This window comes from Toxorhynchites rutilus, chromosome 1 (assembly GCF_029784135.1).
Source record: "Toxorhynchites rutilus septentrionalis strain SRP chromosome 1, ASM2978413v1, whole genome shotgun sequence".
Taxonomy (NCBI): Eukaryota; Metazoa; Arthropoda; class Insecta; order Diptera; family Culicidae; genus Toxorhynchites; species Toxorhynchites rutilus.
Window position 1 is genome coordinate 128,244,782 of NC_073744.1, and position 144,179 is coordinate 128,388,960.

Consider the following 144,179-nt stretch of genomic DNA (forward strand, 5'->3'; position numbering starts at 1 on the left):
TGAGGACTCGTTTCATCGGGACTAAGCAGACAGCTCGTTAGTCTTTCGGTGGTAAGGCACCACGAAAGCAGCTCGGATAAGCGCATCAGCCGCAGGAAGCGTGAAGAAGCCACATCGCTATCGACCGAGAACTTCGCATGAAATTCGTCGCTATCAGAAGTCGACCGAATTGCTGATCCGCAAGCTACCTTTGCAGCATTTGGTTCGTGGAATTGCTCAGGACTTCAAAACCGACTTGCGCTTCCAAAGTTCCGCGGCTATGACGCTGCAGGAGGCTTGTTCGAAGATACCAATTTGTGTGCTATCCATGCAAAACGCGTCACATCATGCCCAAGGACATCCAGCTGGCCCATCGTATCCGAGGAGAGCGTGCTATATTAGCTTAGCATATAATCAACGGCCCTTTTCAGGGCTCCAAATTTGATGGATTAGAGTTCAGAAAAGTTTTTTACAGGCCGAACTGAAAGGAGCATTTAGCGAAAATCGTGGTGTCGATGATAATTCGATACCGATAGGTGCCATGGATATGGATTTCATAATGAAAAATATGAAATATATGACATGATGTAGTGAATATATCCCCATATCGAAGAAATCACTTTGATGAAACTGTTTACCGTTTGTCGTTTTTAATTGTTGGGAAAGGGCATTATTTCTGCTGACTAAATTCCAAGAAAAAATCCATTCCTTCTTTAAGCGTGATTCATTCTGCTTCGGATCAACGGAACAGTATGATAATCATTTCATACAAAAGATAAAATGTCCAAGAGTTATATGATTGCTATTTATTGAGTCGAAAAATTGTTTCAATAGCTTAATGATAGTTTCGAAAACAGGTTATTGAAATCATTCGTATCCGTATGTAGCGCGCCCACTTGGAAACCCATTAATCTTATTGGAATGTGAGATGGGGAAGCTCATACTTACGTCTATGCATTATGCTGTACACTACAGACTTTTTTTCTCCGTACTGATTAAGAAGCCGACCGAACTATCGGTCGACAAGTCAGTCTGCAGTCGGCGGGGGCTCTTAATTTCGTTTTTGCAGGCCGAACCGAAAAAATTTCAGTCGAGTTAACTCTTTTTTACAGTAATGCTTTTGAATCCGGACACATTCAATATCATACCACAGCCATAACATTTTTTTCATGTTGAATTTATGCGATTAATAGTTGCTAATATAGTTACTGATAGTTTCTTGATAGTTACTAATCAATCGCATTAATTCAACATGCAGAAAATGTTGTGGCTGCGGTATGGTATTAAATGTAACGCAAAGTGTCCGGATTCAAATACATTACTGTATACTTACTTCGATGTTATTCGTTTCTCTCTCAGGGTAAGCAACGAATATAATAAGGGTGGGGTTTAGATTCTATACTTTCATGGTTTATAAAATGACGCTTCCTTTGCTTTCGTTCATTTCTTACTCTACTCTCGCACCGTGACGACTCGTTTGTTTGGGACCAAGCAGATAGCTAGTTAGTCTTTCAGTGGTAAGGCACACGAAAGCAGCTCGGATAAGCGCATCAGCCGCAGGATAGGTGAAGAAGCCACATCGCTATCGACCGGGAACTTTGCGTGAAATTCATCGCTATCGGAAGTCGACCGAATTGCTGATCCACAAGCTACCTTTGCAGCTTTTGGATCGTGGAATTGCTCAGGACTTCAAAACCGACTTGCGCTTCCAAAGTTCCGCGGTTATGACGCTGCAGGAGGCTTATTCGAAGATACAAATTTGTGTACTATCCACGCAAAACGCGTCACATGATGCCCAAGGACATTCAGCTGGCCCATCGAATCCAAGGAGAGGGTGCTATATAAGCTTAGCATATAATCAACGGCCCTTTTCAGGGCTCCAAATTTGATGGATTAGAGTTTAGAAAAGTTTTTTGCAGGCCAAACTGAAACGAGAATTTTCGTTTGGATGCCATACAGCATCGAGAAAATTCCGGAAAGATCTAATCGTTGCTGAAAAATAATCTGCCAGTTCCCTGGGAATTGAAGAATACATCCATGCGAAAGAGTTTATTATAATGTTTTCTAATTATATGACGAACACAGCGACCAAATACATTTGATTTCGTAATTTTTCAATCAAGTGTAATTAGCTGGAAAGCTTCTGAAGATTATTCTTTCTCATCAGTAGGATATTTTCGTATCCAATATTGGATGCATAACATGAAAAACGGAAAATGTTTCGTATCGCGAAAATTATATAATTTTCAATCGATTATTGCTCAGTCGCCGAAATTTTCGCACTCAGAGAGTTCATTCTCCTCTAGTTTGCCTTCCAAATTGCCATCGTAAACCACACCTTCTCTCGATTCAATCACACACGAAAAGCATACTGAAATGATATTCTGGTGGTGAAACCGATTCATTTTTCGTGAGGCGTCATGCACAAATTACGTAACGCGATAAGGGGGGAGGGGGTAGATGTTGCGTTACTTTCTGTTTATTAGAGATAGGAAATTGCGTTACGAAAGGGGGGGGGAGAGATGGTTTAAAATTCGGATTTTGAGCGTTACGTAATTAGTGCACGACGCCTGAGGACATCGACAAGACAACATCGTTACTGAACGAGCTGAACGGCGAGGGATCGAGGGATTCATTACCTGGCCTGACCTGACCTGAAATGCAATCAGTTTGTTTTAACTGTGAGGGAGCGCAGAAAAGCCGATGCTGATACTCTCGTGACCAAGAGAGTATCAGCATCGAAATACGGTTCCTCGGGAAGACATAGAAGCAGCCGCCACACACACACACATACACGCGCGCAACTCTTTTCGTTTGCTGGTTATCGAGAGGAAACCTGGAAAGAAATGATCGTTACTGAAAAATAATCTGCCAGTTCCCCTTGGAATTGAAAATTACATTCAAGCGAGTTTATTTTAATGTTTTCTATCCATATAATACTGCGACCACATACATTTGGTTTTGTGATTTGTCAATCAAGTGCAGTTAGCAGGAAAGCTTCTGAAGATTATTCTTCAGAACAAGGTTTTTTGTATCCAATATTGGATGCATAAAACCTTGAGTCTCCAACGTAACACTCTCGTTTTTGAAGTCACCCAAATATATATTTATTCATTCATTCAGGATGGATTTAGATTCAACTTCAAACAAATGATCTCTAAATCAACGATAGTCCTACGTCATTCTTGCGGTTATACCATAGATATAACCCACTTCCTGTTTTTCTTTCAAACAAAGATCAACTTCGCTTGCGCAAATATCGAATGGCCTAACAACGCTCATCATGATGTGGGAAGAGACAAATACAACAACATAAAGAAGGCTAAAATCGGGCCATCCTTTCTTCGGGGTTTCCGCTTACGAACAGATTTGGCTTTCCATTTTTATTTATATAGATAGATATACGCAAACAGTACGAGGTTGAAGGGATGCTCATGAACTGGGATGAAACGATCTCCGTTATCACTTGGATGTAGTCAATCTTAATATTACTCAAAAATGTTCAGTCAGGGCGTTGAGAATCAACTTGATCAGAATCGAAATAAAATTAAATTAAAATTCTTTGTCACACACTCACATAACACTCACGCGACGGTATGACAAAATCGTCATCAGTGGTCACTGACCACTGTCCGAGAACAATTCCCCAAAAATGCTGTGCCGAAAAACAATAGGCACAAGAAACTATGAATTACGCATGCAATCCACACTCAGTCTCTCTTTTGCCAATGAATAACCATACGATATACAAGTGTTTTTTTCATTCGGTGTAATTTCACAGAGTTTTTTTTGAGATTGGTCTCGTCGTCTTAGTCGACTGTTAAGTTCACGCGTTTCATCCATAAAAGGATCCGTTTCCGCTTAAGTGACGCGCGCAATTGTACATTTCGGTGCGTTTCTGGTGCTGCTTATTGCAGCGAAGAAAGTCCTTCGAAACCGGACTACGGTGTTTGCTTTAATTTCGTACACAACTCATTGTCGTTTGCTCAAAAAAGACCCTTCTAGGAGAGTCATTTCTAAGGAAATTAGCGACGCACATGTTGCCGTCCACACGTTTGCTAAAAAATGATTCGTTTGGCACCGGTAGCGCTATTTCGGTTTAGTTGGTTTGTCGCCGGCCGTTCTTGACATTATCGGGAAATTGCAATCTGTTAAATTTTACCAATCGCATCGATAGTTCTCATAGGTTCTCGACTCTGTTCCCTCACTCGAAGTGTAGTATAGTAAATGAATACAATTTTTCATCCATCGTGAAGAATCGCATCGTCTCTTTCGTCTGCAATGATGTCAGGGCAAAAGTACTTATGAAATCATAAAAAAACGTTAACATGCACAAGTTATTCTTACCAAACAAAACACCAACAGAATGCGAAAGATACTGAAGTACTGTCGTCGGCCACTAAGCGATACTATGCTCACGACATCACTGCGGTGCGACCTATTTTACGAACGTAACCACTGTGGTTACGTCGGACGGCTGACTGATGAGTGACTCAAAAAATAGGTCTAACGTCGTGTGTATTGGTATGAACTATATATGAAAACTTTTTATGTATACTTGATGTTATTTATTTACAATGATTGAACATACTATTAAGAGATTATATCTAATTCACAACTTTTCGCCAATAAACACGATCCAGCGCTGCAGTTCTCCAACTCCCAGCTGCGCCGATTCTTGCCAAGTCCTGCTAAACCTGATCCAACCACCTTGCTCGCTGGGCTCCTCTCCTTCTTGTTCCTACCGGATTCGATGCGAACACCATCTTTGCAGGGCTGCTGTCCGGCAATCTTGCAACATGCCCTGCCCATTGCACTCCAGCCTTGGCGACTTTCTGGGTGCTGGGTTCGCCGTAGAGTTGTGCCAGTTCATTCTCCTTCTCCGTACTCCGTTTTCCTGTACACCACCGTATATTGTTCTGAGCACTCAGCGTTCGAAAACACCATGCGCTTGTGAGTCATCTTCAAGCATCGTCCATGCTTCGTGCCATGTAACGTGAGGCACTTTGGTTTTGATGGTTGTGTTAGGGAACACATGTCGGTGGGAGCAAAACTTCCCCCAATTTGCATGTATTTGCAGATCCCCAGATACCTTGGTTTCGATGGCTCTGTTAGGGAACACATGTTGGTGGGAGCAAAAGTTTCCCAACTTGCATGTATTTGCAATGCCAATTTTCCCAGATACCTTGGTTTTGATGCTTGTGTTAGGGAACACATGTCAGCAGGAACAAAAGTTTGCTCAACTTGCAAAACGGTTCAGTTAGGGCGTTTGACAGCGCTTGACATTTTACAGTTATTCAATTGTCATCTCAGGAAAAATAACATTTTATTAATTGTGATAGATGCGTAGAAATATTTCCTATCAATTGATGCAAACACCTTTCCGATCTCCGATAAGAAATGTTCGAATTATAAGTATTCGAAATCTTTCATTTTCTCTCGCATGTTGTGTTTAGGTTTTATCCCCTTTATATTTCGGTTAGACGTAGTCCCACGTCAAAAGTCCATTGTCGATCCACAGGGAGAGCTCAGTATGGGTTCCAAGGGATCAAGGGTGGATCTCAACATGTTAATGATAGACCTAAATCCTAAGTAATTGTTTATTTTTTGGTGAATACTCGAAATTTTTTGTCTTATGAGCTTGCTAATCATTGAGCATTTGTCAGCAGCTTCCATTGACAAAGGAAACCTTTAGCATTCAGTTACCCCTTCTTGAGATCATCAGTAATGTATTCCCCGAACAACCTGTATCTTTTTCAAACTGGTTTGCGTGATATGGTGAACGAAATGGTTAGAAGTATCGTTCCTACTTGGTGTGTGACAGAATGTGCCGTCGGAGCGAAGCATTAGTCTTGAACTCTTTCGGACAATGTGGACAAGAACAGAGACGTTCAGCTGCAAAAAAAGACTTGGATGAATGGTTCATTGCTGTAAAACATTCTTTACCAACCCGTATGAGTTTGAATGTGCTCTCGGAGTGATGTAGTATACCTGAATGCTTTCGGACAATGTGGGCAAGAATAGGGCCGTTCATCTGCAAACAAAATGATCTGTTGAATGGTTCATTATAGTAAAACATTCTTCACCAACCCGTATGAGTTCGAATGTGGACTCGGAGCGTTTTACTATCCTTAAGTGCTTTGGGACAATGTGGACAAGAGTAGGGACGTTCATCTGCAACGGAAGGACTTTGCTGGATAGTTTACTATAGTAAGACATTTTCTACAAACCGGTATGAATCCGAAGGTGCTGTTTGAACGTTGTATATTGGCTAAACGTCTTTGAACAATTTGGACAAGAATGGGGACGTTCACCTGCGAAGATAAGAAATATGGTTTGTTAATACAAACTAAAGTTGTCATGAAGGATATTTAACACGCTTCCCATTAAATCCGAATCAGGGGCATTTGCATAATATCAGTCTCCCCTTTCCAAAGGCATTTATTGTATAAAAAGAAAATAGCCAAATAGCCAGAAATTCGACTAGAAAACAGTCACATATCTTAAAACATTCGAAAACAAACAATTGTTTTTGTATTTCCTTATTTTGTAACTGTCCAGTCCCAGTCCGAGTCCCAGTGAACAACATTTTTCTCGACGTCAGTCCCTAGGGAACGACACGGGACTCAACTAGTACAGAAAGATTCATTTTAATGTGTATGCGGATTAATTTTACGAAAACATTAGGTTGGGGATAAAGAAATCCATTTTCTAAAATGTCGATAAAATCACAGAAATAATCGAAGTTGACCGGCATGATAATAGACGTAGCATCGCCCAGTAGCCAAATATCGACCATAAAACAGCTTTAAGGTGAAGGTGGGAGGAAGGCAAAAATGGCTGCCACAATGGCGCTCATTTCTTTCATCTCCCTACCTCACCCCACGCCCGAAAATCAATAATTAAAAAAAAAAAGAAAATGATCGTTTTCGCACACTTCCCATCAAGTAATATCCACCAAACTCTAATCGATTACTCCCAAGATATCAAATTCTCATCTGTCGTCGCACTGTATAGTAAAAAACGTCTGAAAACTCGAGCTACTGCTCTGAAAGATAAATTTTCATTTTTCAATTTTCCGCAATGGTTTTGTTTGTATCGGTGAAAGCATCGTTATTTTTTCGACACTGATGTCAGATAACATCATCGAAACAGATATAAATACCACTCAATCAAATGTTATTACTGAGTCATAGCGTTTCTTGTCATGAAAATCAATAAAATAAAATTGTGTTGATGTCAATACAAATTATCATTTTTAAGTGTAATGGGTCTATAATGTAAGTTTTAACAACTTTAACATTGGTAAAGAAAATTGTATTGCAGAGCTCGGAACACTGCCTCGGCTGCCTATGCTTTCAAAAATAGTAAACGGAAAAGTATTACATTCAATCAAAATGCCTCGGCCAGTGGAGAGAAGGGTTAGGGCTCTCCAACGTAAATATGTGGAAATAATACGTATAATCAGCGTATAATCGCGAATAATCAGAATTTTACTTCATATGCAAATACATCTTCTATATATATTTATATTTGCAATTGTTCATACATTTAACTTCAGTATTGAATTTTTATTTTTTCTTCAAATGCATTCTAAGACTCGTGTCAGTGAAGCGCCACACAATCTGATAAGTGAATTGATCTATTTACGTACGAAGATCAAAACAAACGAAACAAATTGCTCTTCTCTCACAAACACTATTACCCCATTTTTACACGTGGTTTTACCTATACTACTACAATGGCTACCTTTCACCTTCACCTTAAGGTGAAACCACGTGTAAAAATAGGGTAATAGTGTTTGTGAGAGGAGAGAAAAGCACACGTAAATTCATTTATCGGACTGTGTGGCGCTTCACTGACACGGGTCTTAGAATACATTTGAATTTGACACTCCACCCCTCTCAAAGGGGGTCTGCCATACAAACACAAATTACATACACAAATTTCTGCATTACTCGAGAATTAATCAAGCAAATGAAACGAAATTTGGCATGTGTGTATTTGTATGGCCACTCCCCTCTCTAAGGGAGAGCTGCCATACAAATGAAACTCAAATTTTCTTCCAAACCTTCTACTCCCTGCTGTTCTTCTCATAGCCGTAGCTTCAAAACCAGGGATTTTAACATTACTTTGCATTCCAGATGTGTACAACAGTTCTTACGTTAACACAATATCAAAAGACAGATAGGTAATGTCGTGGACATAAACGGAAAGACGTGAGATTACTCCTTCTCACTTCCTTATGATAATTCTTCTTCTTGGATTGTTATATTGAGTTATATTGAGGCTTTGTACTTGAATTTTTCATTTGATGATGGACACCATCGCCGCCGCCAAAGACTGGTTGCTAGTCTGCCGTTCTACGCATAGTTGTCCCATGTTCCAAAATCAGCAACTGAGAAAAACGCATTCAAAGTTTTCTAGCATATTTGTCTACCAGAGGCTTCAAGCATTTCGGTTTAGCAATACACTGGGTTTTATATAAGCAGAGAACTCTTGTTTAGTGAAATGTGAAAAGATCCCCTCATTTGGATCAATCAATTTTGGTTAGATGTTTGAATATTCATGGTGGGACTGTTATGCCTAGAGTATCAACATGGGACCATTGTACTTGATGTTGTTTTTGGAAATACTGGGATCAAACAATAAGTTTTTTTTTGTGTTTTTCCGAAAGATTATGCATAAAACATCAATTTATGAAGAAGGGAGTGATCTGCAATACGTTGCAGAATATAAATCTCGTTGTTATTAGGTATTCGCAAGCAGGGTGTACATGTGTTCTGTTAAACTTGTTTTATTTGTTTGATAATTAGTTCGTTCTTCCAAACCAGAAATGAGCACATTAGCCCTGCTGAAAGCGTGACATAAAATTCTTGTACTTGAACCGATTTATTTGATATGGATTTACAAAAATATATGGTGAAACAGTTATGAATAGAATATCAACATGGGACAATTGAGCTTGATGTTGTTTTTTAAAAGCTGGGAACAAACTATAACTTTTTTATGTATTTCCGGAAGACTATGCATCAAAACACTGTTTAATGAAGAAAAGTATAATTTTCAAAAAGTAACATGGGACAACTATGCGTAGAACGGCAGATTAGCTGGGAAACGGCTGGGAAAACCCATTTTTGTTGTTTTTTGCCTACAAGCGAAACCGCAAATTTCTAATGAAATAATATGTCCAGTTGAAGGATATTATCGGCAGAAAGAGGGCCTATCAGATTTTGCGGAATAAAACTTTTTTTTTCCATTTGGAAAACGCTTGCGTTCGCATAGCTAGACGTAATCACCAGGTTGCTCTGTCGGTAGCGTTAGTATTTACATTTCCGATAATAGTCAAAACGTCTCCGTCTGTAGTTGCAATTGTTATCGGATAAAATTAAATAGGTTTGGAAGAAATTTAGTGAAATGTCTGGAAAAGGTGCTCTTGATTTGTTGCGAGTCTATGATAGTACTTTTTCCTGAATACTCTGGGATATGATAAGAATAGTAGGTTCATGTTTTTCAATTAATTTAATTTGTAAAAGCAATTTCTAATGATTTACCGATATCAGTAGTATGTGGAGTATGTGGAATAATTCGATGTCGAATTCAAGGAACTAGCATCAGCTAAGAACCAACATTATTTTCATTTTACTACTAATCTGATTTAGGTAATTATCACATTAAGAAACACAATTGCTTCTCTTCGTTCATCGCAGTGCAGTGTACAGAAAAAAGTAATTATATGAGCAGCATTTCAATGGTTTCTTATATTCATCTATTAGGAAACACCAAGTAATAAGACACTGTTATGAAACGCATGTTTGGACTCTATAAAGAACGTGATTCAAATGTAGATTTGGCTTATAGCTAGGCTGACCAAATAGTTCAGGAATAAAAACGGGATACGTAAACCCAAAAGAGTAAAAAAAAAATTTATGAGAAATTTCAATGAGTGAATAAAAACCGAGAACAAAATCAATCAATCAAACATTCTTAGATTTACCTGCTTCGATGTCTACAAAGAAAAAAATTAGATGCTGAAGAGATTTGCGAAGAAGTTTGTGATTTTCGGAAATTTTATCTGAAAATTTTTCACATTCTAGATCAGTTTATTGTTTGACAATTATCATAGCGTTTATGTCGTCCATATATTGATTATCGTAGAAAAATCATTTAACTTTGTTGCCTCATTCATTATAATTACTGTAATCTAAATGAACAGGATTTTTTTTACTAGTGCCACTTTGATTCTCTGACAATTTCGGAATGAATTTTAATATAATACTGTTATGTTTCTCCTATGCTAGCCTTCTATTTTTCAATGTATCCCAATGCAGTATAAATATTTTCCACACCAAATCAGAAAACATGTCACGTTTTTATGAAATATTTTTAACGTTGATAACTATTTCTGCTGCCAACGAAAGTTGATGATTTGCATACCAATCGAATAGGAAATTCTTTGAGAATTGTTTGATATGTTAAACATTACGCATCCTATACCATAAATTGTTTGAATTAACAATAATTGGAAGCATGCTCATTTTCCCATGCATTTGTTGTGTTTTCTATCCTAGTAATGAGTGGGGTCGTGAGGTATAATTTTGTTATACCACTGCGAATAAGGCGTGCGTAAATAGGTCGCTCGAAATTAAAATGCAGCACCCGTTCGTAAAGACACCGTGGACTAGACCCGCCCGTTTATAACTTATAGGGTATAAATAAACTATTCACGCTTTCTATTACTCAGTCTCGCTCCAATTAGCAAGCAGTTTGTAGTCTCTTCTAATGCTGATGTTACACACAACGGTTTTACTTCATACAAAGTTCAAGGGCAAAATCACTTCAGAGGATCGAAAAAAATCTTTTTTGAAAACAATTGCTCAGTGATGCGACAGAGAACTTTTTTCGCCATTTCAACATTGCATGCACTGAATCGAACTCAGTTGCTGAAACGGTTAAAAATCTATATACTGTAACCTTCGGAGAGTGGAAATACGAGGGCGATCCGATATGTACTTAGCCTCATCGCCCGATGGTGTCAGTATCGCAAAAGAGATTACTTATCGTGTAGTACATTCTCGTAAACGACTACTGTCAAAATTTCGGCCGAATCGGACTAGTAATTTTGTTTTGACCGTGTGTGGAAGCGGGCGTGTCAGTGGATTTTAGAAAAATGGAAAAAATGGAAATTCCACCGTTGCCAAATTGGTCGAATTGCACTACGAACTGCTGCCCCAGCCACCGTATTCTCAAGATATGGCTCCGTGCGATTTTTTTTTCTGTTTCCAAACTTGAAAAAGTCACTCGCCGGGCAGAAATTTAAGTTGAATGAGGAGGTATCGCCCCCACGCAGGCCTACTTTGCCGACCTCGAAAACGTATTTTTCAGATGGTTTAAAGGTTTTGGAGCATTGGTGGGTCAAGTGTATCGAGTTAAAAGGAGACTATGGGCCCTATTATAGAAATCGAGGCGATAAGAATTTTGTTCGTTAGCTCTATTTTACTATTATAGAAATCGAGCAATTCGATAGCACCGAGCGAGTGATAACTATCGATGCAAGTGTCAGAACTTTTCGAGTTGTTTGGTTCACTTGTTGCATATCTTCAGAGAATTGTTTTGTTTTGGCTTGCATCCCTTTGGGAAACATTTCGGAAACGCTTCAATATATGCAATTTGCAACACATGTTCGTTTGTTTTGATCAGCATTTGTTTTACGGTGCTGCCAGAATAGTCTATACAAGGTAAGTGTTCAATCCAGCTTTATTTATATTAATCATGTTATAACTTACAATGCAGAATTTACTTCCAACGTATATTTCAGTGGCTGAAAATCAGTGGTGGAAGAAAAAAAACCAAAACACCACCAGTTTGAACGGCTCCTTGAAACAATGGAAGCGAATGTAGACATTGCTCGAGGTTTTTGTGGAGGCAGTTCTAATATAATCCCGGTGTGGGAAAAGTAGGAGGAATTCAGAGAGGAGCTTAATGCACTGAGACCACCAATGCATCTAGGTTCAGAATGGCAGAAAGTAAGTATTTCTTTTACGATACACATAACTTTCATAAGTTAATTTTATCATACTCTTTGAATTTCTTTCAACCGAATTTCCTACCTAAAAATTGCTTACTTCTACTAGCATACATCAGCACGTTATTTTTGGCAGCAATTTTCTTTTTTATTGCTATACTATGCCAAACTATACCACTTTCACTACAATAGATCAAACTAATGATCGGAGTGGTATAATGCTCTATTGACTTGGATGGCACTAACGTTCCAGTGGAACTTTTGCTTTCTCAACGTAGCATTACTTGTGTCATTATTAGTAATACTTCATTCCACGTCGACAGCTTCGAGAAGTCGCACGCGCTTTGTGTACGTCCCGTTAGTGTGATCGGATACCGTTAGTGAAGCTATTTTTTCCCGCATTGGTGCTTATTAGTGTCGCGCGTGAACTGGATACAGTGTTCGCGATAGCAGAAAGGAAAGGTTCACTTCAGCCAAAGTTGGCAAAGCGTCTGGCTTTTGGTTTTCACCATATCATCGCCATTACTATCGGCATCAGACATCGGTGATCAATCCCACACAGTGTGTAAGCGTGAAGAAGCACTTTTTGGTGGTGGTAGTGTTCGATTGCCATCTCACTTGCGCGGAGCGCCCAGCACGCAATCAACCGAGCGTCAAGTTCAGCTGCACCGGTGGGTGCGTTTAGGCATTTAAGAGTAAATAATTTTTAAGATTTGATAGTTTTAAGATTAAGAAAAATATTGTATTTTTTAACTGCCGCATAATCATGGCAGAAGGGGAAAGAGAGTTTCCTAATATGGAAACCTCTGACTCCGAAAGTAATACCGCTTTAGTTGTGCAAACGGCGGCAGGAAAATCGCTAAAGCGAAATACCACTTCGGAAGAAGAGTCATCCCACCTCAAAAAACCCCCCTCGAAAAAACTCGCAACCCTCTCCTCTCAATCCCCTGAACCATCCACTTTAACTCAACCCCCGATCTCGCATCCCTCATCTGTGGCTTCCGATCCCCCTCAACCATCCACCTCCTCACCCCCCTCTATCGTCACCGTTTCCGCTCAACCATCGACCTCGTCTTCCTCCTCCGCTGTCTCCGCTCCCCGTGTCAAGATCTATCCGGAAGATGCATCTGGAAATGGCTCATGGGTTGTTTTCTTACGGCCCAAACCAAACGGGAAACCGCTCAATGTAATTCAGATCATGAAAGATCTGTCAAAAAATTATTCCTCCGTGGTTGAAATTTGTAAAGTTAGACCGAACAAACTACGTGTTGTCGTGGCTGATCGGAAGCAAGCTAACGAGATTGTTGTCGACAACCGGTTCATACTAGAATATCGCGCATATGTGCCCTGCCATATCGTAGAAATTTCGGGGGTGATAACAGAAACGGGTCTGACGAGTGAATTAATAAAACAGGGAGATGGCATATTTAAAAAGCTTCCTTTGACAAAAGTTAAAATTTTGGACTGTCATCAATTAGGAAAAGTGTCCCAGGAAGAGGGAAAAACAAAATTCACGCCGTCCGACTCGTTTCGAGTAACTTTTGCTGGTTCCGCCCTCCCTGACTACGTTATGGTGGACAAATTGAGGCTTCCAGTACGACTCTTCGTGCCAAAGCCCATGACTTGCAACAAATGCAAATCAGTTGGTCATACAGCAGATTATTGCGCCAACAAGGAGCGCTGTGCCACTTGCGGAGAGCAACATGTTGGGAAATCCTGCAGTGCGACTGAGCATAAGTGTCCATATTGCGGGGGATCCCCACATGAGCTCTCAGCTTGTGAAACTTATAAGAGTCGCTGGGATAAACAGAAGCGCTCTTTGAAGGAACGCTCAAAGCGCACTTTTGCGGACATTTTAAAGGGCGCTTCTCCACTGGCTCAAGAACAACAACCAATCAACACACATAATGTCTTCGCCACGTTGCCAGTTGACGAAATAGAAGCGGACACAGCTAACGGGAGCACACCATTTATTTTCCAAGGGAATCCCCGGCGCAAAAATGTGACCACTCCCAAAATTCAAGCACAAGTCCCTCCGGTGATAGCCCCTGTTAGCTTGCCTAAAAAATCGAGTGCAACGGATAAGCAAAATCAGGTTCCTCCTGGCTTCCGTGGGAATAGTTCACCTTCGAATGACCCAGCACTTGACGGGACATCAAAAACCCCAAATGTCCCTGTTTTTCCGTCCAGTTCAACTTCCCAATCGGGATTTATAAAGTTGACTGACATCCAAAAGGATCAAATCTTCATGTGTTTTAATGTTTCCGACTCCATCAGAACCATTGTCACCGCAATGCTTCCAGTATTAAAGACAATTTTGCAGCAATTGATGCAAACATGGCCCCTCCTTGCAATGATTATCTCTCTTGATGTCTAATTTAAATAGAGAGGTCGGAGATATCACTGTTCTACAGTGGAATTGTCGTAGTCTTATCCCTAAACTGGATACATTCAAATTTTTAATTCATAAGTTCAATTGTGATGTTTTTGCTCTGTCCGAAACATGGCTTTCTTCGCGAGATGATCTCTCTTTCTACGATTTTAATATTATACGCTTGGACCGTGATGACAGATACGGAGGGGTGCTATTGGGGATCAATAAGTGCCACTCATTTTTTCGAATTGACCTTCCACCTATTGGAGGGATCGAAGCTGTTGCTTGTCATGCAAACATCAGAGGCAAAGACCTCTGTATAGTCAGCTTGTATTGGCCTCCGAGAGCTGCGGTTAGCCGCAAGCAACTTGTTGACATGTGCTCACTCCTTCCTGAGCCACGATTAATCTTGGGAGACTTCAACTCTCACGGAACTGCCTGGGGGGAACAGTACGACGACAACCGTTCATCGTTGATATATGACCTTTGTAACAGCTTCAATATGACCGTTTTGAACACTGGGGAAACAACACGTGTACCTAAACCTCCTGCTAAACCAAGTGTTCTTGACCTCTCGCTTTGCTCGAATTCACTATCGTTAGATTGCAAGTGGAATGTAATTCAGGATCCCAACGGTAGTGATCACATGCCTATCAAAATTTCCATCACCAATGGGTCAAATTCTTCTGAATCTATAAACATGGCATATGACCTCACAAGACACATTGACTGGAATAAATATTCGGACGCGGTTGCTCTAGCCATCAATGCCATAGATGGTTTACCTCCATTAGAGGAGTATAACTTCCTTTCTCGTTTGATTCATGATAGCGCAGTTCGCGCTCAAACGAAACCCATCTCAGGTTCCACCGTTCGCCGGAGGCCTCCCAATCTATGGTGGGATAGCCAGTGTTCCAAGCTTTATCAGGATAAATCGAATGCATTTAAAGCTTTTCGGAAACGTGGAACCCCTGAAAATTTTCAAACGTATTTAGACCTTGAGAATCAGTTCAAAAATTTGATCAAAGGGAAAAAACGTGCTTATTGGCGAAATTTCGTGGGAGGTTTGTCACGAGAAACGTCAATGAAAAAATTATGGAAAGTGGCTCGAAACATGAGAAATCGTTCTTCAACGAATGAAAGCGAAGAATATTCACATCGGTGGATTTTTAATTTTGCACGGAAGGTTTGTCCTGATTCCGCTCCTGTGCAAAAAATATTTCGAGATATACCACAAAATAGGTGCGATCTTGATTCCGAGTTTTCGATGGTAGAATTCTCTCTTGCTCTCCTTTCTTGTAACAATTCTGCCCCAGGATCGGATCGAATTAAGTTCAACTTGCTGAAAAACCTCCCTGATGTTGCGAAACATCGCTTGTTGAATTTATTCAATCGGTTTCTGGAGCATAATATTGTTCCAGATGACTGGAGACAAGTACGAGTTATAGCTATTCAGAAACCCGGAAAACCTGCGTCCGACTTCAATTCGTACCGCCCAATAGCAATGCTGTCTTGTATACGGAAATTGTTGGAGAAAATGATCTTGTTTCGCCTTGATCGATGGGTTGAAACGAATGGCCTACTCTCAGATACACAATATGGGTTCCGCAGGGGCAAGGGGACGAATGATTGTCTTGCGTTGCTTTCTTCAGAAATTCAAATGGCTTACGCCGAAAAAAAACAAATGGCTTCAGTATTCTTGGACATAAAGGGGCCCTTTGATTCTGTTTCAAAAGAGGTTTTGTCAGACAAATTACACTCTCGGGGTCTGCCGCCTCTATTGAATAATATGTTATATAACTTGCTTTGTGAGAAACATTTGAACTTTTCTCACGGAGATTCGGCAGTAAGTCGGGTCTCTTACATGGGCCTCCCCCAGGGCTCATGTTTAAGCCCCCTTTTGTACAACTTCTATGTAAGCAACATCGACAATTGCCTTACACAAAATTGCAGCCTTAGACAACTTGCAGATGATGGAGTGGTGTCTGTCGTAGGATCAAACGAATCCGACCTGCAAGGACCCTTACAAGATACTTTGAACAATTTTTCAACCTGGGCCATTGGGCTAGGGATCGAATTCTCCACGGAGAAAACAGAGATGGTGGTTTTTTCTAGGAAGCATAGACCAGCAAAACCAAAGCTTCAACTTTTGGGTAAACCGATCACTCATGCTATGTCATTCAAGTATCTTGGGGTCTGGTTCGACTCCAAATGTACTTGGGGGGCCCATATTAGGTATCTGAGTAAAAAATGTCAACAAAGAATAAACTTTCTCCGTACAATTACCGGCACCTGGTGGGGAGCACATCCCGAAGATCTTATTATGTTGTATCGAACAACTATTCTCTCAGTGATGGAGTATGGCAGTTTCTGTTTTCAATCAGCTGCCAAAACACACCTCATTAAACTCGAGCGAATTCAGTATCTTTGTCTCCGTATTGCGTTGGGATGTATGCCCTCAACGCATACCATGAGTCTCGAGGTTTTGGCAGGCGTACTCCCACTAAAAGATCGCTTCAAATTATTATCTCTTCGGTTCTTCATCCGGTGTAAGGTTATGAACCCATTGGTGATCGGAAATTTTGAGCAGCTGATCGGGCTAAATTTTCATTCTGGATTCATGAGTTCATATCATGAATTCATCTCCATGCAGGTTGATCCTTCTTCGTATATTCCCAACCGTGTTTGTTTTCCTGACTACATCAATTCCTCTGTACATTTTGATCTGTTCATGAAGGAGAAAATCCATGGAATTCCAGATTATCATCGATCGGGGATCGTTCCTACGATCTTCAATGCAAAGTATGGGCGTGTCAATTGTGATAATATGTACTTTACTGATGGGTCCACTATAAACGAGTCCACAGGATTTGGAGTGTTCAACGTATTTTTTAGCACCTCCCACAGTCTTCAGAATCCTTGCTCAGTGTATATTGCTGAATTGGCAGCAATACACTGGGCGCTGGACAGCGTCGCCTCACGACCTGTTGAACACTATTATATTGTAACGGATAGTCTTAGCTCTGTCGAAGCTATCCGTTCAGTGAGGCCGGAAAAGCACTCGCCGTACTTCTTTGAGAGAATACGAGAAATTTTGAGTGCTTTATCCAGACGCTGTTATGTCATCACCTTTGTCTGGGTCCCTTCACATTGCTCAATTCCGGGTAATGAGAGGGCTGACTCATTAGCAAAGGTGGGTGCGATTGAAGGCGATATTTATCAGCGTCAAATCGCCTTCAATGAATTTTACTCTTTAGTCCGTAAAAATACAATCGCTAACTGGCAACACAAATGGAACGAAGATGAATTGGGCCGGTGGCTCCACTCAATTATCCCTAAGGTTAGCCTCAAACCATGGTTCAAAAGTCTGGACTTGAGTCGGGACTTTATTCGAACCTTCTCCCGACTCATGTCCAATCATTGTTCGTTAGACGCGCTACTTTTTCGTTTTAATCTTGCTGACAGCAATCTCTGCGTTTGTGGCCATGGTTACCACGACATCGAACACGTTGTTTGGTCGTGCGAGTTGTATCTTGTCGCCAGATCGAATTTAGAAAACTCCCTTCGGGCTCGAGGAAAGCAACCCAATGTGCCGGTGAGAGATGTGTTGGCTCGGCTAGATCTTGATTATATGTCCCAAATATATGTTTTCCTTAAAGCCATCGATCTTCGAGTGTGATGTTCTTACATCCTTTACCCCTCCTTTTCGTCCTTCGCGAACTATCGGTTCCCTTCCTACTAACATTAGAATAAGTTAAATTGTGAATACATATTAGATGTAAGGATAGTTTTAAGAATTGAGTGTGAAGTGTGAGTGTGAATGAGAATGTGAATGTAAATGCGAGTGTGAGTGTGAACATTGCTACAATATCCTTACATCCCATCCTTTTCCCAATCAAAGTGTGTCACCCTTCTAAACTCGAGTCGACCGCGAGTAATCGGTTTCCTATTTTATTAACCATAGAATTAAGGAAACATGTTAATATTTTATAGTAAAAATATATTTAAGAGCGTGGCTCCTTTAAACCTATGTAACTGAGCCTGTAAAAATAAACGGATTAATAAAAAAAAAAAAAAAAAATTAGTAATACTTATTTGAGATTTCTATGCCGAATAACACGCCTTAAATGTACTCTGGAGTGGCAAGCTCTAGAATACGCGTGACCACAGTGCAAGCCGGAAGCGGAATTCCATAGATTTTCTAAAAATTATATTTTTGTACAGCAAATTGTTCCACGCAGTCGTTTTTATTACACATGCATGTGTGCCTTACGCCTATTAAGCTTTATTCTTTGAGGGAATATCAATTTACTCCAAAACATAACCATATTAACACTTTTAGAAATACATTTTCATAGCAGATGCCTCAAAAACATATTTGGCATCCTTTTTATAGTGCTTCATGAAACATTTCAAACTTGTTTCAAAATATTTCATCACAACCGTTGACAGTCGAGCTTGCTAACGAATCGAGCAGTTTTCCTCGATTTCTATAATTCTAGATTTTACTCGGTGTGATAGTGATAGTGATTGTATCGAATTCTCGATTCGATTTCTATAATAGGGCCCTATGTTGAGAAATAAATCGCTACTTTTCCAAAGTTTTTGTTTTTTTGTAGGCTAAGTACTTATCGGGCTGCCCTCGTATAGAACATTGGGTTCCTATAGATTGGCAGCCTCCTTATACAGACAGTTCTACTTGTTCGCAACCCCACTCTTGTGGAAGCGATCCTCTTCATTTCTCGCGAAAAAAAAACATGTAGGGGGATTGTCTGAAACATTTCTTCATTTTCAGGAGTTTTTCAACAATACCTGTCGCAACATGCGGTTGCGACGCACCTGCTCCCAAACACCTTGAGAGAAATAAAACGTTCCCACTTTCGGCGCGCTACTGTGTTTCACCGAGAATCAAAAGAAAACACAACAATGATTCAATGATTCAAAAACAAATAGTCAGAAGTGAAAGAAAGTCCTAAATTGATTGTTATAAAAGCGTTAAGCCTAATTATTCTTAATTGTATATCCTATATTATTCTGCAAATCGAGAGAACGAAGATTCTTAAAAATAACCCCACCTCCAACGAACTAAACAAACGAGACACTAAACGTAAGTTCTCTAAATCTAAATCTAGCTGCAACACAGAAAAACTTATGATAGTGTAAAAAACCTTAAAATTAATATGTACAATTTAAAACTACTTCTATTCCTAAAACTACTATGTACAATAGAACCATTTTAATGTATTGATTTATACCTACGTTAGGGATTTTTTAACGTCGTCGTCATCGCCATCGCCATTGTATTGCGTATTGAAATAAACGTTTAAAAAACCGGAAAATTGTTTCTCTTCCGTTGCGGTTGCAACATTTTAAAAAATCCGTTTAGTTCGTGATCGGGGAAGCTTTATCGAGGTTGCAATAATGCCGAGAAATAATCGGGCAAAACCAGGTGTGAGTTGTGCGCTGTGCAAGGATCTCGACAACAGCCGGATGGTTAGTTGTGACGAATGCGGTAAATGGTTCCATTTCGTGTGCGTGGGTGTAACTGAGGGAATCGAAGAAGTTGATTGGAGCTGTTCAGAGTGTGAGGCGAAACGAGCAGACCAGATCCCATCGGTCATCACTACAGATCATGCACAGAGTGAAGCGGAGCCTAGGCCAGTGGATAACCAGGGGCAAGTTGAGCTACTCAGGGAATTCCAGAGGAGAATGGACCAAATGCAAAGTAGGTTCGAAGAACAGCAGCAGGCATACGAAAAGCTGCTTCGGGAAAAGGACCGCGAAATGCAGAATGCGATTAAGGATTTGCAGTCCCAGTTCCAGCGTCGTATGGAGAAAAGAGAACAGCAGATACGAGAGGAGTTGAGCGTTCCCGTAGTTGTTCATCCACCGAATGCAAATTCGACAACGTTGGGAACTGAGAATCGTCAGACAGATGACGTCAGCAAGGTGATCGAGCAGATGCAAAGACAACTCGCAGAGATGGCTAGAAAACAGGATTCAGAAACGGAGAGTCTTGAGGAGCGAGTGAGGGCGATGGAAATCAGCAGCAGCGAACCTGTCCCAGCGAGGAATGATGGTTTGAATGCGGATGCGGATCCATTCATTCCTAACGGCCTTCATCTATCTTCGACAGTGAATCCTTCTCATGAACTCAGCAGGAGTCAACTCGCTGCGCGACACACGGTGGCAAAGGAGTTACCTACATTCTCGGGCAACCCTGAAGAGTGGCCTTTATTCATCGCCACTTATGAGAGTACCACAAGGATATGCGGCTTTAGCGATGAAGAAAATTTGCTTCGACTCCAACGCAGTTTGAAAGGCAAAGCTCTTGAGACAGTTCGTAGTCGGTTGTTGTATCCAGCAGGACTTGATGGTGTCATCAATACGCTTTGTATGCTGTTTGGCCGTCCTGAAATCATCGTTCACTCGTTAGTTTGCAAGATTCGGGAAATGCCAGCGCCAAAGGCGGAGAAATTGGGAACTCTGATAGATTTCGGCGTAGCAGTCCAGAACATGTGCGCAACGATTGTGGCGTGTGGTTTGAACGAGCATCTATGCAACGTGGCACTCCTTCAAGAACTCGTTGAGAGACTGCCACCTACTGTGAAGCTCGACTGGGCAAAGCATCGTCAAACAATGTCAGCGGTCACACTATCGGATTTCAGTAGCTGGTTGGGCACGCTAGTGGAAGCAGCTTGCGTAGTAACGATTCCATCGACGATCAGTATGTACGTTGGTAGAACTGAGAAGCGTGTCCGAAAGGAGGAAGTTAATGTCCACATTCAGTCCGACTCAAATCATTTTCCAAACTCTACGATGTCCTCCAAAAGTACGTCGAAACCAGCCAGCAAGCAATGCGTTATTTGTCACGGAGAATGCAGCAGTGTAGGGTTGTGCCAAAGGTTTCAAGAATTGGATATCGGGGCGCGATGGGCAGTGCTGAAACAGAATAAATTGTGTCGGAAGTGTCTGTCGAAACATTTCGGAGCATGTGCAGTAAAGCAAGCCTGTGGTAGAAACGGATGTTCATACATGCATCACAGGTTGCTACACGACGATTCCAGATACCAGCGAATGGAGAATCCTCAGATATCGAGTCTACAGGCGGAAGCAATTACACCTACCGAGAATTGTAATTTTCACATTAACGATGTTAGCAAGATTCTCTTCCGATACGTGCCGGTGCTACTTCACGGACGAAGGAAGATTGTACGCACATTCGCCTTTTTGGACGACGGTTCGTCAGTGACGCTGATGGAACATAGTTTGCTGAAGGAGCTAGACATTCAAGGTGAATCATATCCCTTGTGTCTGGGCTGGACAGGGGATTATCAACGTCAGGAAATGAATTCTGTGAAGTTAGCGGTAGATATTTCCGGAGTGCACGACATGAGTACATATTGGATACCGAAAGTGCACACCGTGGACAGTCTCGCTCTACCCCAGCAAACTCTCGCGATGGAGGAATTAGCGCGACATTTTCATCATTTGACGGCCTTGCCGGCTGATTCCTATCGCAATGTTCGACCACGGATACTTATAGGAATGGATAATTGCCGCTTGGGCAACGCGCTCGACAGCAGAGAAGGAAGAAAGGACGAACCAATCGCTGCCAAAACACGCCTGGGGTGGATAGTATTCGGGCCTTGCTCTATAGCATCCCAAACAACGACTAGTTTAGTCGCACACCACAGTCTTCATGTGTGTCCATGTACCGAACAGAGCGACGCAGAGCTACACAACGCAGTAAAAACGTACTTTTCGTTAGACAGCATCGCAATAAGTTCCGTTAAACCACTGATGTCGAAGGACGACGAGCGAGCCGAGAAATTGTTGAAATCTCTGACTAATGTGAACAAGGGGCGCTATGAAACTGGATTACTCTGGCGGTATGATGATGTTCGAATGCCAGACAGCAAATCAATGGCAATGAAGCGGCTGATATGTCTGGAAAAGCGAATGCAACGGGACCCTGATCTAGCTGAAGCTCTGAAGGAGAAACTTAGGGATTACGAGCGATCTGGGTACATCGTAAAACTGACGGAGAACCAACTAGCCGAGAGATTCGAACGCGTGTGGTACCTTCCAATATTCCCTGTTGTCAATCCCAATAAACCGGGAAAGTTGCGCATAGTGTGGGATGCAGCCGCAAAGGTGGCGGGTGTTTCGCTGAACTCGTTCCTGCTAACTGGACCAGATCAACATACTTCTCTTCTATCCGTTTTACAACGCTTCCGAGAATTTCGCATTGCCATAACGGGCGACATTCGAGAGATGTTTCTTCAGGTGTTGATGAACTGGCGCGATCAACAGTGTTTGAGGTTTCTATGGCGGAACGGAGAATCAAATCGTAGCCCAGATGTCTATGTCACAAAGGTAATGACTTTCGGGGCAACCTGCTCACCCAGCTGTGCACAATATGTGAAGAACCACAATGCGCAACGATTTCAGGATAAGTTCCCGAGGGCAGCGGAGGCGATAATTAGAGAGCATTACGTGGATGATATGCTGTCCAGTGTGGAGACAGAAGATGAGACGATTAAGCTAGCTGTAGATGTCCGATTCATTCACGCAGAGGCAGGTTTCGAAATAAGGAATTGGCTGTCAAATTCGAATCGAGTACTGCAGGAGCTGAAGGCAAATCCAGGAGAGAAGAGCTTGAATCTGTTGAGCGAAATGGGAACCGAGAAAGTTCTGGGATTGTGGTGGTGCACCGCAGCCGACACCTTCACCTTCAAAGTGTCTTCGAGGATAAATGTCGATCTACTGCAAGGTCATATTGTGCCAACCAAAAGGCAGATTTTGAGTACGCTGATGACGATCTACGACCCACTTGGACTACTTGCGAATTTCCTAATGTTCCTGAAAATCCTGCTCCAGGAAATTTGGCGTAGTGGCATAAATTGGGACGAACCCATTAAGAGCGAACAGTGGGAGAAATGGCAAATATGGTTGCAAGTTCTTCCGCAAGTGGAATCCGTCAGTGTACCCAGGTGTTACCGGATAAAAACGAGTACAGGCGGTCAAAACGAAATTCAACTCCATGTGTTCGTAGATGCATCCGAAAACGGATATGCCGCAGTTGCCTACCTCCGGTTCGAAGAAGATGGCGAAGTGGAATGTGCGCTCGTCGGTGCGAAAACAAGAGTAGCTCCGTTGCGATTCGTGTCGATTCCCAGACTTGAACTTCAGGCAGCAGTTATCGGTGCCCGTTTGGTATCATGATGTCTCACCAGCTTAAACCAACAAAACAGTTTTTCTGGACGGATGCGCGTGACGTTCTTTGCTGGTTGAATTCCGATCACCGGAGATACAATCAATTCGTCGCAGTGCGGATCAGTGAAATTCTAGAGTTGACCGAGGTTAACGAATGGAATTGGATTCCGACGAAACTGAATGTTGCTGACGATGCGACGAAATGGCAGAAACTCCCGGATTTTTCTCCTGCTAGTCGTTGGTTCCGTGGTCCACAATTCTTGTGGGAGGCAAAGGAAGAGTGGCCTGTTGCAGTATCGAGCTTCGATTACACCGCAGAAGAGAAGCGACCCAATGTGCTACATCATTCCGTCAAGCGTGTCCTGTTTAGGTGGGAAGATTTCCCTAAATGGAAGCGGCTGCTGCGTCATGTTGCATTCGTACAGCGGTATCCATCGAATCTGCGCAAGAAATTATCGAAGGAGCCCATCGTCACCGGCCCATTGACACAAGAAGAGCTTCGAAAAGCAGAGTTGTTAATTCTGAAACTGGTTCAGAATGCTGAATTCGTTGCAGAGATAGCTGCATTACAGAAACCGAAGCTCGCACCATGGAAAAACGCATTGCCCAAGAGTAGCTCGCTGTATGGGCTCAGTCCGTTTCTGGATGAAGAGGGGCTGCTGCGAATGAAAGGACGTATAGATGCTTGTGAAGACGTCGATGATTGTATGAAGCGCCCGATACTGTTGCCGAAGTGTCATCCCGTTACCGACCTCATTATATCCAGTGTTCATCAGCATTTCTGTCACATGAATCACCAGACTACACTCAACAAGATTCGGCGTAGATTTTACGTGCCTCAGCTACGGTCGGCCTACAAACGCGTACGAGCACGGTGTCTGCACTGCAAGAATCGACAGGCGAAGCCAGTTGCTCCAGAAATGTCAGCTCTGCCACCCGCACGCCTGAAGGCTTTCTGTCGTCCATTTTCCTACGTTGGCATCGACTACTTCGGTCCAATACATGTAGTTGTTGGCCGGGGGAGTCCGAGAAACGAAGGGGAGTGCTGATCACATGCCTAACGGTGCGAGCGATACATCTTGAAGTTGCTCACAGCCTCACAACCGACTCATGCATTCTCGCCATCAGAAACTTCATCGCCAGGAGAGGTACCCCTCTGGAGATAGTAAGCGATCGCGGTACCAACTTCATCGGAGCAAGTCGAGAATTGAAAGAAGCGTTACAAAAAATGGACCACGAAAAGCTGATAGAGCACTTCGTCACCACTGATACGAAATGGTCTTTCAACCCTCCTGCATCTCCACATTTCGGAGGAACCTGGGAACGCCTTGTTCAATCCGTGAAGAAAACCCTGAAGCAACTCCAAGTCACACGCACACCCACCGATGAACTATTGAAGCACATGCTCTCAGAGATCGAACTAATCATCAACTCACGACCTCTAACGGAATTACCATTAGATGACGAGCTTTCCCAAGCTCTCACTCCGAATCATTTTCTGATCGGGTCATCAGATGGTTCAAAGCCCCCGTTCACGTTTGACGACAGCAGTTACGCTCTGAAACACACCTGGAAATCCTCCCAAGTCTACGCAAACCGGTTTTGGCGTCGCTGGGTAGCTGAATACCTACCAACTCTCACTCGGAGGACGAAATGGTTTAGCCACGTCAAGCCAATCGCAGAAGGGGACATCGTCCTCATCGTTGATGAGACTCTGCCGAGGAACTGCTGGCCGAAAGGTCGAGTTGTCCACGCAAATCGGTCCAAGGATGGACAGGTTCGTCGTGCTCTGGTACAGACCTCGACTGGAGTGCTAGAGAGGCCAGTCGTGAAGATCGCTGTGTTGGACGTAGGTGCAAGCGTAAGTACATAGGATCAATGGCCCTGATGCACTGGGGGAGAGTGTCGCAACGTGCGGTTGCGACGCACCTGCTCCCAAACACATTGAGAGAAATAAAACGTTCCCACTTTCGGCGCGCTACTGTGTTTCACCGAGAATCAAAAGAAAACACAACAATGATTCAATGATTCAAAAACAAATAGTCAGAAGTGAAAGAAAGTCCTAAATTGATTGTTATAAAAGCGTTAAGCCTAATTATTCTTAATTGTATATCCTATATTATTCTGCAAATCGAGAGAACGAAGATTCTTAAAAATAACCCCACCTCCAACGAACTAAACAAACGAGACACTAAACGTAAGTTCTCTAAATCTAAATCTAGCTGCAACACAGAAAAACTTATGATAGTGTAAAAAACCTTAAAATTAATATGTACAATTTAAAACTACTTCTATTCCTAAAACTACTATGTACAATAGAACCATTTTAATGTATTGATTTATACCTACGTTAGGGATTTTTTAACGTCGTCGTCATCGCCATCGCCATTGTATTGCGTATTGAAATAAACGTTTAAAAAACCGGAAAATTGTTTCTCTTCCGTTGCGGTTGCAACAATACCTTTCAATTTTGACCCTTAGAAGTGTGCTTCCTTTGGGTGTCATACGGATCACCCTTGTTTGCGTTGCTTTAGGGGGGTTGCGTTGCTGGGGGACCGTTTCTGAGCGGGAAATGACTGAATCCTCTTTGTTTGGCAATAACGGATCTTCACATGTTCTTATAAAAGACGTGGATGAAAAAGTCTCGATATTCACCCGACCGAACTATTATGGTGACAGAGCAAACAGAGCAGCATGGCGCCGGTCCTCCAACTGAAGTGGTAAATAAGCGAAATAATTCCGCAGTCCTTCGTCAACAATGCGGTCTTGTCTTGAACATAAGTCTCTATATTTTTTTAAAAAACTTTGTACCTCACTAGTCAAAAATACTGCTTTCTTTTTAGAGAGAATTCTAATAAAATCTTCAAAACTAATAGCAACTAAAGTACAGAGATACATCTTTCAAGAAGCCCAATAAATGTTTGAAAAATAACTTATAGTAGTATTAACAGTATCACAGTATAAAGGTGTAACAGTATTACAATTTTTTTTCTCAAAATACGGTACAAATTGTCGAAAATACGGTACTGCCCCGTAAAAAACGAGACGTTTAGTCAGCCTACAGATAGAACATAATACTGATAATTGTTGATTTTCGAACGATGTATGAAAGCTGTATGAAACTACGCCCGTTATGCGTACAAACGGTGATTTTTCGAAAACATTCTTCCAGAATTGCTCAAATGCTTTCGAACAAAAAATGTTTGTTTGCATGTTGAGCAAACGTATTACATTGCGTAGAATGCATAACGGCCAAAAAGTCGATTTTCTTCATTTTGTCGCTTACGTCCCCTATACAAACATGGGCAGTAGCGTCGAACGGTAAAATACGGTGGGAAAAAAACTGATAGGAAGCTTCGTGTCAAGCATGGCTCTAGCGTATCATCATCGTTTGTGAGCGTATCTGGTGTCCCACAAGGAAGCAATTTGGGACCTTCATTGTTCGTGTTATATTTCAATGACGCTGCATCTTCGTTAGGCTTCAAGAACAAACTTATGTATGCTGATGATTTGAAGATCTATGTCGTGGTACGTTGCATCGGGGATTGTCTACGTCTTCAAAGGCTACTCGATGAGTTTGTTCACTGGTGCCGCAAGAACAAACTTGTTATTAGCATCGGTAAATGCCATGTAATGACCTTCATCGATCCAAGGACCCAATCATTTTTGACTATCACATCGTTGAAAATGTTCTTGAGAGAGTAGATGAAGTGGTAGATCTTGGCGTAGTGCTGGATCCTAAACTTTCCTTCCATTCTCATTATACCTGGACCATATCTAGGGCAAACCGACAACTTGGTTTTCTATTCAAGATTGCCAAAGATTTCAAGGACCCGCATTGCCTAAAAGCATTGTATTGCTCTCTTGTTCGCTCGATCCTGGAGAATGCATCTGCTGTTTGGGCTCCTAATGATGTCACGTGGAACCTAAGGATTGAACGAGTGCAAAATAGGTTTGTACGGCTTGCGCTCAGAAATTTACCGTGGCGTGACCCATTGAACCTACCAGCATATGCTGACAGGTGTCGCTTGCTTGGACTTGAAACACTTGATCGGAGACGAAAGATTCAACAAGCGACGTTTGTAGTTAAACTAATCAATGGCGATGTCGACTGCTCGTATCTCCTATCGCTTTTGGACTTTCGAGCCTCGGGTAGGATGCTGAGATACCGATCCCTAATGCAGCCGGGATTTCATCCTACTTTGTATGGATACAACCAACCTGTTTGTGCAATGATCCGCATGTTTTCGTCCGCTGAATCAGTGTTTGAATTTGGAATGTCCACGTCACAATTTGTTAATAGTATAAGAAGACTGCATGTATTTTAAAACGTGATAGATTATTCATTAAGACTATTTCTGTCAGATGAATCAATAATAATAAAGAATAAAGAAAGTCATGGGCCCGGAAACTGTACACCCAGATGCTGACGAAGCCGCATCGTCTCATAATAAATTATGAGACTTACGCCAAGGCGGACTTCCGGCAGCTACCGGGGCTACTGTTCTTCACCGCCCAGCACAAGTTTGATGTTCCGGAGGAAGTAACGAAGCAGAAACTATCAAAGTCTCCCAAGAAATACATGATTTGGCAAGCGATCTGCTCATGTGGCAAACAGAGAGCGTCGTTCGTGACTACCTGAACTGTAAACGGGCAGGTCTAGGAGTGTATACAGAAGCGTCTGCTTGCTCTGTTGAAGCAACACGAAGGTCTTATGATCTTCTGGCTGGATCTAGCTTGGTGCCACTATTCAAAGGATGTCCTGAAGTGATACGAAACCAACGGGGCCATTTTCGTACCCAACGACATGAACCCACGCCCTCCTACTAAGACCTATCGAGAAATACTGGGTTATTATAAAGCAGGCACTACGGAAGCATTCCAAGGAGGTCATGAAGAAAACGTGGGTTTCCGTGCAAAAGAAACTGCAGTCAGATGTTGTACAGATTGTACAGACTGAAGTTGAGCGCAAGGTGCGAGCAAAGGTTATGGTATTGAAGTTGAATTGTAAGACATCCTTTATCATTCCTCTCCGTCCAGCCGGCAAAAAGGTATTAACGCCCTAAATCTTGCACTTCAAGCGTCACGCTCTCGTTTCCGAAACTTTGAGCTACACCACGGTACAATAATGAAAGACCTACGTCAAGATGAGTGATGTTTTACCTACCCGTGTGCAAGAGAATGTGCTCTCGCATCGTGCTATGCTGCCTGAACGTTTTCGGGCAATGTGGACAAGCGTAGGGGCGTTCACCTGCAAGAAAATGCTCTGTTAAATAGTTCACTATACTAACATATTCTTCACCAACCCGTATGAGTTCGCAAGTGGATTTGGCACGTTTTACGCTCCTTAAATGCTTTCGGACAATGAGGACAAGAGTAGGGACGTTCATCTGCAACGGAAGAACTTTGCTGTATAATTCAGTATAGTAAAACATTTTCTACAAACCGGTATGGATTAGAAGGTGCCGTCTAAGTGTAGAAGGTTGTCTAAACGTCTTTGAACAATGTGAACAAGAATGGGGTCGTTCACCTGCAAAAGAAAGGTTCTGTTGAATGGTTCATTATAAAGCAATTCCACGCCAAATCAGTCAAAAAACAGCAAATATCTCCGACTATCTCCGATTTTTTTCTTAAACTTGGTACCTAAAATCTCAGTTTTCATTATCATGTGAGCAATTAAAATATAGACTGATATTTTTATAATGGCGTATTCAAAATCATAGATCTTTCTTTCAAAAAATCGTAACTCAAAACCCAGATGTTTGATTCAAATATAATGTTTGACAAAGATGTTGGAAAATCAATGCACTATGCAGATGAACCAGCCTTCGGCAGAAAATCTTTTTAATAAAGGAAGAAAAAAAAAATGTCGCCAAATTGCTGAACTTACTACTGCCTACTGAACATCGCCAGCTGACGGAAAAACTCGACACACTGGCACAACAATTGAGCGTCTTAACTAAACGGCTGAAACGTTACTCTGACTCCGCAAAGCGCCAAGAACCAAAGCGGATGTTCAGAGATAACGAAAAAGCATTCTACGGACACATTAGCGATAGGAAGCCCGACTACCGCGAAGGTTTGCCAGATATCAGCGATGTGGCGAATTTCTGGGCTGGTATTTGGGAGACCACAGTACAACATCGCGACGGACAAATGTGGTTGAGAAGGGAAGAGGAGAGTTGTGGTGAAATTGAAGAGATGCCAGCTATCATCGTCGAAGAGAACGATGTCCACGATGCCTCGCGGTACCTGAGGAACTGGGCAGCACCGGGTCCCGATGATGTTCAGAACTTTTGGCACAATAAGCTGACCGTCGCACATCTAAAGATAGCTGAGTTCTTAAACAAGGTGCTACGGGACCCACACAATCTACCTGAATTCGCTACTCGTGGCATCACCTTCCTCCTCCCGAAAGACAGCAACACATCGAACTCACCAAAGTACAGACCGATAACGTGCCTATCGAGTCTGTACAAAATACTGAACAGCATCATTACCGCCAAAGTGAAAGGATGCAGGAAAAATACGCATGGCTGCAAAGACCAGGCCATCATTGACGCAGCCATAGTCGGCCAGACAGTTTATAATCAGTGGAACCTGAGTATGACTTATATAGACTATAGGAAGGCATATGACTCCATACCTCACTCATTTCTCGTTCGGCATTATAAAAGTGATCCCATCGTCGTTAGGTTCCTGCAACATGCGATGAGGCAGTGGTGTACGTCTCTGCACCTCAGTGATGGGAAAAATGTGATCGCTGTTGATAAAGAGGGGGATATTCCAAGGCGACTCTTTCAGCCCGTTTTGGTTTTGCTTGGCACTGAACCCGCTCAGTAGGACGCTCAATAGAAACGGTCATGGCTATAAGATAAGGTATGGTGACGGCGCCCACGAAGAAGTGACCCATACCTTCTGCATGGACGATCTCAAGGTCTACGCTGATTCACGTCAGCGTCTAGGTGTAGCTATCCGGGTTGTCGAAGAAATAAACAGGGACATCTGCATTGAGTTCGGCCTCGACAAGTGCCGCTGTGTTCATCTGCTGAAAGGACAACTTACCGAATCCGGAGGCTACGAGGTCTATGACGGCGAGTTTATAAGAGACATGGTTCGTCTTGGATTCGTCTTGGATACCGATAGCTCACCGGGATTCACTACTCCGACATCAGGACGGAGCTGCGAGCCTGAGAGAACATAGAGAGAACATAGAGCACCAACTCCCGGACCCAACCCGGAGAGAACATAGAGCACATTATGGGAGGTTGTCCCGTTTTGGCCAACGCAGTCTACACCGAGCGCCACAAAAACGTGGCCCGTATTATCCATCGACAACTGGCGCTCCAATGTGGTTTATTGGAAGAAAACGTACCAAACTACCGGTACCTGCCTGCACCTGTCCTGGAGACAGACCGTTTCAAGATGTACTGGGATCGCACTGTTCTGACCGACCTCTCGATCCACCACAACCGTCCAGATATTATGGTGTATGACAATACGTCATCATCATCGATATCGCTATTCCATTGAACCCGAATCTGGAGGAGACCCACGGTCGCAGAATTTGTAAGTACAGATTATTGCCGGTGGAGCTCAAGGAACTGTGGGAGCTAAAAGAGGTCCCAAGAATTGATCCAGTCGTTCTCTCTGGAACTGGAATTGTCCCGAAGACTTTTCTGGAAGCGCTAAAGGTGTTGAACATGGAGGAAGAATTGGCCGGCAACCAAAAGTCGGTCATCCTTAGCACCTGCGCGATTGTCCGACAATTCCTCGGTCAGGACTAAAACGCACGAGCATGCAGATACGTGCATTTCACAGAGCCTAGTCCTCTTTGGCATTCAGAAGCCTGGGGACAGGTGAATATCCTGGCTAGGTTCGCCTAGTTAAGAAGTAAGAGAAGTCTGCGAAAAAAAGCACTATTTAAGAAAAATAACATTTCAAATGCACTGTTAAATAATTTTAAATGATCTTGTGGCAAAATGAGGACAAACATTTCGACATCGTAAGAACAAAAATGAATCCATTGGCGCTTTTCAGAACCACCAAATATGTGGCAAAAGTGTTATTAAAAGTTATTATAATACGTTGTGTTTTAAAGTGATATCCGAAGAATATTAGCCTTTGTTAATTTAGACATATTTTTGAATGCTTGGCTTCCAAATTAAAAGTGGTGTCAAAGAACCGTCGATGGGGGTGTAAAAGGGGTTATAGAGGTGAAATTGGGTCAAAAATGGAGAAAGTTACTATTAGTAATATCATGACAAATATTGCGAATATTTTTGAAAGCTGTAAACCGTTAAATAGGAGACATTTTTCCACTACTTCCAATGCATAATACTCAACTGTAGTACAAATAGTTATTATTTAATAATTTATCAAAGTTTTCTGTGTAGATAGCCATCAAAAAACACCCCAGAAAAATCTCATGCTCAGCTTTTTACAGAACTACTATAATGTTAAATATTGTGTAGAAGGATTCTTTTAAGTCTTGCCAGATGAGTCATTGCTGATTTTGAACATCAGAAATGTTTTCCATTGGGATTTCAACATTTTCGAAATAATCTCTTATTTACGCTGAGTGTGGGTGAGAATAGGTCAAGTGCAAAATTGAATTCCATGCCAAACCAATATAGTGGTTCTCAGATTTTCATGAAAATTGGTAGTTTTGTTCCTCATCGTAAAATATTAAATCCGTATTTTTTATTTTTTTCATCAGGGTGGCTATTTTATTTATGGTGGTCCGAAAGATCAAGTTTTCCCCCCTTTTTCCAAAAATGACCTTTTTCAAAAATCCATAACTTTTGAACTACCAGACTGATCCAGATGATCGACATATCAAATTAAAATCAATGAGCGAAAAAATATTACACATGAAAAAAAAAATCGGATATTGTTTTCGTAATTATTGATTGTACAGTAGAACCTCGATTATCCGCGAAAGCGAGTTCCCTAGTAGATGTATAGACTTTCCCGAAATTTGACAGTGAGTGGTACAATCTTGCTGTTTTGGTCATGGTTTTCACATTATCTGACCACTGATTTACATAACCTTAGAGATGGATAGTTTAATGATTTCTGTATTGATGGAACATAGTTTCCATGCTAAAATATCTTTTGGCTTCAAACTGGTATATCGATCATGTGGTCCCGAGACCATGTAAACTATGAAAAACAAATACAATAAATAATTACAAAATCAAAATCCAAAATTTCTGCAAGCGTAATATTTTTCGGAGATAAACTAGCATGTAGCAGAAGACATGATTTTTATTTTTTTTTTTGAACATCCATTTTTATTTTTTTTAACATCCATATTATCACGCACTGCGCTAGGTAAGCATACAATATGTACTGTTTCAACACACTTACCGTAGCACTAAAGGGTGTGTCACATCAAATTGCATCACGGAAAAAACGCTGTAGAAATTTAATTTTTAGGAATTATATCTTCAGCTTTCGCTTATAATCAGATAAGAGTGTATAGTTCACGTTGGCCATGCTTCACTGTCAATTTTTCGTAAATTTGGAAAAATGTCGTCGAACGAAAAAGAGCGTCGTGAATTAATCCTGTGCACTCATTTCGAGAATCCGGAGTTGTCACATCGGGACATCGGTAAGATGCTGGGAATCGTCCAATCCACGGTCAGCAGAGTACTAAAACAATACTTCGAGAACCTAACCATCGACCGGAAGGTGAAGAACGGCAAAAATGGATGCTCCGTCAGTGAAAAAGATCACAAGCGCGTAGTTAAGCAGTTTAGACGTGATCCGAGAAGTTCGGTCCGGGATGTCGCCAATAAGCTGAATTTGTCAAGTTCATTCGTCCAGCGGACCAAGCAGCGGGAGGGCCTGCGTACATACAAGGTTCAGAAGGCTCCTAACCGCGACGAAAGGCAAAACATGGTGGGGAAGACGCGAGCCCGGAAGCTGTACACCGAAATGCTGACGAAGCCGCATTGCCTGGTAATGGACGACGAAACCTACGTCAAAGCGGACTTTCGTCAGCTGCCGAGCCTGTTGTTCTTCTCCGCAGAGGACAAATTCAGCGTTCCGGAGGAGATTCGCAAGCAGAAACTATCCAAGTTTGCCAAAAAGTACATGGTGTGGCAAGCGATCTGCTCTTGCGGAAAGCGGAGCGCCCCCTTCGTGATGACCGGCACGGTAAACGGGCATGTTTACCTTAAGGAGTGCCTACAGAAGCGCGTACTACCACTATTGAAGCAGCACGAGGGCCCGACCATCTTCTGGCCGGATCTCGCTTCGTGCCACTATTCAAAGGACATGTTGGAGTGGTACGAAGCCAACGGGGTCACCTTCGTGCCAAAGGAAATTAACCCGCCCAACGCGCCGGTACTTCGCCCGATAGAGAAATATTGGGCGATTATGAAGCAGGCCCTCCGGAAGAACCCAAAAGTTGTCAAATCGGAGGCGGACTTCAAGAGAAAATGGATTTCTGTTCAAAAAAACTACAACCTGACGTTGTACAGAACCTTATGGAAGGGATAAAGAGGAAGGTGCGAGCATACGGGCTTGGGCTCGAAGTATGTCTAAAATTTTCAAAAGGATCGGTCTACTGGGCGAATTTCTACAGCGTTTTTTCCGTGATGCAATTTGATGTGACACACCCTTTAGTTATACCCTAGATGTTGTCATTCTGTACCTTGGGATGCGATTCGTTCCTCCTTTGCCTTGGTTGATGGATCAAAGCACACTAGAAACACAAATGCTTGCCGATCTGAGCGTCGAACGAGAATGAGAAATCCACGAATGCTACCTCTTTTTATATCAATTGATATGTGACAGACAAAGAATGTGCCGCCAATGCTCTCCTCTATAATTCAAGTCAGACATGCTCTCGTTATTCCGGAGCGGTCCGAAGGGGCGAGCACAACTGGATCTGAATTCTCGGTTTCCAGAACACGTGACATATGCGACGCACATCAACAGAAAATCATACATTGAACTCTTAGAGCGAAGATTGCTTCTGCAATTCGACCAGTCAGAACGCGTGATTTCCATTGCTTGAAATTTATGTATTGCTTGATAGTTAGTTCACATAATATATTATTGTATTCATTGTAATGGAAGGTTAAGGAGTGCCTCAATCGATTTAGGCGAAAATCTCATAAACCATCAGGAAATTACTGGGCAATAATTGTAAGTACATGAGCCGCTATCGTCAATTTCGACCAATCAGAACTGGGTATTTCCGTTTGGATATGGGTGAGATTTTTCAATTGTTCGATAGTTAGTTACATTATATATATTATTTTATTCAATGTAATAAAGTGTTATGGAGTGACGAAATCGGTTGATGTAAAAATATCATCAATCCATCATTGAACGACTAAGCGTTTGAAATTGGATATTCTTCACGATGCGGTCGATTTTCGTTTTTCAATTGTATCTCCTATATGTTCCTGAAAGACGTAACCCCACGTCAAAAATGTCAAAGGTGGGATATTAAATTAATTTTTGAGTAAGATTTTTCAACAGTGCATTTGAAATGTTACTTTTCCTAGATTTTTTTTTATCCAAAATATATACAGGTAAACTTCGATATAACGTACATTCCACTTTCAAAATTGTATGTTGTATCGAATTGTACGTTATATCGAAGCATAATAAAGTACTCACAAACGTAGTCTATAATACATTCTTGTGTTGCTGTTTTAGTAAAGTTAATGAATAACTTCAATCAAAAGACAAAACCAGCCTTTCTCATGATGTTTTCCTTCGTACTGTTGATTAAAGCTTGATTTATTTAGAATCCGGAGTCACAAAACCAGCTGTATTTCGGGATTGATTTAAGGTACAAAACTTGTTTTAGCATCACAATACAGATAATTCATTGTTCTATCAGAAAAAAAACATTGAAAAAAAATTTCCTTTACACTTTGTAAATGTGTACGTTATATTGAGGTAAAATGTGCGTTATATCGAGTGACGTTATATCGAGGGTACGTTATATCGAAGTTTCCCTGTATTTTTATTAAGGCTCATATGGCGTCAACCTGACGGGGCCGGGAGTTCAATATTTCCACAATGTTTGCCTTATAACTGTGTTAGTAATATGTAACCGATTACTCGCGGTTGGCTCGATGCTAGTATTACAAGTGTTTTCGTAATTGTGATGTTGCTGTCTCCAATGCTCTGTACCTGTGCCCGACACGGGATACTTTCTATTGGGATGCAGCTGACCATTAATCAGCAACGCCCCCTAGTCTGTACCCCATATCTAGCGTGGTGCGTCTTCTCGACTTGAGGAATCCATGATAGAATGGTCACTAACCGGCGCAAACACCAGCTCGTGTAGAGTTGTCATGAGCGGTACAACCTTTGACTCTTGTTGAATGATCAGTGGACTGCACAACCTTTGGCCCCTGTATCTGTAAAGAGTGTGTGTATGTATTGCCGCGACTAAGTAAAAGTTTATAGATCGGATAGGAGGGATATGAAACAGGGACACAACGAAGGAAACATCATTAAACGTTGACATCGGCGTTTCTGAGGAACAGGTATAGATGAAGCAGAAGATCAGGATCACGGCTACCTAAGGTATCCCGGACGTGGAATGTGAAAAAAATCGTTATAAGCAATTTGCCTTTCAAAAAATGTGCCTTCTGAAGCGCCCACCTTAGCTAGCGAGTCCGCTTTTTCATTCCCCGGAATCGAGCAATGAGAGGGAACCCATGCTAAGGTAATCTTGAATAATTTTTCGACCAAAACACTCAATAGATGTCTTATTCTTGTTAGGAAATAAGATGAGCGTTTATCAACTTTCATTGAGCGGATTGCCTCTATTGAGCTAAGACTGTCTGAAAAAATAAAATAATGGTCGATGGGCAGTGTTTCAATGATCCCTAGAGCATAGTATATCGCACCCATTTCAGCGACATACACGGAACAAGGATCTTTGAGTTTGAAAGAGGCACTGCAATTGGATCTTGGATCTTTTGTCGCATGGACAGATCAAAATTGACAGAGGAATTGCAAAAGTATGGGAAGCAAACTTGGTTGGAGATGCCCGGTGAAGGGTATCTCTTCATGGGTAAGGAAATCATGGTACAAAGACATAAAACTTGACTGAGGAGTCAGTTGGAGTAGATTTCCGAAGTTATCAATCACCAATGGATTCATGATCTTGCAACGGATGAAGAATCTGTAGGATAATTCTGTGAACCGAAGAGTAAGCGGGGGTACTCCTGCCAAGACTTCGAGACTCATCGTATGTGTCGAATGCAAACACCTCATTGCTATACGCAAGCAACGATATTGTATTCTCTCCAGCTTGAGAATATGAATCCTGGCAGCTGATCGGAAGCAAAAACTGCCATATTTTAACACTGATAATATCGTTGTTTTGTACAACTGAATGAGGTCTCCTGGATGGGCGCCCCACCATGTTCCGGTTATTGTTTGGAGAAAATTGATTCTTTGCTGGCATTTCTGTTTCAATTACGCAATGTGTATTCCCCAGGTACATTTAGAGTCAAAATATACTCCAAGGTATTTGAAAAACATCGAGCCTGATCGCTTTGCCGGATAGGTGAAACTGGAATTGGGCGGGTTCGTGCTTCCTAGAAAAACCGACCATTTCAGTTTTCTCCGTAGAGAATTCGATACCCAGTTTGAGAGCCCACGTGAACAGGTTGTTCAGGGTATCTTGCAAGGATTTTTGCAGAACGGCGGGATTAGTACCCGTGATGGAAATAACTCCATCGTCTGCAAGTTGTCTCAGCGTGCAGTTTCTAGTTAGACAATCATCCATATCATTGACGTAAAAACTATACAAGAGGGGACTTAGGCAGGAGCCTTGCGGTAGGTCCATAAAACTGTATCGAGAAGATTTCAAGCTGCCATGATTGAAAAACATGTGCTTTTCTGAGAGTAAATTGTACAGGAAATTATCCAGAATTGGCGAAAGTCCACGACTATGAAGTTTCTCTGAGAGAATTTCCATGGAAACTGAATCAAATGCCCCTTTGATATCGAGAAAAACGGAAGCCATTTGTTCTTTACGAGCAAATGCGATTTGGATTTCAGAAGGTAGCAGCGCGAGACAATCATTCGTCCCTTTACCTCGGCGGAAGCCAAACTGCGTATTTGACAGCAAATTGTTCGTTTCAACCCACTTGTCCAAACGAAGTAGAATCATTTTCGAATACAGGATAACATTGCAATCGGCCTATACGAATTGTGATCGCAAGCCGGCTTGTTGGGTTTTCGTATTGTCTTATATTTGCTTTATACTTTTATTCAAAAAGGGTTTTATTCATTTCTCGTCACTCCACGCGTGCATCCGCGTCGAGTGTCATACAAGAACTGTCTTAATGCTAGTTACATGTGTCTTAAGCTAACTTAGCCAACAGTTTGTGGAGAGTTTCATTGGGAGGAGCCAAGTCGATTTCAAAGGGGAATAGCCAATCAATCGAATGCAGTGTTCGATGTGAATGGTGTCAAGAAATAAAATTGCTTACTGCGCTCATAAGCGCGCATATCGATTTCATGGGAAATCGTAAAGTGTCACGACGACTTTGTGTACGGTCGCGTATTTAATCAGAATAGAACTGGGTTTGTTTTGGTTTCTGGTTTATTGCCTTTAGCTGCGCGCGACATGATGTAAGGGTGCATTCATATCGCCCGCGCATGTTGGCATGGACGAATGTGGGAGAAAAACAATTAACGAAATAATGCAGTTGCGCTTGAGGAATGTTTCGTGGGAATCGTAAATTGAAGTGACCACGCATGAGTCATTTATTTTGAAACAATCAACTGCTTATGAGGAGAAGGATAATTTGTATATTGGGAGTTTTAAGATGGACTTTGGAACGGGGTTTGAAATCATACTACACCATCCCTCTTTAAGAGAATGATGTAATGCAATGGAATCATTCTTAGTATTCAGATTATGGATTAATTATTCCTTGGCTTCTCTCAATGTTACAAATATTTTATAGACTTTTTATAGGTTTCTAAACTTTTATTTTCCAAAGCTGTTGGTATATTGTAAACAATGGTATGTGGTTTTGTATAATATTGGTAATTTGATATATTTCTAAAGATTTCTATAAATAATTGTAATATAATTGGTTTTTGCGAATGAAGTAACTTCTCTAAAAATGAATGTTGTTTGATTTTATATTTTTATCAATCTGTTTTTGTGTACTGTCTGTGTATGTTCTGTTTTGGGGTTCTGAATCCTGCAGTTTGTATCTAGTATTTCTTGAACTATATATGGTCCGTCATAGAATGGATCAAGTTTTCTTCTGTTTTCTATTTTTAGATAAACTTTGTCGTTTACTGTTAAATGAATTGGATTAATGACATTTTCTGAGTTTTTTGCTCTTTGAATTTTCTGCTCAATTAATTTGGTTCTTGCTATTTCATTAGATCGTTGTAATTTAAATTTTAGTTCTTTACTATATTGTTCAAAATTATATATTGGTTCAGTTCCTTTTTCAAATAATTCTTGTGGTAATTTAGTTTTAGTTCCAAAAATTAATTCATGAGGGGTAAATTCATGGTGTGAATGTGGGGTTGTGTTATAATTGAAAGCATAGAATTTTAACCACTCATCCCAATCCGTTTGATGTTCGTTAACGAAAGATCTCAGATATTCATTTAAACATCTATGATTTCTCTCTAACGATCCAATCGTCTGGGGGTGATAGGCTGTACTAAATTTTTGTTCAATTTTAAGCATTTCACAGATCTGTTCAAAGACTTCGTTATTATACTCAGTTCCTTGATCAGAACGTAAAGTTAAAAATGTTCCGTAAGTTAAAATAAAATTGTCTACTAATGCTTTAGCAATTACGTTTGCTTCTTTAGTAGGTACTGGAATTAATACGACATATTTCGTTAAATCGCATTGAATACTAACTGCATATCTATTGTTGTTGTTACTTTTTGGTAATGGTCCAACTGTATCTATTGAAATACTTTCGAATGGGTGATTTGGTGTTGTAGTAACTACTTGTTTTTCTTTTGTATGCTTTATGACTTTGTTTCGTTTGCATAATTCACAGGCCTTGATGAATTCTGCAATCGATCTTTTCATATTGCTCCAATTATACACTTCTCTAATTTGAAGGTACAACTTATGTTGACCAATGTGACCTCCTGTAGGGGTGTTATGGTAATCATTCAATACTTTTTGGATGTCTTTTATTTTTGTTAAAAACATTGGTGGATTGTAAATAATAATTTCTATTGAATACACTTGAGTATTCGCTAATATTTTAAAGTTTTCAATTGATATCATTTTAAATATTTCGTCTTTTGTCGACAGCGCTAATTTCTTTTGGTTCATTTTAATCATTGTTCCTTCTATTTTCAGAAGTGCAGATTCTAATGTCTGACTTCCATGTAAAATTTGTTGATGCACTTGGGCAATAATTTTATTGTTTTTCTTTAAATAAAATATCATTCCATATTTGTCGACGCGTGTTTCGAGTTTAATTAATTTCTTCGTTTCTGATGGATTATTTGTCATGTACGTAGAGAAGTGATCAGTTTCTCGTGGTACAGAAATTTGATTATCAGATGTTTTCATATTTGAATTATTTTTCGAATTACGAGTCATCGCTCTTGTGCTTACTCCTAATATATTTAAATTTTTTAATTCATCAGAGGAGGTTACTATTCTTGATAAAGCATCTGCTCCTACATTTGATTTTCCTGCTATGTATTCAATTGTAAAGTCATATTCTTCTAAATCAAGACGCATTCTAGTTAATTTTGAAGTTGGATTTTTCATACCGAATAAGAAAACTAACGGTCTATGATCCGTTTGTACTAAAAATTTTCTACCGTACAGGTAAGGTTTGAAGTAATTAATAGCCCAATGTATGGCTGTTAATTCTTTTAGAATCACTGGTTTATTCTTTTCACCAGGTGTAAAAGTTTTGCTTGCAAAAGCTATTGGTAAATTTCCATGTTGTGTTTGTTGAGACAATACAGCTCCACAACCTATATCTGAAGCATCTGTTGTTAATATAAATTGCTTCGTAAAATCTGGATATTGTAATAATCTTGGTGACATTAATGAATTTCTTAGGGTGTTGAATGCATTTTGACAACTATTGGTCCATATAAATTGTGAATTTTTCTTCAATAGTTGATTAAGGGGATTTGCTATTAATGCAAAATTTGGTACGAATTTACGATAATAATTACAAAATGCAACGAATCTTCTAACTTCGTCTGCATTTTTAGGAACTGGATAATTTTGAATAGTTGAAAATTTGGAATCATCTGGTAACATGCCATATTCTGTTATTTTATGACCTAGAAAGGTAACTTCAGTGCTAAAAAATTTGCATTTCTGCGCATTTAGCTTCAAATTGTAATATCTTAATCTTTCAAAAACTTGATTTAGATTTGAAATATGATGGTTTACAGAACATCCTACGACTATAATATCGTCGATGTAAATGAAAGCTAATTCTGGGGTTAAACCAGCCATTGCAATTGTCATCATACGTTGAAAACTGTTTGGACTTATATTCAATCCAAACGGTAATCTTGTATATTGATAATGTCCGTTTTGTGTTGAAAATGCCGTAAATTTTCTAGACTCATTGTCCAAAGGTATTTGATGAAAACCTGACATGAGATCTAATGTTGAAAAATATTTTGCTCTGCCAAGTTGATCTAAAATATCGTCAATTCTTGGTAGAGGAAATTTGTCTGCTAAAATTTTTTTATTTAGTTGTCTAAAATCAACGACTAAACGCCATTTTTTGTCATTATTTTGGGATTTTTTCGGTACTAGAAGTATAGGAGAGTTGTATGGTGAAACTGAAGGTTCCACTATATTACTCTCTAACATTTTGTTTACCTGTTGATTAATTTCGGTTTGTTGCGCATGAATCGTCTTGTAATTAGGAATATATACAGGAACTTTATCACTTAGAACAATGTTCTGTGAATAGAAATTGTTTTGAGTAACATCCTCCTCTGGAAGACAAAATATGTCTTGATAATCATTAATTAATTTTTTAAATTTATCTTTAGCATATGGAGGAATTTTGTCCGTGTTTATGCTTTTAAAAATCTCTTCGGATCTCTTATTATTAATATTTTTGGTATTTACATTAAGAATAGAATAATCGTTTAAAATACTTAATGTAGGCTTAAATTTAGAATAATGTATGTACAAAGGTTTATTCGTAGTATTTACAAATTTTACATAAGGCTTTAAAGGTGAAATTATAGTGTTACCACAGAAAACTCCTGGGTAAATTTCTTCTGAATGGACTACCATATCCTCTCTAATGTTTAAATATGGTATCCTTCTGATAACTTCACTACGACTTGGTAGCATGAAGCCTTCATTTAAGTTGTCTTCTATTGGTACTGAAATTTGTATATTGGCTATATTAAATGTAAGTAGCCAATGTTCATAATCTATTAAACATTTATAATTTATTAAAAAATCTCGACCTAGAATACCATCAGCCGTAATTGGTAAGTCTGCGGTAACTAGGTGAAAATCGTGATTTAAAGTTAATGTATTATTAAAGCATAAAGATGTATTTGTTAAACCTAATGTTTCTACACTATTTTCCGTAATGCCGGTTAATTTAATCTTATTGTTAGTATTTACATGTTGATTTGGGAGAATATTTCGTGCTTTGAACAACGAAATATCTGCACCGGTGTCAATGATCAAGTTGCATATTTTATTTCCAGTCATGTGCACTTTGACTTGGATAAAATTTGATGCATTTAAATTTAATGTCAAAATCGGTATGCCTGTCCGTAACAATTGTTCAGTTAGTCGACATCTGTTAGCAATTGTTACTGGTTGGCTAAAAAATAATCGGTATTTGCTTGATTGTTCCCATTATTTGCAATATTGTTGTTGAACGGTACCATAGCTTGGCAAGTATTATCTGATTCGTTTTGTGGGTGAAATCCATTATTGTTTGCATGATTATTCAGTCGAGGAATGTCTTGCTGATTTACTACGTACATTCTCGCTGGTACATTATTTCTATTGAAATTTCTGTTAACGTTTCTGTTTTGATTTTGATTGAAATTTCGTTGAAAAGGGTATTGTTGTAAATTTTGATTGAAATTTGGTTGTTGTCGGGAATTTTGGATTGAATTTCTATTAGTAGGATACTGATGGTTAATGGGATATTGTCGGTTGAGGTTTCTATTGAGGTTATTTGGATATCTTGCTTGATATCTTCCATGGAAATAATTTCTTTGATTATTTCTTTCATAAACCATAGGGTTTCTGTAATTGAAATTTCGGTTTGTGTTATAATGATTTGGTTGTCTAGCCTTAATCGACTGCAGTACGACTGCGTTTGAATCAGTATTGTCCTTTTCATTTTCTACCATTACGTTGATGGCCTCTTGTAAATTGTCGAATTTGCCAATTTTCAGCATCATTTTGGTCTCTCTGTTGGGTGTTTCTTTGATAAGTGTTTTGATCGCTACCTTTTGAGACATTTTCCTTGCGACTGTGTCGGGAATTTGTTCTCTTATATAGGTATCTTTGAGCTTATCTGTCAATTCATCGAGTTGTTTAGTGAATTTCTCGATTTCATTTGTCGATTTGAGTCTCAAATTCATCAGATTAGCTAAGGCTATGTCTGAATTTGATTTCTCTTCGCAATTTGTTTGGATTTTTGCAACTATTTCGTCATAATCCGTTGGAGATATTGAGAATAAATTTCTCGCTTTTCCAGTTAATTTTGTTAGTATAATTTGAATTGCGGCTGCTTTGCTTTCGATTGGAACTATGGTCTTTGCCAAGTTCACCGCGTCTATAAATGATTTAACACCACTTGCGTTTCCGTCATAAGTGGGTATCAGCGTTGCTAATTCAGCGGCTGTTTTAATATTAAGAGCCATGTTGGATACTTTGTGTATTTTAATATACCAAATTAAAATTTTTGTCAATATTTTAAATTTAATTTTTCTTTGTTTTAAATTAATTTCACTTTTCACTCTCAATAGTGAATCGTCAGTGCTTAATTTATAGGGTTTTAGTAAACCACTTGATTTACCAAGTGTCTCTGGTTCACTATCGTATTCCCTTTGTATTACTTCTGATTCATCTAAAATTTTGATGGCCTTCTGATATATTTGTTTCAGTGCACCATAAGTTTCAACTTCGTCATTCCAGACTGAAGCTCCAAGTCTATACTCGAAAGATTTTAGTATTGTTCGATATTTGGCTAAGTTTTCTTGTAACTGTTGCCTTTTGACTTCAATATTATGTAAAGTTCTTGGTCTGTTTTTATTTTTGTTCAAATTCTGATATCCCTTTTTCAGATATGATTCAATTTCTTTGAGTTGTTCCATTTAGGAAGACTCATTTTTATTCATAAATTCTCAGAATTTTATCTTTTCGGACTAATGATAAGAACAAATTTGCGAAAAAATATATATATTATTTTATTGATTATTTTTCATTTGCCTTCTATTCCTTTTTGCTTCGGCCAATCTTTGTCGTCTTCTCTCTTTCTGGCCGGGAAGTTTTAGCCACGTAATCGGATCACATCCGGGTAATTCATCTATTCTGTCTAGTAATTCTTCATACGATTCGAGTTTAGTATTTTCTCCAAATACTACTATATCAGGTGCGAAAGCTCCTTCGCCCTTTCCTTTGCTTACATCGGCTAATAGTTTCAGAAAATCTTCAAAATCGTCTTTAATCATTTTTATAAGATTTTTGAAGTAGAGGTAAAAAAAAAATAATATATAATTTTCGTTATATTATTTTCTTATGATATTATTTCTTTGCTGTAATTTTTGTATATTAAGTTATTCTATTAGCGGCCATTCATATATAGTCTAAAGCTTTAGGCAATTGATGCCATAGTTTGTGCCGACTGTGCAGCTTTCAGTGCTTCTTTACGTACACACTGCTTATAATTCTTGTATAGTTTAATGAAAGCAAATATTAATAAAATCGCAAGTATAATCCATAATAATAACTCTTGCGTTTCGTGGAATAAAGTGTGTTGTTCCACGTGGTTTAGGATATTTACTTGTGGGTCTCCTGTATTTTGAATAGTTTTCTTGTCAAACAGGCCCATTTCTACTTTCTCGAAGCATATTCAATTAATTACATGCATTGTTTTTCATTATGCATTATACATTATAGTCATTGGTAAATGTATCGAAATTTATTGTTTCTATACCGAATATATTATTATCAAAACTCATTATTTGGAAATAATTTTTATAAATACTTTGTAACCGAGGGTATGTAATTCGAACACTTCATAAAGAAACATATAATCATTCTAGCCTATGCGTTCAGTTCGATAAGTGCTGTACGTTTTATTTTGATATACATCAGTTTCAATTGCTTACTTCATATCGTCGGTTTCATTCCAGATTTAGCTCCTTCTGCTCTCTGTTGGTCCCGCCTGTCAGTTCCTTATTGCTGACAATGGTCTCGCCTTCCGATGTTCCTGCTTCTGTTCATTTATCTTCGCGTTACACTTTCCGCTGCTGCTCTTGCTGTTTCTCCTTATTAAGGTTAACTTTTCATTTTATTCACATGGGAAAATAAGTTGTCTCTGTTGATTTTCTCCCAGCACTTTTGGTTTGATCTTCATTGAAATTATTTTCGTAAGGAGTTTTTTTTTTTTTTATTTTGTTTCCCTCCTATTCAGTGTCAGTATTTATATTACACCGCTTTTCTGGCACTTTTCCGATCACATTGTTTGTAACACTTTTTGAATTTCTCCCAGCACTATTTGTTTAGATTTCGCTATTGTTCCAATGTTTGCTGTTCGAATTATCACTCGCCTGTTGGCACGACACTTAATATTCACTATTTAAGCTTGTCCAGTTGTCCATAATAAATATATATTTCATATATATTTTTTTTTTCAGTCTGCGCTAAAGTTGATTACACAAACTTCGGGGATTTTTCTCCCTTTCCTTAACTTTTCTTCTCATACTTTTATTTTGGCTTTTCCATTGAGCTGTGGCGGTAATTGCACTCAAGTTTACCACTCGCCATGTAATTATATAGTTTATATTGTAATGCCAATAATATTGTTCACATCACCAATATTGTTCATCACACGCGGCCTTGTACTTATTTTCAATATTCTTCACATAAATCACTTCCGAAGATTGCAGGTTTAATTTCACGGTCGCCATGTCTTATATTTGCTTTATACTTTTATTCAAAAAGGGTTTTATTCATTTCTCGTCACTCCACGCGTGCATCCGCGTCGAGTGTCATACAAGAACTGTCTTAATGCTAGTTACATGTGTCTTAAGCTAACTTAGCCAACAGTTTGTGGAGAGTTTCATTGGGAGGAGCCAAGTCGATTTCAAAGGGGAATAGCCAATCAATCGAATGCAGTGTTCGATGTGAATGGTGTCAAGAAATAAAATTGCTTACTGCGCTCATAAGCGCGCATATCGATTTCATGGGAAATCGTAAAGTGTCACGACGACTTTGTGTACGGTCGCGTATTTAATCAGAATAGAACTGGGTTTGTTTTGGTTTCTGGTTTATTGCCTTTAGCTGCGCGCGACATGATGTAAGGGTGCATTCATATCGCCCGCGCATGTTGGCATGGACGAATGTGGGAGAAAAACAATTAACGAAATAATGCAGTTGCGCTTGAGGAATGTTTCGTGGGAATCGTAAATTGAAGTGACCACGCATGAGTCATTTATTTTGAAACAATCAACTGCTTATGAGGAGAAGGATAATTTGTATATTGGGAGTTTTAAGATGGACTTTGGAACGGGGTTTGAAATCATACTACAGTATGGCTATCACTCTCACTTGTCTCCAGTCATGCAGGACAATATTCAGCTCCAGAAACTTGTTGAACAAGTTCAGCAAACACTGTTTTGTCAAGTCGGGAAGGTTCTTCAACAAGTTGAATTTAATGTTGTCCGACCCCGGAGCTGAATTGTTACATGAGAGGAGGACAATTGAGAACTCTACCATCGAAAAATTCTCATAATCGCCATGGAGCGGAATGTCGCGTACGACGTTTTGTGCAGGAACGGAATCGGGACAAACCTTTCTTGCAAATTTGAAAATCCAACGGTCAGAGTATTCCTCACTTTCATGTGTATGGTTCCAGCCAGTTCCTAGATATTTCATTGATTTTCCAACAACCGCTTACTCTTCGGTTCACAGAATTATCCTACAGATTTCTCATCCGTTGCAAGATCATGAATCCATTGGTGATTGACATATATTTTAATCAGACATCTGGATTTTGAGTTACGATTTTTGAAAGAAAGGTAAATGATTTTGAATATGCCCTTTGGAAATAGATCGCAATTTAAATTGGTTATATGATAATGAAAATTGTGATGTTGGGTAGCTTCTATCATAAGTACCAAATTTTAAAAAATCAGAGAAGATAGGGTAAGCGGTCGAACGATTTGGCGTGGAATTGATCTATAGTAAAACATTCTTTCCCAACCCGTATGAGTTCGAATGTGGTCTCGGAGCGTACTCTGATCCTTGAGTGCTTTCGGACAATGTGGACAAGAGTAGGGACGATCATCTGCAATGGGATAAACCTGCTGGATGAATCATTACAGTAAAATCTTCTTCACCAACCAGTATGAGTTCTTCGAATGTGTTCTCGGAGCGATGTAGAATACCTAAACGCTTTCGAACAATGTGAACAAGAAAAGGGCCGTTCATCTGCAAAGGAAATACTCTGTTGAATGGTTCATTATAGTAAAACATTTTGCACCAACCCGTATGTGTTCGAATGTGCACTTGGAGTGCCGTAGAAGCTTTAAACGCTTTCGAACAATGTGGACAAGGGAAAAGACGTTCGTCTGTAATGAAAGAACTTTGCTGTATGGTCCAGTATAGTAAAACAATTTCTACAAACCAGTATGAATCAGAAGGTGCCGTTTAAGCGTCGAATGATGACCAAACGTCTTTGAGCAATGTTGACAAGAATGGGGACGTTCACCTGCAAAGATGCAATGAAATACGATTTGTTGATACAACTCAAAGTTGGCATGAATGATACTTAATCATTAGTACAGAAAGATTCATTTTCATGTGGATTCGGATGATTTTACGAAATAAATTATAGGATGTTGTGTCCAAGACACGTCCGCATTGTTGACGTAGAACTACGCTGTTTTTATTTTATAATGTTGTGAAATTTTAGAAATAACTGTTCAGCAGAATGGTTTGACCGCCCTGAAATGTTTTTTTCATTGTAGAATCAACTGTCGATAATTGATTGATGATTCATTCTCGCCCTAGTAGAACAATACACTAGCCCTATCGTATGTTGCAATTTGTTTCATGTCAATGCATTGAAACATTACCTCGAACGCTATTCCGGTGGCCTTTTTCGCAATTGACATAGACTCGGCTACAGTCGATTATATACTTGTTGCACCAGTATTCCACATCTTATAACTACATCAATATATTTTTGGCACCGTATTGAAACATCAACACTGCCAATATTTGCAAGTATCAAACAGCATGCTACCTGTTGTTTAGTATTGCGTCAGTGGAATCGCACCTCTAACGTAAATCAAGCGCCAAACAAGCGTTTGCTATAGCATACATACAGAGCCATACATTGGTGGCTCAAAGCTACTAGAAATATACACACTTCTCATTATTTTGCGCTATTCTCAAAAGAAACGCTTCTGTTAATATTACTGGCCTCGAAAAAAGTTGCATTACTTTCTCATGCTCAAGATAATCGCAGCTGTCATCCTTGGTGAAGAAAGTTTTGCTACTGGCGAGTAAAACCAAATCACATACAAAATTCCAGACATTATACATTTATATATACATATACAGACAAAATACATTTACTTTCATGGTGACTAAATAAACGAAATAATATCTTTCTGTTAATCTCAACAACCTCGAAAAGAGTAGCATTGCTTCATTATGATCAAGATTAGTGCAAATGCAATCCTAGTTGTAGGCAGTTTTTCGACTGACGCGCGAACCCAAATAACTTATAACATTCCAGTACGACATTCAAGATCCATGATATTCCCCAAATAATGTTTTAACACACAACCATAACGCCTTCTTCGCCATAGCGTCAGTTTAATGCATTGATGCAATGTCAAAGGCACCAGTGAAGCCTTTATGATGACGGAAACAAACAATGTTAACTGCTTGGAAAAAGACTGAATATTTGCCTGAGCACAAATTTATTACTGATACCCTAGCGCAAATATTTCCCTCGCGCTATCTCCCCTTTTTGTTTATATTTATCATTAGGGCTGCATAATTTGCACCAACAATGCACACGGGAGCAGATACAAATGGCGTTTCTACGTAGCGAAGATGCACTATGTTTACGTATAGGTTATGAAGCACGCGCGTACGCACATAAATATCCACATATCAATGGCTTAGCTTAGCTGTTATCCTTGGTGGAAAGAGTTTCGCTAACGCCATGCGAAACCAAATCACTGGCAAAATCCCAGAACAATTATTTTCTTGGTGAGCGATAGCCTAGCTTGATGATTCCCCACACAATTGTGTAGCTCAAAACATTAATGCAATGGCGTCAGTTTGATACAATGATTGCAACGCCACAGACATCAGCGAGTGAATAACTTGCTCGCGTCCACAGCTCAGTCCGAAACGAAGACATGTGATGACGCAAAACAAGGAAGAACAAGCGATGTTCATTGCTTCGTATTTAGAACGATACTGAACGTTTGCCTCTCTTTTCCTTGTAAGAGACTTTGAACTTCTTTAATTAATTCGTCTCTAGCCTTCAAAAGGTCCTTGGAAAACTCTACTCTTTCCTCTTATCTACTCCTCCTTCCAATTGCCTTGCGAAAGGCACTCGATCCTTCGCCGTCCAGCTCGCCCAGCAATGGTGTTGTCCAGTCGGTGTCCTCATAAAGAATGAACGTTTGCCTCAGCGAGATCCACTGTTTATACTCTAGGCAAATATTCCCCTTCGTTCTTCTTCTTTTCCTTTGTTCAAGGAGACCTTAAAACTTACGATTTCTCTTTCGTTGCTCGTCGATAAGTTGCTCGTTATCAGCGTTGCCAATGTTCCAGTTTAAACTGGATTCTTCCAGTTTTTTATTATCTCAATCCAGTCAAACAGTTAAATCCTGAAAACTTCCAGTTTTTTCAAATATTATCCAGTTTTTTATGTTTCCTTCAGTTTTACTCATTTTATGTAAAATAAATTAACAGTGTATAAATATTATCTCTCCCTCACTCTTGCTATCCTGGCGGAAACTGCGGAAAGAACTATTTCTGAATATATCCACAACAAAACGAAGAATAAAAACAGACTGAGAAACGTTATGATGAAAGATATACTGGCTACGAAAAACTACGTTTTTTACATATAAAACTACGTATAAAAGTAAACGAGAGTATGAAGTTGAAATATAACTACACAATATACGAAGAGAATAAATAAAGTGCCAGGAAAAACGAATAAAAAAACAGGAAGTGGGTTATATCTATGGTATAACCGCAAGGGTGACGTAGGACTATCGTTGATTTAGAGATTATTTGTTTGAAGTTGAATCTAAATCCATCCTGAATGAATGAATAAATAAATATTTGGGTGACTTCAAAAACGAGAGTGTTACTTTGAAGACTCAAGGTTTTATGCATCCAATATTGGATACAAAAAACCTTGTTCTGAAGAATAATCTTCAGTAGCTTTCCTGTTAACTGCACTTGATTGACAAATCACAAAACCAAATGTATGTGGTCGCAGTATTATATGGATAGAAAACATTAAAATAAACTCGCTTGAATGTAATTTTCAATTCCAAGGGGAACTGGCAGATTATTTTTCAGCAACGATCATTTCTTTCCAGGTTTCCTCTCGATAACCAGCAAACGAAAAGAGTTGCGCGCGTGTATGTGTGTGTGTGTGGCGGCTGCTTCTATGTCTTCCCGAGGAACCGTATTTCGATGCTGATACTCTCTTGGTCACCTTCTCTTCTCCTTCTGATCGATCGGCTTTTCTGCGCTCCCTCACTTGTCGATGTCCTCAGGCGTCGTGCACAAATTACGTAACGCAAAAATCCGGATTTTGAACCTCCCCCCCCCCTTTCGTAACGCAATTTCCTATCTCTAATAAACAGAAAGTAACGTAACATCTAACCCCTCCCCCCTTATCGCGTTACGTAATTTGTGCACGACGCCTCACGAAAAATGAATGGGTTTCACCACCAGAATATCATTTCAGTATGCTTTTCGTGCGTGATTGAATCGAGAGAAAGTGTGGTTTACGATGGCAATTTGGAAGGCAAATTAGAGGAGAATGAACTCTCTGAGTATGAAAATTTCGGCGACTGAGCAATAATCGATTGAAAATTATATAATTTTGGCGATACGAAACATTTTCCGTTTTTCATGTTATGCATCCATTATTGGATACGAAAATATCCTACTGATGGGAAAGAATAATCTTCAGAAGCTTTCCAGCTAATTACACTTGATTGAAAAATTACGAAATCAAATGTATTTGGTCGCTGTGTTCGCCATATAATTAGAAAACATAAACTCTTTCGCATGGATGTATTCTTCAATTCCCAGGGAACTGGCAGATTATTTTTCAGCAACGATTAGATCGTTCCGGAATTTTCTCGATGCTGTATGGCATCCAAACGAAAATTCTCGTTTCAGTTTGGCCTGCAAAAAACTTTTCTGAATATAGCACCCTCTCCTTGGATTCGACGGGCCAGCTGAATGTCCTTGGGCATGATGTGACGCGTTTTACGTGGATAGCACACAAATTTGTATCTTCGAATAAGCCTCCTGCAGCGTCATAACCGCGGAACTTTGGAAGCGCAAGTCGGTTTTGAAGTCCTGAGCAATTCCACGATCCAAAAGCTGCAAAGGTAGCTTGCGGATCAGCAATTCGGTCGACTTCCGATAGCGATGAATTTCACGCAAAGTTCGCGGTCGATAGTGATGTGGCTTCTTCACCTATCCTGCGGCTGGTGCGCTTATCCGAGCTGCTTTCGTGTGCCTTACCACTGAAAGACTAACCTGCTATCTGCTTGGTCCCAAACAAACGAGTCGTCACGGTGCGAGAGTAGAGTACGAAATGAACGAAAGCAAAGGAAGCGTCATTTTATAACCTGTTTTCGAAGCTATCATTAAGCTATTGAAACAATTTTCCGACTCAATAAATAGCAATCATATAACTCTTGGACATTTTATCTTTTGTATGAAATGATTATCACTATTCCGTTGATCCGAAGCAGAATGAATCACGCTTAAAGAAGGAATGGATTTTTGACGTAGGACTACGTCTTTCATTTCTATACCGGGGTGTAAAATCAAAGTTTCGAAAACGAAAGCGTTACGCCGGAGACCGAGATTTTGAGCGTTAATAGCTCTTAAACAACTGAACGAAATGGTATGATAAACATTTCATTCGAAAGATAAAATGTCTACGCGTTCTATACTTGTTACTTTTTGATCCAAAAACTTGTTTCAATAGTCTTAAAATTGTTTTCAAAACAAGCTATTGAAATCACCAATCGGTATATAAGCGAGCGCCGCTCGGAAATCCACTCAGTTCTAATTGAACAGCGATGGGAGCATGTTGTCGCTGTTGTGGTGAAGCTCTTCGTTTATCATGAAAGCGCGGATGAACGGTGTCACCTGTTTGTGCACCCTAGGCCAGAAGGGAATCCATCAGGAGGAGAGTGATGCCACAAACGGTTCCCCGGGAAGACATCGCTACACACACATACATGCGCGGAATTCTTTCCGTTCAGCATCGAGAAAGTTCCGGAAAGATCTAATCATTTCTTGAAAATAATCTGCCAGTTCCTCTGGGAATTTAAAAATACATTCATGTGAAAGAGTTTATTTGAATGTTTTCCATCCATGTAACACTGTGACCAAATACATTTGGTTTTGTGATTTTTCAATCAATCGCAATTAACAGGATACCTTCTGAAGATTATTCTTCCTCATCAGTAGGATATTTCCGTATTCAATATTGTATGCGCCCGCAATCGATTATTGCTCAGTCGCCGAAAGTTCCGAGCTCAGAGAGTTCATTCCCCTCTAGTTTGCCTTCCAAATTGCCATCGTAAACCACGCCTTCTCTCGATTCAATCACGCACAAAAAGCATACTTAAGCGATATTCTGGTGGTGAGACGCATTCATTTTTCGTGAGGACATCGACAAGACAACATCGTTGCTGAGGATGCTGGACGGCGAAGGATCGAGATCTGCCCTGAAACGCGAGCAGTTTGTTTGAAACTGTGAGAGAGCACAGAGAAGCCGATCCTTCAGGAGAAGAGAAGGTGACCATCGAAGCAGCCGCTACACATACACATACACGCACGGAATTTTTTCCGTTTGGATGCCATTCAGCATCGAGAAAGATCCGGAAAATAATTTGCCAGTTTCTCTAGGAATTTAAAAATACATTCATGTGAAAGAGTTTATTTGAATGTTTTCTATCCATGTAACACTGTGACCAAATATGTTTCAATCAAGTGCTATTAACAGATGGTTATCGAGTTAGCATAAACCACTGGTGGGCTTCCAGTATCGAGGAAAATGTGGAAATATCTAATCGTTACTAAAAATAATCTACCAGTTCCTCTGGGAATTTAAAAATACATTCATGTGAAAGAGTTTATTTGAATGTTTGCTATCCATGTAACACTGTGACCAAATATGTTTCCATCAAGTGCTATTAACAGATGGTTATCGAATTAGCATTAACCACTGGTGGGCTTCCAGTATCGAGGAAAATGTGGAAATATCTAATCGTTACTGAAAATAATCTGCCAGTTCCCCTTGGAATTGAAAATTACATTCAAGCGAAAGAGTTTATTTTAATGTTTTCTATCCATAAAATATCCATATAATACATTTGGGTTTGTGATTTGTCAATCAAGTACAGTTAGCAGGAAAGCTTCTGAAGATTATTCTTCAGAACAAGGTTTTTCGTATCCTATATTGGATGCATAAAACCTTGTGCCTCCAACGTAACGCTCTTGTTTACGAAGTCCCCCAAATATTCATTTATTCATTCATTCAGAATGGATTTAGATTCAACTTCAAACAAATGATCTCTGAATCAACGATAGTCCTACGTCACCCTTGCGGTTATACCATAGATATAACCCACTTCTTGTTTTCTTGGAATTTACTCAGCAAAGATAATGCCCTTTCCCAACACTTAAAAACGACAAACGGTAAACAGTTTCATCAAAGTGATTTCTTCGATATGGGGATATATTCACTACATCATGTCATGTATTTCATATTCTTCATTATGAAATCCATATCCATGGCACCTATCGGTATCGAATTATCATCGACACCACGATTTTCGCTAAATGCTTCTTTCAGTTCGCCTCCTGCAGCGTCATAACCGCGGAACTTTGGAAGCGCAAGTCGGTTTTGAAGTCCTGAGCAATTCCACGAACCAAATGCTGCAAAGATAGCTTGCGGATCAGCAATTCGGTCGACTTCTGATAGCGACGAATTTCATGTGAAGTTCCCGGTCGATAGCGATGTGGCTTCTTCACGCTTCCTGCGGCTGGTGCGCTTATCCGAGCTGCTTTCGTGGTGCCTTACCACCGAAGGACTAACGAGCTCGAGTCCTCACGGTGCGAGAGTAGAGTAAGAAATGAACGAAAGCAAAGGAAGCGTTCGAAGCATTCGGTGGTAAGGCACACGAAGTCAGCTCGGATAAGCGCACCAATAGCAGGATAGGTAGAGAAGCCACATCGCTATCGACCGGGAACTTTGCGTGAAATTCATCGCTATCGGAAGTCGACCGAATTGCTGATCCGCAAGCTACCTTTGCAGCATTTGGATCGTGGAATTGCTCAGGACTTCAAAACCGACTTGCGCTTCCAAAGTTCCGCGGCTATGACGCTGCAGGAGGCTTATTCGAAGATACCAATTTGTGTGCTATCCATGCAAAACACGTCACATCATGCCCAAGGACATCCAGCTGGCCCATCGTATCCGAGGAGAGCGTGCTATATTAACTTAGCATATAATCAACGGCCCTTTTCAGGGCTCCAAATTTGATGGATTAGAGTACAGAAAAGTTTTTTACAGGCCGAACTGAAAGGAGCATTTAGCGAAAATCGTGGTTTCGATAATAATTCGTTACCGATAGGTGCCATGGATATCGATTTCTTAATGAAGAATATGAAATACATGACATGATGTAGTGAATATATCCGAAGAAATCACTTTGGTGAAACTGCATTATAAAATTATTTGTGTACGAATGCCGCAATCGATAGTCGACTCTAATTTGCGCTGGGTAATTCGGAGGACTCGATTCCTCCTTTGAACATTAATAATCTCTTTCTGGCAAAACGATGTGGTATGAATCACATTATTTGAATGATAGAATGAAGAAGTTTTCTGCCAATTTCCTTCAACCTCCAAACGTATCTTTCTCCCGTTTGTCGTTTTCGCGTTTGCTAATCCTTTCTCACAACACCCATTTCTCGTTTGAGAAATTGTTGAGTAAACATTGTTTGCCAGTGCGCGAAGAGCGGGAATTCCTAAAGATTCATTGCACCTCTAATAAATTGCCGAAAGACGTGGTCTTACGTTGATCGCACTTGATTGAAAAAATCCAAAACGAAATGTATTTGGTCGCAGCATTATATGAGTAGAAAGCAAATAATCGCTCGAAAATGACTTGATTTTCGCGATGTGAAACATTTTCCGTTTATCATGTTATGCATCCAATATTGGATACGAAAATTTCCACTGATGGGGAAAAAAAATATTCAGAAGCTTTCCTGTTAATTGCGATTGATTGAAAAATAACAAAACCAAATGTATTTGGTTGCAGTGTTATATGGATAGAAAACATTAAAATAAACTCTTTCGCATGAATGTATTTTTCAATTCCCAGGGGAACTGGCAGATTATTTTTCAGCAACGATGATAGCAACGAGAATTCCGCGCGTGTATGTGTGTATGTGTGTGTGTATGTGTGGCGGCTCCGATGTTTCAAGCGGAACCGTGGCATCACTCTCCTCCTGATGGATTCCCTTTTGGCCTTAGGTGCACAAACAGGCTCTTGGTGACACCGTTCATCAGCGTTTTCATGATAAACGAAATTAGCTTCACAACAACAGCGACAACATGCTCCAATCGCTGTTCAATCATAACTGAGTGGGTTTACGAGCGGCGCTCGCTTATATACCGATTGGTGATTTCAATAGCCTGTTTTGAAAGCAATTTTAAGACTATTGAAACAAGTTTTTGGATGAAAAAGTAACAAGTATATGACGCGTAGACATTTTATCTTTCAAATGAAGTGTTTATCATACCATTTCGTTCAGTTGTTTAAGAGCTATTAACGCTCAAAATCTCGGTCTCCAGCGTAACGCTTTCGTTCTCGAAACTTTGGTTTTACACCCCGGTATAGAAATGAAAGACGTAGTCCTACGTCAATAAGAAAACATGTAAAGTTTGTATTCGTTACAATAAATATGTTATCAAAGAATTGGTATTAATCTATGTCATGCGGAGTCAAATGTTTCTCCGATCAAAAGAACAAACGTTTTCGTGGCTCGGGCTTTGTTTGTTTACATTTTTGGTCGAACCAGAATTTCAACCAAGAAAGATAACTCTTTTGGAGAAATCTTTGTGACGTAAAGACGCGTCCACATTACCTCAATCGGCCTTGGCCGCTCGGTAAAGCCGACTAAATGTGGACGTACCGCCCGGGCTTGTCGACGTGTCGAAAACCGATTCGAATCAAACCGAACCCAACCCGAAACAAGTGGGTCCGGTTCGAGAAAGTCGAACCAAAACAAAACGAAATAAATTAGCGTTGACGACATTGAGCTTCGTGTGTTCGTGACGGCTTCGTGCATCCGATGGGACTTCGGCTTTGTGCACCCGATGGGCCAATTTGAGAAGCACAAATTAGACCAATCAAAACGAGGCACATAATGCGTTTGAACAATGGTTGACATTTCACAATTATTCAATTGTTTATCTCAATGCAAATGAAATGTTGTTCACTGTGATAGATGCGTATAAGTATTTCCTATCAACTGATGGAAACATCTTTGCGATCTATTAAGAAATGATCGAGTTATAAGCGTCCGAAATCTTTCTTTTTTTTCTCCATGTTCAGTGCATAGATTGTCATTTCCCCCCTACATATTCCGGTTTGACGTAGTGTCCTACGTCGAAAAAAATAATAAGCGTTGTGTGCGTGTTGTGCGTAGTGCACAAATAGAAAATACGACCAAAATCTTATTTTACTGCTTATTAAACTACGTTTTGTTACTGATTGTTGAGTTGAACAAAACAAACTGAAACACCTGAATTCACTCAGATTAATGCGGACACCAGAAAACTTCATCTTACTTTCTTGAGTAATATATGCCAAGAATAATCAGCGGCACAAACCAAACCTCCTTGGGCTCCAGAATAGCCTTATCAAGGTGATGAAGTCTGCGTCTTGTTAGAGCTCTGCAATTGCAAAGTAAATGTTCCGAGTAGTGTTGCCACATTTTAATATGTACCAGAGGGGTTAAAAACCTTTCTCATCTGTACTTTTTTGTCCAAAAATCTATACCATCGAATTCACATTTACATTTGCAAGTCCTCCGTGTGTTTCATAATGCTTATACATTGTTTTTTTAAATCTAGATGGCGTACTTTCATGAATTAAAATTTTAAAAAAACGCTCTAATGCTTCCTTTACAATGCAGGTTTTTAATCGTCTGCGATATACTCACGCGCGACATTTTTCAGAGAAGCTCTTTACAATGGGGCGCGGTATCGCGCGACAATCTGTCATAATCTGTCTGTCAAACCTGCATCCCTCTAATCAAGACGGGTCTATGGTACTAGGTGAGGCCGTTTCGTCACTAAGTTGGGTAGGGGAGCGGTATACGAAAACAGTACGGAAGAAAGCAGAAGTGGAATTATTAGCTTGAAGCGTGTAAGAGACAGATTGATCAGGAGCGAGCTTCGGCACTAGCGTATTGACTTCCAAGATGGCTGAAGAGTGCTTTTAGCAAGTTGACCACCTTAGGATATACTTCTAGGCGCCTTGATGTACGGTAGCGTTACCTTTCTTCTAGCAGAAAACTGCCAACATAAAACCAATGTGTATGTGTGATAGATGAAAATATTCTAAAGACGTTCTCGTGGGGGTGAACATTGAAAATAATGTCTGAATAATTTAAAAAGAAAATCCGTTAAGCCCGTCTAAAGACAGTGTTGGGTTGTAGAGATCAAAGTTGTGTTGGATAATTATCATTGCTTCAATTGTTTCAACATTTAGGCGGCTCGCACACCGCAGCAATTAGCAACTAGCAAACTGCAATACGCAATATACAACAGGCAACGTATTTTGTTGTTCTTCGCATACCAGAGCAATAAAAACCCCTGACATTATGCAAACAATCGGCTTAATGTACGAAACTTGTCAAAATATGGACGATAAGTTGCTCTTCAACCGACACGTCGTGTTGCTAGCGACATGTGTTGCTCTGTAAAGGCGACAGCGATATCGTATTGCGTCGGTGTGCGAGATCAACAAAAATTAAATGGAAAAAAAAACATTGGTGATAATATTGCTTATTGCATGTTAACAGTTGCTAGTTGCTTATTGCTCCGGTGTGCGAGCCGCCTTAGTCGTGACTTTCCCTTAATCATCATCGTTATTATCGTAGGAAAAAAATACCTTCAAGAGGTGCGGTACTATTTGGCAGACACAAATTATAATCATTAGTCAAAATACTTCTTCTCTATTATGTTGTAGAATTTGAATAAAATAATTCAAATTAACAGCAACTTCAGTGTCTCAACAAGAACAATAAATGTTTGAAAGATCACTAGACAATCTCTGGTGAAAAGCAACCAGAGCTCGAGGCACGGGATTTCACATAAGTCGCGTAGTACAACAAAACATTTTTCTTGTGAAAAAAGATAGAAAGCTAAACCATAAAACAACTAAGAAATAGAGAAACCAAGTGAGAGAAATAACGTGTTACCATGCTCAAACAATTTATCGTAATTTTCACCAATGAAACCACAATTTCTGATAATATAAATACATCATTTGTATTTTCCATTATTCTCCATGAACAAAATTTAAATGCAAGTTGTAATCAGAAGTTTATTTGGTGAAAAATTTTGGAAACAATGACAAAGGAATATGTTTTTCTCCGTATCCCAAAAAAGGTACAGATTGATAAAAAGACGGGACAATCAAGTAAGAGTAATTGTAATACTCGGCGTAATATTTTTTTTTTGACTGATTAAGTTGTACATTGTTGTACAATTGACCGTCCAAAAATCGCATTTTTAGCGTTCCGTAATTTGTGCGAGACGCCTCGTGTGCGTACAACAGTTCTTACGTTAGCACAATGTCAAAAACTGAGTGATTTTCCACCTACCCGTGTGTGACCGAATGTGCTGTTGGAGCGTGCCGCTATGCTTGAATGTTTTCGGGCAATGAGGACAAGGAAAAGGACGTTCACCTGCAAAAGGAAAAGCTCTGTTGAATAGTTCATCGTCGTAAAATATACTTCACTAACCCGTATGAGTCCTAATGTGGTCTTGGAGCGCTGATAAAGTTTTAAACATGTTCGGGCAATGTGGACAGGAATGGGGACGTTCACCTGCAAAGGAGTAACACTGGTGGATGATTCATTATAGTAAAACGTTCCTCACCAACCTGTATGAATTCGGATATGCTCTCGAAGCACTGAAGCACTCCTCAATGCTTTCGGACAATGTGGACACTGATAAGGACGTTCACCTGCAATGGAATAATCCTGCTGATTCGTTACGTATAACAAAGCATTCTCCACTAACCCGTATGAGTTCGAATGTGTTCTTGGAGCCCTGAAGCCTTCTTGAAAGCTTTCGGACAATGTGGACAAGAGTAGGGATGTTCACCTGCAAAGGAATGACCCTGGTGAATGATTCATTGCAGTAAAATATTCTGTACCAACCAGTATGAGTTCGAATGTGCAGTTTGAGCGTCGAATTTTGCCTAAACGTCTTCGGACAATGTGGACAAGAAAATGGAAGTTCGCCTGCATAGGGAAGACTGTTGAATGGTTAATTATAATAAAACATGATCTACCAACCCGTATGAGTGCGAATGTGGTATTGGAGACTCGAGGTACCCGTAAATGATTTCGGACAATGTGGACAAGGATGGGAACGTTCACCTACAAAAAATAATTGTGTTGAATTTGCGATTAAATACAATTTTACCAGAATTCTCTCCTAAAATATAACATTAGCCAATGTGTACAGAAAATAACGTCATATTCTCACCCGTGCTTAACCGTCTGTGGTCTGTCTTACGAATAATTAATGTATTGTCGTCTTTTTCGTCCATTTCGTTGATGAAGAATTCCTCTTCGATTTCCCTCTTGATTTGCGTTTCAGCTTCCTGTTCAATTGACACGAAATCCGCTGTTGGGTCTGTCTCAACAATCTTATCATTATCCGACAGCTCGTGGTCATCAATCATTAACTCTGGTTCCATCTTAATATCAGTCGGTTTGGGGCTGGGCAAAATTTGGAAGCAGCTCTCGGGAACACTATGGAGGCTTATGAACTCTTGGCGACATTTGTCGCAAGTGGAATAGCTGCTCAACTGGTAAGAGAACCCGTTCAACTTCTGCAGGATAATTTCTAGCTTTCGCTTTTGAAGGTTAGTGGGGATCAGTGTGTGATGAAATTCTCCTTTACATATATCAAAGCAAAAGCTGCATTGGTCTCTATTGGAATGAAATAAAGATCGAAATGAAACTTAAACTGTTTAGACCGATATTACGATATGCAAACTGATTACGAATATTTGTTCGATTGAGGACGATTGCGCTTGATGTTCCATAAGATTTTGTAAGATGGGGTGATACTCGTTTACATACATAACTATAAGAGCCCCCGCAGACTGCAGACTGATTTGTCGGCCGATAGTTTGGTTGGCTTTTTAATCAGTACGGAGAGGTATGCATGATCCACATTACGCCGATTCAGTTGGGTCGGTTTTTGCACCAGATGGCCGACCCGACCAAACTGTTGGTTGACAGAAAGTCTGTAGTATGTGGGGGCTCTAACATTTATATTATTGCCAGTTGTTCAACAGATGAAATAATCATCTCCTAGTTTCGCGTACAAATTCATACGAGTTTGCACGATTACATTTTCGTACAGGATCATTTCCAATGTAACCGTGACCTAAGGGTGCGTTTCCATTATACAAACGCTGGAAGATATAGCGGAAATTTGTGTGCTTTTAAAAAAGAGGCGATTCAATTATCCCATTCTATTCGCTTCTTTTCTCGTAATTCAAGTTAGAAAGAGGTTCTACTGTTCTACTTGCGGATATATTTTCTGTGATAATACCTTGAATTCCTGTGATTTATTCTTAATATATTCTCACAGAGATAGAATACCAGGGACCAGATTACAAAATGATTGCCTAAACCTTCTCTCAATAAACTTACAAATTGTTACTAACAATCGCCATCTCACTCTTATAGTGGTTTCTTTTTTCAAATAAATTCAAAGCTCAAAACTCTGGGTCGAGTGATTAGTATACAAAACAACACTAGACTCAACAGCTGATTCACGGCATACAAAACAAGACAGTCTTCTTCCGTTTAGAGATGTCGGTTAATCGTGTTGGGCTGTACAGCGGAGCATTTATTTACCACTGGGTATTTTCGATGCTACAGCGCTGGCAACCCTAAAGAACTGTCTACACTGACCCAAAAAAATGGTATATATTACGAATTTTTTGGTAAATATTACCAATGATTCGTAAATTTTTGCAATACGAATTATTTGTACATATTACACAAAAACAATGGTGAACAAATGTCAAACCTGCCAGTATGATCCACTATAAGCGGTCGGTTCAACGTTGGTTTAACTATACCCTAAACATATATGTAATTTGTTCAACACGGGATCATTTGTCAGTCCAAAGTCGGTTCAATTGTATTTTGATCGGGTATAGAATCGTAATATCTTCTTTTCAATTGTAGTGAAAACAAATATTTTTTAAAAATTTATTGTGATCAATAAAAAATATAAATAATTATTTCTATATAAACAAAAAAATTGAACTCAAGGAAGAATCGGTCGATTTGATCCGTCAGGTCAGCTGGTGTGTTTGCATCACCAACTGCTCGTATCAACACTGTCCCCCGATTTTCAGCAGCAGCCACTGTTGTTACTACTATTGCTACCGGCATTATTATACACCCTAACCAAGAGCGCTTGTACCACAGATGCCGGGGCTGTGATCGCAGGTTTTTTGAAGTAGCCTATGCTGCTGGAAAAACAGTGGATGAACCGGTTATTTTTGCTGATGCTGCTTCTGTAACACAGCCGTACATCGGGAGATTTTCCGTGGTGGTACCGCAGGAGCAGACAGAAGTTCTGGTAGTTTTTTTGTTCCAGTCCAGCTTATAGAGCAACCGTTCCATTATTCGCAAGTTGTTTTCCATGTTATACACGACTTGACTGGAAAAAATAAACAAACGCCTTAACATGTGTCAGTCAGGCAATGCTGGCACGTATGCTTACAAAATGTTTTTTCTCAAGGAGGACGCATTAGAATATGGCACCACATTTGTATCGGTATTATCGGCTCCTCTTTCAGTCCCGCTGATACTGCATTTGGCATATTCGTATCAGATGGATCATGGTGTACTTGAGCGTCATGTTGTGGTAAATTGGCGGATCCTGGAAATGCAAAGCCACTGCTACCGCATCATCGGTAATTTCTGTGTGGACAGATACATGGATAGTTAGTAAAAAGTTATATAAAACAAGTAACCAATATACGTGGAGGCGATCTGGCGTAGTGGTAACATCCATGCCTCTCACGCTAAAGGTCACGAGTTCAATTCTCACTCCCGACATTCTTCCAAAAATGGAAGTAGAAGTGACGAACCAGCCAAATGAGTTGAAAGTCACTATAATACAGATATAAAAAAAAAAAAGTAACCAATATCCTACTTGAGGCTACGACGAATTTGTCGTAAAACATAACCGGAATGATCGGATCGGGCAGCTCCCGTAAGAACTTCTTTAGCACCGTGGCTACACACTCCGATGAGTAGCAGCTTTGATCGGTGTTGATTAGATTTTCGTTGAGTGAGTCACGCAGTTTGTTAACCTCGTCGTAGTTCGGCGGCGTCGTTCGATACAGCTTGTACAGATCCATGTTCAAGTAACACATCGCTTTCTGTTCGATCTCGTTGCAAAGTGTCATGACAATCTGCGGCGCCGGCAACTTGGCCACGTTAAACTGCTGGCGAAGACCAAGCCCAAAAACCTGCTGACTACGGTTGGTCAACTCTACCGTCCGACTGATGTATCAGCCCCCCGTAAGTACTGCTAACACTTATCACATTTAACCAGCTTGGAAAAAGAATAGTCCACCAAATCATGCGGGTGTTCATCGGCCAAGTTATCACCATCTTCGCCAGTTAATCCTAGCACGATACCTCCACCTCCACTAGTGGTTCGCAAAGTATCACCACTGTGAATGGTTTCTCTGCGATATGCGCGATTAGGTGGACCATATGTGAAAACCTACAATACAGCAACGAAATGAAATAATAAGCCATCAAACAAACGTTGATATGCAATGTTTAAAAATTATTCAAAAGAACTTACCTTTATTGTTGTTATCAGCACGGAAAAATTGAATTGATGACAGATAGTTTTTCGCGGTTGCCAGGGATGACAATTGTCAAAGCTACCGATAACGCACAGTAAAATATACCAATCGTTAGTAGGGATGTGTATTGCATCTGACATTTATTTTATTAATCGGTCGGTAATATTTACAGAAAATTTGTACATTCTACTAATGTTTGGCTTACCAAAGATTTGGTAGCTTATTTTAGTAATCTGTTTCTGGGTGTAGAAGAGCTTATTCTATTATTGCAAAATGTCAAATAATCAGTCCATATTATACCACACTGTAATAAAGACGCGAATAAAGTTATTGTACGTTTTTACCGATTTAACCTTTCATTTCACGCGAATTCTATTGGCAAAAACCTCCAACAAATCGTTCGATTAATTTAAATAATCGAATATCAGAAATTTTAACCGAGTAATTTCGTATCGAATAATGGAAAATCAAAATATGAATACATCGAATAATTATCGCAATAATCGCGATAAATGAAAATGGGGAACCATTTTTTCAATAACTACATTGCGAAAATCTGTTTAATCGTCATAGTGTTTTGTCGAAATTCATCGAATATGCTAAACCATTCACGGTTGAAGCATAAAAATAATTCCCTGGTGATGAAGGAGACTGGGAAGAAGAATTCAACGTCTGCAGGCGTAAAAGGTGGAATTGAAGGAGATGGTCTAAGTTCCCGACCCAAGAAAAATATACCATACCAGTGCACTATGGTCCAGGAGGTGCATTTAAGTGGAAATTAGCATCTAGAGCTCGACAGTGATTCTCTAGACAAAAACTGTCTTCGACAAAGTCGTTACATATAATAGAGCGCTCATTTTAATGTTATCAAAAATAGGGTGATCAAAATTTTCGATGAAATGAAAAATTTAACTTTCTTATCTTTATAGATAGAGGTAAACATAGTTCGACAATATTGTAGCCCTGATTATTTTAAGTAACTTTGTGGAACAATATTTCTTTCTATCTCTTCAAATAACCGATATAGCGCTTTTTCTCTAGGTTGAGTTAGGGTTACCATGAAAAAAAAGGTTTTTTTGCTCTAACTTTTATATGTACAATTCTACATCAAAACTGTCTTTGAATGATCTTTAGAGCTTTCCAATCCACGCATAACTTGTACATATCTTAATGTTACTCAAAGTTATAGATGTTTTTTCCCCGAAAACAAGACCTTTTCATTTGCTAGTCGTTCTTTTTGGGGCAAACATAATAAAAAATTATTGATGGTATTTTAAAGAGCACATTTGACTCTATATATGGTGAAACTTTCAAAAGAGTGTTATTTTTTGTATTTGAGTAAATTAAATTTGAAATTATGAGTTTTTGCATATAAATGAACAAGTTGCAATTTTTAAATGCATATAGTAAGCGTAGACTTTAAAGCAGCATCACTTCAGTTCAGTCTTATAGCCACTCAACATGGAAGTTCAAAGAAGACACATATTTGTTTTTGTTTTCGGTGGACGAAATATAGAAGACGTTATACAATTATTACGAGAAAAATTTCTGACTATTTTTTTTCTACAATAAAATATATTTATTGTATGAAAAGAAAAGCGGGGACCGACAAATTATCAAATGCTTCCTGAATAGAAACCGTATGAAGAACAACTCGGGGCTCGACGTGTTATTTTTTAGTAATATATTGACATATTTTACTGGCGATGAGTTGATTGATGACATTATTTTACCAAACTTTTGTTGTTCCTATTGTTTTATTCAAATTTATTTTTATAATCTTCCGTATGTACATATTAACCTGTTTTAGTTGTTATAATGGAAATTAAATTCATAGTAATAAATAAAAATCATACAAATAAAAAACTACAAAATCAAATGCTTAGCATTTTACGGAATCAGAAGATCGGAATACTCTGGTGTTTGCCTATTACTAAGAGATAATACTGGATCCGAAGCTGTTGCGAAGCCCAGTTCTTCTGCAGAATTTTTTTTGTAATCTCCCGAACACGGTTACGCTTCATCCTTTGGCTCAGCATTTGGCTTTTCAGGCACTTTCTGGCACTCAAAACACATATATCTTGGCATTTTTCTCGTAATAATTGCAACTTGTTCATTTATATGCAAAAACTCATAATTTCAAATTTATTTTACTCAAATACAAAAAATTACACTCTTTTGGATGTTACACCTTATGTAGAATCAAATGTGCTCTTTAAAATGCCATCAATAATTTTTTATTATGTTTGCCCTAAAAAGAACGACTAGCAAATGAAAAGGTCTTGTTTTCGGGGAAAAAACATCAATAACTTTGAGTAGAATTAAGATACATACAAGTTATGCACCGTAAAATGCGTGGTTTGGAAAGCTCTAAAGATCATTCAAAGACAGTTTTGATGTAGAATTTTACATATAAAAGTTAGAGCAAAAAACCTTTTTTTTTCATGGTAACCCTAATTCAACCTAGAGAAAAAGCGCTATATCGGTTATTTGAAGAGATAGAAAGAAATATTGTTCCACAAAGTTACTTAAAATAACCAGGGCTACAATATTGTCGAACTATGTTTACCTCTATCTATAAAGATAAGAAAGTTAGATTTTTCATTTCATCGAAAATTTTGGTCATTCTATTTTTGATAACATAAAAATGAGCGCTCTATTATATGTAATAACTTTGTCGAAGACAGTTTTTGTCTAGAGAATCACTGTCGAGCTCTAGATGCTAATTTCCACTTAAATGCACCTCCTGGACCATAGTGCAGTGGTCAATGATTTTATAAATATACTTCTTTTGAACTAGTTGTTATTGGAACCAAGCAAAAATTTTCAAACAAATCTGCTATTTCAATAACATTTGAAGAACAGGTAATTTTAAACAGGAAAAATTGTATGTTGGTGCAATAGAAATGTTGTGCATCATTTTCATGATGTGCTCTTTTTTCAGTCACACAAAATCATGATATGGTGAGTTTAGCGGTATACTGAGATACCATTTCATTCGAAATCCATTATTTTGCACCATGTTTATTTTGAAATTATATTTAAGGCAGTATTCTAGTCTAGAAATTTGAGCTTGAGCTTGGGTAGACTGTACAATTCGTAGTTGCTCTCCGTGATTGACCTGAACCAACCAAATTGCACAAAGAACACACAGAATGACGCTTGGGACTAGCAAATCATTCTCGTTGTGCAATTTCCGGTGATCCAAGCTTTAAATGGTCAATAACGACGTCGGCCACGTCCTTACAGTCACCAGGGGAAGGGAAGGAATGTTAGTATGATATTCGCCGCCCGAAAGCCAGAAGGGTCGCCTCTATAGCGTGGTTCCCTAGCGAAAACCATGGGAGGGATAGTTGTTAGTGGGAAGAGGTAAGAATCAGGATTCACTGTGGTAAGTGATATGATTATGTAAACGCAAATTATCGATCATTTTACGAAGTCGAACTCCGGAAATCTTATGTGTCACAATACGTGGCAAAGATTATCTTTAGGTATCCTGAGTAGGAAAACCTGTGAAGCTTATCGGACCGGCTATATATTATATTATTTATCGCACGTACTCGCAATCGGAACGGTGGAGAGTAAACTGTGGGAAGCCTAAGAAGGTAACCAAGAGAAATCTTATAAAATCAATCTAACAAGAAATGTAAATTGTTTATCGTTGCGCATTTTCTTTATGAAATTGCTACGCCGGAGAGTCATGTTTAGGAAACCTGAGAAGGTAATCGAGAGAACTCCTTTAAAATTAATCGATCCGGATATAAATTATGCTGTTCATTGCATGTACGCTATATAGAAATCCAATCGTGAGAGCGAAAAGTCATCTCTGGAAACCTTAGAAGGTAACCGAGTGAAATCCTCTAAAAGTTTTTTTCATACTTTCTGAAGAACTTCCATTAATTGAAAGCGTAAAGAACATACAAAATATGTACATACATATATAATAAATACACATATAACATTACAACAAACTGCATTACCTATTTTTAAAGCACATAGTCGACTTAGTCGAAGTTTGGCCAGAATATATAGAAATGTATTCCTCTACGCGTATTCAAAGATTGCCAAATGATGGCCCTACGTTTTCCAATATTTGGGGGGCCCAAGCATAATTTCACAACATTAACTTTCGGTATGAGCATCTCTAGATATATTTGCTTGGTCCATGATATCCATTTTAGAAAACACGGCGCTGTGAAGGGAGACGAGTGCAAATATCTGAGCGAAGAGCAAAACCACACCAAAACTCTTTGCTTCTACACAGCCACACCACACATATAAAAAGAAAATGAGAGAGAGAGAGGGATTATGGCGATCGAAAGCGATGAATGCGAACGATGACGTATCACATAACAGCCACAAAATTATTGAAATGGAGAGATATATGGACTAATAGGTAGATAGGTAAAGAAATTGCGAAGAGAGAGAGAGAGAACGAAACACCACTAGCTGATAAGTGGATCCCACTCTCCAAAGGTCCAACATCCGCTCAGGAACAAATTCGCGTCCCTTCTACTTCGTCCAGCCATTGACCACTGCGGGAACCCCCATTTCACTGAAGATCTGAATAAAAAAGACGGGTGGGTAATGTCGGGGACATAACCGGAGTGACGTAGGACTATTCAAAGGGGACAGCTTTTGTTAAATATATATTTTAAATATATTGTTTTATTTTCTTCTCCTACGTGAATACCTACCTATCTACCTGAAAAATGGATTAGTTTACTGTTTACTCTTTATGAATATGTTGATGGTTCTGAAAAGAACCTTTGGTGTTGTGTTTTTGTTATCACTCGATATTCCCATCTTGTTCGGTTAAACCTTCCTGTTTAGCTATTGCGTTTGCCACTCGCCACAGCTTTCACAGTTGGAAAATTTCTTCCCATCCAGCTTGTGACATGTTGTTCAGTAAATTACATTTAATGCGACGTGCCGGAGAAACACTTTGCCACTCACTGAAACTAATTGTTGCCTTGATGAGCGCCGAACCGAAGCTGCTCTGTTCTTGATGCGGGTTTTCTGATTGTCGTGAGCAGCTTTGCAAGCCAACTCGAGCACTCCGACGGCCGAAACTCTATAATCGCTGTTAGGTATACTGGTGCTCCGGCACCAATCCGTTCGGCCTAGTTACCCTTGCGGAGCAATCAGTGAATGCGACCAACAGGGAACTGGAGACCTGCACGGTTCGAGTGAGACTTTGCCTTTCCCTAAACTTGTCCTCCTTTGTTACGTCCACGATGCCGATGCCGTACAACCACACGGGTTTACGGTTTGAAAGAAAATAAGATATTTTTTGGGGTCCGCGTGTTTTATACTCTAGCGGTACACACTCACAGGATAGAGACAAATCGGTAGACTTAGCCAGAGGGACGAGTCCAACGAGGCGAACGAATGAGCGTTAAAAGGGAACGATGGCAAAAAAATACATTCATTACGATTTGTTCGCTCGTTGGATTCACATGCAGGCTAAAAAGGGTCCTTTTCAGGATCACAAAATTATATTCAATCTAAAGAGTTTATTGTTTTGTTATCACTCGATATCCTCATCTTGTTCGGCTAAACCTTCCTGTTTAGAGATTTGTTGCCACTCGCCACAGCTTTCACAGTTGGAAAATTTCTTCCCATCCAGCTTTGTCACATGTTGTACAGTAAATTACATTCAATGCGACGTGCCGAAGCGCCACTCAGTATCGCATTGGAGGCGATTTTAACCTGTAATTGAACATTTGCGATGACAGTGGTACAGTGTCGACTTTCAATGTGGGGTCATAATTTGGATCTCTATGTTTACAAAAATGTCCAACTAAATATGTCGCATTACATGTCCGTCCAATTAGCTTAATGTCGAACTAATTGTAAATTACTGTACTTTCAATCTGGAAACAATTTAAGAATTGGTGAAAATTGAATAATCAGGAAAGTCCCCAACTATCAATAAGCTCAGAACAACTGTCAAATTCACATACTCATCAGATCCTGGCAAACAAATTATGAAAAAATCAATTTGTGTTTTATTATTATTTTGGATAATGTTTTAGAAAGCATTGAACTGTATTTCCTAAACTCTTTTTTGGAAGGTTTAATGGCCCTGAAAAGCGCCTTGTTTTATGGAATGGTTCCAATTTAGAAAACTTAGTACTCGTGGTATTGTACCATTTCGAACGCCCTCGATGCCGCCTTGTTCTGGATTTGCCACCAAAGCAGTTTGTATAAAGAACAAACTTTTTTCTTCTGCTACCTGATGCCGTTTTGCGATTGCGTTTGCCACTCGCCACTCGCTGCAACTGCCTGTTGTCTTGATGTCCACCGAACCGAATGTGTTCTGTTCCGAATGCGGGTTTTATTATCGTCGCGAGCAGCTTTGCCAGCTAACTCGATCACTTCGGCGGCCGAAACTATATAACGCCGGCTAGGTGGACTGGTGCACTGGTACTAACGCGCTCGGCCTAGCTACCCTTGCGGGGAACTCCAGATCAACACGATTCGAGCGGGATTTTGCCTTTCCCTTCACTTTTCCTCCTTTACCATGTCCAGACATGGCTGCTTGGGTTGGTTTGTTGATGTGTTGTGAAGGAAGGAAGGTATTGTATTATAGAGACTTTAAACTTTTGCAGTTCATTCGTCTCTAGCCTTGAGAAAGGCCCTTTGAAAACTCTACTCTATTCTACTCCAGCGCTACCACCTCCGCCCTCTTGCCTTGAGAAAGGCACTCGATCCCTCGCCGTCCAGCCCGTCCAGCAACGATGTTGTCCAGTCGGTGTCCACACAAAGAATGGCTGAAAAAAAGCATCGTTACGGCAGCGGAGCGGGGATTTTTAAGCTGACTGGCTGGCTCGAGAATTACGCATGTGTGAGACTGCGACCAATGTTTCGTTCATTTTTTTCTTTTTCATTTCCATCGTGCTTCATTCTATTTCACTGCTGCTCTGGTTGCCCGTTTTGGTCGGTACGATTTGAGGAGCACAAAATGGACCAATCAAAAATGGGCACATAGTGCATTTTGACAATGCTTGATATTTCACAATTATTCAATTATTTATCTCAAGAAAAATGAAATGTTATTCGTTATGATAGATGCGTAGATATATTTCCTATCAATTGATGCAAAAACCTTTGCGATCTATTGAGAAATGCTCGAGTTATAAGCGTTCCAAATCTTGCATTTTTTCCTACTTGTTCAGTGCCTAGATTTCCATTTCACCCCCTATATCTTCCGGTTAGACGTAGTCCTACGTCAAAAAACATTAACGGTCTCCGGGATCCGCATTCAAAGAATGCTATATGTATATAATATATATAATATGTATGAGATGTGAAACTGAAAATAAAAACTTAGCCCATATCGGTCTATCCTCAGCCCAGCCATGTCAGCAATTCCTTTTGTTGTGATATGTTCACTGCGGCGATGTAAGCGAATATCGCGAGCAGAGAGCGACGATTAAAAACGCACTGCGCAACCGAGAGCGCGAAGACTGAGAACGAAACCGAGGCCGAGAGTGCAAAGAACAAAAGCAGATTGAGAAAGCATAACGACTAGAAAACTCTCACTAACAGCGAACTGGAAAAATGGCTTCGTTCGACCCGGTGAACCATTACTCATTTTTATTTCTGCAATTAGCGATGCAATTAAGCAAAATTTCACATCTTTTAACTTCTGTAGAACAGACAGCATTTTTCATCCATTTCACAAACTGTAACACTTTTGAACGATAGAAATCCGCCCAACCGCAACCGCACAAACAACACATCACAGAGCGAAAAAGCACACGTCCACTCCGGTATGTTTCTCAACCCGACTCCAGTATTCTAGTCTAGAAATTTGAAAAAATAAAAAAAAATCCTTTATATTTATGTAGTTTAGGCATTCAAGAATATACTCTAGAATGAACTTATCGAAAATACTATTATTTACCGAGTTAGAGCCATTTTAGTGATGCGGTATAATAATGGGCCATAATAATGAGCTTCAAACGCGTTTTTCTCGAAACTAGTTTTTTCCAAGGCGCCTAGAAGTATATCCAAAGGTGGGCCAACTTGCTAAAACCACTCTTCAGCCATCTTGAAAGTCTACTGTGTTTTGTTTGTAAACGAAACACAATACGCTTGTGCCCAAGCTCCCTTGTGATCAGTCTGTTTCTTTCACGGCATTCATATGTTGCGTGTAGTACTGCATTCTCATGTTCAATTTAAGGCGAAAAGATGCAAAAGCCTGCGTCATCGGCTTGCTTCATAATGAATAAATAACACTATCTATATTTTAAGTACAGTGAATGGAAATTTTTACGTGGATACCATCAACATCGCCAAATTCATAACAGCTATGCAGAAGATTATGCTTCGAAATTGAACTTATAAATTTAATACTTTGCAGTCGTATTAAATTTTGCCATGTGTGTCGTTTGTAAACTTCTCATAAGTATTTACTAAACAATGTTTTTATGTTCATGTCTAGACGGCTAAAATAGTTTTTTCATGATTTTTATCGATATTTTACTCGTTTACCTTGATTTGGGGCCGCAGTAGTAAGTTACTTCAGATCTTTTTGACATAGACTACGTCTTGCATTTCTGTACCAAGGTGTAAGGGGGGGGGGGCAAAGCATGACTTTAGACACCCCTCTCCCCCTCCGTGGACATTCCTTATACTCATCCCCCTGTTGTCCACGTGGACATTCCTCCGGTTATGAGGAAAAAATCAAGAAATTCTTTTTGACGTAGGACTACGTCTAATCGGAAGATATAGGTGGTGAAATGGAAATCTAGGCACTGAACAAGTAGGAAAAAAATGCAAGATTTGGAACGCTTATAACTCGAGTATTTCTCAATAGATCGCAAAGGTTTTTGCATCAATTGATAGGAAATATATCTACGCATCTATCATAACGAATAACATTTCATTTTTCTTGAGATAAATAATTGAATAATTGTGAAATATCAAGCATTGTCAAAATGCACTATGTGCCCATTTTTGATTGGTCCATTTTGTGCTCCTCAAATCGTACCGACCAAAACGGGCAACCAGAGCAGCAGCGAAATAGAATGAAGCACGATTGGGAAGGAAAAAGAAATAAATGAACGAAACATTGGTCGCAGTCTCACACATGCGTAACACTCCCCAGTCAGCTTAAAAATCCCCGCTCCGCTGCCGTAACGATCATTCTCATTCAAACCGTACACCACATCGGTTCGCATCACAACACATCAACAAACCAACCCAAGCAGCCATGTCTGGACATGGTAAAGGAGGAAAAGTGAAGGGAAAGGCAAAATCCCGCTCGAATCGTGTTGATCTGGAGTTCCCCGCAAGGGTAGCTAGGCCGAGCGCGTTAGTACCAGTGCACCAGTCCACCTAGCCGGCGTTATATAGTTTCGGCCGCCGAAGTGATCGAGTTAGCTGGCAAAGCTGCTCGCGACGATAAGAAAACCCGCATTCGGAACAGAACACATTCGGTTCGGTGGACATCAAGACAACAGGCAGTTGCAGCGAGTGGCGAGTGGCAAACGCAATCGCAAAACGGCATCAGGTAGCAGAAGAAAAAAGTTTGTTCTTTATACAAACTGCTTTGGTGGCAAATCCAGAACAAGGCGGCATCGAGGGCGTTCGAAATGGTTTTCTTCAATACCACGAGTACTAAGTTTTCTAAATTGGAACCATTCCATAAAACAAGGCGCTCTTCAGGGCCATTAAACCTTCCAAAAAAGAGTTTAGGAAATACAGTAAGTTGAGAAGCTCGGACGTATGGGACTTCCAGAGTGGCTTACACAATGGATCTGTTCATACCTCACGGGCCGCATCTCCTTCGTTAAGATAGGCGATTCCTGCTCTGATCCTGTTCATATACGGTCCGGAGTTCCTCAAGGCAGCATACTCGGACCCTTGCTGTTTGTTCTCTTCATTAACGACCTCTGCACGAAGCTAAAATCTAAGAAGCTGTTGTACGCTGACGATTTAAAGTTCTACCGAGTAGTTACATCGACTCTGGATTGCTACGCACTTCAAATGGACATCGAGTCGCTATTGGAATGGTGCCGATTAAATGGAATGGAAGTCAATGCCAACAAATGCTATGTGATTTCTTTCAGCCGTTCTCGTATTCCGCTTTTTATCGACTACAAAATGGGAAACACAATTTTGAAACGTACCAGCACAGTAAAGGACCTTGGAATACTTGTCGACAGCAAATTGAGATTCACTGAACACATCGCCGCAGTAGCGGCCAAAGCGTATTCTATACTTGGATTCCTGAAGCGCACCACAAATCACTTAAAGGACGTGTATAGTTTGAAAACGTTGTACTGCTCACTTGTGCGCAGTGTATTAGAATATGGAGTGCAGGTTTGGGCTCCGTATCACGCTGTTCACATCAACCGGATCGAACGGATTCAAAAGCATTTTGTTCGATATGCTCTAAGGCGCCTAAACTGGAGGGATAGGACGATCCTGCCATCTTATGAAAGCCGATGCATGTTGATCGACCTACCGACACTATCAAGCAGACGAATACTCCTTCAACGTATGCTCATATTTGATGTTCTGACAAACCACGTCGATTGTGTTGACTTACTTGGGAAATTACGCTTCAACATTCCTCTTCGGGTGACGCGTCAAGTGGATTTTTTCCGTCGTTCAAACCATCGCACCTTATATGGGATGAATAATCCTCTGGACGTCTGCTGCAATCGCTTCAACGAAGTTTCAGATTTTTTTGACTTTGGAATGACCAAAAATTTGTTTAAAATTAGAATTAACTGATAAGTTATGTCTGTGCGTTACATTTTTATAGCGAAGATATTTTCAATAAAAAAAAAAAAAAAAAAAATGCTTTCTAAAACATTATCCAAAATAATAATAAAACACAAATTGATTTTTTCATAATTTGTTTGCCAGGATCTGATGAGTATGTGAATTTGACAGTTGTTCTGAGCTTATTGATAGTTGGGGACTTTCCTGATTATTCATTTTTCACCAATTCTTAAATTGTTTCCAGATTGAAAGTACAGTAATTTACAATTAGTTCGACATTAAACTAATTGGACGGACATGTAATGCGACTTATTTAGTTGGAAATTTTTGTAAACATAGAGATCCAAATTATGACCCCACATTGAAAGTCGACACTGTACCACTGTCATCGCAAATGTTCAATTACAGGTTAAAATCGCCTCCAATGCGATACTGAGTGGCGCTTCGGCACGTCGCATTGAATGTAATTTACTGTACAACATGTGACAAAGCTGGATGGGAAGAAATTTTCCAACTGTGAAAGCTGTGGCGAGTGGCAACAAATCTCTAAACAGGAAGGTTTAGCCGAACAAGATGAGGATATCGAGTGATAACAAAACAATAAACTCTTTAGATTGAATATAATTTTGTGATCCTGAAAAGGACCCTTTTTAGCCTGCATGTGAATCCAACGAGCGAACAAATCGTAATGAATGTATTTTTTTGCCATCGTTCCCTTTTAACGCTCATTCGTTCGCCTCGTTGGACTCGTCCCTCTGGCTAAGTCTACCGATTTGTCTCTATCCTGTGAGTGTGTACCGCTAGAGTATAAAACACGCGGACCCCAAAAAATATCTTATTTTCTTTCAAACCGTAAACCCGTGTGGTTGTACGGCATCGGCATCGTGGACGTAACAAAGGAGGACAAGTTTAGGGAAAGGCAAAGTCTCACTCGAACCGTGCAGGTCTCCAGTTCCCTGTTGGTCGCATTCACTGATTGCTCCGCAAGGGTAACTAGGCCGAACGGATTGGTGCCGGAGCACCAGTATACCTAACAGCGATTATAGAGTTTCGGCCGTCGGAGTGCTCGAGTTGGCTTGCAAAGCTGCTCACGACAATCAGAAAACCCGCATCAAGAACAGAGCAGCTTCGGTTCGGCGCTCATCAAGGCAACAATTAGTTTCAGTGAGTGGCAAAGTGTTTCTCCGGCACGTCGCATTAAATGTAATTTACTGAACAACATGTCACAAGCTGGATGGGAAGAAATTTTCCAACTGTGAAAGCTGTGGCGAGTGGCAAACGCAATAGCTAAACAGGAAGGTTTAACCGAACAAGATGGGAATATCGAGTGATAACAAAAACACAACACCAAAGGTTCTTTTCAGAACCATCAACATATTCATAAAGAGTAAACAGTAAACTAATCCATTTTTCAGGTAGATAGGTAGGTATTCACGTAGGAGAAGAAAATAAAACAATATATTTAAAATATATATTTAACAAAAGCTGTCCCCTTTGAATAGTCCTACGTCACTCCGGTTATGTCCCCGACATTACCCACCCGTCTTTTTTTTTTCGTTCAAATTTCATTTCAAGCTTGTTTCTATTTTGCAATATCTGGTGAGTAAGGCGGGTGGAGTTTTAGAATTGCCCTAGAAGCGTTTTGGATCGTTAATTTTAATACGTTCAGCTGCTAGCAGTACTTGTTGGAATTCATCGAAACTAGTTGCTTGGTAGAAGCTCATGATACAGATTTTCTTCCAGTTCTATTAGACCCAGCCATAACTTTCTTCAAGCGAAAACCTGCTTCGGGGATACATTCACTTGCTAAGATTTTTTTTTTAACTCAACATCCTTGTGAATGATTTGCCCTTTACAATTTGCTACAAATATGTATTTTCGTCGCGTTTATCAAACGAATCGCAGATTGAGATAAGTCCCTTCAAGTGTTTTTCGGTAAAATAAACCCTTATTCCGGAATCCGGTCGGATTTAAAATTAGCACAATTTTGCGTTCTTTAAAAGGGTATTCTAGTCTAGAAATTTGAAAAAAAAAACAATTTTTTCTTCATATTTCTCTAATGCAAACATTGAGGAATATACCATAGAAGAGATTTTTCGGAAATCTCACTATTTACCAAGTTATAGGCATTTTAGTGATGCGATATCTTATCTAGTACGGCCATAACAATTGACTTCAACACGTTTTTCTCGAAACATGTGTTTTCAAACTCGCTTACACGATATCTCAAGTTCTACTTATCCAATCTATGTTTATATGAATACAATCTGTATGCATCTCTCTATCGCATGAACCTATAAAAATCATAATTTCGTAACTTTACTATTTTAAAAAAAATCAATAAACTTGAAAAAAAGGGTAATGGGTTGTATCTAGGACACGACCGCAGTTTTCGACGTAGAACTGCATCATTATATTATTCAATCGACTTGTTTATCACTTCGGATGTTATTTTAGAATATATAGAATATTTTAGAATATTTTGTAATATCTTTTTTAGCTATTTAATTTTTTATTACTTCAGAAGACACGAAAGTCGAGTAGAGTCGATAGCTACCAGTACTTCTCGTTTATTTGGTTCAACTAGCATCAGACATTCTCCTTCCTACTTAGATATCGATAACAAACTATGAATCCTTTTGCTCCTATATTCCGCTTGAGATGTGATCGAACCCCACCACATGCAACAGTAAAGGCCCATTTATACGTTGCTAGTAGCTGACTTGACAGTGAGCAGCTACTGGGCCGGTGAACTCGCTTGACAATTGGTTGACTCACCTTGTCCGTTCACACAGTGTGAGCTGCTGACGATAAACTAGATACTACAGCATTGGCATACCAGGGATGCCAGATGATTTTTCAACTGTCCATTAAATAGTCAGAAACAGCAATCAGGTCCGAATTTGACGGATGATTGTTCCAAAATCGACTTCTCTATTGGCAGTTTTCGTATCAGGTTTTTAGTTGCATTTATCATAATACAATTTTATCGCGAAATACACGCTGACCGTGTATAAAAATACTTTGTGCTGAATTTCTTCGAACTGAAGGTACTATCCGAAAAAGCAAAAAGGCAATAGGATTTGGGCCAGGAATTCGATGCAAGGAAAGGGAGCAACAAATACAATATTGAAGGAACTCATCGATGATTATCCTCTATAGTACAGAGCAGTGTTGAGAAAACACCTGAATAAGTGGAAACACTGTTGGATTTAATTGGTCCAACAATACAACGCTATACCTGCATGAGTGAAATAAAAAAAAAAACGACATTGATGTACCTTTCTTTTGGAATATCGTTCAGATTGTTGTCAATATTTTTTAGAATCTCGAAAGCATCCATAGCTAAGATAATTCCGGAAGTATGTGATGCTATAAATGACAGTCTAAAAGATTTTTAAAATTTTTATTTATTTCGCCTTGCCAGCAGCTTCGTGTACCAATTTGTGAAATGAAAATGATAGTAGATTTGCAGGTGGAATATATACGCGTCAAAAATTAAAATAAAGAAAATGTACTTTTTTAAATCGAATATGTATTCTGTTTCTTAGAACAATACTTTTTTTGCAAGTTGTGAGAGAATTTTGAATGAAAATTGTGCCTGGTAATGATTCTATATTAGAGATTCTCAAGAAAACTATCTCAAAATGAAAACCAATAATTTTCAAGTCTATAAATATCTTCGCATATTTTCAAATATCTTAAAAATAGAGACATTTCTTTACGTTTGGCATCCCTGATTCGAGCGCTAAATTCTGTTTAAAGCCGGGTTCAGACGGTGCGAGCAAGCATACGAGTCGGTCTAGTCAGTTACTGCAGTGCAGCTACTCACACCGTGTGAACACATCATGCCAGTTATTGTCATGTGTGATCCGGCGTGCGAGCTACTTCAAAGTTTTTTGAATTTACTCGCACTCGCATGCTTCAAAACGTCAAAAACAGAATTTAGCGTTCGAATCAGGGATGCCAAATGTAAAGAAATGTCTCTATTTTTAAGATATTTGAAAATATGCGAAGATATTTATAGACTTGAAAATTATTGGAAAAACAAATAAAACCCTCATAGTTTCTTAACGAAATCATTGTTATTCTGTTTTGCACGCTGGCGGGGCACGCTTTCTTTTTGAGATAGTTTTCTGGAGAATGTCTAATATAGAATCATTATCAGGCACAATTTTCATTCAAAATTCACTCACAACTTGCGAAAAAAAGTAAGGTTCTAAGAAACAGAATACATATTCGATTTAAAAAAGTACATTTTCATTCATTATTTTAATTTTTGACGCGTGTGAATAAAATTTTAAAAAGTCTTCTAGACTATCATTTAAAGCATCACATACTTCCGGAATTATCTTAGCTATGGATGCTTTCGAGATTCTAAAAAATATCGACAACAATCTGAACAATATTCCAGAAGAAAGGCATATCAATGTCATTTATATTATCACTCTTGCAGGTACAGCATCCTTCATGAGTGTATCTTGGCGTTGTATTTGTGGAGCAATTAAATTCAACAGTTTTTCCACTTGTTCAGGTGTTATTCTCAACACTGCTCTGTAATCTCTATAAAATTGTGTAATGATACATTCAACTGAAAACCTAAGATGAAAACTACCAATAAAGAAGTCGATTTCGGACCAATCATTTGACAAATTCGGACCTGATTGCTGTTTCTGACTATTTGATGGACATTTGAAAAATCGCCTGGCATCCCAGGTAAACCCGTGCCGTAGTATCTAGTTTCTCGCCAGCAGCTCACACTATGTGAACGGACAAGGCGAGTCAACCAATTGTCAAGCGAGTCCACCGGGTCAGTAGCTGCTCATTGTCAAGTCAGCTACTAGCAACGTATAAATGGGCCTTAAGGGATGCGAGTGCGAGTAAATTCAAAAAACTTTGAAGTAGCTCGCACGCCGGATTACACATGACACTAACTGGCATGATGTGTTCACATGGTGCGAGTAGCTGCACTGCAGTAACTGACCAGACCGACTCGTATGCTTACTCGCACCGTCTGAACCCGGCTTAAGGTTACTCTACTGGAATTTGAAAGCATACTTTCATGAAATATACGTTTATCGAAATATATGTAATGTATATATATATTCCAAAATTCTGGATACTCTTCCATACCCGCACTAGCACGAAAAATTCTCTTATGCTGCTCTTCTTTGTCGTAGCACACCTCGATACAGAGAGCATCCTCTCCTTGTATCGAGCTGTGTGTATGTGTGTGAATTCAGCGTTAAGGCCCATTTATACGTTGCTAGTAGCTGACTTGACAGTGAGCAGCTACTGACCCGGTGGACTCGCTTGACAATCGGTTGACTCGCCTTGTCTGTTCACACAGTGTGAGTTGTTGGCATGTAACTAGATACAACAGCACGGGTTTACCAGGGATGCCAGGTGATTTTTCAAATGTACATCAAATAATGAGAAACAGGAATCAGATCAGAATTTGACAGATAATTGATCCGAAATCGACATCTCTATTGGCAGTTTTTATCTCAGGTTTTCAGTTGCATTTATTATCACACAATTTGATCCCGAAATACACGCTAACCGTAGTTTATACCGTATACAATGTTGTCCAGCAAAACACGGCTGACTGTAGTTCGTACCGTGACAAAAGCGGTTACAAAAATACTTTGTGCTGAATTACTTCGAGCTGAAGGTACTATTCGGAAAAAGCAGAAAGGCAAAAGGATTTGGGCCAGGAATTGGATGCAAAAAAAAGGAGCAACAAATACAATACTGAACGAACTCTACGATAATGATCCCCGAGAGTACAGAGCAGTGTTGAGAGTAACACCAGAACAAGTGGAAACACTATTGGATTTAATTGCTCCAAAAATACAACGCCAAGATACACTTATGAGGGGTGCTATACCTGCAAGAGTGAAATTAGAAATTACTTTGGTGTACCTCTCCTCTGGAATATCGTTCAGATTATTGTCGATATTTTTTAGAATCTCGAAGGCATCCATAGCTAAGATAATTCCGGAAGTATGTGACGCTATAAATTTCAGTCTAAAAGATTTTATTAAAGTAAGTAGCTTTTTTTATTATCTAAGTTCTATTGTATGGAAAGTGATCCTTAAAAATAGTACAATATTGCATGACTTGGTTATAGTATTTGCGACTGTTGATTTGATTGTGAAGATGTAGGACGTTAGGGTGATCTTGGTGGAAAACCTACAGTCGCCTGTGATGTTTCAGTATATTCGTGATCAGAATATGTGTATTGCATTCTACTGACGCAGAGGGCATTCTTACGGTATCTAGAAAGAATTGCATGTATTTCATCTGTCGCATCAATTCTATCAATTGGGGATAACTGTCTGAGCTGCATTATAACATGTCTTCCAATTGCCTCACATTCATCTTCTGGTTCTCCCATACTCGAGGCAGACACTGTTAAATTATTATTCAGTTCCTTCAGTTCATTCACGGCCGCTTGTATTGTAGACTGCTCAGTTGACAATTTCTTCTTCGATCTTCTGTTCGATGGCTTCTTTGGTAGGATTTCATCAGCGTTGTTTTCATCAGTAGCATCGAGGTACTCCTCATCGATTATTGTAATTTCTTCAGCAAAATCGCTCCCAGATGTTGATGCATGAAATGGTTCCTGAAATTGAAAATATTTTATTTTATGACACTATTCTAATTGAAATCATAACTAACAATTATATTTTAATTTTTCAGATGCCGAATAAGGAAGAATGGCAAGATATAGGAGTAGGATTCCATTCAAGGTGGAACTTCCCAGGTTGCTATGGAGCTATTGATGGGAAGCACATCACAATTCAAGCACCACCTAATTGTGGTAGTGAATATTACAACTATAAGGGAACGAATAGCATAGTGTTAATGGCAATCGTGGATCACGATTATTGTTTTAGATATGTTGATATAGGCTCATACGGTCGTAACGCAGATGGTGGGATATTTCAAAAATGCTCTTTATATTCTCATCTAGAAAACAATATTCTATTGCCTGAAAATGGCGTTTTAGTAGGTGATGATGCGTTTCCATTAAAGCCGTATTTATTGAAGCCCTATAAAAATACACCGACTAAAGAAGAAAAGATTTTTAACTACAGATTGAGCAGAGCAAGGAGAATAGTTGAAAATGGATTTGGCATTTTAGCATCTCGTTTTCGTATTTTGGGAAAACCAATCCAGGTTAGAGAGGATACCGCAATGAAGATAGTTTTATGTGCATGTACTTTACACAACTGGTTGCGTATGTCTGCATCGAAAACGTATACTCCACCAGGAACAATTGACTATGAAGACATAATAAATTTTGAAATTAATTTAGGGCAGTGGAGGTCAGAGATTGAGGGTTTACGAAGCATTCAACGCTCACGGATGAATAATAGATCAAAGGCTATTGCAGAGAAAATGAGAGATAAATATAAACATTACTTTAATAGCGAGGGAGCGGTTACTTGGCAAAATAATATGATTTATTAATTAGAGAATACAGTATAATATAGTGTAGTATAGTTGCAGTATAGTATAATATCGAATCATTTAGTAATGTATATATATATTTAGTGTTATAGTGCATTATATAATAGAAGAAAATAACTTACTAGATTACTTATTGTTTGTTTTTCCTTCAGATGAATAATATTCATGATGTAATCCATGGCATCGAACCATTGGACGGAAGGTTTATATATCTCATCAGTACCACATCCGCTTCGTTTGCTTTTCTCAATTTTTAATTTCTCCTGGTTGTATGTAGAACGTAAATTTTTTATTTTTTTTGTAACTTCTTTCGTATCCGATAACCCCACTTCTGAACGAATGTATTCAAGCGAGGCTTTACGCAAATCTCTGTTTTTATAATTGGGATCCATACAGTTCCACAAAATGGTTTGTTCTTTATATAATTCCACAAAGTGTTCATTTTGTTCCGAATTCCATCTTTGCGTCATTTTTTTGCTTTTAACTGCTGCTGCTAACACGAAAAAACATGCAAACAAACAGAATGCACACGGACTACTATCTCTTCGTATTTCGCCTTGACAGCAGCTTCTTGTGCCGATTTGTGAAGTGAAAATGATAGTTGATTTACAGGTGGAATAAATACGCGTCAAAAATTGAAATTATGAATGAAAATGAACTTTTTCAAATCGAATATGTATTCTGTTTAATAGAACAATACTTTTTCTGCAAGTAGTGAGTGAATCTTGAACGAAAATTGTGTCTGATGATAACTTTATACTATAATGATAAGTTTTGGTGGAAATATAAAAAAAATATATAGGAAAATAGTTTATTGAGGATCAGGGTCACGTGCTTTAAATGGTCAAATAATGTATGTATGAAATTTTCATTCAAATTTTAACGGTTTAAAACTGCCTTCAAGTATACTAATCTGATAGAGAAATTTGCCTCACAAACACGGATGCCGCCATTTAATATAGATATTCTATCTTTGATTAGGGATGCCAGGTATCTTTCTCAAATATCCTTGCACGGCATATGGAATTATCATCTGATGTCTTCACTCATGGATGGCTTATGTTTTTGTTTTCAAGAAAACTATCTCAAAAAGAAAGAGTATAAAACAAAATAACAACGATTTTATTTAGAAACTATGTGGGTTTTATTTGTTTTCCAAGAATTTTCGAGTTTGTTAATATTTTGAAATATCTTCAAAATGGAGACATTTCTTTACGTTTGGCATCCCCGATTCGAGCGCTAAATGCTGTTTTTGACGTTTTTAGGGATGCGAGTGCGAGTAAAATCAAAAAACTTTGAAGTAGCTCGCACGCCGGATTACTCATGACACTAACTGGCATGATGTGTTCACACGGTGTGAGTAGCTGCACTGCAGTAACTGACTAGACCGACTCGTATGCTTACTCGCACCGTCTGAACCCGGCTTTAAGGCCCATTTATACGTTGCTAGTAGCTGACTTGACAATGAGCAGCTACTGACCCGGTGGACTCGCTTGACAATTGGTTGACTCGCCTTGTCCGTTCACACAGTGTGAGCTGCTGGCGAGAAACTAGATACTACGGCACGGGTTTACCAGGGATGCCAGGCGACTTTTCAAATGTCCATCAAATAGTCAGAAACAGCAATCAGGTCCGAATTTGTCAAATGATTGGTCCAAAATCGACTTCTTTATTGGCAGTTTTCATCTTAGGTTTTCAGTTGAATGTATCATCACACAATTTTATAGCAAAACAAACGCTGATCGTGTTTAAAAATACATACTTTGTGCTGAATTTCTTTGAACTGAAGGTACTATCCGAAAAAGCAGAAAGAGAAAAGGATTCGGGCCAGGAATTAGATGCAAAGAAAAGGAGCAACAAATACAATATTGAAGGAACTCTACGATGAGGATCCCCGAGATTACAGAGCAGTGTTGATAATAACACCTGAACAAGTGAAAAAACTGTTGGATTTAATTGCTCCACGAATACAACGCCAAGATACAGTCATGAGGGATGCTGTACCTGCAAGAGTTAAATTAGAAATGACATTGATGTGCCTTTGTTTTGGAATATCGTTGGGATTGTTGTCGATATTTTTTAGAATCTCGAAAACATCCATAGCTCAGATAATTCCGAAAGGATGTGATGTTATAAATGGTAGTCTAAAAGATTTTTTTTTTAAATTTTATTTATTTTGTGAAATGAAAATGATAGTCGATTTGCAGGTGCAATAGATACGCTTCAAAAATTTTAATAATGAATGAAAATGTACTTTTTTAAATCGAATATGTATTCTGTTTCTTAGAACAATACTTTTTTTTGTAAGTTGTGATCTGATAATGATTCTATATTAGAGATTCTCAAGAAAACTATCTCAAAAAGAAAGCGTGCCCCGCCAGCGTGCAAAACGAAATAACAATTATTTCGTTTAGAAACTATGAGGGTTTTATTTGTTTTTCCAATAATTTTCAAGTCTATAAATATCTTCACATATTTTCAAATATCTTAAAAATAGAGACATTTCATTACATTTGGCATCACTGATTCGAACGCTAAATTCTGTTTTTGACGTTGTGAAGCATGCAAGTGCGAGTAAATTCAAAAAACTTTGAAGTAGCTCGCACGCCGGATCACACATGACAATAACTGGCATGATGTGTTCACACGGTGTGAGTAGCTGCACTGCAGTAACTGACTAGACCGACTCGTATGCTTACTCGCACCGTCTGAACCCGGCTTTAGGCATGAATGATATCCGCTCATTGTGTTATGGCGGGTTTACATTAAGGCCCATTTATACGTTGCTAGTAGCTGACTTGACAGTGAGCAGCTACTGGGCCGGTGAACTCGCTTGACAATTGGTTGACTCACCTTGTCCGTTCACACAGTGTGAGCTGCTGACGATAAACTAGATACTACAGCATTGGCATACCAGGGATGCCAGATGATTTTTCAACTGTCCATTAAATAGTCAGAAACAGCAATCAGGTCCGAATTTGACGGATGATTGATCCAAAATCGACTTCTCTATTGGCAGTTTTCGTATCAGGTTTTTAGTTGCATTTATCATTATACAATTTTATCGCGAAATACACGCTGACCGTGTATAAAAATACTTTGTGCTGAATTTCTTCGAACTGAAGGTACTATCCGAAAAAGCAAAAAGGCAATAGGATTTGGGCCAGGAATTCGATGCAAGGAAAGGGAGCAACAAATACAATATTGAAGGAACTCATCGATGATGATCCTCTAGAGTACAGAGCAGTGTTGAGAAAACACCTGAATAAGTGGAAACACTGTTGGATTTAATTGGTCCAACAATACAACGCTATACCTGCATGAGTGAAATAAAAAAAAAACGACATTGATGTACCTTTCTTTTGGAATATCGTTCAGATTGTTGTCAATATTTTTTAGAATCTCGAAAGCATCCATAGCTAAGATAATTCCGGAAGTATGTGATGCTATAAATGACAGTCTAAAAGATTTTTAAAATTTTTATTTATTTCGCCTTGCCAGCAGCTTCGTGTACCAATTTGTGAAATGAAAATGATAGTAGATTTGCAGGTGGAATATATACGCGTCAAAAATTAAAATAATGAAAATGTACTTTTTTAAATCGAATATGTATTCTGTTTCTTAGAACAATACTTTTTTTTGCAAGTTGTGAGAGAATTTTGAATGAAAATTGTGCCTGGTAATGATTCTATATTAGAGATTCTCAAGAAAACTATCTCAAAATGAAAACCAATAATTTTCAAGTCTATAAATATCTTCGCATATTTTCAAATATCTTAAAAATAGAGACATTTCTTTACGTTTGGCATCCCTGATTCGAGCGCTAAATTCTGTTTAAGGGATGCGAGTGCGAGTAAATTCAAAAAACTTTGAAGTAGCTCGCACGCCGGATTACACATGACACTAACTGGCATGATGTGTTCACATGGTGCGAGTAGCTGCACTGCAGTAATTGACCAGACCGACTCGTATGCTTACTCGCACCGTCTGAACCCGGCTTTAGGGAGATCTATAGCTATAGATGGATTTATTCACGTGAAAATAGGTGTAAACGGGTGAGAATAAATATGATACACTTATTCGAGGTATATATAACTTGAATAAATTCAGCATACGTAAACGCTTGTGAATTTATCACTGGTGAGAAATCACTAAAGTTGGATGCAGTTCTACTTCAGGTGAATGAATTCACTGAAAATATGAATATATTCATTATAGAAGTTCACGCTAGTGTAAACGGTTGATGTGATTTCTATAAATCTCATCATATTTCTTCACATGAATATATCACTAGTCTAAACCCACCCTTATGCTAGCTCACTCGCATCTGTGTTTTCATTCTATTCTATTCTTGGTTTCCGCCTCTAACCCTGAGAAGGGCCCTTGTGGAAAGAAACTCTATTCCATACTCCTCCTTCGCCCGTCAAGAAAACAATCCTCTCCCGCTCGACACTCTGCGGCAACCATGTTGCTTCGATGACCACCAAACGAGAAGTGGTGTGGCTTCAAATCGCGAATGGCTCATTTAAACCAAATATTAGGCTGTCAAAAAAGTCCTGCGGTATTTCCGCGAGGTGTCGTTGTAAGCGCGTAGTTCTAGTTGTATTCATTGTATCGAGTCATAGTATAGCTTGTTGGAAAGGTATTTTATAGCTGTAATATAGTCCTTGACATTGTTTTGTTTGGTTAAGTCGTTCGTGAGTTATAGTGTCGCAAATATGGAGCAAAATAAAGAGAAAATCCGACATATTTTACAGTACTACTATGACAAAGGCAAAAATGCATCTCAAGCTGCCAATAAAATGTGTGCAGTTTATGGACCCGATACAGTTTCCATTTCCACCGCACAACGATGGTTTCAACGTTTTCGTTCTGGTGTAGACGTCGTCGAAGATGCGCCACGCTCCGGAAGGCCTGTCGTCGAAAATTGCGACAAAATCGCTGAATTAGCCAAGAAAGACCGGCATAGTAGCAGCCGTAGCATCGGCCAAGAGTTGGGGATAAGTCATCAAACCGTTATTAACCATTTGAAGAAGCTTGGATTCACAAAGAAGCCACACACGTTGACGCAAAAAGCATCTTTGACCTATCGACGCATGTGAATCGCAACAAAATCGACCCGTTTCTGAAGCGGATGGTGACTGGCGATGAAAAGTGGGTCACTTACGACAACGTGAAGCACAAACGGTCGTGGTCGAAGCCCGCTGAAGCGGCTCAGACGGTGGTCAAGCCCTCATTAACGGCCAGGAAGGTTCTGCTGTGTGTTTGGTGGGATTGTCAAGGAATAATCTATTATGGGCTGCTTCTCTATGGCCAAACGCTCAATTCGGACCTGTACTGCCAACAACTGGACCGCTTGAAGGTAGCACTCATGAAGAAGGGGCCATCTTTGATAAACAGAGGCCGCATTGTCTTCCATCAGGACAACGCCAGGCCACACACTTCTTTGGTGACGCGCCAGAAGCTCCGGGAGCTCGGATGGGAGGTTCTTTTGCATCCGCCGTATAGTCAGGACCTTGCACCAAGTGACTACTGTAGTATCGGTCCTATCTTTTATTATTAACCGTTTCCTATAAATTATGTTTTGTACATCCCTATTATAAAATACGCCTGTTGACACCTCTACGCTACGCTACGAAAATAAAGACATTGTTACTTCTACTACCGATGAGACACGACGTGTATAGTCAATGCCATATCCGAACAATACGATTTTACAGTGGCGAGCGAAGGAAAATTTATACGGAGCGTGATTAATTCTGGTGATATTGCGTAATTTGATTTTGAGAGTTTTCGGCGAGATTTAATTTTTATTTGTTCTGGTGCAGTAAGTATAGTGGGGTAAAAATGTAATGTCTTCGAAAGTGCATTATATATAAAAAAAAAAAAGATGGAGTATGAGGCGTCTGGTGGAAGAGTGAAAACCATGCGAAATGATTGATGTCGTTTACAAATGTCGGATAACTAAAAGTGTTAAAAAAAACCGTTTAAAATGCCTGAATTGTGAGGGAAGATTATGTAATGGCCGCTTATAGTTGCAGAAAAATGATAAGTAGTAGTGGTAATTATCATAAAAGAGAGCGGAAGTAGATATGTGGTAGAACTATGTAGTAGTGAAGACGAAATAAGTCTGTATAAGCACTCGTTGGCATGTATTGGATTGATTAGTGAAGAGAGTTCCAATCCTCGCTTACCGTATAATCATGCGGTTGAAGTCGACCATTTAATGGCCGTTGCGCACCGGTTCGAGAAGTGTGATTGTATTAGTAATGCAATGACATTGAACCGGAATCATGAAACGAACGGGAAGGAAATATTGATGACATGAAATTAGACGGTTGTGTGTTGAATGAATAAAAATAAGTCATGTGTGATTCCATAATAGAGTGATCGTGAAATCTAAGCTGGGGAAGAGTATAATATATACTGTTTTATGATTATCGTTGTGTGTGGTTTCCCAATAAAATGATTAGCTATAAAAATTAAGCAACAGGAATAGCTACACATAGGAGAAATGACATTGTTATCCAAGGGACGGCACACAAACGTAAGTAAAATGCCGGATATGGGGAACGGCATCAACGATTCAGTAAGTCTACACAAACATCGTTTCAATATTATTGATTATGTCAATCGGTACAGTGATGCCAGTGATTTTAATTCAAGAAAATGGGTCTCTTAACTGAGTCAGGGGCTGAAGGCCGGATTCTTAGTAAAAGTTAAATCAGGAATTATTTAAAAGGAATTAATTGCGACGAAAACATTTCTGGAGTGTCGTGATTCGAAACTCCGCAAAGATACGCTTTGATTTTAACTTTGATCTTACCATTAGCTAGCAAGCATTCAGCAACTTTCAAATTAATAAAATTATGTTTTCAGAAAAATGAAATAAGTGTGAATTGAAAATTTTGTTCTAAAAAAAAGTAACGGTGAAATGGGCCGCGTTCCGGATTCACCTATGATGAACAACAATTTATTTTAAACTGTTTTCAAATGAAATACTGACACTAAAAATAAATCGCGAATTGTGTGAACCTGAGTCAAGAGCCGAGAGCTGGATTCTCATGGGATATTTATGATGAAATGGGACGTGTTCCGGATTCATCTTTATAGAATGAAGTGGGATTCGATAATCATTTATTCTGATAGTATAAATAAAACCCTGAATGGAGTAAACTGCATCTGAGTCAAGAGTCGAGCACTGGATTCTCAGTTTTATGAAAAATAATAACGGTGAAATGGGCCGCGATCCGGATTCACCTATAGGAAAAAAGTTAACCGTTTGGAAGTAATCATGATATTGAGAGTTAAACGCAAATTGTGTGAACCTGAATTCAAGAGCCGAGAGCTGGTTTTTCATGGAATATTTATGATGAAATGGGATGTGTGCCGGATTCACTGGTAGAATGAGGCTATACGAAAATATTATTGAGATCGTGTGCTTCATAAAGTTCTCAGCATGATTATGGGATAAATTTTCATTAAATTTCTGATTAGACACTGAAGAGATTGCATAAAATTGAATATGAAATTATGTTGCAATAAAAAAAACAGGAAGTGGGTTATATCTATAGTATAACCGCAAGGGTGACGTAGAACTATCGTTGATTTAGAGATCATTTGTTTGAAGTTGAATCTGAATTCATTCTGAATGAATATTTGGGGGACTTCGAAAACGAGAGCGTTTCGTTGGAGGCACAAGGTTTTATGCATCCAATATTGGATACGGAAATATCCTACTGATGGGGAAGAATAATCTTCAGAAGCTATCCTGTTAATTACGATTGATTGAAAAATCACAAAACCTAATGTATTTGGTCACAGTGTTACATGGATAGAAAACATTAAAATAAACTCTTTCACATGAATGTAATTTTAATTTCCCAGAGGAACTGGCAGATTATTTTCACTAACGATTAGATATTTCCACATTTTCCTCGATACTGGAAGCTCACCAGTGGTTAATGCTAACTCGATAACCATCTGTTAATAGCACTTGATTGAAAAATACACAGTGTTACATGGATAGAAAACATTAAAATAAACTCTTTCACATGAATGTATTTTTAAATTCCCAGAGGAACTGGCAGATTATTTTCCGGATCTTTCTCGATGCTGAATGGCATCCAAACGGAAAGAATTCCGCGCGTGTTTGTGTGTGTGTAGCGGCTGCTTCGATGGTCACCTTCTCTTCTCCTGAAGGATCGGCTTCTCTGTGCTCCTTCACAGTTTCAAACAAACTGCTTGCGTTTCAGGGCAGATCTCGATCCTTCGCAGACCAGCACCCTCAGCAACGATGTTGTCTTGTCGATGTCCTTACGAAAAATGAATGCGTCTCACCACCAGAATATCGCTTAAGTATGCTTTTTGTGCGTGATTGAATCGAGAGAAGGCGTGGTTTACGATGGCAATTTGGAAGGCAAACTAGAGGGGAATGAACTCTCTGAGCTCGGAACTTTCGGCGACTGAGCAATAATCGATTGCGGGCGCATCCAATATTGGATACGGAAATATCCTATTGATGGGGAAGAATAATCTTCAGAAGCTATCCTGTTAATTGCGATTGATTGAAAAATCACAAAACCAAATGTATTTGGTCACAGTGTTACATGGATAGAAAACATTCAAATAAACTCTTTCACATGAATGTAATTTTAAATTCCCAGAGGAACTGGCAGATTATTTTCAGTAACGATTAGATATTTCCACATTTTCCTCGATACTGGAAGTCCACCAGTGGTAAATGCTAACTCGATAACCATCTGTTAATAGCACTTGATTGAAACATATTTGGTCACAGTGTTACATGGATAGAAAACATTCAAATAAACTCTTTCACATGAATGTAATTTTAAATACCCAGAGGAACTGGCAGATTATTTTCAGTAACGATTAGATATTTCCACATTTTCCTCGATACTGGAAGCTCACCAGTGGTTAATGCTAATTTGATAACCATCTGTTAATAGCACTTGATTGAAAAATACACAGTGTTACATGGATAGAAAACATTCAAATAAACTCTTTCACATGAATGTATTTTTGAAATTCCCAGAGGAACTGGCAGATTATTTTCCGGATCTTTCTCGATGCTGAATGGCATCCAAACGGAAAGAATTCCGCGCGTGTATGTGTGTGTGTAGCGGTTGCTTCTAGATCTTCCCGGGGAACCATTTGTGGCATCACTCTCCTCCTGATGGATTCCCTTCTGGCCTAAGGTGCACAAACAGGCTCTTGGTGACACCGTTCATCCGCGCTTTCATGATAAACGAAGAGCTTCACCACAACAGCGACAACATGCTCCAATCGCTGTTAAATTTGCACTGAGTGGATTTCCGAGCGGCGCTCGCTTATATACCGATTGGTGATTTCAATAGCCTGTTTTGAAAGCAATTTTAAGACTATTGAAACAAGTTTTTGGATCAGAAAGTAACAATTATTGAACGCGTAGAAATTTTATCTTTCGAATGAAGTGTTTATCATACCATTTCGTTCAGTTGTTTAGGAGCTATTAACGCTCAAAATCTCGGTTTCCGGCGTAACGCTTTCGTTTTCGAAACTTTGATTTTACACCCCGGTATAGAAATGAAAGACGTAGTCCTACGTCAAAAGTTGGTGTGAATGTAGGTAGGATCTCGATTAATGATATCATGTGGTTGGTACGTGAGACAAATTCTATTACATGTTGGAAGTATGGACTTTCTCTTTAAAAAAATATTTGTGATACAATAAATAATGCACTATCGAAGACAAGAAGGGTGTTGGGTTTCTATGCTCCTATGCTATGTTTCTACATATAAAAAAAAAATTTCTCAGATGATGGATTCGTACAGGCCAGTAAAACAGTTTGATGCTAAAGTAGACCAGTCGCAACTAGCCTCAGAATGGAGAAAATGGAAGCGTAGTTTGGAGTATTACTTGGCCGCCAGTGGAATCACAGGTCAGCGTGAGAAGAGGAATCAGCTTCTTCATTTAGGAGGTCCTGATCTGCAGGATATTTTCGACAACCTACCGGGAGTTCATGACGTGCCTCACGTTTCTCCTGATCCACCATTTTATGACGTGGCTGTTCAACAGCTTGATTCGCATTTTCAACCATGCAGACGACGAACTTATGAAAGACACGTTTTCCGCCAAATTTCCCAACATCCGGGAGAACGCTTCGACGATTTCGTGATGAAATTACGTGTGCAAGCTAGTCGGTGCGATTTTGACCAAAAGGGCACTGCAGTGATGGAGAGCATGATTATTGATCAGATCGCGGAGAAATGTGTTTCTTCGGCTCTTCACAAGAAAATTCTGGAAAAGGATCGGGCTCTAGAAGAAGTAGTTGCTATTGGGAAAACGATTGAGGATGTAGAACAGCAATGCAAGAAAATGGTCCAAAAAGAGAGTGAGGATAAATCATCGGTTACCGTGAACAAGGTGAATCAACAAGTATCTCAACCAACAAAGGATACATTCCAGACTTTCGGAAACAACTCGTTCCAGCCCCAAAGGAATGTTTACCGCCAAAACTTTCGAGGCCAGTCGCGTTACAGACCTGATACCAAAAGGAACTGGTCGGGCCCTGTTAATCATTCTTTTACTGTACCACCTGGAGGACGTCAAACAGACAATGACAACAGGATCTGCTTCGGATGCGGACGACGTGGGCATTTAAAAGGCAATTCATCTTGCATTGCCCGAGATCAACAGTGCCTCAAATGCAAAACGGTTGGCCACTTTGCCAAATGGTGTACAAAGAGGACCAACGAGGATACCGTACAGAACCGTGCACCGTCAAAACGTATCAAGACGGTGGTTGACTCCGATGACAAGAGGTACGAGAATAACGAAGATCAAGACATTTGCTTCATAATGGGTGGAAATGTGTTTCGATTCAAAGTCGGAGGCGTTGAGACCGTAATGACGATTGATTCTGGTGCCGCAGCGAATATAGTTGATTTGAAAACCTGGAAAATGCTACAGCAAAACGACGCCAAAGTCACTTTCAATCCGAAGGTCGACAGGTCATTCAAGGCTTATGGCTCCTCCATTCCTATCAACATGGTGGGAATGTTTAGTGCTGAAATCGAAGCGGACGAGAACAAGGTCGAAGCCATATTCTACGTAGCCCAATCCGGAATGCAAAGTTTATTGGGAGATGAGACGGCAAAAAGGCTTAAAGTGTTGAAGATCGGCTACGACGTTGGATCCGTCAAGGAAATCCCAACAGCATTTCTAAAAATTAAAGGAATTCTCGTGGAGATACCGTTGAATCCTGATGTCAAGCCAGTACAACAGTCATATCGTCGGGCACCTTTCGCATTGGAAGACAAGATTGCGGAAAAGCTTAAGTATCTACAAAACCAAGACATTATCGAGCGGGTGCAGCAACCATCAGCATGGGTTTCTCCTATTGTACCTGTTGTGAAAGATAACGGCGACATACGTTTATGTGTAGACATGCGCAGGGCGAATCAGGCTGTCATTAGGGAAACTCATCCACTACCAATAATTGAAGAACTTTTTGGAGAAATCAACGGGGCTGTTCGATTCTCAAAGTTAGACATCAGAGAAGCTTATCATCAGGTGGAAATCTCTGAACGATCAAGGGAGATCACAACTTTCATTGCAAAGCAAGGACTGTTCAGGTAATCACATGAGTGCTGAGGAATTTCAATCGAATAAATGAAATTTATCCTTCCGTATGTTGTTGAGAGGACACAAGCGGAAAAACACGAATCATATCGTTTGCAAGTAAGTCTTTGACTGAGATCGAGAGAAAATATTTCCAAACAGAGAGGGAAGCATTGTCGCTGGTGTGGGCCGTCGATAGATTTCATCTGTATCTACTGGGGAAGAAGTTCAAACTGTTTACTGATTGTAAGCCTCTTCAGTTTCTGTTTAAGGATCGATCTAAGCCATGTGCCAGAATAGAACGCTGGGTGTTGCGTCTACAGACCTATAATTTTGATGTGGTATATAGAACGGGTGCAAACAATTTGGCCGATGCTCTCTCTAGGTTATCAGTCACCAATCCAATACCATACAGGTCAGCGGACGAAGGTTACATATTGCAAATGGCTTTAAATGGTTTTCCTAGTGCCGTATCAGTTGAAGAAGTCGAAGAAGAGGTCCTAAGGGATACAGTGCTCCAAAGTGTTCAAGAGAGTTTGAACACAGGCGTTTGGAGTGATATTGCTAAGGATTTCAAACCGTTTTACTCAGAATTGTATCAGGTCCGAAATCTTTTGATGAGAGGTGATAGATTGGTCATCCCAGAACAGCTTAAGTCACGAATGCTGGAAATTGCCCACGAGTCTCACCCAGGAATGGTGGCTATGAAGAGAAGGCTTCGTCAAAAGGTGTGGTGGCCACAGATGGATAAGCAAATCGAATTATATGTCAAAATGTGTAAAAGTTGTACATTGGTATCAATTCCTAATCCCCCGGAGCCGATGGTTCGTACTAAATTACCATCACAAGCATGGGCTGATCTCGCAATTGATTTTGTCGGTCCATTACCGTCCGGTCATAATTTGCTTGTGATCATTGACTACTTTAGTCGTTTCACAGAAGTGGTTATAATGAAGCAAATTACAGCACATTTGACTGTTAAGGCTTTACATGAAACGTTTTGCCGGTTTGGAATGCCTGAGTCTATTAAAACCGACAATGGTCCCCAGTTTATAAGCAGTGAACTTCACAACTTTTGTAAGCAATTTGGCATTCAACACAAGAGAACTACACCTTATTGGCCCCAGGCGAATGGGAAGTGGAGAGGATCAACCGATCGATTGGAAAAAGGCTGAAAATCAGTCAGGAAACAATAGGCGCAGATTGGCAATGGGATCTACGGTCATTCGTACTTATGCACAACTCAACTCCGCATTCTACAACAGGTGTCGCGCCATCAATTTTGATGTTTGGAAGGAAGTTAAAAGACAAGTTACCCGGTCTTTTCATGAAAGGGTCGAATGTTTTGGAGGAGATTTATGATCGGGATCATCTGCAGAAGACGAAAGGAGCTGATTATGCTGATAACCGGCGTAGAGCGAAGCAAAATGAAATAGTAGAAGGCGACACAGTAGTTGCAAAGCGCATACAAAAGCAAAATAAGCTCTCAACGACTTTTGATCCTGAGGAGTTCTCCGTCATTACTCGAAATGGTTCAGACACAACGCTGAAATCAAAGGGGAGTGGAAGGGTCATTCATCGAAACGTAGTTCACTTAAAAAAGCTTTTTACAGATTCCCAGGACAACGAGGAGTCGGATCAGCGAACGGCAAAAGACGTCGAGGAACCTTTGCAGTTAAATTTGGAACGTACACCAACTGATGAAGAAGGTGCGGAATTTGGAAAAGCCGATCAACAGGCACTTCCAAGAATTGATACAGGCCCAAATGTGACGTCTCGTCCGACACGATTGGTTAAACATCCGTCATACTTAAAAGACTTTAAAGTTGATAATATTAATTAGTTTTAAGAAGGGGAGGGATGTAGTATCGGTCCTATCTTTTATTATTAACCGTTTCCTATAAATTATGTTTTGTACATCCCTATTATAAAATACGCCTGTTGACACCTCTACGCTACGCTACGGAAATAAAGACATTGTTACTTCTACTACCGATGAGACACGACGTGTATAGTCAGTGCCATATCCGAACAATACGATTTTACAACTACCACCTGTTTTTGTCCATGGCGAACGAGCTAGGTAGTCAGAAGTTAGCCACAAAAGAGGCCTGTGAAAATTGGCTATCCGAGTGTTTTGCCAATAAGGAAACGAGCTTCTATAACAGGGGTATTATGAAGTTGGCATCTCGTTGGGAACAAGTCATCGAACAAAACGGCGCATATTTGACTTAAAACAGATGATTGTAACTAATTTTATGAACAAATGAAAATTCAAAAAAAATACCGCAGGACTTTTTTGACAGCCTAATATGTTGAAAACGGGCAGAAAAGAATGTCAGTTTTTCGTTATTGATGACTCTGTTCGGGAATGTACACAAATCGGCAGAACAAATGTATGAGAAAATAAGAATGCTTCGAGTTTTCATTAATTTAAACTATTTAGGTATTAGTGGATTCCACTGTATCGAACGAATCTTAGAGAATTTCCGATTCCATTGGTGTGCAAAGTATCAGAATTTGTTCGCTGTGAAAATAATTATTAACGTTAACTTTATTTCACAAAAACGTGACCTGTTTTTGATTTGGCACCCTTCCTAAAAGACGTAGTTCTACGTCAAAATATATACAAACTGGAATAAATTCGACAAACGATGGTGCTTTACCTGTTTTCCTTTTTGATTAAAGTTCACCTCGTCGCCAAATGTGATAATTCAATCGGATTACTATTAAATAAATAACGAATTAATTATCGGTTCAACAAATTTATTTCACACGCTTCTGCATAATCCAGCCGAATAATAATGATAGTTCCCCATCCCAGGCTTGTATGACTTATGATCGAAACGAAGTATGATCTGGAGTGTGCAGTTTAAGCACCGAATGCTTTCTAAACGGCTTCGGACAATGTTAATAACAAAAAGGAAATTAACCTGTAAAGGGAAGACTGTTTCGAATGGTTCACTATATTAAAACGTTATTTACCAACCCGTATGAATACGAATGTGTACTCGAAGCCCTGAAGACTTCTTGAACGTTTTCGAACAATGTGAACAAGAGTAGGGACGTTCACCTGCAAAGAAATGATTCCGATGAATGGTTCATTATAATAAAACATATTTTACCAACCCGTATGAGTTCGAATATGTTCTTTGAGCGTTGGTAAATGTTTGAACGCTTTTGGGCAATGTGGGCAAGGATATGGATATTCATCTGCGAAGAAAAACTCTGTTCAGTGGATAAGTATAGAAAAACGTTTTTCACCAACCCGTATGAGTTCGAATGTGCTGTTTGAGCGCCGTAAGTTGTCTAAACGCTTTCAAACAATGTGGACAAGAGTAGGGACGCTCATCTGCAAAGGAATGATTCTGCAAAATGGTTCATTATAGTAAAACACATTTCACCAACCTGTATGAGTTCGAATGTGCCCTTGTAGGCCTGTAGCATCCTTAAACGTTTTTGGGCAATGTGGACAAGAATAGGGACGTTCACCTGTAAAGGAATGACCTTGTTTAATGGTTATGTTTAGGAAAACATTCTTCACCAACCCGTATGAGTTCGGATGTGCACTTTGAGCGCTGTGCAATCCCTTAACGCTTTCGGGCAATGGGGACAAGAGTAGGGACGTTCATCTGCAAAAGAATGACTCTGCTGAATGATTTATTAGAGTAAATATTCTTCACCAACCCGTATGAATTCGAATGTGTACTTGAAGCGATGAAGCCTTCGTGAATGCTTTCGGACAATGTGAACAAATAAATGGTTGTTCACCTGCAAAGGAATGATCGTGAAAAGATAATCATAAGATTATCAATTATCATAGAATATTCATTACCAACCGGTATGAGATCGAATGTGCAGTTTGAGCGCCGAATGGTGTCTAAATGTCTTCGGACAATGTGGACAAGAAAATGGAAGTTTACCTGCAAAGGAATGATTTTGCTGAACCTTTAGTAAATAGTAAAACATTTTTCCAACCACTATGACTTCGTATGTGCTTTTGGAGCGCTGCATTTTAACAATGAACGATCGACAAGAGTATGGCCGTTCACCTGCAGAGGAGCGACCCTGCTGAATTGTTAAGCATTGAAAAACATTCTTCACCAACCCGCATGAATTCGAATGTGTACTTGAAGTGCGAATTTTGTGCGAAATGTAAATAATCGTATGTTGTATTTGTTACCTTTACGATGTACTGAAGTAGCCGGAATGATTGTTGTATTGTTGTCTTGTTCCTCCATGTCGTTGATTAAGAATTCTTCGTCGATTTCGCCCTTGATTTGCATTTCGGCTTCCTGTTCAATTGACTGAAAATCCGCTGTTGGGTCTGTCTCGAAAATGTAACCGGTATCGGACTGCTCGTGGTCATCAATCATTAACTCTGGTTCCATCTTGATGACAGTCGGTTCAGCGCTGTGCAAAATTTGGAAGCAGCTCTCAGGAACACTATGGAGGCTTGTGAACACTTGGCGACATTTGTCGCACGTGGGATAGCTGCTCAACTGGGAAGTGGAACCGCGTAACTTCTGCAGAATAATTTCTAGCTTCTGCGTTTGAAGGTAAGTGGGGACCAGCGCGTAATGAAATTTTTCATTGCATACATCGAAGCAAAAGCTGCATTGGACTCTGTTGAAATAAAATATGCTCGGTGTTATTCAACTCTTTGCGGTCACAGCAGTTCTGTTACTTATGAACAATCTTTTCCATCACACCAAAGTGTTATAATGGCTAAAAAATGTTATGATTTTTGTCCCACATTCCTTTGCATTCAACGCACTGTGCGTTGTCTTGTGTGGATGACTACTTTGTTTGATGCTGAGTACCGTTATCTATTACTCATAAGAACACCGTATTAATTCGTGAACAGGTTCCCTAGACATCAAACTTCGATTAAGAAAAAGCATAAACTGATACTTTGTTTAGTAAAATATAAGAATAGCATGGTTTTTTACTGTGGTGGCTGAGAACAGAGAAACAAGCACAAAAAGTTGAAACATTTAAACCAATATTTCACGATTACGAATGCATACGGATTACAAATGTTTGATCGATTGAGACCCAATCGTCGATTGAGCATTATCAAAGCATTTCCGGTCATTGAACTCATTAAAACTCTTTAATTACGGCCCAATGAAGAGTGGTCTGTTCTTATTTTGAGAGACTTTAACTCGAAGGTCATCTAGTCTTGTTTGGTCCTACGTTTGTTTTATTGCGTCATTCGAGAGTGAAACAAAATCTCCTAGTTTAAAATATATATATAATATTATTATAATATTAAGCTCAATATTTATGCGCCATATAGGAGGTTGTGCAAAAAGTTGAACATGGATTTCTGATTCAAAGTTGCAAAAGTTGTACGATACCTAAAAATTTAGATATGTATCGTGCAATGTTGAAAAATAGTGCATAATCTATGAACAGTATCATGCACAACCTTCGATATCATCTTCAAACGTTCAATTTAACTGTACAAATCCGACTGTTGGGCACTAATATTGTACGTTTTGTTAACAACCTTCAATAATATTGTGCATACATTTGCACAGCAGTATTGAGCGCATATGGGCCGCATTTCAAGACGCCCCTTAATAATTTCCATTGCTAAAAATAAGTAATTCACACAACAGTGTGAAGATGTTGGAGATCGTTCGATAACTCTCAGAAATAATGCACCAATACTAATACTGTTCCATGCAGTGGTTTCTGAAAATGCATGTAAACAGAGTTCGCATTCAATTTCTGTTATATTTTTCAATGTCTTCCTAATGGAAACGCACTTTAATATATATCAACAAGATCATGTCGAGCAAAATCGCTCCAAAAAAAACAACTGCAACAGAAAATATCACTCAGAAAAAGTATAATGTCACATGTCCAAACTACCGAGATGACGTGGTACAAGTCGGCCACCGACCCGCCGCCGGAAGCGGCGGTCTCTCGCACGCAAACCTGTGTTCCACTGATTGCCCGGTTAGTTTGAAACATAGGATACGATCCTTTAGCCAAGGTCCGAGCGCCGGAAGGCATACCGGTTTGCCTGGTTAGTTTTCGTTTTGCAATATATCACTCAATTGAAAATCGTTGCGGTGACACTGCTTGCAACTTCTTAAAATGTGGCTGCACGGAACGCATCCTATTGTGAGAAGTAAACAACTACATAGAATTGTATTGGTAGGGTTACATAGCCTTCCCCTTGCTCCGTTCGAATTCTCCAGCTTCTAGTGAACAAAATTGTTTGTTTCTCTTCGTCAGTTATCATACAATCAAATTTTCGTGCGTACTCCGATCCAATGTCACCTCGGCCTTACACCCACGATGATGATGCCTTATAACGAATTCGTTTTTGAAACTGAGTTAGTGCCACACTGACTCCGTATATAGTCTGATTTGTTTATATTTGCGATGACAAATGGTCGACGTCCGGTGCCGATATTTGTGCTTGGGAGGTAATTTTTTCTCTATCAGATCAGAAGGGCCAAGTGCAGTGTAAAAATATTAAAGTTTGAATAAAAATTCCTACTTCATATTGTTTCATTACCTAACACATGTAGTCCTATCATTTACTCAACCATTTGTCGATGCATTTCCTGTTTGTTCCACAAATAATTACTAATATAATATAAAATCATCATCAGACACAGTTGTTTTAGCAATTTCAGAAAAAAAACCTTTCATTTCATCACATAAAATAAGTGTTCGATATGCTAAAGTAAATTTTCATTCATAATTTTGATTTTGAAAGCATGTTCAATTCATCTGAAAATCCATAACTATTCTCGCTTCCCAATGTAGGCACACGAAGCTTAATGCCGTCTACGCGAATATTCTCTTCAAATTCAGAATCCAATAATACAAAAGCAAAGGCAGGAGGTTTTCCATTTTCATATTCTTTATTTTTAGATTTTCCAAAACAATACTCTGAACTTGACAGTTCAGTAGTTGTATTGGTGAACCCGAGTGCGAACCCGTGAAACCTCTCAGTGCGAAACCTAAGATAAGATCAGACAATAGGGCGTGGTCTTTTACGGACCAAATTTCTGTCATTCGTTCTGATTTCTGATTGGCTGATTTCGATGAATTTTGTAAACAAAGCCGATTTTTTCAGTGTTGCCAATAAAAATAAATAGGGGGTCTTCGTAGCCACTTGGTTACGCGTTCGCTTACCAAGCGATCGATCGTGAGTTCAAACTCAGGGCCCTCAGTTGACCATCTTTGTGTTGTTATAGAATAACTACGTCCACGCAACCATCATCAGCGATGGAAATCGATCCACGGTCGAAATAAGATCGATTCATCCATACAACTGCTCTGCTCTGCAAGACACATCGGGCTGCTGTTCTATAAATAACTCAACAATGATCAATATCAACTGTCTCCGCTGTCCGGTCTGCTGAACAATGGATGAACAGAAAGAATACCCTTACGCCGAAATGGCTACTACTGTGTAATTTACCATAATGTAATGGAACAGAAAACTTAACGCCTACATGGCTACTACTAACTACTGTGTAATTTACAGTTTATAGAAACATAAACATATGTACATGTACACGATTAAAACCCGGCTCTGTTACAGCTAAAATGCTAATGAGCCTAATAAATAAATGGGATAAAAAAATAAAAATAAATGGCGTTAGATTTGTATTGAATTTAGAAATGGTGAATTTAATGAATATTACGATATTTAGTTTAAAGGAAATGTGAAGGAAGTATATGCAACTTTATGTATGTGTTTTTTCGCAATGGAGTAAAGTAAACGACAAAACACTCATTTGTCGATTCAGCTTCGTTAGGTCCCTAATGCGATTTCATATTTCGGAATATAATTGGAATTGCTAAGAAGAAATGGAAAGTCTCATCATTCACTATGAAGATTGCAGAGTTGTTAGCTCTAGCTCGAAAAAATATGAAAAAAGAGATGGTTGATATCATCCAGTTTGTGTTTTGCGGACTACCAATTGTTACACTGCTGACATGTTCTTTCCCGCTGACTTATTTTGATGATGTAAAGCTACGAATTTTGTTCTGTTCTGTCGACGAAAGTTTTCGCTCCATCGACGGTGTACTCATAGTCTAATTCAATATTCATGTCATCCACATTATCACTAAAATAAGATGAAGCTGAAATTCGATATGATGTCGATGCTGCTTCACTGTCCATAAAATTCTGGGCTGAACGTTCCTCTCGCCGCTTTGATAGCAAGTCTATCAATCCAACAAGATGTTCTTGTGTATCGGCTGTATGCGAAGCATTCGGTACTACGGTCATGTATTGCGAAAGAGTTACGATTTTCAAGTTGTTTCTGAATTAAAATGGAGTTGAGAGCCGTTGTTTTGCACGAATCAACGAGAAAAGATTCTCCAGACAATCTTGAACGAGTTGTAATGGATATCATTATTATATTATAGATATGGGTATTTAAAAGACTTATTTTATTCTTTGCCCTTTTTGAGATTGCCTTAGTGAAAATATGCAAAATCATTAAATTCGCACCAACCAAATGTTACGATTCATAAAAACAGAAATTAAAAAACAGGAAGTGGGTTATATCTATGGTATAACCGCAAGGGTGACGTAGGACTATCGTTGATTTAGAGATCATTTGTTTGAAGTTGAATCTGAATTATTTCTGAATGAATGAATATTTGGGGGACTTCGAAAACGAGAGTGTTACGTTGGATGCACAAGGTTTTATGCATCCAATATTGGATACGGAAATATTCTACTGATGGGGAAGAATAATCTTCGGAAGCTATTCTGTTAATTGCGATTGATCGAAAAATCACAAAACCAAATGTATTTGGTCACAGTGTTACATGGATAGAAAACATTAAAATAAACTCTTTCACATGAATGTAATTTTAAATTCCCAGAAGAACTGGCAGATTATTTTCAGTAACGATTAGATATTACCACATTTTCCTCGATACTGGAAGCCCACCAGTGGTTTATGCTAACTCGATAACCATCTGTTAATAGCACTTGATTGAAACATATTTGGTCACAGTGTTACATAGATAGAAAACATTCAAATAAACTCTTTCACATGAATGTATTTTTAAATTCCCAGAGGAACTGGCAGATTATTTTCCGGATCTTTCTCGATGCTGAATGGCATCCAAACGGAAAGAATTCCGTACGTGTATGTGTATGTGTAGCGGCTGCTTCGATGGTCACCTTCTCTTCTCCTGAAGGATCGGCTTCTCTGTGCTCCCTCAAAGGTTCAAACAAACTGCCTGCGTTTCAGGGCAGATCTCGATCCTTCGCCGTCCAGCACCCTCAGCAACGATGTTGTCTTGTCGATGTCTTCACGAAAAATGAATGCGTCTCACCACCAGAACATCGCTTAAGTATGCTTTTTGTGCGTGATTGAATCGAGAGAAAGCGTGGTTTACGATGGCAATTTGGAAGGCAAACTAGAGGGGAATGAACTCTCTGAGCTCGGAACTTTCGGCGACTGAGCAATAATCGATTGCGGGCGCATACAATATTGGATACGGAAATATCCTACTGATGGGGAAGAATAATCTTCAGAAGCTATTCTGTTAATTGCGATTGATTGAAAAATCACAAAACCAAATGTATTTGGTCAGTGTTACATGGATATAAAACATTAAAATAAACTCTTTCACATGAATGTAATTTAAAATTCCCAGAGGAACTGGCAGATTATTTTCAGTAACGATTAGATATTTCCACATTTTCCTCGATACTGGAAGCCCACCAGTGGTTAATGCTAACTCGATAACCATCTGTTAATAGCACTTGATTGAAACATATTTGGTCACAGTGTTACATGGATAGAAAACATTCAAATAAACTCTTTCACATGAATATATTTTTAAATTCCCAGAGGAACTGGCAGATTATTTTCCAGCAATGATTAGATCTTTCCGGAACTTTCTCGATGCTGAATGGCATCCAAACGGAAACAGTTCTGCGCGTGTATGTGTCGATCCTTCGCCGTCCACCTCCTCCAGCACGTTAGGCAACGATGTTGTCTTGTCGATGTCCTCACGAAAAATGAATGTGTCTCACCACCAGAATATTGAATTTTTGTGTGTGATTGAATCGAGAGAAGGTGTTGTTTACGATGTCAATTTGGAAGGCAAACTAGAGGGGAATGAACTCTCTGAGCTCGGAACTTTCGGCGACTGAGCAATAATCGATTGCGGGCGCATACAATATTGGATACGGAAATATCCTACTGATGGGGAAAAATAATCTTCTGAAGCTATCCTGTTAATTGCGATTGAATGAAAAACCATAAAACCAAATGTATTTGATCACAGTGTTACATGGATAGAAAACATTCGAATAAACTCTTTAACATGAATGTATTTTTGAATTCCCAGAGGAACTGGCAGACTATTTTCAGTAACGATTAGATATTTCCACATTTTCTTCGATACTGGAAGCCCACCAGTGGTTAATGCTAACTCGATAACCACCTGTTAATAGCACTTAATTGAAACATATTTGGTCACAGTGTTACATGGATAGAAAACATTCAAATAAACTCTTTCACATTATTTTCAGTAACGATTAGATATTTCCACAGTTTCCTCGATACTGGAAGCCCACCAGTGGTTAATGCCAACTCGATAACCACCTGTTAATAGTACTTAATTGAAACATATTTGGTCACAGTGTTACATGGATAGAAAACATTCAAATAAACTCTTTCACATGAATATATTTTTAAATTCCCAGAGGAACTGGCAGATTATTTTCAGTAACGATTAGATATTTCCACAGTTTCCTCGATACTGGAAGCCCACCAGTGGTTAATGCTAACTCGATAACCATCTGTTAATAGCACTTGATTGAAACATATTTGGTCACAGTGTTACATAGATAGAAAACATTCAAATAAACTCTTTCACATGAATATATTTTTAAATTCCCAGAGGAACTGGCAGATTATTTTCCAGAAATGATTAGATCTTTCCGGAACTTTCTCGATGCTGAATGGCATCCAAACGGAAAGAATTCCGCGCGTGTATGTGTGTGTAGTGATGTCTTCCCAGGGAACCGTTTGTGGCATCACTCTTCTCCTGATGGATTCCCTTCTGGCCTAGGGTGCACAAACAGGCTCTTGGTGACACCGTTCATCCGCGCTTTCATGATAAACGAAGAGCTTCACCGCAACAGCGACAACATGCTCCAATCGTTGTTCAATTAGAACTGAGTGGATTTCTGAGCGGCGCTCGCTTATATACCGATTGGTGATTTCAATAGCCTGTTTTGAAAGCAATTTTAAGACTATTGAAACAAGTTTTTTGATCAAAAAGTAACAATTATAGAACGCGTAGACATTTTATCTTTCGAATGAAGTGTTTATCATACCATTTCGTTCAGTTGTTTAGGAGCTATTAACGCTCAAAATCTCGGTCTCCGGCGTAACGCTTTCGTTTTCGAAACTTTGATTTTACACCCCTGTATAGAAATGAAAGACGTAGTCCTACGTCAAAAATCCGAAATTTTATGATATTTGGCAACTCTGGCATCTTTATGCCATGGCTTCTTTTTTGTACGACGAAGAAGAGTAAGAAGCCAGTTGTCTCATCTTGTCTTAGTATGAAACCAACAGCTTTTGGGATGAACCTAGTGCGAAACTGGATTGAAACTAATAGCAAATTCGTTTTTAAAACTGAGTTAGTGCCAAACTGACTCTTTAATAAAAAAAACGTTTTCAGTTTCACCAAGGCGCTTAAATCAATGTACAACAGGTGAAGCAACATAATCACTTCAAGTGGAGGCGATCTGGCGTAGTGGTAACATCCATGCCTCTCACGCTAAAGGTCACGAGTTCAATTCTCACTCCCGACATTCTTCCAAAAATGGAAGTAAAAGTGACGAACCAGCCGAATGAGTTGAAAGTCACTATAATACAGATAATAAAAAAAAAAATAATCACTTCAATAAGAAGGGGATTACGGTTTGTGGAGCGGGGGTTGTTTGTTTTGTTATTGCTAGGATACGCCATTTTTGCATTTTCACATGCGACAGTAGTGGAAATGAGAATGAAATTCTATAGAATATCCCTTCTTTTTCACATAAATTCGCAAAAGCCGAACATAGTAGGCATCGTTCGAAGCGTCGTAGCAGTTTGTAGAGAGCCGCCGGCAGCGTTCTGATGCTGTTTGTAAACAATACCGACAGCAATTCCAATATGGTTGAAAGTGCAATTCATATGATTGTTTCACCTGGTGTATAGAGGTGTATAGAGACGCCTTGAGTTTCACGAATGCGGTGGTTTGTTGGTGTGCGTTATGGCGGGTTTACATTAGGGAGATCTATAGCTATAGATGGATTTATTCACGTGAAAATAGGTGTAAACGGGTGAGAATAAATATGATACACTTATTCGAGGTATATATAACTTGAATAAATTCAGCATATGTAAACGCTTGTGAATTTCTCACTGGTGAGAAATGACTAAAGTTGGATGCAGTTCTACTTTAGGTGAATAAATTCACCGAAAATATGAATACATTCATTATAGAAGTTCACGCTAGTGTAAACGGTTGATGCGATTTCTATAAATCTCATCATATTTCTTCACATGAATATATCACTAGTCTAAACCCACCCTTATATAGTCTGATTTGTTTATATTTGCGACGACAAATGTACAGTGTCGACGTCTGGTGGCGATATTAGTGCTTGGGAGGTAAATTATTCTCTATCAGATTAGTAGGGTCAAGTGCAGTGTAAAAATAAAGAACTTTGAATGAAAATTTTTACTTCATATTGTTTGATTACCTAACACATGTAGTTCTGATACTCACTTAACCATTTGTCGACGTATTTCCAGTTTGTACCACAAATAATTACTATTATAATATAAAATCATCATTAGACATAGTTTTCGTTCAATATGTTTCTGCTATATCGGAAAAAACCACATATTTCATCATATAAAATAAATATTGATACGTTGAAGTAAATTTTCATTCATAATTTTGATTTTGAAAGCAGGTTTATTCCACCTGAATATCCATCATTATTTTCGCCTCCCAATGAAGGCACACGTAGCTTAATGCCGTCTACTCGAATATACTCTACAAAATCAGAATCCGAATTGGATTACGATTCCAATAATACAAAAACAAAAGCAGCAGGTTTTCAATTTTCATAGTCTTTATTTTTAGATTTTCCAAAACAATACTCGGAACATGACAGTTCATTTTCTGGAGCGATTTTTTCCTGGAACCCAACAGGATAGAATGCCTGATACTAGAATACAAGGGTTTCTAAACATGTTTTCAATAAACTTACAAATTGTTACGAACAATTGCCATCTCACTCATGTACCGATTTTCTTTTATACTAATGAATTTACAGCACAAAACATAGAAATCACCATCTCGAGTACCACAACTATCAAATGTGCTCGTTAAGAGGATTGTTTACAAAACATTTACTCAACCTGAGATCAAGATGTGTGGGCTAAAGGTGTGACCGTGTCGTCAATAAGTGCGCGAGGGGAAACGGTATAAATATACAGAGGACTGTGGAAAGGGATTTGACTGCAAATAGAGATGTGTGAATTTTTCGTTTATTCGATTGTCGATTAATCGTGGGGTCATTTTTAAATGTTCGATTCATTCGGATAATTGTCTTTCAGTATTCGATTAATCGAGCGAATATTTATTTATTGTGATCAAAAAGAACAGACATTCATGATAAAAAATATGATGGCATAATTTTAAAAGTTACACTAAATATAAGTTTGTAATAAACATGGTGCAGAATAAAGGTTTTTTAATGAAATGGTATTTCAGTATATCGATAAATTTACCATTTTGTGATTTTTTGATGACGATTGAAAAAAGAGCACACTATGAGAATGATGCACAATATTTTTTTACACTGTTTGAATTTGTTTCTGTTCAATATTACCTATTCTTCGAATGGTGTTGAAATAGCTGATTTATTTCAATATTTCTGCTTGGTCCCTATAGCTACTAGTTCAAAAGAAGTATATTTATAGAATCATTGACCAATAGTAAAGTATATTTTCCTTGGCACTCTGAATTTGGATACTACTATTTTAGAACGGGAGCTGAGACTACCTTCTTCAAGTTTGCATTTTACTCCGTCAGACCCTGAATTCTTCCCAGTCTCCACCACGAGGGAATCATTTTTATGCTTCAACCGTAAATGGTTTAGCATATTCGATGGATTTCGACGAAACACCATGACGGTTAAAACTCCTATACTCGCGCATAGGTCTGAGAGACCGAGAAATCAATAATTCGTTAATTTCTCAGAAAACATCAACACTACGACATTGCGATTCTCTCTAGTTTCGTCATCGTTTAGCGTATCGTATATTTATTAAATAAAATGCATAATATCATTTACATCATTTACGGACTATTCTTATTTGATTTTAGTCCTTTTTGTCACCGGATTGAACGGATTCATATATTATTCGTCGTTAGATTCATACGTGCAAAAGTAAAGTACAAATGTTTGACATTCGTATTCACTAAATACAATAGTCACACATATACACACTTGTGAAAGAATTGCACTTGCGAAAGAATTGTAGACTGTAAACTATAATGGCTATTGGCTTTTGGTTATTTTCACAGATACAGCTTCGGGAACAATATCGACAATAAAACAAGTCGCAGGAAGTTCCTAGAAATCCATTTGTCGCCTTTTTATGTTCCATAAAAAAAAACAGGCATTATGTTGTTGTTAACCAAGAACACAGAAACAAAGAATATTAGATATAGGAAAATTGAAATTCCAGAACCCTTATCATCTGGTAACTATCTAGATTCTAGAATGTCGTTATACACTATTCTCTTCAAAAAAGCCCCTAAAAAATGTTGGGAAAAATCGGACATTTAATACGAATAAAAATGAAATTTATAGACACGTTTTTATTTCAACTAATTCGGTTACTTGGTAACAAAGGAATGACAAAACACAAACGAAATATTGCATCATACGATTTTTCTCGAAGGTTCATAGTTTGTTTTTCTCTTCGTAGTCTAAGTTGAGACTCGAGGTACGAAGGGGGGGACGGATGCTGCCGGCATGTGGTGAACTTTCCAACAAAAACACGCTACAACTGTATGATATGTAAAAAATGGGTGGGTTATATCTATGATATAACCGCAAGGTTGACGTGGGACTATCTTAGCTTAGTAACCATTTGTATGTATTGATTGCAGTTTGCATGTATTTGCAATGGCGATTTCCCCAGACACCTTGGTTTAGAAGTCTTTATAGGTAATCGCATTTCAGTCGGAACAAAAATACTCCCGACCTGCATGAATTTGCAATCCCAATTTCCCTGGACACCTTGTTTCTGAAGCCTGTGTTGGGGAAACATATTTTAGTCGGAACAAATTGCCCTCGACTTGCATGTATTAGCAATGCCAATTTTCCCTCGCTCCATGGATTTGAAGTCTGTGGTAGGGAAACACATTTCAGTCGGAACAAAAATGCCCCCGAATTGCATGTATTTGCAATGCTAACTTTCCCACGCTCCTTGGACTTGACCCTACTTTCATGTATTTGCAATGTCGATTTCGCCAATGCTGCTTGGTTTTGAAGTCTGTGTTAGGGAACATATTTCGGAGAGAACAAAAGTCCCCCTACTTTCATGTATTTTCAATTCCGATTTCCCTAACGCTGCTTGGTTTTGAAGTCTGTGTTGGGGAAACCGTAAATCGGGCCAATCAAAACGAGGCAGTTAGGGCGTTTAGATAACGCTTAACATTTTACAGTTATTCAATTATTTATCTAATGAAAAATGACATTTTATTAATTGCGATAGATGCGTAGAAATATTCCCTATCAATTGATGCAAACATCTTTCCGATCCAGTAGAAAATGTTCGAGTTATAAGCATTCGAAATCTTGCATTTTTTCCTGCATGTTCAGTGTTTATGTTTTCATTTTACCCCTCATATAAAATATGTTTATCTCGATCATGCCGTTATGGTATGCTCTGATTCTTTTACCAATGAAATCTAAATCAATAAATACGTTTTTATGTTATATCATAGCTCTTTATACTTTCATGAATTATATTCAGTTGCTTACTTTGAATTAATAACAAAAAAAAAGTCGAATTTCGTTATTTGTGTTGAAGTATCAAAAATTTCTCTGTTTTGAAGAGGCTGAATTAGATGACTATTTAAACTGAATGAAGAAGAAAACATATTATCTGGACATTTTTCATTCAATTATACTCTCTTCTTCAAATAAATACCAATAAAGCTAATAAAATATACAATAGTAATATTACGAAGAAGTTCATTTTTCGGTCTGTGACACCGTGCGCGAGTATATGTGTTATGATTTTGCACGCGAGTACAGGAGGGTTAAACAAATTTTGCACTGATTTTTTTTAAAAAATGATTCCCTTTTCATTGATTGCGATTACTTTGATAATTATTCGATGCATTCATATTTTGATTTATCATTATTCGATACAAAATTCCTCGATTAAAATTGCAGATATTCGATTATTTCAATCTATCGAACGATTAACCGACGTCTCTAACGGCAAAACGCGGGAAAAATATCTCCATCACCAACTGACACCGAGAGCCGATTGATTCTCTAGAGCTGAAACATATAATAAGATAGTGTATATTACAAACCAAACTTTAACCGTAGAAGACTTACCTTTCAACTTTTCAATGCTTTTATTGCCACCAAAACAATTCCACACACAAAGAGCAAAAAAAATATTGCTGATTGTTTACATACAAAATCCACTTTCTCATAAGTAGCGCTACCGTATCCGCGTGGACGGCATTGAGCTTCGTATTACGAAATGGGGGAGTAGGCATGACAATATGGGTTTGCAGAAGAAATGATTACACTTTTGAAATAAAAGTTATGAATGAAAATTATTTTTGACGTAGGACTACGTCTAACCGGAAGATATAGGGGGTGAAATGGAAATCTAGGCACTGAACAAGTAGGAAAAAATGCAAGATTTGGAACGCTTATAACTCGAGCATTTCTCAATAGATCGCAAAGGTTTTTGCATCAATTGATAGGAAATATATCTACGCATCTATCATAACGAATAACATTTCATTTTTCTTGAGATAAATAATTGAATAATTGTGAAATATCAAGCATTGTCAAAATACACTATGTGCCCATTTTTGATTGGTCCATTTTGTGCTCCTCAAATCGTACCGACCAAAACGGGCAACCAGAGCAGCAGCGAAATAGAATGAAGCACGATTGGAAAGGAAAAAGAAAAAAATGAACGAAACATTGGTCGCAGTCTCACACATGCGTAATTCTCGAGCCAGCCAGTCAGCTTAAAAATCCCCGCTCCGCTGCCGTAACGATCATTCTCATTCAAACCGTACACCACATCGGTTCGCATCACAACACATCAACAAACCAACCCAAGCAGCCATGTCTGGACATGGTAAAGGAGGAAAAGTGAAGGGAAAGGCAAAATCCCGCTCGAACCGTGTTGATCTGGAGTTCCCCGCAAGGGTAGCTAGGCCGAGCGCGTTAGTACCAGTGCACCAGTCCACCTAGCCGGCGTTATATAGTTTCGGCCGCCGAAGTGATCGAGTTAGCTGGCAAAGCTGCTCGCGACGATAAGAAAACCCGCATTCGGAACAGAACACATTCGGTTCAGTGGACATCAAGACAACAGGCAGTTGCAGCGAGTGGCGAGTGGCAAACGCAATCGCAAAACGGCATCAGGTAGCAGAAGAAAAAAGTTTGTTCTTTATACAAACTGCTTTGGTGGCAAATCCAGAACAAGGCGGCATCGAAGGCGTTCGAAATGGTTTTTTTCAAAACCACGAGTACTAAGTTTTCTAAATTGGAACCATTCCATAAAACAAGGCGCTTTTCAGGGCCATTAAACCTTTCTAAAAAGAGTTTAGGAAATACAGTTCAAGGCTTTCTAAAACATTATCCGAAATAATAATAAAAAACAAATTGATGTTTTCATAATTTGATGAGTATGTGAATTTGGCAGTTGTTCTGAGCTTATTGATAGTTGGGGACTTTCCAGATTATTCAATTTTCACCAATTCTTAAATTGTTTCCAAATTGAAAGTACAGTAATTTACAATTAGTTCGACATTTAGCTAATTGGACGGACATGTAATGCGACTTATTTAGTTGGACATTTTTGTAAACATAGAGATCCAAATTATGACCCCACATTGAAAGTCGACACTGTACCACTGTCATCGCAAATGTTCAATTACAGGTTAAAATCGCCTTCAATGCGACACTGAGTGGCGCTTCGGCACGTCGCATTGAATGTAATTTACTGTACAACATGTCACAAAGCTGGATGGGAAGAAATTTTCCAATTGTGAAAGCTGTGGCGAGTGGCAACAAATCGATAAACAGGAAGGTTTAGCCGAACAAGATGGGGATATCGAGTGACAACAAAACAATAAACTCTTTAGATTGAAGATAATTTTGTGATCCTGAAAAGGACCCTTTTTAGCCTGCCTGTGAATCCAACGAGCGAACAAATCGTAATGAATGTATTTTTTTTGCCATCGCTCCCTTTTAACGCTCATTCGTTCGTCTCGTTGGACTCGCCCCTCTGGCTGAGTCTGCCGATTTGTCTCTATCCTGTGAGTGTGTACCGCTAGAGTATAAAACACGCAGACCCCAAAAAAATATCTTATTTTCTTTCAAACCGTAAACCCGTGTGGTTGTACGGCATCGGCATCGTGGACGTAACAAAGGAGGACAAGTTAAGGGAAAGGCAAAGTCTCACTCGAACCGTGCAGGTCTCCAGTTCCCTGTTGGTCGCATTCACTGATTGCTCCGCAAGGTTAACTAGACCGAACGGATTGGTGCCGGAGCACCAGTATACCTAACAGCAATTATAGAGTTTCGGCCGTCGGAGTGCTCGAGTTGGCTTGCAAAGCTGCTCACGACAATCAGAAAACCCGCATCAAGAACAGAGCAGCTTCGGTTCGGCGCTCATCAAGGCAACAATTAGTTTCAGTGAGTGGCAAAGTGTTTCTCCGGCACGTCGCATTAAATGTAATTTACTGAACAATATGTCACAAGCTGGATGGGAAGAAATTTTCCAACTGTGAAAGCTGTGGCGAGTGGCAAACGCAATAGCTAAACAGGAAGGTTTAACCGAACAAGATGGGAATATCGAGTGATAACAAAAAACAACACCAAAGGTTCTTTTCAGAACCATCAACATATTCATAAAGAGTAAACAGTAAACTAATCCATTTTTCAGGTAGATAGGTAGGTATTCACGTAGGAGAAGAAAATAAAACAATATATTTAAAATATATATTTAACAAAAGCTGTCCCCTTTGTATAGTCCTACGTCACTCCGGTTATGTCCCCGACATTACCCATCCGTCTTTTTCCAAATCAAATTAGTACTCTATGTAAATAAGAATCACTTTTGCTTGCAAGTAGTGAAGAAATGTCGTACAGTCTCCACTGAAGGTCGACGGTTTGACTCCCTTTGTCGAGTGACTGCTGCAGTTGGTGTTGAGTGGACTGTATGTGGATTCCCTTGAAGCCGATCTGGCTTCTGCTGAGATCCAATCGGTGTCCAAAGGGGAATACTGTGCGTCAGTTCCGCCAGTGGATTCGAAAGGACCTGGAGGAATAATGATACAAATCAGGGGAACAAGGAAAACCTCCAATGATTTTAGTACGATGTGTATACTGTGAAGGTTGGAGGAATACTGACCATTTTATTTGACGGTATTGAAACTAAATACAAAAGTATAAATCGGACGCGATTTGGCTTGACCAAGCCGAGCACAAGAGTTATTGTTTTGTAGGCTCAATTGTGTCCTAAGCTGATGGCAGGTTGTGTTGGTCAGGGGATTTTCCATACCCCTTTCGGGCTGGGGACGCTCATTCGATGACGGGAGCGTACAAATGTCATACAAACATTGTGTCTAGAGATAATTTTATATTATAATGGTAAGTTTTGGTGAGACTATCTTAAAATTCATAGCAAATAGTTTGAATTAGGGTCAGAACAACGTACTTCTAGTAGGTAAGTAACGCCAATAAAGACTTTTTATACAAATTTTAGTAATTTAAAACTGCCTTAGGGCCGACTAATCTGATAGAGAAGAGTTAGCCTCATACAAACTAATGTCGTATCCAGATGTCGACACCATTGCGCCGTCAACGTGAATTGTATTTATCGTGGTCCCGTGCCTTGGCACGTAATTTTTGTGTCATTTTTGTTTGACACGGCATGGTACTTGTGCCTTAGAAGCCTCGCTTCTACTTGGTGTGTGACCGAATGTGCTGATGAAGTGTATTTCTATTCTTAAACGCTTTCGGACAATGTGGACAAGAGTAGGGACGGTCATCTGCAAAGGAAAGGCTCTGCTGAAAGAATCATCGTTATAAAACATTCTTTACCAACCTGTATGAATTCCAATGTGCTGTTTGAGCGCCCAACTTTGTCTAAACGTCTTCGGACAATGTGAACAAGAATAAGGACGTTCATCTGGAAAGAAATGACCCTGCTGAATGACTCATCGTTGTAAAAAAATGGGTGGGTTATATATATGATATAACCGCAAGGTTGACGTGGGACTACCCTTGCCTTAGTGATCATTTGTGTTGTATTGCTTAAATTATTGATTGAATGAAACAATTTTCGAATTTAATTGAATTCAACATATTTGCTTTGGAACTACAGGGTCTTTCAGATCAAACGCTCACGCAACAAATTTTAATAAATTCTACAAAAGTCAACCGATTTTTTTTTAAAAACCAACATAAAGCTTATTTCAGGACATTTTCGATGTGACCACATCTTTTTTAGATTACGCGTTTTAACGGTGAACAAAATTCTTCATGCACAACTCTATCATAACGACTTCGATGCTGTTGAAAATCCGAGTTATTCCTTCTTTAAGTTCCTCCAAATTTTGTAGCTTATTAACATAGCAACGGTACTTCATGTACCCCCAGAGGAAATACTCGACGACGAGCAATGTTGCAATTCTTACCATAAGAGGACAAAGTTTCATTAAGGCTTCGGTTACTCGAGTAATACGATTTCACTAAAAATACACGTTTTTGTAAAGTGTACATCTTGACACTAGAAACCATCTGATCAGACTGAACGAGCACCCGAATATTATCGCCCCGAAGTGGGGAATGCAGTGCTACTATCGACGGAGCGAAAAAAAAATTCTATTCGATTGTTTTGCGTGAGCGTTTAATCTGAAAGATCCTGTAAAAAAATGAACAGTTGCCATGTATGATCAATTCATGCATTGTAATAGATTATGTTCTTCTTACAAGTAGGTTGAATAACCGTCTTTTTTCAGATGTTATGATTTACATTTCACCCTAAAATTATTGCATCTCTCATGTTTACGTGGTTCTCGAACGGCGAAGTGTGATTCACCTCTGGTATCTGAAATGACGATTTTCTTAGGCCTCTTAGTTTAGAAGTACGTTTTAGGGAAACATATTCCGGACTGCACAAAAACAACGAGTACAAAAGTACTCGCAGCTTGCATAGGTTTGGCACATTGATTTTGAAGTGCGTGTTGGGGAAACACATTTTGGTGTGCACAAATATACCCCTACTATCATGTATTTGCAAAGCGATTCCTCCAGGCACATTGATTTTGGAGTCTGTGTTAGGGAAACCTTAAATCGGGCCAATCAAAACTTGGCAGTTAGGGCGTTTAGATAACGCTTGACATTTTACAGTTATTCAATTGTTTATCTCATAAAAAATAGCATTTTATTAATTGTGATAGACGCGTAGTAATATTTCCTATCAATTCATGCAAACATCTTTTCGATCTATCAAGAAATGTTCGAGTTATAAGCATTCTAAATCTTTAATTTTTTCTTGCATGTTCTATGTTTAGACTTTCATTTAACCCCCATATACTGCGGTTAGACGTAGTCCCACGTCAACATTTTTTACCAACCCGTATGAATTCGAATGTGCTGTGTGAGCGCCGAACGTTGTTTAAATGTCTTCGCACAATGTGTACAAGAAAATGGAACTTCACCTGCAAAGGGAAGACTCTGATGAATGGTCGATTATAGTAAAACATTATTGACAAACCCGTATGAATTCGAATGTGGTCTTGAAGAGTTGAATGACTCTTAAACGCTTTCGGACAGTATGGACAAGAGTAGGGACGTTCACCTGCGAAGGAATGATTTTGCTGGATGGTAACATTATAACGAATAGCAAAACAATTTTCACCAACCCGTATGAGTTCGAATATGTTCTTTGAGCGTTAGTGAATTTTTAAACGCTTTCGGACAATGGGGACAATGATAGGGACGCTCATCTGCGAAAAAAAAACTCTAAACTCTGTTCAATGATTCATCGTTGTAAAGCGTTTTTCACCAACCCGTGTGAGTTCGAATGTGCATTTGGAGTGCTGAAGCATTCACTGACGTTTTCCGACAGTGTGGACAAGAATGGGGACGTTCACCTGCAAAGAAATGACCCTGCTGAATGGATAAATATAGAAAAACATTCTTCACCAACCCGTATGAATTCGAACGTGCGCTTGAAGTTTGTATTTTGTACAATATGTTTTGTCACACTTTTCACATTGAAATGGTTTCCCCCCTGAAATAGATTATCAGTCAATGTTTACAAAAATAACTTCACATTCTCACCCGTGTGTAACGATATGTGGTCTTTCTTACCTTTATGACGGACTGAAGCAACCGGGATGATTGATGTATTGTCGTCTTTTTCGTTTATTTCTTCCTTGATTTGCACTTCTGCTTCCTGTTCAGTTTGTCCAACGTCTGCTGTTAGGTCGGACTCAAGCGTGTTCTCAGTATCGTCATCAATCATCAACTCTGGTTCCAATTTGATGTCAGTCGGTTTGACGTTGGACACAATTTGGAAGCAGCTCTCGGGAATGTTATGGAGGCCTACAAATTCTTGACGACATTTGTCGCACGTAAGGTAGCTGCTCAAATGGGAAGTGAAACCGCTCAATTTCTGGTGAATAGTATCTAGCTTCTGTTTCTGAAGGTCAGTAGGGATCAGGGCGTGATGAAATTCCCTATTGTGTATATCAAAGCAAAAGCTGCATTGGTCTCTGTTAAAATAGAATGTTATTAGTGTTATTTAAAATATTTAAACCAATTTTTATATACAAATTAGATGCGATATGTATAAGTATTACGTAAACTTGTTTCAATAGCCTTAAAATTCTTTTCAAACAGGTTATTGAAATCATACCAATCGGTATATAAGCGAGTGCCGCTCGGAAATTCACTCTTATTACGAAGATGTAGTGCTAGAAGTAAGGCAGATCACTTATAATGTTGAAACTTTGTATAATCAAAATCCATGGAAAATAAAGAAAATTTAAGTAAAAAAAAAAAAGAAATCCACTCATTATTCTGTGTCATTCGTACCGACAACACGAGTCTTTTTACCGCTCGCGTTTTTAGCAAAAGTCAGGTAGTTTTCTATTTTTGTTTTCTTATCCATTCTTTTTTTACCCGCATTCGAAGTGGATTCGTGGTTGGTCGATATCGCCAAGGAATTCTACATCAACCAACGCCCCAACGGATGAAACAACGAATCTTCTCCTCCAGACAGTGTTTGCCAAATGATCCATTCACTGAAAAAATCGCTTTCGTTCGTTCAAATATGATCATACACAAATCATTTCCTCCAGCGGCATCCTCTTGTTGTTAAGTGCTGCAAATCACGACACAAAAGAGAACGAGACAACATTGCATCGGTCCGCACTTCATGATACACCGACACGCAAGCAGAACCATCATACACGCTTTCGGTGCAGAAAGTTTATTTTCTTCTTTGCCTCTAACATATGCATATCGACCTCTCCATGCATCTAGTGATCCCGGATAATCGTTCGATTAATCGATTAATCGAATACTTCATACAGAAATCGATTATTAATCGAACGAATACTGCACAACCAATAATCGAAGCGAACGAATAATTTACGTCGATTAATCGATCCAAACCCAGAGCACAAAAAAAACCGTATGGCCGCTGCAGTTTTATTATGAAAATCAATTATTATCTTTGACGCTCTCCTAAACTCCGAAAAGAGGCTCAATGCCGTCGATTCGAAATGAACTTCGTTTACGAGTTTAGGGGAGCGTAAATGATAATAATTGATTTTCAGGCGGAATAAACACTTTTTTGATTCCAGATGGCTTTCTAACAAATGAGAAATATTAGTCTAACTAATTATTTCTCTCAGTGTGACGATTAATCGATTAATCGATTATTTGGAGCGATTAATCGTATCGAATAACAAACTGCTGAAAAGTATTCGATTTGTGGATGAACGATTAATTTCAAAAATCGGGGATCACTACATGCATCATGAAACAGCAGGATCGTACGGACTACGCAAAGCGAATGATTCATATTCAGCTGATGTAGCAGATCCTGATTTTTAAGTTTCAGAGAGTGCAAACTATATGATTATTTAGCTCGATAGAGGCTAAGGGAAGGGTAGACAGATCATATTTTCCATTTTGAACGCCGCTATCCCTTGAAATATGTATATTCATATAGATCACATAGTTTTACTGGCAACACCGCTCTCTTTTCCCATTCGTTGCTCTCCGCAAATGGTGACCGAATGATGACGTAATTTTTCTTGCATCATTTATTTCTTTGCACTTGTCATGCAGTGGGTTTCGCTTCTTCTTCTTTCTTTGTTTTTAAGAGGCTTCAAACTTTGTAGTTCATTCGCCTCTAAGCTTCGCTATAGTAGAGCGGGACGATATATGCGGTTCAAACTTGTATGCAGGCTCCGAAAATGGTTTGCGATGTTTGATACAGCTCAAATATGAAAACAACAGTCTTCGTGGTATAGAGGCGAATGAACTGAAAAGTTTAAACCCTCTTAAAGCCAAAAAGAAGAAGAAGAAGACAGTCTTCGTTCCTCTCTTGGTTTAATCATGTAATGTTACACAAGTGATTACTGTCATTCATACAAGTATCTAAATGATCCTCTCATATTTGATTATATGTTCGTGAGAGGTTACTTGCATGACACATTGTCTATCATTCGATTTTGATCGAAATCCAAACACTGCCTCCAGAGCAACTTGTACTCCGTACTGCCGGAACCTTCAGCCACTTTTCAAACTGTGCAGTGTGGAAATTAAAATCGTATGCTCTAGCATGCAGGAATATACTAAGATCGGCTCCTTTTTAAAATCGGAAGGAGGTGAGTTTTTCACGCACGATTCGCCGTCGGCGAACCACTAAAGGTGGACTACGAGGACTACCACCATCCGAAACAACTGACGTTCAGTCTGAACTAATGCAGTTGTTTCTGGTCACACTCCATTCGGCATAATCATTATTCTTGAACCCTACACCATCATTTTTATTGCTTTGAGGAATGCAGCAACTCTAGCTTTCATAGTCGTAAGAGAAATTAACACATTTTCGAAATGTAAATTATCAATGAAAATAAATTTTATTATATCGTATAAATATCCTCATCAATAACTTGAAAGGTTTTCTGCAAACAATGAAAAAATTTAGAACGAAAGTTGTTGCTAATAATGGTTTCTAATTATAATTTCAACAATTTGATCTGTTATTATAATGTCTTTCAGTGATGGATAAAGAAGATTCAGAACAATGTCTTATGAGCATTCGAAAACCATTTTGAAATTATTTTCATTGATCTATTAACAATGTATTTTTCAATAGTAATCTCAATAGCTTATGTTCGATTCATTACCATTCAATGCTTTCGTAGATGTCGACACCGTATCTTACCCGTGTGCTTCACCCACTCATTTGGGCAATAGATGTCGACACTGTATCGTCGCCATCGCGAATTAACATTTTAAGCTTCGGGTTTCATCGTTGTGAAGCGAAAATGATAACGGGTTTTCAGGTAGAAGAAACAAACTTTTAAAATCAAAAAGTATAAATGAAAATAATTTTTTTCGCATCAAATATGTTGCTCTATTTAATAGAGTAACAGGTTTTTTCGTAAATGGTAAAAAAGTTTCGAGCTAAAACTAATTCTGGTGGTAATTTTATTTTATACTAGTGAGTTTTGGTAGTGATTTCAGAAAAATTATAAAAAAATGGTCAATGGAACGGAAGGTTCAGTGCTACGTGTTTTATGCATTCAAGTAACAGCAAATAATAATTTTCATTCAAATTTTAAATTGTCTTGGACCCACTAACCTGATAGAGAGTAAATTACCTCACAAACATAGATTTTAACACAAGATGTCGCACAGTATCCTAGACACCTCGAATGATAGTGTCCCTGTTCTTTTACAATAATGATGGAGCGAGATCAGAAAATCCGGATTTGCATCATTATTGCCCATCATATCAATTTTGTTAACCTTACACGATCATTGTTATTGTCATTCTGACGAAGTAATGTCATTATTATTTATCGTGTAAGGGACCCTTTGAGGGTTCCACCAATGTTGCCACATTTAAATGGGTTAAAATGAAACACAAATTTCTGCATTACTCGAGAATTAATCATGCAAATGAAACCAAATTTGGCATGTAGAGGTTTTAGGGTAAAATAAATGTTTCTATGGTGGTTAGACACTCCACCCCCTTCTCTAAGGCAAACAGAGCCAAATTTGACATGCGAAAGTTTCAGGGGACACCAAACCGGTTGTTTCTAGGACCACTTCACAACTTTCAAAGAGTTCGATTGAAATTTTCTAAATATATATGATTATTTCATACATATACTCATCCGCTCACAGATTTACAAGAAGAACTTTCACCAATCTTGCAATTTATTCATTCATCCATTCATTGAGAATTGATTCAGATGTAACTTCAAACAAATGATCACTAAATCAACGATAGTCCTACGTCACCCTTGCGGTTATACCACAGATATAACCCACTTCCTGTTTTTCTTCTGATAATATTCAGAAAAAAGTTAACTCGACAGTTGCCGAGGAGTGAGGTATGTTGAGAACGTTACAAACATGGAATCGTAGCGCCGGAAATGCGAGCGAACCGTCAATTATTTTTAGGCATCCAATTTATGTCCATCAATCCTGCACATGTCCTTTTTGGGCTATTGGATATATAGGTATATATGTCCCTCAAAAAATGCTCAGATAGTCAGGGATTTTCTCAAATGCATAACTAGTACACAAAACTAGTGAATGACATTTACATTTGACGACTGATAGATCTGGGCAATCGATTTTTATCAAGCGCATTGCGGAATTCGAAACCCTCGTCATCACGTTCACACCGTCCGATGCGTATCCTTTCAGACGATCCCTGTAAGAAATTTTGTCCTAATGATCAAATATTGCATTGTAAATACTTTCATGATCAGCCGCACCAAGCGATACTGCGGCGTAAAAGTCGACATATACCTTAATGTTGCTTTGTTCAAATGTGAAATTTCACATATGGAAAAAATCTGTACCAACTTCTGACGAAAATATGTACTCTGTACCAAAAATAGCAAAAAAAAATCTGTACCTTTCCAGATAAATTTGTACGTGTGGCGACACTGGGTTCCACAACCATTGGTGCTCTAAAGGAATCCGGGATATGTTTTAAGTCATCATCATTTGGAAGCGTTATCGACCGCAGCATCGTGACGTGACACAGTGCCTGAACTGCCTTTGGTTTGGTTTGGCCATGGTACAAAAAACTGCCATATGAAACCGTACTGCGATAAGTGCTCTGGTGGCCATCTCACTGTTTCCTGTGGTCAAGCAGAAGACATCGAGCCGAAATGCGCGAACTGTGGCGAGAATCACCGTGCCACAACCCGCACCTGTACCAAGCGAGCAGAATTCATCGACATTTGTCACTAGTCAACGATAGGAAATCGGCTTGGTCGCCAACTCAGTGCTCTTCTTTCTCCAGCCAACACTGAATCACAATATCTAGCGCTTCAGCCCCGTCGAATGGTTCCGAATCTGAAGCCGCTTCCTTGAAATAATCATCGAGCTTTCGTTCCGATCTCTTCAAACAAGCAAGCAGTTAATCCTGTGCACTCAACTCAAAGTCGCCTCAGCATAGCAGCAACTCAACCAAACCAAGGATCGGCCCGTGTCCTGGATTGTCGTGACGATTAGATGACCATTATTCCACATCTTAACTAAATCAATATATCTTTGACACCGCATAGAAACAACAACAAGGGCAGCACTTGCAGGTATCAAATATCATGCTACATATTATTTAGTATTGCATTAAACGAAATAAACTCTTTCTGTTAATTTCAACAACCTCGAAAAGAGTAGCATTGCTTCATGATGATCAAAATTAGCCCAAATGCAATCCTAGTTGAAGGCAGTTTTGCGACTGGCGCGCGAACCCAAATAACTTATAACATTCCAGTACGACATTCAAGATGCTTGGTATTCCCCAAATAATTTGTTGACGTCTGCTTCGCCATAACGTCAGTTTAATGCATTGATACAATGTCAAAGGCACCAATGAAGCCCTTATGATGACGGAAAACAAACAATGTTAACTGCTTGGAAAAATTCTAGGAGTTTGTGTTCAAGACACGACCACATTGTTGACGTAGAACTACGCTGTGGTTTAATTCAAGTCGCTTGTTCATAACTGAGGATATTATTTTATAATGCAACGAAAATTTTGGAATAACCATTCTACTAATCGAATACTTTTCGGCAGTTTGTTATTCGTTACGATTAATCACCCAAAATAATCGATTAATTGATTAATCGTCACACTGAGAGAGGATTAATCAATTAATCGATTATTTTGGGCGACTAATCGTATCGAATAACAAACTGCTGAAAAGTATTCGATTAGCGGATGAACGATTAATTTCAAAAATCGGGGATAACTAAATACAGAACGATCCACTGTTTATACTCTAGACAAGTGTTCCCCTTCATTCTTCTTTTTTCCTTTGTTCACGGAGACTTTCAATCCTACGATTTCCCCTTCGTTGCTCGTCGATAAGTTGCTCGTTATTGACAGCTCTGTTCGTGAAAGCACACAAATGGGCAGACGAAATACATGGGAAAATGGAAACGCTTGATTTTTTCATGAATTTTAACCATTTACAAACCAAGGGATTCTGTAGCATATTAAACAAATCTTAGGAAATTTTCGATTCGTTTAGAGAAAAAATAGTTATTAACGTTAACTTTATTTCATAAAAACGTGACTTGTTGTTATTACTGAGACCCACCTTAAATCGGAGATCAACGTTTACTTTACCGATTTCCGACTACTGAGGCTAGATACAACCAGTTCCGGAGGAGTGACTATTGCTGTGAGGCGCAACGTCACCTGTCGTCTGCTGCCAAGTTTCCGAACGAAAATTGTCGAAGCCATTGGAGTAGAAGTAGAGTCATCTGTCGGTCCATCGGTCAACATCATCGCTGCCTACTGTCCTTAGCAGGTCAATCAACGGGATGGTTCAGCAAATGACTATCGAAACGACATTATCAAGCTGACACGGCGGCAGACGAGGTACATTATCGGCTGTGATCGGTTGAAATCGGTTCCGGCGTGAGGAGACATCAAAACACTCGAAGGGATTATCACCGATTAACTGGGATAAATTCAAGATTCAAACGATGTGAACATCGACTTCGATCGAGTCCCTGCGACACCTGAAAACATCGACCGATCGCTAAAGGAGGTCAAATTGGCGATTGCACAAGCTCGTGAATAGCACGTACGGATCATTCCCCAGGTGAGCAACCCCTTAATCATTGATTCTACTACCAAATATTATTTTAAAATTCTTAACATATACCGGAGGCGGTATCAGAGGACTGGTCTTCGGTTCTTCAGTCAGACTCGTGGAGCTCCATAATACTAACATTCCGAGCTTGCTTCAGCCTCTTCCAGATTGTGCTCGTCCATTTTGGACACTAGCCAAAGTTTTGAAAAGCAAACCTAGACCTATGCAAACGCTTACCCCTCTTATTTCGGTTAACAGCACAATAGATCGTTTGGTGACACCTGCAGAGAAGGCTAATGAAATATGACAGCACTTCGTCAACTCCCACAATCTTGGGCTGAACATCATTAGTCCCTTCGAGTTTTCCGTTTCAGATACAAATCTCCTCATTGATCAAGGTAATTAAAATGTTCCAATTAATCAAGTTATCACAGCTGACGAACTGTCGGCCTCTCTGAGAACTTCGAAGAATATGAAGGTCGCAGGTTTCGACAATACTTTCAAACTGGAACTCAAGAAACTGAGTGACAGTTTATACCATCATTTAGCATTGATATTTAACCAATGCCTCCGACTTGGTTACTTTCCCTCGAGCTCATACCAATCCTTTAACCTGGGAAAGATCATTCTAGGCCTTCTAGCTATCGTCTCATTATCCTACTGTCAGTTATTTCTAAGCTTTTTGAAAAAGCTATTCTTCCTAGCCTATTGCTGAGGAGAACAATGCTTTTCTTGAGGAACAATTTGGATTCCGAAAGGGACGATCCACTGTTCACCAACTGACAAGAGTCTGTAACGTTATCAGACGAAACAAGTCGTTGGCAAAAACATCTGCTATGGCATTGCTGGACGAAGCCTTCGACAATGTCTGGTATAATGGTCTGATGTACAAGCTGCACAGGTACAATTTTCCGATTTTCCTAGTGAAGATAATCAAAAATTATCTTTCCAACAGAATATTCCGGGTCTTTCTGAATGGCACGAACTCAGATTCATTTAACACCAACGCCGGAGTACCCCAAGGAAGTATTCTTGGGCCAATACTCTTCAACATCTTCACTGATCCCCTTCCGGATGATGGCGTTCTGTCGCCGTTCGCAGATGACACCGCAATCATTTACAAGGGTAGAGTGACTAGAGCTCTCGTTGCCAAACATCAGAGAGGCTCGAACGTCCTTTCAGAATATTGTAGCAAATGGGAAATTTATATCAACGCGGCACAGACCCAGACCATACTTTTTCCATATTCTAAATCCCCCCGACTTGTGCCGACTTATTATGTCAAAGTCAGACTTAGTGGTACTGCGATGGAATGGTCTAGTGAGGGCCCATTACCTCGGCCTCACTATGGACAGCAAGCTGTTCTTTGGCATGTTGATAAAATTGACACCGAGTGCAATGCACTGATAAGGTCATTGTACCCCTTAATAAATCGCAACTCGATTCTGTCACTGAAGAACAAGCTTGCTGTCTACAAACAATCATCTTTCCAGTGATTGTATATGCGTGCCAATCTGGAAGAGCTGTGCAAATAGTCATAAACCAAGATTACAGAGAATTCAAGCCAAAATCATTCGAATGATCTTAAAGAGTCCACCTAGGACACGAAACACGGAGATACACGAGTTGATAATATCTTGCCGTTGGAAGAAAAAAATAAACTGAAAAAAAGATTCAGGGGTTGCTGTCAAGCCTTCAACTATTTAATCGTACGAAATCTTTACAGCTAGAGTAAGGTTTAGGTTAAAATTAGTTCAAGTAGGTAGGGTTATATTTCAATAATTAAAATAAACAAACCGTATTGAAACGTTAAAAATAAAAATAGAATGAGGCAAAATTCATATTTAATAATAATCAATATATATAAAAAAACAAATAACAAAGATATTAAAACTTTGTATAATCAAAATCCATGGAAAATAGAGAAAATTTAAGTTTTTGCCATTTCAGTGTTTTTCGAACCGTATGACAGTTTACAGCACGATCCAAATGTGGGTTCGAAAAATCTGGGAATAATCGGGAATAAATAACCACCGATGGTAAAAACCTGAATCTGCTGTTTCGAAAAAAGCGACCAGCAAGAAAAAAAACTGCTATTACTGTAAAAAGCTTGTCATCCATCCAACGGTGAACGAGACGAGAGTGGCCGCAAATAAAACGCTGAAGGAACACAACGACTCGTCGCTGCAAGTCATTAAGGAAATACCTGGCACATACAAGTTGATGTGGCGAAACTAACTTCCTCCATCAAGCCGGTGTGCAAACGAAGGGCTCTGGTCAGTCGTGTTCGTTCAAGTTGGGGATGAAGGTGACCAACAAGAAGAAAGCTGCTGCTACTGTCAGTGTGGCAAAAGTCAACTAAATTCTCAGAAATCGCTGCACAGAAGATGAAATCGTGGGAGCCAAAAAAATCAGCAGCAGTTGCGAAAAAACATCATCACGCACAGCGAATCAAACATAAAATAGTTATTCTCAGAATTCGAAACTTCTTCGAAGCAAAAGAGTTTATCAAATACTTTGATCAAATACATTATTTTTGTAATTTCTTCAATCAAGTGCAATCGACGTGAAATTACGTCTTTTGGAAACTTTTGAGGGGTAGAAGATACATCTTGAGAAAGACAGATAATTTCAGCTCGACGCTCGCCGGTGAACGATGTTCACTCTTTAATTTCTCAAACGGGAAGTGGGTGTTTAGAAAAAGGACCGAGTGAGCGCAAAATTTATGTAGACAGATATTTTTGAAATGGTATTCAAATTATGTCACAGAGTTTTAAAGAGTTTGGGAATTAGTGACAAGCAACGTATTATGTATTATGTGTAGAGCAAACATAAAAAAGCGAAGAATAAATTTTGCAATACTTTTTCGAAATTGCTTCTTGTGTTGAATATTTGACTTCGCTACATACAAGTTGATCGTAGACATTGTGCACAAAGCGAACAACAATCTTGCTTTGCTAGCCATGTCTTGCATCACCCGCGTATTAATCATGACTGATATGTTTTCAAGCAGGTACCCATATTTATAGATTTTTATGATTTCAATAATTTGTTGTTGTTGTTGTACTTAAAATTTCTTAAGTTCATTCGGCTCTATCAATAATTTGCTTACAAGGCATACGACTCGTAGACATTTTATCTTTCGAATGAAGTGATAATCATGTTATTTCGTTTAAACGACAAAGATGTATTGAAGCTCAAAACCTTGTGCCTTCAACGTAGCGATCTCGTTTTTGAATTCCCCCAAATATTCATTCATTCATTCATTCATTCATAATGGATTCAGATGTAACTTTAAACAAATGATCACACTAAACCAACGATAGTCTTACGTCAACTTTCCGGTTATACCATAGATATAACCCTAAGTGGTGCGGACTCAATCCACTTCATTTTCAAGCAAATTCATGCATGTTTTCAAGCGATTTCTTGCAATAAATTCTCAGACCCCCAGAGATGTCAGATTTACAAATATGTTTGTAAATTTACAGTAAGACACTTTTTATTTTTGTTGACTTTTTGGATATAACAATATTTCACAGGTTTTTGAAAAATAAGAGGCTCTATTCATCACATCAAAGATATTTGACTCACCATATGATATTTTTCCATAATTTTAATACAGAAAAGTTATTATATTTAGTTTATATCAATACAAATGACGTTAGACCAGCGATACTCAACCTGCGGCCCGGCAGTCTTTCTGGTTGGCCCATCTGGTGTGTATGAAGTTTGGAACTCATACACATAAGTACTTTTGCCTTGACATCATTGCAGACGAAAGAGAGGATACGGTTATTCACAATTAATGAAAAATTGCATTCTCTGTAGGTAAGGAAAAATCTTGAACGAAAATTGTCTCTGATAATTATTTTCTGTTCTAGATAAGATTGTTTTGCTGAAATGCAAGGAGATTTATTGAAAAATAGTTAAGTTAGGGTCAGGACTATGTCATTTTCATTCTATTTTCAACAACTTACATTTGCTTTCGGGTCTGCTTATGACGAAATATGGGTTACTGTACGATTTTGACCTAGCCTTTTATTAAACAATATTTAACTTGCGAAATTTTTTTTTTTTATTTTAGTTTTATATTTTAGTAATTATTGATTGTAGTCGTTTTTTATTTTTTTATGACTTTGGACTAGAGGGCGCTATATTTTTTATATTTTTTCTTGAAAGCTGAGGATTGTTTACATAACATATCTCGATATCAGAGTTGCTATTTTTTCGTTTTTTAGATATGATTTTTCAAAAAAAATCATTTTTCCCCATTTGTCCAAAAACCACTTTCTGCGAAAAAATCATACCATTTGAACTACTGAACCGATTTAGATGATCGATATATTAAATTGAATCCAATAAGCAAAATTTGAAAAAATATCACACTTGCGGGAAGATTGAATTCTAGTAGCATAGGTCTAGTTCAGTCACATATGAATATTGATCGAAGACTTAAAACATGTTAAATTTACAAAATTCTAACTTAAAACGGTAATTATAGCATATCTGATATCAAGATATGTTAGGTAAATAATCCTCAGCTTTCCATAAAAAATATAAAAAAATATAGCGCTCCTATCTTTAACCGAGAAAATGATGAAAAACTAACTCAATCAATAATTACAAAAAAAATACAATTTTTTCGCAAAAGTAATATTTTTTCAAAGAAAAATAACTCGTAAGCTTCAATTTGATATCTTGATGGAATGAATCGGTCCAATAGTTCGAAAGTTATGACTTTTTGTAGTGGGAAAAATGGGGAAATTTTTTTTTCGAACCATCGATTGGTTTTGAAAAATCATATTTCAAAAACGAAAAAAACAGCATCTCTGTTATATTTTATGTAAAAAATTCTCAGCTTTCAATCCATATTAAAAATGGGATGGGAAAGTTATAAATTTTTGAAAAAGGTCATTTTGGGAAAAAGTGGAAATAAATGATTTTTGGGATCACCCTAAAATGTAAATGGGCACCCTAATGACAAAATAGAAAAATACGAGTCTAATGTTTTGCGATAAAGAACAAAATTACCACTTTTGACGAAGATCTGAGAACCACTATATTGGTTTGGCATGGAATGACTGTATATATATACAAAAAACAATCTTAAGTATTAAGTATTAATGAATATGTGAAAATTAACGTTAAAAGACATTTCTATAGATCTGCACACTTTTACAGACTTTTCCACATTTTTAACAGACATTCACATGTTTTTACAGACTTTTTTTAAAAATCATCTGGCAACTCTTCCTTTCACTTTTTATCGAATATTTCCAAATCGCAGGAGTAAACATTTACGTGACTCTGACTTTTTTGTTTTTATTTCGTTCGGAAAAACGTTATGACAAAGAGAGGGGACATTAAAAATGCGTTGCTCAGTGAAAGGCTGAGATGCTCTTTCAGAGATGCAATGGTTAATTGAACAATTGACGGAAAAATGTAGTTCGTTCATTTTATAATTTTACTTATTTTTGCCCTTGACAACAATACCTCTTTTATAGTGTTGATTATCATAAGAAAAATAACACTCCTGATCGTTGGATCTCTTTTGACATTTCAATTGGATCTTTTTTGACAGCCGTTTTGATTCAGTCCGCACTACCTAGATATAACCCACTGTCTGTTTTTAATGTGCAATGTTGAAAAGACTTTTTTCCACTTGACTGCAATAGAATTGATTTGCAAATACCTATCCGTAGCAAAAAAATATTATCAATTATATTTGACTCAAATTCCGAACACCATTTTTGTTACTGACTCAAATTACAAACAATTTTGTCTCAAACTTCGAACAGCTCAGATTTATGTTTGAGAATTGGAAACTTGGATCAGGAAAAGATTCATAATCGCAGACTTCGGCGTTCCATTAGAAATGCATTGATCAGTAATTGGCAGTGGGGCGAAATATTGTTTTTAAATCATTGCTTCTCCATTTTTAAAACGCCGCTAAGCGAGTGTAGTATCCCAGTCAGCTTTGATTGTTTCGAAACATGAAACGTCTAGTGACTGAATGCAATGTATGAGGCTTGGAGGCACATAGTCCAAAATAATACCATGATCTTTACAGAATTGAATCGTGTCGAAAGTCGCATGGAACCAATACTCATCATCAAAACAAACCGAAGCTCAACATTTTTCTTGACCAACCAAAGATAGAATACATTGGTCATATTCTCGTGGAATACTTCAGAGTTCATCTAGCCACAATCAGTCCGTTCAACGCCGTTAGGATTAGGAGTTGCCGTTCGCTTCAAGATGGAAGGATGTCGTTTAAGAAAACGCGTCGTGATGTTAATCCGGATTGGAATACTTCTGCTTTGTCCAGATTTTAAGAGTATTGGGCCACGTCGATTTCAAGTATTTATTCGCAAATTGGATGACTTGCAGCGGCCGCGTCTTCTAGCCAGTTCACGGCATTAAAACAAAACATAATCAAAACAGAATAGTGAAAACAACTACAAGAACTGAAAAATTAACAATGCTTGTTTCCTACGGTATCTGCTAACGCTAACATATGTTTTACTGGTATTGACTGTCACTTTCTTTTAAATGCTTACTATTATAAATTATAGGCTGTTTCAATACCTGTAAATGATACAATACCTGTACATTGTATATCAACATTCCCGAAACTAACAAACAAGGGCCTCTAAACAATAAACTTACAAATTGTTACTAACAATCGCCATCTCACTCCTTTCACTATTTTCTTTTTTGTAGTGAATTTAAAGTTCAAAACTGTCCAATTATAACATACAAACCATCATCTCGAGCTCCACAAATATCAAATGTGCTCGTTGAGTGGATTGTTTACAAAACATAACTAGACTCAACCTTTGGCCAAGGTGTGTATATATAAACTAAAGGTGTGACCATGTCGTCAATAAGTGCGCAAGGGGAAACGATATCAACAAGACGGGTCTATGGTACTAGCTGAGGCCGTTTCGTCACTAAGTTGGTTAGGGGAGCGGTATATGAAAACAGTACGGAAGAAAGCAGAAGGGGAATTATTTCCTTGAAGCGTGAAAGAGACAGACTGATCAGGAGCGATCTTCGGCACTAGCGTATTGTGTTTTGTTTACAAACAAAACACAGTAGACTTCCAAGATGGCTGAAGAGTGGTTTTAGCAAGTTGGCCCGCCTTAGGATATACTACGCGCCTTGGGTATCAACCCTTAGAAAAATCCTCGGTCGAAAACTACTAAATACATTTGGTAATGAAAAATTAGTAGAATGTACAAATTTTTTGTACATATTGTCAACAAACCCGCATCCCTACCAAATATTAGTATATTTTACTCGATAACATTAGTAAGCTTGGATATTGTCATATCTGAAAATTGGTGAGAAAAGCGCGTATTAACCATTTTCATTGTTCCTATAAGGCAATACGGAGGTATAATAAGGATATAATTCTGATACGTGCATTTTCGGCGAGAAAATGCAGCCGATATTGGGCTTCCGAATCATTGTTCTGCTTGACATATGTGTTTATTAGTACGGTCGAAAATGACTATAGATTGGTAGTATTTACCAAAAAATTCGTTATATTTACTAATTATTTCTCTCAGTGAATATACAGAGGACTGTGGAATGCAGGGTACGTTTATGAAAATGGAGTCTGGACTGACAAGTGCATCAGTAAAGGTAGCCGTACACTGTTTGCCCGGAGGTCAAATATTTGTTATTTTTTGACAGATAAGGTTTGATTTGATATTTGTACAAACACTATTATGTTTGCCACTCTTCAATTTTCAACAGTAGTAAACAATATCAAACACCGAACATGGAAAAAATCAACTGAAATATTCAAGGTAACCTAACCATGTACAGACAGGTTCGAAGAACAGACTGAAAAAATATTTTAGGCATCCAATAATTGAATATTTGCTTGTCGTGTTTTGTGTAGAATATATTTGATCAGTACACGTTGACCAAATTTTATCTGTCAAAAAGAGTCAAATATTTGGCTTCGGTCAAACAGTGTATGAGCACCCTAAGGCAAGGCGCAAATTGAGAAGCGTATAGCGCTCGTAAACGAACACGAGACCACCAACACGACTCATACGTGCCACAAACGTAGCGTGGTGGAGCGCATATTCAGTCGCAGTTTGGTGTAAAAAACGTGCCACTCGCATACAATGTCTGATTCACACAGTTTTGCGCGATATATTTATTTACTAACACAATCACCCGACCGGTACGACCAGCACGAGAAACTGTGGTTCAGCCACAGCGTCACGCGAGTCGTGTCTCACGAGCGCTCCACATTCTCGCGTCATCTGGCCAATTTGCGCCGTTCTATCTGTTTTCATTAGCCACAAAAACAGGCGCTATATCGCGGCAAGTTACTCGCGCTATACGCGTCTCAACATGCGCCTGGCCTAACAGTGAGGCTGTGACGTGTTAGCTTTGCAAGTACCATGGAGAGGTATAATGAATTTGTCTAAATAAGTTTATTTCGTTTGTATTTTAGCTAAATATACATTTATTCATTGCTGCGTAAAGATAATCTATTTAGATCAAAACCTAGGGGAAAAAAAAATGTTGTTCGGTAATTCAGAGATTAGCTTCCTAAAGCTCTCTGTAGCTCTCCGATACCTGCTACTGTAGTGCTTGAATTAAGCTTTCAGAACTAGCAGAATCACTAGGTTTTTCATTAGAGATGTTGAGAGTGCTGCTCCCGATTTCATTTGTCGGAATATCCTTCTCGAGATAGTCATGTTTCGTCCCATTAAAAAACTGGATCAACTCCGCGGATGTTATGGATGATTTATGATTTTTTACTCTTGCTTGATGTCAATCAAGACCTTTCGGCGAGCCGTACGTTTTGATATCCCGAGGCATGAGAATCGTTGGCCTTTCTGACAGTAGGAACAGCTAAAAATAAACATTTTGTGTAATAATTGTAACTATAATATGGATTTGTTCATATTTACCTGTTTGAATATGAATATGAATGAAACAATCTGGACTGAAGTGAAGCGAGCAAATGTATGTGTTTAGTATTGCTGTTTAGCTCCTGTGCAAAGAATCGAAGCCATTTCTTCCGAATAGTCACATCCCTTGGGGATCGATGGAATGATAATTTGTTGGATCTGTTTTCATAATTCGAGTTGGACTCGAGCCAGGGTATCAATGGCTAAACACTCACGCATCCGGGTGCCACACATCGAGCCATAGAGTTATCTGAAAATAGAAATATTTTATATATATTCCTTCGCAGTCGGATTTTTAAATAAAATGTAGCAAAACACGTAATATTCGCAATAAAAAAAAATTTAGGAGATTGTGTTCAAGACACGACCGCATTGTTGACGTAGAACTACGCTGTGGTTTAATTCAAATCGCTTGTTCATAACTTCGGATATTACTTTATAATGCAACGGAGATTTTTAAATAACCATTTTACCAGTTTGGTCGCCCTGAAATGTTTTACGTACGGGTTATGAAGCACGCACGTACGCACACAAATATACATATATCGATGGCTTGGAGATATATCGATGGCTATAAGAAACTAAATATACACACACTTATCTCCGTTTTGCGCTCAGAAGCATTTTCTGTTTATATTGCCAGTCTAGATTAGCTTAGCTGCACTGAGAGAAATAATTAGTAAATATAACGAATTTTTTGGTAAATACTACCAATCTATAGTCATTTTCGACCGTACTAATAAACACATATGTCAAGCAGAACCATGATTCGGAAGCCCAATATTGGCTACATTTTCTCGCCGAAAATGCACGTATCAGAATTATATCCTTATTATACCTCCGTATTGCCTTATGGGAACAATGAAAATGGTTAATACGCGCTTTTCTCACCAATTTTCAGATATGACAATATCCAAGCTTACTAATGTTATCGAGTAAAATATACTAATCTCTGGTAGGGATGCGGGTTTGTTGACAATATGTACAACAAATTTGTACATTCTACTAATTTTGCATCACCAAATGTATTTAGTAGTTTTCGACCGAGGATTTTTCTAAGGGTGTCATCCTTTGTGGAGGGAGTTTTCCTACCGTCATGCGAAACCAAATCACTGACAAAATTCCAGAACATTAATTTTCATGGTGAGCCGACAATAGCCTAGCTTGATGATTCCCCACACAATTGTGTAGCCCAGAATCTTAATGCTATGGCGTAAGAGACATCACCGAGTGAGTAACTCGCGTCCACAGCTCAATCCGAAACGAAGACATGTGATGACGCAAAACAAGGAAGAACAAGTGATTGTCATTGCTTTGAATACAGAACGATACTGAAAGTTTGGCTTCCTTGTTTGAGACTTTAAACTTCTTCAGTTTATTGACGTAGGACTACGTCTTTCATTTCTATACCGGGGTGTAAAACCAAAGTTTCGAGAACGAAAGCGTTACGCTGGAGACCGAGATTTTGAGCGTTAATAGCTCTTAAACAACTGAACGAAATGGTATGATAAACACTTCATTTGAAAGATAAAATGTCTACGCGTCATATACTTGTTACTTTTTCATCCAAAAACTTGTTTCAATAGTCTTAAAATTGCTTTCAAAACAGGCTATTGAAATCAAAAATCGGTATATAAGCGAGCGCCGCTCGTAAACCCACTCAGTTATGATTGAACAGCGATTGGAGCATGTTGTCGCTGTTGTTGTTAAGCTAATTTCGTTTATCATGAATGCGCTGATGAACGGTGTCACCAAGAGCCTGTTTGTGCACCTAAGGCCAAAAGGGAATCCATCAGGAGGAGAGTGATGCCACGGTTCCGCTTGAAACATCGGAGCAGCCGCCACACACACACACACACACACACACACACATACACGCGCGGAATTCTCGTTGCTATCATCGTTGCTGAAAAATAATCTGCCAGTTCCCCTGGGAATTGAAAAATACATTCATGCGAAATAGTTTATTTTAATGTTTTCTATCCATATAACACTGCAACCAAATACATTTGGTTTTGTTATTTTTCAATCAATCGCAATTAACAGGAAAGCTTCTGAATATTTTTTTCCCCATCAGTGGAAATTTTCGTATCCAATATTGGATGCATAACATGAAAAACGGAAAATGTTTCACATCGCGAAAATCAAGTCATTTTCGAGCGATTATTTGCTTTCTACTCATATAATGCTTCGACCGAGGCTTATTAGAAGATACCAATTTGTGTGCTATCCATGCAAAACGCGTCACATCATGCCCAAGGACATCCAGCTGGCCCATCGTATCCGAGGAGAGGGTGCTATATTAGCTTAGCATATAATCAACAGCCCTTTTCAGGGCTCCAAATTTGATGGATTAGAGTTCAGAAAAGTTTTTTACAGGCCGAACTGAAAGGAGCATTTAGCGAAAATCGTGGTGTCGATGATAATTCGATACCGATAGGTGCCATGGATATGGATTTCATAATGAAAAATATGAAATATATGACATGATGTAGTAAATATATCCCCATATCGAAGAAATCACTTTGATGAAACTGTTTACCGTTTGTCGTTTTTAATTGTTGGGAAAGGGCATTATTTCTGCTGACTAAATTCCAAGAAAAAATCCATTCCTTCTTTAAGCGTGATTCATTCTGCTTCGGATCAACGGAACAGTATGATAATCATTTCATACAAAAGATAAAATGTCCAAGAGTTATATGATTGCTATTTATTGAGTCGAAAAATTGTTTCAATAGCTTAATGATAGCTTCGAAAACAGGTTATTGAAATCATTCGTATCGTATGTAGCGCGCCCACTTGGAAACCCATTAATCTTATTGGAATGTGAGATGGGGAAGCTCATACTTACGTCTATGCATTATGCTGTACACTACAGACTTTTTTTCTCCGTACTGATTAAGAAGCCGACCGAACTATCGGTCGACAAGTCAGTCTGCAGTCGGCGGGGGCTCTTAATTTCGTTTTTGCAGGCCGAACCGAAAAAATTTCAGTCGAGTTAACTCTTTTTTACAGTAATGCTTTTGAATCCGGACACTTTGCAATACATTCAATATCATACCACAGCCATAACATTTTTTTCATGTTGAATTTATGCGATTAATAGTTGCTAATATAGTTACTGATAGTTTCTTGATAGTTACTTATCAATCGCATTAATTCAACATGCAGAAAATGTTGTGGCTGCGGTATGGTATTAAAAGTAACGCAAAGTGTCCGGATTCAAATACATTACTGTATACTTACTTCGATGTTATTCGTTTCTCTCTCAGTGTAAGCAACGAATATAATAAGGGTGGGGTTTAGATTCTATACTTTTATGGTTTATAAAATGACGCTTCCTTTGCTTTCGTTCATTTCTTACTCTACTCTCGCACCGTGACGACTCGTTTGTTTGGGACCAAGCAGATAGATAGTTAGTCTTTCAGTGGTAAGGCACACGAAAGCAGCTCGGATAAGCGCACCAGCCGCAGGATAGGTGAAGAAGCCACATCGCTATCGACCGGGAACTTTGCGTGAAATTCATCGCTATCGGAAGTCGACCGAATTGCTGATCCGCAAGCTACCTTTGCAGCTTTTGGATCGTGGAATTGCTCAGGACTTCAAAACCGACTTGCGCTTCCAAAGTTCCGCGGTTATGACGCTGCAGGAGGCTTATTCGAAGATACAAATTTGTGTGCTATCCACGCAAAACGCGTCACATCATGCCCAAGGACATTCAGCTGGCCCATCGAATCCAAGGAGAGGGTGCTATATTAGCTTAGCATATAATCATCGGCCCTTTTCAGGGCTCCAAATTTGATGGATTAGAGTTTAGAAAAGTTTTTTGCAGGCCAAACTGAAACGAGAATTTTCGTTTGGATGCCGTACAGCATCGAGAAAATTCCGGAAAGATCTAATCGTTGCTGAAAAATAATCTGCCAGTTCCCTGGGAATTGAAGAATACATCCATGCGAAAGAGTTTATTTTAATGTTTTCTAATTATATGGCGAACACAGCGACCAAATACATTTGATTTCGTAATTTTTCAATCAAGTGTAATTAGCTGGAAAGCTTCTGAAGATTATTCTTTCCCATCAGTAGGATATTTTCGTATCCAATATTGGATGCATAACATGAAAAACGGAAAATGTTTCGTATCGCGAAAATTATATAATTTTCAATCGATTATTGCTCAGTCGCCGAAATTTTCATACTCAGAGAGTTCATTCTCCTCTAGTTTGCCTTCCAAATTGCCATCGTAAACCACACCTTCTCTCGATTCAATCACGCACGAAAAGCATACTGAAATGATATTCTGGTGGTGAAACCGATTCATTTTTCGTGAGGCGTCGTGCACAAATTACGTAACGCGATAAGGGGGGAGGGGGTAGATGTTGCGTTACTTTCTGTTTATTAGAGATAGGAAATTGCGTTACGAAAGGGGGGGGGGAGAGGTGGTTCAAAATTCGGATTTTTAGCGTTACGTAATTTGTGCACGACGCCTGAGGACATCGACAAGACAACATCGTTACTGAACGAGCTGAACGGCGAGGGATCGAGGGATTCATTACCTGGCCTGACCTGACCTGAAATGCAATCAGTTTGTTTTAACTGTGAGGGAGCGCAGAAAAGCCGATGCTGATACTCTCGTGACCAAGAGAGTATCAGCATCGAAATACGGTTCCTCGGGAAGACATAGAAGCAGCCGCCACACACACACATACACGCGCGCAACTCTTTTCGTTTGCTGGTTATCGAGAGGAAACCTGGAAAAAAATGATCGTTGCTGAAAAATAATCTGCCAGTTCCCCTTGGAATTGAAAATTACATTCAAGCGAGTTTATTTTAATGTTTTCTATCCATATAATACTGCGACCACATACATTTGGTTTTGTGATTTGTCAATCAAGTGCAGTTAGCAGGAAAGCTTCTGAAGATTATTCTTCAGAACAAGGTTTTTTGTATCCAATATTGGATGCATAAAACCTTGAGTCTCCAACGTAACACTCTCGTTTTTGAAGTCACCCAAATATTTATTTATTCATTCATTCAGGATGGATTTAGATTCAACTTCAAACAAATGATCTCTAAATCAACGATAGTCCTACGTCACCCTTGCGGTTATACCATAGATATAACCCACTTCCTGTTTTCGTCTCTAACCTTCAAAAAGGCCCTTGGAAAACCTTTTTTTTTTCATCATATTACTCCTCCACCCCATTGCCTTGAGAGAGGCATTCGATCCCTCGCCGTCCAGCTCGTCCAACTCACCCAGCAACGATGTTGTTCAGTCGATTGCCTCAGGAAGAATGAAAGTTTGTCTTTTTTTTGCATAAAATTTATTTATTTATTTTTTTTTATCCCATTTATTTATTTAAAGCTCATTAACAATCTAGCTGTAACAGAGCCGATTTTTAATCGTGTACATGTCACATGGTTATCATATCTATAATTAGCACATTACACAGTTGCCATTCGCCAGTATTCCTTCTATACCATTACATATGGTACATTCACACAGTAGCCATTTAGGCGTAAGAGTATTCTTTCTGTTCTTCCATTATCCAGTTGGACCACCGGACAGCGGAGACAGTTGATTGATCATTGTTGAGTTATTTATAGAACAGCAGCCCGATGTGTCTTGCAGAGCAGAGCAGTTGTATGGATGAATCGATCTTATTTCGACCGTGGATCGATCTCCATCGCTGATGATTGTTGCGTGGACGTAGCTATTCTGTAACAACACAAAGATGGTCAATGAGAGCCCTGAGTTTTGAACTCACGATCGATCGCTTACTAAGCGAACGCGCAACCAATGTGGCTACGAAGACCCCCTAAAATTTATTTTATTTACAACATCATAGTAGAATCTATAATATACATAACAAGTGATTTAGCTTATTTGCTTTTCAACTTTGTACCCTTTTTTTCAGTTAGAAGTTATTTGTAAGTGAAGCACACCGCATATATTTTCTTCATTGCACTAGTTAATAGTTTTGTTTATTTGAAGTAGAAATTTGATAACCTACCTAAAATGTAATACCCTACTTAGCCTAGTTACCTATACAGGTTGTTGATAATTGTTTGTTCCGAGTACAAGCAGTCCTTTCGAAACTTATTCAATTTGGTGGTGAATTTGGTTTCCAGTGTTTCAACTCCAGCCAGATCATGGACCTCTGATGTTCTTGTCCAGGGGGGAAGGTTAATAATCATTTTGAGGAATTTGTTTTGGATTCGTTGGAGTTTTAGCCGATGCGTCTGGGCACAACTGCTCCAAATAGGCATGCCATACTCAATCACCGGCAAGATGATTTGTTTGTAGACAGCAAGTTTGTTACTCAGACACAGGGAAGACTTTTTATTAATAAGTGGGTATAATAATCTGATCATTATACCACACTTACTCACAATTTGGTCGATATGTTGTCTGAATAACAACTTACTGTCTAGGGTGAGGTCGAGATATTTTACTTCATTGGACCAGTCTATTGCATTACCTAGACTGATCCTGAGGTTAGCAGGCGGAACAAGTCACGGGGATTTCGAGTATGGAAAAATGATGGTCTGGGTTTTCACCGCATTCACACACATCATTGCCTTGGGGCACCCCTGCAATGATGTTCAGTTTCTCTGAACAGTCATTGTTCAGCGAGACCCTGAATGTTCTGTCTGAAAGGTAGTTTCTAATTATTTTAATAAGAAACACTGGAAAATGTAGCTGATGCAGCTTAAACACCAGACCATCATGCCAGACATTGTCAAATGCCTTTTCGACATCTAACAATGCCATTGCAGTTGTTTTGGCGACTGCTTTGTTCCGCCTGATGGTGTTTGTTACCCTAACTAGCTGATGGATCGTTGAACGACCCCTCCTGAATCCAAACTGCGGGAAGAACATTATTTTCTGTTGCGAAAACCATTAGTCTGGAGCTGATCAGTTTCTCAAAAACCTTGGAGAGAGCAGACAGTAAGCTGATTGGGCGATAGTTCCCAGCTGATGTTGGCATTTTCCCGGCTTCAGGATGGGTACAACTTTAGCTAACTTCCACCTCGAGGGGAAGTAGCAAAGTTGTAAGCATTGATTAAAAATCGATGCAAAATATTCGTACAACCTGGAACTTAAGTGTTTCAGTTCCAGGTTGAAGATGTTATCAAAGCCGGGAGCCTTCATGTTTCTGGAGGCTTTTATTTTAGCTTCCACCTCTTCAGCGGTTACTCTCTGCTCATCATCCAGGGTTGATGCATCCCGATCTACTACAGCCACGGCTTCCGCAACATCAGCTTCTCGGGGACTGAGCATGGTCTGCCCAAGGCTATGCGAGCTACAAAAATGCTGACCCAGCGCATTGGCTTTTTCAGCGGGGGTTATTAGGAGATCAGGACCTGGAGAACTAGGAATTAAGGGAGATATAGGTTTAGGTTTGGTCTTGAGAATTTTAGTTAATTTCCAAAAGGGACGGGAATGGGATGGGAGCTGGCTCAATTTTTGTAAGAAATTTTTATTTTTGAGGTCCATGATTCTGGCCTGGATCACTCTGGAAAGCTGATTCGCCATTAACTTCTTCTCCAGAAGGCCAGTTCGCTGAAACTGCCTCCGTAAGATATTTCGCAATCTGATAATATATTTTGTATAATCATCAATTTCGAGAAGACTACTTACACTCGGAATTAGTTGGATGTGATGTTCTCGTGCTCTGTATAATGCCTCTTCCACAATACCCAGCGCATTGTCGATGTCTTCTAGACACTGTAAAGGATGATCAAATGCAACTTCAGCGTCGACCGTTCGCTGGAAAGCCGACCAGTTGACACGATGGTAGTTTCTGCGCTGCAATCTCCTTGGATCCACCTGCTCACCGAGAACTAGCACCACCGGATAATGGTCGCTGCTCAGGTCGTGCAACACCGACGGCTGCTGGACGTTCGCCATGTTGGTGACGAAAATGTCCAGGGTGGAGGGAACTCCGGCAGGTGAATAGAAAGTTGCTTCCTCGGGGCTCAGGATGGTATAGTGCCCACAATGAAGATCGTTTAAGAGGATTCTACCATTCATATTTCGCCGGAGATTCCCCCAGGGTTCGTGTTTGGCGTTCAAATCACCAGCCAGAATGAATTTACCTCGGTTTCTGGTAAGTGCGATGATATCCCGACGAAACTGCAGGCTGGAACCGTCTCCTTCTTTCACTTGGCAGGGGCAGTACGCTGCGATGATGTTGATTGGGCCTGTTGTTGTAGTTAGTTCGATGCCGATGGCCTCAATAATTTTAAGATTGAAGCTCCTCAATGAGAGAAACTTCAACCCTCGTCTCACTACTATAGCGGACGACGGAATGCTCAAGAAGACTAAAGTTGGTATTTGGTTTGAGATGTGTCTCGGTGATGGCTGCGACGTCAATTTTGTTGCTTCGAAGAAATTCTGCGAATTCTAGCTGTTTTGCTGTCAGGGAGCAGGCATTCCACGTGATAATCCTAAGGTGATGGCCGACCATACTTGAAAACAAAATCCACCATCGTTGTGACTTGGTCCTGTTTTGATTTACAGGCACGTAACAGTCGTGTGAACTCGGTGAATAGGGCACTCATTTGTTCCCAGGAATACAGATCCTCGCTCTCTGTTGTTGTTGCTGTTTGTGTTTTGCCTGCTACAACCTGGGCAAAGTTTAGCACTCCCGGGGGGCTTGGTGTTGTACCCGATGTTGATTGAGTTGGCATGTTTTCTATACGGTTTGATCATGTAATTCTTTTCCCGTTACCTGCTGTAGGAAGCGGAAGAGGCGCCAAGACTGGAATAGGTCTTCGTGTAGCTTCAGACAGTACATCAACTTGACGGGTCTGAGAAACTTTCGTCTTCGATATGTTGTTGGCGGAAGCCTTCCTCCGCTTCTCAATGAATTCAGCCCGCTTAGGACATTGGCGATTGGTGGACGGATGATCTTTGTCACAATGAATGCACTTTGTGGTTTCATTTTCGCTTATACATTCACTTGTGTGATGGTTTCCTCCACATGAATTGCACCGGCTGTTCACAAAACAGTTGTTAGTACCATGGCCAAAGTTCAAACAGTTTGTGCACTGGGTGACGTCACGATGTATAGGTCTGTATCGTTCCTATTTGACGAACATGTGGTCAACAGATCTGAGTTCCTTCAGACCAGCCATGTTAATGGAACCTCGCTCCAAGTGTATCAGATACAGTTGGTCACGATATTTTATATTTTTGTTGCGACGGCTCATTTTGTGTACTGCCACCACCTTCAAATTACACTCAACTAACATGTCCTGTACTTCCTTAACTTCCAGGTCCGGAAGTCCTCTGAGTACAATCTTAAATGGTTTATTTGATACTATTTCGTGAGTAAAATACTCCACTTTTTTCCTCTTCAAATATTCTTGAACGGCTTTGTAGTGATTTAATCCTGGTACCACAATTTTGTAACCGTCGGTACACAAGCTATACTTCGCTTGTAGCCCCTTAGAGATAAGCAGCTTCATTTCCTCACGAAACTTGTCCGGGAAGCCTATCGTGTAAAACGGTGGCATTTTTTCTTTCTTCGTTGCTACAACTCCACTATCCTCCACTGGGAGCGCTGCAAATTTATTATTTGCAAGCAGCTGTTTCTCCTCACTTGCAGGTTCATCTGTCAGTTCCGCTTGAGAACGGGTACGCTTCGCAGCAGTTAAATACCCTTTATCAGGGCGTGGTTTCCCCATATCGTGGGTAAATGCACTCGCCAGATGCAACGTGCCACAACGATCTAAACTAACGGTACAAATTAACAGTCCTAGCTAGCAGTTTGTAAAAATCCCGAGCTCTCTGAAAATACAACCGATCAGCACAAGAGCAGTGAAAGTTTGTCTCAGCGAGATCCACTGTTTATACTCTAGGCAAATATTCCCCTTCGTTTTTCTTCTTTTCCTTTGTTCACGGAGACTTAACATCTTTCGATTTCCCCTTCGTTGCTCGTCGATAAGTTGCTCGTTATTGACATCTCTGCTCGGGAAAGCACAAAAATGGACAGAACAACTGTATGGAGAAATGGGAATGCTTCCAATTTTCATCAATTTAAACCATATACAGACTATGGAATTGTAATGTATAGTATATCAAAAAAATCTTAGGGAATTTTCGATTCGTTTAGTATGTAAATCGCCAAAATCCGTTCGCGGCAAAAATAGTTATTAACGTTAACTTTATTTCATAAAAACGTGACCTGTTTTCTGATTTGGCACCCTTAATGAAAGACGTAGTTCTACGTCATAGTTGAGAGTGTATAAGTGAATCGTGTCGGACACACTTCGAGTCCAGGATACCTTCTCATAAACGTACCCTGTGTGGAATGGAGTTTGACTGCAAATAGAGATGTCCAAATTTTTCGTTTATTCGATTGTCGATTAATCGTGGGGTCATTTTTAAATATTCGATTCATTCGAATAATTGTCTTTCAGTATTCGATTAATCGAGCGAATATTTATTTTCTGTAATCAAAAAGAACAGACATTTATAATAAAAAAATATGATGTCATAATTTGAAAATTTACATTATTGTGCGTCTATTCCCTAACTGGACACGACGGTTCGAAACAGTCGCATTTGAAACGGTCGTAAGAATTGTCGCGTTTGCCGTTGACAGCTAAACATGTCAAAAGTGACAAATCGAATTATCGTTATTGCTAATTATTCGTAATTTTCGATTCGAGCAGTATGGAAAATTCAATTATTGAAAACGTTCAGCATCGTCGGGCTAACATCAACACAAAATATCATTGTTTGTATGGCTACTACTTCTTAGGATTATCACGATCACAGTTAAGTACAATCTACAAGAAGTCCAAATCTACCATCAGTTCCTGGATTGTGGAATATGAAAGAAAATTTTGAAACAGAAGGTACATTCACGCGTCAAAAATGTTTCGATTGCTGACGAAAAATGGCTCTTTTCAATGGTAATGTACGATCATATCCAGGTAAATTTTCAGTGTGGGTGATGGACGGTGCTCGCATTCATTGTGATGCGAATATCATACAATATTTGCGCTCTTTGGGAATAATTCCTCTCTTTTTACCAGCTTACTGTCCATTTTACAATCCAATTGAAGTTGTTTTCGGATTAATTAAGAGATATTTGAAGAGAAACTTCAAAGAGAGTGATAATATGCCACTATCGAGTGCTGTTCAAGCCGCGCTTACCAAATTTACCTTATATAATTGCACAGAACTGTTTTCAAAATGCGGTTATGCTTCTGGTGGTAAATTCAATTCATCGGTTATGTATCAATAAAGTACAAAAATGATGAATGTTTTCTTTTATTTATTCATCAGTTGAATCCATGTAAGAAAATCAGTACTAAATTAATGATTATTATCGTTAGCATCTGTAACTTTGGATGCTAAATTTCTGCTGAATTCGTTTTCTTCTGGCGGCAACGAAGAGTTCATTGCGTCCAACAATGAACGAGGATTTCTCACTTGAGCTTTAAGTTCGTGTATTTGTGCATGAACATCCGAAACATTAATAACGAGAGAGTCAATCCGTTCACACAAAATATCAATAGATGACGAAATACTCTCGTTAATATTATAAGCCACTTGCAGACCATGACGTGTGGCTTGGAGTTGGTTTCCTTCCGAGAGTGGCACAGCTCGAAACAGGTGAAGATATTCATCCGGTGGAGCTTCCGTCATTTACTTCGATCGCTCATCTCCCGGTTGTGCAAGGATGTAATTTGCCCACTTTTTCCACGAAGCATGTAGCGCAGTGTAGTGCGAGTGCATTGCTCTCAACTGTGCAATGCAATCGAAAATTTCCTGAATGGCTGGCGCTCCTGTTTTGTCTTTTTGTTCGAAGTGCAGTAATTTCTTGTTCACCATTTGCCATAATGTATGTGATGTAATCGCAACGGAATGTTTAAATATGTGGACTTCAACTTCACTTCCACGCCATTTCGACAACAACTTTGTGTTCATACTCAAATCATGAAATGTGTATAGCTTTTTTGTCTTCCCGTGTTTCAGAAGAATGTATTTCTCAATATCAGTCACATCGGAGTCATCTTACATCTTTTTCGGCCTCAACATGTTCAACAACGACTTCGCGAGAAACAAAATCCTTGCAAATTTCCCAAATACACCGGCGTAATTCGGACAGTGTACGTCCATAAACATCTCTTTTGTATATCGGATCCGTCAAATGTTGTGTTCGAAACAAACGAATGTAAAATATTCCAACAAAATGAAATCGAGGTTTTTCCTTGAATTGAATCACCCCTCTTAAAAAGCGACGATTCAAATAGGAAGCTGAAATGACCTCAGAATCCAACATTCAAATAAATTCACAATATTAATTTTATCCTAAAATTTTAATTTAAACAAGATCGTTTCTATCAATTAAATTAAAGTTCTCTAACCACTTGATTTAGTAGTTTTTTTCTTCGACACCCAATTTGACTGCAATACCGATACAAACAATTCCTGGAGAAA

At 39.1% G+C, this 144,179-nt stretch overlaps 3 protein-coding genes and 2 long non-coding RNA genes across 10 annotated transcripts; all 5 read right to left on the reverse strand.

Annotated features, from left to right (window-relative positions):
• Positions 1-4,563: 4,563 nt before the first annotated feature.
• LOC129762200 (gastrula zinc finger protein XlCGF26.1-like) lies at positions 4,564-61,200 on the reverse strand. Of its 4 annotated transcripts, none has more exons than XM_055760259.1 (19): positions 60,959-61,095; positions 59,879-60,327; positions 59,686-59,769; positions 59,548-59,631; positions 59,408-59,491; positions 59,268-59,351; positions 59,128-59,211; positions 58,987-59,070; positions 47,465-47,548; positions 47,325-47,408; positions 47,182-47,268; positions 47,042-47,125; positions 29,044-29,127; positions 28,904-28,987; positions 28,765-28,848; positions 6,210-6,293; positions 6,070-6,153; positions 5,930-6,013; positions 4,565-5,874 (listed from the first exon to the last, which is right to left on the reverse strand). In XM_055760259.1, the coding sequence occupies exons 2-19, from the start codon at positions 60,090-60,092 to the stop codon at positions 5,786-5,788; spliced, it is 1,650 nt and encodes a 549-aa protein (XP_055616234.1). In that variant the 5' UTR covers positions 60,093-60,327; positions 60,959-61,095; the 3' UTR covers positions 4,565-5,785. The 4 variants fall into 4 exon arrangements, with proteins under 4 accessions (XP_055616251.1, XP_055616234.1, XP_055616225.1 ...); XM_055760250.1 differs by having other exon boundaries at positions 4,567-5,874; positions 61,060-61,200; XM_055760266.1 differs by lacking the exons at positions 4,565-5,874; positions 5,930-6,013; positions 6,070-6,153; positions 6,210-6,293 and adding an exon at positions 27,498-27,523 and having other exon boundaries at positions 61,060-61,200.
• Positions 61,201-61,670: 470 nt separating this feature from the next.
• LOC129761911 (uncharacterized) lies at positions 61,671-63,301 on the reverse strand. Its single transcript, XR_008740501.1, has 4 exons — positions 63,245-63,301; positions 62,582-63,160; positions 62,147-62,346; positions 61,671-62,083 (listed from the first exon to the last, which is right to left on the reverse strand). It is a non-coding gene; the product is annotated as an uncharacterized LOC129761911 (long non-coding RNA).
• A 15,986-nt stretch (positions 63,302-79,287) lies between these two features.
• LOC129762678 (uncharacterized) lies at positions 79,288-84,189 on the reverse strand. 3 transcript variants are annotated; one of them, XM_055761165.1, is made up of 3 exons: positions 81,593-82,900; positions 80,330-80,619; positions 79,288-80,272 (listed from the first exon to the last, which is right to left on the reverse strand). In XM_055761165.1, the coding sequence occupies exons 1-3, from the start codon at positions 81,938-81,940 to the stop codon at positions 80,164-80,166; spliced, it is 747 nt and encodes a 248-aa protein (XP_055617140.1). In that variant the 5' UTR covers positions 81,941-82,900; the 3' UTR covers positions 79,288-80,163. The 3 variants fall into 3 exon arrangements, 2 of the variants coding, with proteins under 2 accessions (XP_055617140.1, XP_055617139.1); XR_008740692.1 differs by having other exon boundaries at positions 79,288-80,619; positions 80,676-84,189; XM_055761164.1 differs by having other exon boundaries at positions 79,288-80,619; positions 81,593-82,896.
• Positions 84,190-95,833: 11,644 nt separating this feature from the next.
• LOC129761425 (zinc finger protein 485-like) lies at positions 95,834-124,490 on the reverse strand. The gene is made up of 18 exons (XM_055759143.1): positions 116,584-124,490; positions 115,771-116,174; positions 115,607-115,690; positions 115,467-115,550; positions 115,320-115,403; positions 115,172-115,255; positions 115,032-115,115; positions 113,498-113,581; positions 113,357-113,441; positions 106,378-106,497; positions 97,276-97,718; positions 96,932-97,015; positions 96,780-96,863; positions 96,641-96,724; positions 96,501-96,584; positions 96,361-96,444; positions 96,222-96,305; positions 95,834-96,165 (listed from the first exon to the last, which is right to left on the reverse strand). Exons 1-18 carry the CDS (start codon positions 116,700-116,702, stop codon positions 96,074-96,076), a joined length of 2,271 nt encoding a protein of 756 aa, XP_055615118.1. The 5' UTR covers positions 116,703-124,490; the 3' UTR covers positions 95,834-96,073.
• Positions 124,491-131,287: 6,797 nt separating this feature from the next.
• Positions 131,288-132,258, reverse strand: LOC129762425 (uncharacterized). Its single transcript, XR_008740619.1, has 3 exons — positions 132,193-132,258; positions 131,720-131,969; positions 131,288-131,660 (listed from the first exon to the last, which is right to left on the reverse strand). It is a non-coding gene; the product is annotated as an uncharacterized LOC129762425 (long non-coding RNA).
• Between the last annotated feature and the right edge of the window lie 11,921 nt (positions 132,259-144,179).

Coding starts and splice junctions, on each gene's coding strand:
- LOC129762200 (XM_055760250.1), bottom strand. CDS start 61,082: ATGGCGATTGTTAGTAACAATTT. Junction 59,492..59,547: donor GCACATTCGAACTCATACTG/GTTGGTACAGAA, acceptor ATTCCTTTGCAG/GTGAACATCCCTACTCTTGT. Junction 6,014..6,069: donor CCACATTCGAACTCATACGG/GTTGGTGAAGAA, acceptor TTTTGTTTGCAG/ATGAACGGCCCTATTCTTGC.
- LOC129762678 (XM_055761164.1), bottom strand. CDS start 81,940: ATGACGCAAAGATGGAATTCGGAACAAAATGAACACTTTGTGGAATTA. Junction 80,620..81,592: donor AACAAACAATAAGTAATCTA/GTAAGTTATTTT, acceptor TTTCAATTTCAG/GAACCATTTCATGCATCAAC.
- LOC129761425 (XM_055759143.1), bottom strand. CDS start 116,702: ATGGATCATTTGGCAAACACTGTCTGGAGGAGAAGATTCGTTGTTTCA. Junction 96,864..96,931: donor GCACATTCGATCTCATACCG/GTTGGTAATGAA, acceptor ATTCCTTTGCAG/GTGAACAACCATTTATTTGT. Junction 96,306..96,360: donor GCACATTCGAACTCATACGG/GTTGGTGAAAAA, acceptor TTTTCTTCGCAG/ATGAATATCCATATCCTTGC.